Here is a 120,829-nt window from a genome sequence, read left to right on the forward strand (position 1 = left end):
GTTATTCCAGTCCTGCAGTTTTCCATTTTCCTCCAAGCTTAGAGCATGATAGGGCAGGGAAGAAAGTGTCAGACACAGGAAGCTGGGTATGAAACTTGCATCTCCTTGAGGTACAGCTTGGCACACAGCAAGCTATCTCAAGGAGCCAGGAAAGGTGCAGAAGGAAACAGATTTGGTCCAGCTGGATTATGCAGCAGTATAATACTTCTGAGTAAAAATGGACAGAATCAGGCTGCAACTGTATATGTATCTTCTAAAACCCACGCAGTCATCCCATTTAGAATTTGGCCTGCTGCAACTGTGCAAGTGTAAATGGCTTGGACATGCTGTTTAGGCATCCTACAAATGATTTTGGATAACATTTGGTTGGCCTCATATGCACCATGTGGGAGGAGGGATCTTTTGCCATCTATCATCTACACTAGAAGCTGCTTCTTTGCATGCCTTTCCCCCCTGGACTGAGGAATGGTCCTTCTCTGCTGTTGGTGCCATCTCAGAATGTGTTATTAAAAACTTATGGATTTTTTATTTCCCTGTTGTTTTTTAAAAACCAAGCTATTATGAAATTATTTTGAACACTATTTTATATAGAAGTACTGTGGGTAGAGTTTTATGCATTTACACCTTTGCAAACCACTTTTGAGTAGAGGGTATACAAATAAAAGTGATTGGTGTTTCGAGCCACATTTATCTGGGAGCAAGCACCAATGAAATCAATATGAATTACTTATCTATGGGGTTGTACTGAAATCCAACTGCCCTTTTTCCTAGAAGCCCTGAATACCGTATGTATGTGTGCCTGTAAATAAGCTTGAAAACAGCATGTATACATGGGGGAAAAAATTAAAATAAATAAAATGTCATTAAAGGACAGAGGAATGGGTAACTTCTCACATAGTAATGGGCAATGGCACTCAGTTATATTTTTAATGTTAGAGATTTTATTGGAGGCTTACAGAAACAAACAGCTTAAAGCAAACGCCTTGCAAGTGGGTTCAATTAAAGCCATTACTCATCCCATTTGACGTCAGGTTCGTCGATATGAACTTCCCTAACCACCTCTAATTTAATTTACTTACCACCACTCCCAACCCCGCCGCGACTACGTTTTATTAAATGCACATGCCGCACAGATATCACTGTATGAAGCCACCTTAAGTTTTCATTATTATCCGCTTAAAATTAAGAATGAACAGCGCCCGATTCTGCAGGCAACACTGAGATTCCTGCCTTCCAATGGGGTTGGACTAGATGACCCTTGGGGGCCCCTTCCAATTCTACAATCCTGTGATTCTACGGCAATATATGCCTCCTGCTGCTGGCAGGGCCTGGCATCCACGGGGGCTGCAGGAATACCTCGCATATTCCTCGCTAAAGATCCCACTGCAGCGGCCCCAGGAGCACCACATCCATCAGTAGCTTTAGGCCAGCCTTTTTTCCCGACCCCTCGCCCGACAGATTCCTCCAGACTACAACTCCCATCAGCCCGGAGGCTTGGGGCTGATGGGAGTTGTAGTCCGAGCTGCCCGATTGGCGAAGACTCTTCCCCCCCCCCTCATCCCACACGGTCCTGCTCTTCTTGGTGTGCCCTCCGATGCCGCAGGCCTCCCGTCCGCCCGGTGGCGCTCGCGTCCTAGAAGCGCCGTCCTTTCTCTCTCCGCAACCTTCTCCCGCTCTTTCCCTGCGTCCCTTTCTCTCCTCTCTCTCTCCCCCCTCCCCGCGCTGCTTCTGCCGATGGGGTTGCCGAAGTGGGAGGGGGTCGTGGAGGGCGTTTCCCCGGTCGCCGCGCGGCGTCACTCCCAGCATGCAGCGCGGCCCGCTCCTGCCGCCGCCGCCGCCGCCGCCTCTCTTGTCACCGCCGCCGCCTCTCCCGCCGCCGTCACTTTCGCAGCTGCTGCCGCCGGCGCCGCGGGGCTGGGAGACATGGCGGAGGGAGGCGCGGCGGACCTGGAGACCCAGCGCTCGGACATCGCGGCGCTGCTCAAAACGGCGCTCCGCAAGGGCGACACCTGGTGAGGGGCAGGGGAGGGATGAAGGGGGGGAGGCCGAGGAGGTGGCGGGGGAGGGGGAGAGGCTGGTGAGGGGCCCTTCTGAGTGACAGGTGCGGGCGGATCCTGCCTGCCTCGCCCACCTCTTTTTATCCGCCCCTGGAGGGGTGGGAGGCGGCAGCCCGCCGCCCTCCCTCTCCGTGCCCCCCACCATCACCACTCCCCAAATGCGCTGGAAGCGGCTTCCCCATCGAGGAAGGGGCTCACCTTGCCTCGCAGGTGGCGCCAAGGCGGGGCCAGGCGCTCATAGCCGTCCACCCGCCCCTCCGCGCATCTTTCCCATGACAGGTTCTGGATAGGCAAGGTTTGTGCCAAGGTGCTCCTTCCCTCTGTCACCTGCGAGTGGGAGACGGCGAGAGGAAGAGGCGAGCCGGTCCAGCCGGCTTTCAATTGCAGGCACTTCTCCCAGGTGTTTTCTCCTATTGTTTCAATCAGCCGGAAAACTACCACCACAAAAAAACACACACAGCCTAATTTTTCTGTGTATTGAAGGCAACCAGTGATCGAGTGTGAATGTTTCCTGGGTTAAGGTTTCTCATCCACAGCATAGGCTTTCCCCAGAAAGCTTACATATTGCAAGGCCTTTTCTTTTCTGGCTGACTGTTGCTTGTCACTTCTGGATTTCCTTTAGGTTTTCACCTCGCCTGGTTTCTTCCACAACACTCCTTTCTTTTCCTCTCCGCCCTCCCTGTAGATTGTATTTATCTGCAATTGCAAACCCTATCATTGTTTTGGGTTTTTTCTTCTGGTGCAGTACTAGCTGAAATACCTGGGAAATGGATCTTGCCACCTCCTGGCTTAATTGTGCTGAATCTTGAAGAACATTTTGGTATTTGTGGAGTAAGATGTGACTAAAGAGATCAATTATGCACACACGTTCCCCCCGCCCCTCTATTAAAAGAGAAGTTAATCCTGGGTCATGGGGAAATTCTTGGATTTTTGAGATTGAGGATAACTTTGTGCATCCAGCAGCCACTATGTTATCTTGGAGCATGCAGAACTGCCAGTGGGATTGTGGCCCAGATATGTGAAGATTTCATAAACGGGCTGTTGTGACTACGTGTGTCATGGCAGTAACATGTATCATGCAGTGACAGTTCATACAAACAGCTGCACCTTGTGAATCCTATTTAGGCAACAAGCACAAGGGTGACTGCATGGAGGCTGTCAGATGTGTGAGCCAGCCTGATTTTTCATAAGTTGTTTGAAACTTGTTAAAGTGCAGTCCAATGCATGTTTACTCAGGAATAAGTACCACTGACTTAAATGGGGCTTAGAGAGCAATCCTAACTGCTAGCCAGGGCTGAATGGCGCAGTGGAGCTTATATTGCTGGCCAAGGCGCAAGGGGTGGGTGGGTGTGTATGTAAGCAAAAATGTTGATTTTACTGTGCCAGCTCCTTGCTATTACAGCAAACAGGCCTATGAACAGTAATTGGAATCCAGTGGGCCTTTGTCCAGCCCAACTCTGCCGCTACTCCCTTGCTCCTGTTCTTTCAGACCCCTTCCAGTGATCAGGGGTTAGGGTTGCTTTATTACTCCCTACTGATAGGTTTTAGGATTGCAGGGTTAATTATGCTAATTCATTGGGTTTGTTCAACTATAATTTATGTTACCATAGAAGAAGCAAGTGGGCTTGAGTCTGTCAAATGCAGGTGTGTAGGAGTTAAACTCTTAACCTGTTTTTCATTTGTTTTCTATGTCTGTCATTGCACCCTGAAGTCTGAAGTTTCCTACATGTTAAGGCCCAGTTCAAATGTACTGTTACTGCCAGGAACTGGTAACAAGCTTGAGAACTCTCCCTGTTCCCTCTTCCTCTTTTTTCACTCAGCTTTAGAGGAGACTTCCTGGCTTGCCAAATCGGTTTCCCATTACGTCTGAGCTGGAAATTGTGCTTTAAGTCCTGCCTACACACAGCACAGGTTTATTGTGATTTGCAAGCCAGGGTTATAGGCAGCATTAAACTATAGTTTCCAAATCACAATAATCTGATTTAATACACCAGAAAGAACCTTCCCAAGCTGCGGAAGCAAAGTTAGTTGGAGTGGAAGCATGATGTCTGAACTTGACCTGAATTACATTATCTCATCTCAGCCACAAGCTGCTACTCTCTCAGTAATCATCCTGCAGAATCACAACTGTGCTGGCCTACCTTAAAGAGGTGGTGTGAGAATTGCTGACAGAGTACTGTATATGTAAAGCTTTTTCAGGTCTCTTAATAAATTTTACAGTACAATTCTAAACATGTTTACTCATAAGTAAGGCTTACTAAATTCTGTGAGACCTGAGTTACACATTTCTGTCCCAACCATACTATATATTTTTGAAGGGTTCTTTGAAGTTGAGACTAGAGATGAAGATGCAGCATATTCTTTACAAATTATGAACTACCCTATAACTAGGTGACTAAGTGTGTCCATTGTCACATCTTCCCCCCCTTTCCCCCTCAGAGCTCAGTGCACCATACACAGACACCCCATTTTATGCTCTCAGCAACCCTGGAAGATACTGTAGACTGAGTGATAACAAGAGGTTCAAGGTCACCAGAGAACTTTATGGCTGAGAGAGGGGCTGAACTTGCCGCACTACACTAGTTCTCATCTGGCTTTCATTGTTTAACACAAATTTGTGCACACTTACTCAGAAATATGTTCCACTCTTTTCATTTGGGCTCTCCCCCCCCCCCCCCAGGTGTGTGTATTAGCAGCAGCCCTAATTAGCTACTGAAACTGGCCCCCATAAGTATGACAGCATGAAAGTAATACAGGTGGTAAGTCCCGTTTAGGGATTCACATATTTTAACTAGGCATAGGTAGACGATCATGCTATAGGAAGTGAGACTCACCTTTCTTCTATCCTGCTGCACAGGCATTCCTTTGATACCCACTCCCTGAAGAAGAATGGTGGGTGATATGAGTATTTGTACCAACTTCTTTCTGCCACTTCATGCAACTGAACCTGATGGCCTGGTACCATTTTGAAAGACTCACTCTCTGCTTCATTGTATTGCTGATGGCTTACTAAAAGCTTCTATGGTGGGGTACACTAGTTGCCTCCTTCATAATGAATTTATGGCTGCCACGAGCAACCTAACAACTGTATTTGTAGAATTCTGGTCGCATTGAACTCAGTGGGATCTACTTCAGAATAAACATGCTTAAGGTTGTACTACTAGATAAAATCTCACACTAAATTATTGTGATATATTATATACTGGAGTATTATTAGAAGGTGTATTCTTAAACTCAGAGTTGACCATGAAAGTTGTAAGCAAGTGTAGTAATGAGTAATGTTTGTGTTGTTTTAAGATGAATTGAACTTCATTCAGAGGTTTGCTGTAATTTGAGAAGCTATACACATGGTTTCCCCTATTCTAAGCATGGATATTTCAACATCTGATTCCATTTTTCAAACATTTGTATGACAACATACTTAGTCACAGAGTAGAACTATAGTTCAGAGATAGTGCACATGCTTTGTATGCAGCAGGTCCCAGTTCCAGTCTCAGGCATCTTCAGGGGAAAGTCACCTGTCTGGAATTATGGACAGCTCCTGCCAGTCAGCATAGGCAAGGAGATTGTCAACCTTTTTGGTCCCATGAACATATTTGGAATTTTGAGAGTGCTCAGTGAGCAACAGTGCTCACCACTGTCTCCCTCCCATTCTCCCAGATTGCTCATTTTCTGTCCAGCTGCTCAGGTCTTCATCTGTATGTGCTTTTCAAGGTTAGGATGAGCAGGTCAGGTGCTGACCCAAGCCTTGAAAAGCACATAGAGCTGAAAGCAGTGTTAGAAACTGAGATATGAAAGCTAGGAGCTAAATGGCACCTTAAACCTGGGTTATGGGCACAACAATGGAATGTCTAGGCGTGCTTTTTTATAACAAGAATACAAAGCTGAAAATGAATGAACTTCAGCTAAAATATTTGTTCATTTTTCACATGGTCTAGTCCAGTGTTTTTCAACCACTGTTCCGCGGCACACTAGTGTGCCGCGAGATGTTGCCTGGTGTGCCGTGGGAGAATTACTTTATATATAGTCAATATAGGCACAGAGTTAATTTTTTTAACATTTTGTAATGGTGGTGTGCCTCGTGATTTTTTTCATGAAACAAGTGTGCCTTTGCCTAAAAAAGGTTGAAAAACACTGGTCTAGTCCTTCCCCTGCCCACCCCCTAATATTCTTAAGAGGGTCTCTTCTCCAGTCTTCAGAGAGTAGCTGGAAGTGGGAAGGCAAAAAAGGTCCTCTTTTCCTTCCACTCTGTAGTTTTAATCTGAAATCTTAGGCACAGTACTGCACCCAGAGGTCAGAAACTGTTCACGCTAATGAAAAATGTGCCTAGAGCAATGGGAGTTTCAAACACTGGCTGAAAGAATTGGAAAAGTGTGTTGTTTTTTTACTTTCTCCTTTGGTACTATGCACTTTTCAAGTAGGAGGGGAGTTAATCACCATTTCTGCCTCATAACCAAAGCAGCTGTGAAAGATGGGGGGGGGGGGAGTTCAGAGACTTTGTGGGCAGCAAGGTAGCACTCTTCACCCTCAAGGGTAGCACTGTAGTCAAGAGCTACCACATTGGTGACCCCAGGTATAGACAATTATGAGCTCCATGGACCAATGATCTGATTCAGTATAAGGCACCTTCCTATGTACCGTACTAAATACATTTTCTGAAATATTTTTGAAAACTCTAAACCTGCCACATTACATCTGATGGATGGATGGATAGACAGACAGAAAGATAGATAGACATGAGACTGCAATGAGCTTCATGACAATGGACCTAGTTAACATTCTTCGGTTAATTTAAGAATCCTGCAAATACCTTTATGTTGCTTCCATCATCGTGGCAAGGTTATATTTACAAGGAGCTTAATTGTAGTGATGGGGCTTGTTCACCCAATATACCATAACTGTAATGTTTGGGAAATGCCCATTGGCAGGAGCATGTCATCTCTCTTCATGTATTAGCTTTCTGCGATTAATTATATATGCATGCATGTTTGTGCATATGGAGGGTTTGAGAGCGAGTGTGCCATGCTTGGTATGGTCAAGGAAGAATAAAGGAGAAAGACAAAGTGGATCTGATTCTACTGGCTCTTCCTGCTCCTTCCTTGTGTTTTGCTGTCTTGGATTACAAACCTAGTTAGAATGTGGAGAGTTTCCGGTGTCCCCGCCCCTCCCCCACTGCTGCTGCCATGGCTGCTACAGGGGGAAAGCCAAGGTGCAGTAGGCCCATTTATCTAGACTGAGCTCCAGCCTTCCAGTTATGAGCTGTGGCAGGGAATATGTAATGAAAGTCCTGCCTGCCTGCCTTTTGAAACATAAGCATTTAAGTTCAGGAATGTGGAGGGAGAGAGATAGTTTTTTGAACTTGTAAGTACCCTCCCAGTAGTTGGACACTAGTTTAAAAAAAGGTAAAGGACCCCTGACAGTTAAGTCCAGTCATGAATGACTCAGGGGTTGTGGCGCTCATCTCACTTTACTGGCCGAGGGAGCCGACGTTTGTCCACAGACAGTTTTTCCAGGTCATGTGGCCAGCATGACTAAGTCGCTTCTGGGGGACCAGAGCAGCACACAGAAATGCCATTTACCTTCCTGCTCTGGCACTTGCACTTTGACATGCTTTCGAACTGCTAGGTGGGCAGGAGCTGGGACAGAGCAACAGGAGCTCACCCCGTCGCAGGGATTCGAACCATTAACCTTCCGATTGGCAAGCCCTAGGCTCAGTAGTTTAGACCACAACGCCACCCACATTAGTGTGTAATAATTATGTTTGCTTCTGATCCAGATGTGTTTACTACTAGCCAATCACACCTCTAGGCACGATCTTCAAGGCTGTGCATAAGTAGACTCCTATATCGTGTTTGATGTTCACACAGTGTTTCCTAGAATAGCGGAAGATTGTGGCCGTCGCTTTTCTCTGTCTAGGAACATTCTTTATGTGGATAGGACTATGCACCAAACATCAGGTGCGAAAGACAAGAGAACCAGAAGAGTTAATTCAAAAATTACTTAGATATGATTTATAATGGGAAGAAGATAAAAAGCTATTCATTTCGTATTTTTAGTTCAAACTGCATGCTACAGATATTAACATACAGAGTATTAACACAGGATACAATCTTTGTATCTGTTGCTGTGTGTCATAGCAGTTGGGCTATAGCTCTGTGGCATTCATGGTCCATATCTGGCAACTTCAGCCGACGAATCCTAATAGGGCTGGACAACAGCTGCCAGTCATTGTGCAGAATACTGAGCCAGGGTGGACCATTGATTTCTTATGGTATAGTATAGTCCTTAAGTGGTTCGTTCTTGGAGCCCATTTCCCAAAGCACAAAATTAATCCCTAATTTTTAAAACAAAGGACAAAAGGTAGATTCACTTCAGGGTTTTTTGTGCTTAGAGTGATAACACCGGTCAGGGCGTAAAGAATCCTCAGCCAAATATGCATTCAGAAATTAATTCCAGTAGTTCAGGGATGTAGTTAGCTGTTACCAAGATTTTTTACCCTGCCATTTCACATGATAAAGAACCCAAGTGATTGAGTGTGACTTTCATGTGTTTGGTTCTATTTTTCCTGTTAGCTAGTTGAAAGGCATTTAATAGCTTCTTAAATTTTTACTTAACTCTTACTGGATTTTCTTTTATTTAATTTACCCAAGATGCTCGCTGTAATAGCATTTTCAGTGTCATAAGTAGGTCTTGTCCTCTGCATGTTCTTTAAGGTTCTACTGAAATTTGAAGAGTGTATAAAAACAAGGGGATCTATACTTAATAGAATACCATTAGAACGTATTGTTGCATGATTAGAAAGATGCATGCAGAAGTTTAATTCTGGGTATTTGCATTTAAATAGTCAGGCCACAGGTGATACGGGGAAACCCATGCCAGTGACCTTGCAAAGCTATTGCCAGTCAGAATTGATTATATTGGGCATTAGATGGACTACTGGTGTGACTCCACGTAAGGCAGCTTAATGACCATGAGATGGGGTATGCTGTAAATGTAAACATATTGACAGAGAGAATATACTGGTCAGTTTCTCTGCTTTCTTTGTCTACGAACCCAGCTGTAATAGTTAAAAATATCAAACTGTTGCCTCTTCTGTCTTCACTGAAAGGCTTATGAAAGCCATAGAGAATGCACATTCATAACTGCAAAAAGTACAGAAGTGATTTCAGTATCCTTACAATGAATTTGAGGCATAGTCAATTGATATTAAAGTAATGTGTACTTTCTGAATCATGTTCAAGCACAGATGTGAAGTAGAGAAATAAATGGTCTATGTTTTTTGAAGTCTTGAAAAAGAAAGAATAAGATACGCTTTCTTTCCCCTTATCACAACATCCAAATTTGGATGTTGATTGTTGCTATCAATATGTACTGGAACACACAGCAGTTAGAATCCACTCCTGTGCTAGAATAATGTCCCAGCGATTATAGATCAGCATGCCCCCCCCACTTCATAAAGCAGTTTTTCTGAAGGACATTAATATGCATTTGAGAAGAATGCTTCGACAAATGAATAAGCACTACTTAATGCTGCTTTTTGATCAGCCTGGTTTAATTATTATTTTAAAATAATCATCTAAAATGAAGACGATAAGTTTTACAGAGCAAAATGAACTGAATTGTGTTGTGTTTCAAAACAGTCTGACGTGAAGGAGTGTAGTCAGTAGGTTTTTATAATGGGTTAAATTGTTCAGTTAGCAGCTTGAAGTCTAGGATGAAAATGCTTCTTTGACTATTTCAACCAAAGCTTTGGCTGTATCTGAATCATTTATGCTCACAAGTTTGTGATCTGATGAGATTAAGTGCCAGTATTTGTTACAGTTCATGAGAATGGGTAGAGTCTCTCTTCTGTCCGTAGGAATGTTGAGTAGACAATGTATTTTATAAAGGCTGGCACTCTTTATAAAATACAATTTACAGTGCAATCCTATGCATATTTGCATGCAGTCTACAGTCATTTTCTTACCACGATTTTATTATCAGACTTGTTCTGGTCTTCACTTTGATTACATAGTTCTGTTCTCTCGGGAATCATTGGCCAATGGTTGTCCACAGTGGGTGATGATGAACTACAATTAAAAATATGATGTTGCTTACTTAGAGGAGGTATTATACAATGCTGTTCATCTGTGGCTTTCTGATATGATGTAGAGGGTGTTTAAAACAACATTGCTAAGCAGGCATCCGTTCTTAACACTGTTAAGAACAAGCCCCAGTTATCTGCTATAGACAGACATATTTAAAAAGTTAGGGATGAAAGTGGAAAAATAATTTTTTTCTGGTTTGATTTTATGTTTATTTTAAAATTCTGGCATTTACTGGTAATAAATTTAATTATGGTAAGGAACATGAATGTGAATATCTCTTTCTGAAGGTTTTTAAAAATAAGTCTCATCAGATTACTTGTTGAAAAAAAATTCAATAGTCTCTTAAGATGTATGTCTCAGTAGATTTGTGTAAATGCAATTTCTGAATGGTTGGTTGTATTCTTTCTTGTAATAATACATATTTAGTCAAAGCAGTCTTGATCTTAATGCTGGAAGCAGCTCTGCAGGCGTGTTGTGCCTGAATTTTGGGAACTTCTCCTTTCTCCTAAAGTACTACTCAAAATATAAATACAATAAAAAGCCAGTCAATTGCATCATTGGTTAAGACTTTGATCTTTCATATGTATATTTTCCTCCTTTTCAAGTGTGTATTTTCCTCCTTTTCAAGGTATTTAGTGGATAGCCGCTGGTTCAAACAGTGGAAAAAGTATGTTGGATTTGACAGCTGGGACAAATATCAGATGGGAGATCAGAATGTTTATCCTGGTCCTATTGACAATTCTGGACTTCTCAAAGGTAATTACTGTTGAGTGTTTTTTTTAATAAAAAAGGCAGGAACCTGATGTATCTCTGAATTATAAATACAGTGGTACCTCAGGTTACAAACGCTTCGGGTTACAAACACTTCAGGTCACAAACTCCGCTAACCCGGAAGTAGTACCTTGGGTTGAGAACTTTGCCCCAGGATGAGAACAGAAATCGTGCACTGGTGGCACAGTGGCAACAGAATGCCCCATTAGCTAAAGTGGTACCTCAGGTTAAGAACGGTTTCGGGTTAAGAACGGACCTTCGGAACTAATTAAGTTCGTAACCAGAGGTACCACTGTATTGCGTATTATTGCAATCTCACCCTGTCATTCTTAGGTTCCAAAATATCTGGGAATTTCTTCTTACAAATTAACATTTTCAAATACAGCAGTTCAGATTGGATGATATCCAACAATGTCTGTCCACTAGTGGAATCAATATTGTTTCTGACACAGATTTCCCGTTCTCCCAACAAACCCTCATGTGCTCCCCAAATCTGTTAGGGAAGAGCATGGAAGAGTAGACGAGGGGAAACTATATTGCCTGAGGAGATTTCTCTTGTTTGATATTGGCAATCGCCCTTTATTCTATCAGGGAATATTTTGTTAGTTTATACATTTCAGTTGTCTCAAACTTGATCACTTGTGATCTTCAGTCCCTTTGTATTAGAGAGTGTGTTAAATACTTTCGTTACTCAAGAATTTTTTTCAATAAGAACAATTTAAAAACAACAAATGTGACATCTAAATATTGTCATCCCTAAATATGTAAACATTTCCTCATAGATGGGGACTGTCAGTCTCTCAAGGAACATCTCATTGATGAGCTGGACTACATTCTTTTACCAACTGAAGGCTGGAACAAGCTAGTTAGCTGGTATACTCTTATGGATGGCCAGGAACCAATTGCACGCAAGGTACTTCTTACTTTGAATGCTAAAATATCTATACTCACACTTGAAATGCTCCACTTGCAGTGCTACCAGTTAAATGTGTAGGAATAATTTGAATATGTCCATATCACATCATCATGGTTTTTGCAAGTTAACTACCATAGTATTGAGTCCTGGCATTAATCAATATTAATGGCTTCATTTCTTACTCAGTATTAATGCTACATTCACATCTTTTTAAGCATAAGAACAAAACATTGATGAGAGAACTCTATCATCTTATTTATTATTTCACCAACCTAGTACAGCCCTAGTTACTTCTGGGCTGGTTAATGATAAAATATTTCTATTAACTTTTCCTGACAATTCTGTGAGTAGGGCCGAATTGTGTCCTTGCTTTGGCATAGGACACAATTCGGCCCTAACCCAAAACTGTATAGATAAGCATTAAATTAGGTAAATATTGTTTCAGTTTTATAGTGATAGCTGTTTCAACTGCAGCACTGTTAACTGCATTAATTGCTTAATTTTGCATTCTGCTTAAGTATTCTAATCATATACCTTGACTTTGTACTTAGATTTTGGACAAATGACTGTATGCTGCATTTTGTGCTAATAGCAAAAATACATTGTGTACTGAAATATTTACAGGTGATGCCTTTTTTAAAAAGAGAATTATATATCCTATATCGTTGCACTTTCTTCCTTGTCTTGTGCACTTTCTTATGATACATTCAGTAGAATACTCCCTTTCTATGCAATGTTCCTTGCAACAGCTCTCCTGTCTGTTCCATGTCTGTATCAGTTTACAGAATAATTCTTGCTTTTTTCTAGTCAGAATGCCTGTTGCTTATGTAATGTGTACTTCGAAAAAAGGAGAGTAGGTAATATGTTATAATTAGTTCTTTATCAATTTCATGTATGAATTGCTTCCTATGAGGTTATCAAAGCAATTTGCAGTACGATTAAAAGCAGTGAAAACAATTGCTGATATAAGAAAAATTTAAAAACATCAAAACAACAACGTAAAACAACAGTTGCATACATGAAACCAATTTCACATCCAGTACAGTTACAAGATAGGATAACACTCTCCATTTGGAAGAGTACTGAAAGAGGAAAGTCTTAAAAAAAACACCTTAAAAAAATAGAGATGGCACTTGTCATCTATATACAGTCAAACCTCGGTTGTGGAACGTAATCCATTCCGAAAGACCGTTCAACTTCTGAAACGTTCGACAACTGAGGCATAGCTTCCAGTTGGCTGACAGCTAGGTTTTTGCACAGCGGAAGCCTTGTTGGACATTCGGGTTCTGAAAAATGTTTAAAAACCGAAGCACTTCCAGGTTTTCAGTGTTTGGGAGCCGAAACATTAAAAAATGGAGCCATTTGAGAACCGAGGTTTGACACAGGGTTCAGCAAACTTTTTCAGCAGTCCACTGTCCCTCAGACCTTGTGGGGGGCCGGACTATATTTTTTTTGGAGGGGATGAACGAATTCCTATGCCCCACAAATAACCCAGAGATGCGTTTTAAATAAAAGCACACATTCTACTCATGTAAAAACACGCTGATTCCCAGGCCATCCGCAGGCCGGATTTAGAAGTCGATTGGGCCAGATCTGGCCCCCGGGCCTCAGTTTGCCTACCCTTGGTATATGAAGTGTAAGGCATGGGAAACTTGACATTGACATCTTGGCAGGACCATCCAATATGTTCTGTCACACAGTGCTGAGCTCCTCTCTCCCTCTCAATAAGTGTCAGTGACCTGCTGTTTTGAGCAACACTCATACCCCACCCATGCCGCCTCACCGACCGCTACTGTACTTAAAGCCAGTGTTTTATTTTTGTAGTCAACTATTGAGGCTCAACATTAACCCTATGAAATAGTCTGGTTAACCCAGGTATCACATTCCTAGACCTCTTCGGTTTTCTATGGAAGATATAGGCAGTCCCCCTCCCCCTCCCCAAGAAAAATAGGTGCCGGTACTCACCAAGAAGTTGTTACTGTAAGTGCTACACTTTTTAACAACAACAAAAAGAGGTGCCGGTATTGCATACCCTTGAGCACCCCCTGGAAAAAAAGCACTGGGTATAGGTTCCATTCAGGTATCATGTTAAATCATAGACAGGCAGACAGCAGTTCAGGGTGGCTTGTCTGTTTGTTTCCTGTCCTCTTAGCAATCAGCTTCACACATTTCTCCGTGGTTCAGTAGCACTGCAAGGAGAGCAATGGCTGTAACTATGGCTTGTCCTTTTAGATATCATGTCAAATTATAGCACAAACCACAGTGTGCAAAACCACTTTAACCGTTTTCTGGTTTGCTGGCTCACGACTGAAACTGGTATTTATCAGATGTACTCCAGTTTCAATGGTGGATAAAGATACAATAGCTTCATTGATTTATATTTTGGGAGGAGTTGAAGAAATGAGAATTGTTGCCATTTGCCTTTGTCTACAGATCTTCTTAGATTATAAAGCTGATGGGCAGGGCATAAATAAAAATATGATCATTATTATTAACTGTCTTTTACAGAAAGACACTTGTATGTTGCTGTCTGAGAAAATTAACTATCTTTGTCCAGTTAAGATCTTTCGTAGTGTTTGCTCCTCCTGTAATGAAACCATATATTGTATCCATTTATTGGATATTTTGGATTTATTGTGGGCTAAATTTTGAAAATGTGTGGCTTCGCTGTGGCTGAAATATTAACCTAAAATATTATGTCTACATTTTTATTTTCAAGAAAGATCTGTGTTGATGTCTAAATATTCTGATTTTTAACATCCAGTTTTAAAGTTACTGGAAAACCTGTGTATTGCAGTTTAACATTACTCCAATATCTTGCCTATGATAATAAGTAATGAAAGGAAGAGGACCCCAATTTCATATTCATATTTCTAAGCCCCATAGATATCAGGTTGTTCTGGCAGAGTATAGACGGATAAAGTTTTGTTGAGATATTACATTGTTCCAAGGGAACCTTGGTGACTGTGTAGTGGAGCCAAAAACCTGCTTACTTTTCATTTAAAATTGCTAAACTGCTTGCTTACAAAGGTGTTGAACCATTCTACTGAAAATAAGGGACCAAATCATAAAATTTGACAAGTAATAGAAATTGGCTTATCCATAAGCAAAACCTCAGCTGACCTGTAAGTTGCTTGGTTGCATAGAGAGGTTTTGGTGGCAATGAAAACTAAAAATTAAGAGCATATGCTGTCTTGAATTGTTGGTATGATTTACAATATTGTTATTTTAACACACTCCATCATGAATCATCAGTTTAGGAATAGCATAGCAAAGGTAGATCCAGCTTGTGTATAAAATGCCACCAACATCTGTTTACCTGATACTCTTCCTGGATGCTCCATCTCACTGCATGGCATTACAACCTCCCTCTCTTTGCTTCTATGCACATCTTTCTTTTCACTTCCAGAAACAGGGAGAGATCTGTGACAACCAGCAGCCATTAGCCTGTATTTCCACAGTGTTGCATTTACAGTAGTAGTTTGTTTTTATATGCAGCCCTTCATTATCTAAGCAACATTCAGCTTAGATACAGACTTGCAGCCCAAACTACGCATGTTAACTCAGAAATAGGTTCAGTGGGACTTCCCACTGGAATGTTAAGCATACAGTGGTACCTCGGTTTATGAACACAATTGGTTCCGGAAGTCTGTTCATAAACTGAAGCGTTCATAAACTGAAGCGAACTTTCCCATTGAAAGTAATGGAAAGTGAATTAATCCGTTCCAGACGGTCCGCGGAGTAAGCGTTCATAAACTGAAGCAAACTTTCCCATTGAAAGTAATGGAAAGTGGATTAATCCGTTCCAGACGGGTCCGCGGAGTACTTAAACTGAAGCGTTCATAAACTGAAGCATGGGTGTAATTGGTTCCGGAAGTCTGTTCATAAACTGAAGCGTTCATAAACTGAAGCAAACTTTCCCATTGAAAGTAATGGAAAATGAATTAATCCGTTCCAAATGGGTCTGCGGCGTTCATAAACCGAAAATTCATAAACCGAGGTGTTCATAAACCGAGGTTCCACTGTACATGGTATTGCAGCTGTAAACTGGAAGGATGGACCTGGTGTATCCTTGTTCATGTGCACAGAGCTGTTTTGATTCAGTTTCAATTTCAGATTTAAAACAGTAGTGGAAGCAATCTTGCATGCAGCTTCTGAAATGCAACTCTGCGTAACACAGGGCTGCATTCTAGAGGCTTCCTGCTCTTTCTTCCAGACTTGGAACTAATAATTCTGCATTTAGAAGGAAGGACAAAGAGGTCCTGCTACATAACCCCAGGGAACTCAACAAAGTTTTAACTGGGAGCAGAGCATGGGACTTTCTTTGTCTTGCATATAATGTGAAGCTACAACAGAGGTACCAAACTTGAACAGAGGTACCTTCCAGCTTGAGGAGGTTGCCTCTACTCAATTTCATTGGAAGTCCTTAGCCCACCCAGACCAAAGCCCACCCCATTCAGTAGGGTCTCCTGACCCTACGTGGAACATTTTTAGGGGGCTAAGCCTTGTGGAGGAAATCAGCTTCTACCAGCTCCTCCTGTAATGAAACCATATATTGTACACATGCTTAACTCTGCATACAACATAAAATAATATTTGTAAGCTGCTCTGAGAACTTGTTAAATATGTTAAATCTTTAAAATTAAAAAAAAATCAAAAATTTGAAATGTACTTTTTAAAAATGATAGCCCAGATTCTTAGCATGCTGAAATTTGATGCAAACATCGTTTTACAGCTTTTCGGTGCTTCTTTGGAATAGTGGCATTCACATACCCCTGATTGTAACCTTAGCAACAAGAATAGCTGTGTTTTATAGTAACACAAGGTGGTATCACTCTTCTGTTGCACTTAAAGCTCAGCTGCAGCAGTACATACAAATAATCTGGCATAGGCAAGTTCTATAGATTCAGTTTCCCCTAAATATCCAAGTCAAGCTACGGAATACCTGGAAAATGTTTATTAATATACTAATACTTCCCTTTAGTGAGTGTTCATTAACTCTGTTGCTATAGCATATAACTTCTAGCAGTTATTTGGTACCTCCTTCTTCACCATATTTGTCTGATGTATCGTATATCAGGCTGATGGCTATTTTCAGGACAGTCTACATGGCTGACTTATGCAGTTACAGCATAGAAGATCAGATGGAAGTATATACGAGGTGATTGTGAAGATTCTGCTTACTTCAATTTGCAGGTTTTGTCATTTGTTAGTAATATATGGCAAGGAACAAATTAGAAAATCATTTTCCTAGATAAAAGTGAAAATTACCATATCACTTACTTAGAAAATCAGTGAACCAATGTAGTACTCTTGCTGCTATATATATATATATATATATATATATATATATATATATATATATATATATAATTCATTGTACCGTATATATATTTTGGAATATTGGTAATGTTAAAGAGAAGTAGCAGGGGCTATCTTGTTAATTATAAACATGTTTTTAAACATGAAACAAAAAAGATTATGATCTAACTTCCATGCTTTCTAAAATCATAAAAATTCTCGCAGTGTTATAAAACATCAAACTCTAAAATAAGAACTAAGTATTTGGAAGTGTTCAGAATTTTGTTTTATGCATTCAGGGATTAATATATTCTATTCAAATAACCATTCTTGATCTGTTTGTATTCCAGGTAGTTGAACAGGGTATGTTTGTCAAGCACTGCAAAGTAGAAGTATATTTGACCGAATTAAAATTGTGTGAAAATGGAAATATGAACAATGTAGTAACAAGAAGATTTAGTAAAGCTGACACAATCGGTATGCCTATAGCTGTTTATAACATGAATTACTGCTTTTAAAACCTTCTTTAAAATGTGTCTTTATATCTTGTGGGGCTTTGTAAAACATGTTTTATGACACATTTACAGTATTAATAATCGTATTTGTGTGTAAAAAAAGCTCCAGTACAAAGTTCTCCCTAATGTTATAATTTGAATAGAATAAGTGTAAATGTATATAATAAAGATTTTTACCTGACCATAGTCTGAGAAAACTAGCAAAGTTCAGATTCCTTGGTGTAAATGAATGCATGAACAGTGTAATCTGTTTAAAATGCATGTGGTCAGTTCTTTTAAGTCATTGAGTAGGATGAGTGGCTAAATCCAATTTATAGTCTCAATTCATACTGCTGCATGTATCTGTATAATCTTGCCATTTGCTTTTTGTATGTGGTGTGTTGTAACATGGATATTTACATCTTCTGCAACTAAGTAATTACGATACCATGGGTTCTAATTTTTTTTTCCATTTCTGTCAATATAGACACAATTGAAAAGGAGATAAGGAAAATCTTCAATATTCCAGATGAAAAAGAGACCAGGTTGTGGAACAAATACATGAGTAACACATTTGAACCTTTAAATAAACCAGACAGTACCATACAGGATGCTGGCTTGTACCAGGGGCAGGTAGGCTATATGTAGGAACCTGAAATTCTGGGGATTTTCTACTCTTCTGGCATACATTCATGGTAAAATTGCTTATTGAGGACATCTTATTCTTAATGTTTGGTTAAAGTTTATTTCAGCTTTACACTTAATTAACCATGTCTGCTGAGGCTGGGAAAATGGTTATTGGCCTATATGAAGATTTGTGACTTGTGATCCTTGAACAGTGTCTTTCCATGCAAGATGGCAAAACCACTCTTAAATGTCATTTCAAAATTAGTTTTTGATATGAACAATAGTAAAAACCCAGTTCCACTGCACATACACTCCACCTTTAAATCCACATTTTCTTGACTGGGCTCTAGGACGCCAAGTGTGTTGCCATCGTTCAGTCGTTTGAAGGCAGGAAAAAGTATCTTTGAGTTGGCCCGTCCTTGGAGCAGAAGTTTGTTTTTCCTGCCTTACTTGAAAGAGACCTGATTTTGCTGGTTCTGTGTGTATGCTTTGAGAAGAGCTGGGTACATGCCTAATTCTGTGTTACAAAGTTTGGGTAAAGTTATCTTTTGTCCATTTTAGCCTATTATTTTGGAACTACCTCTTTGCCTGGGATTTCCCCCACCTATGTTTGTGTCAGTCTTTCCCTGAGACGTTGTCTTCCCCTCAGTGTCTGCATGTGTTGGATTCCCCTGCTAATAAATTCATAGCTAATTGCACCCTTGCTATTGAATTAGTTCTTCCTTTATTCCTCCCCTATTGATCTATAACATACCAATTAATTATAAAATAATTAAATTGTAAATTATAGAATTTTGATCAGGCCATAAACCTTGGCCTGATCAACTTCTAAATTCTTTCCCTTTGAAATCAATTGGTCTGACCCTATACTATTTTTCCTGAGCCAATGCTTGCTGCCTGTTTAAAAAGCCCAGAGTTGCTGCTTGTTGCCTGTTTTAAGATCAGGTCTCAATTTACTGGACTAATTAAGCAGCAGTGTGTCAGAAGGATAAGAGAAAAGTGCAGCTGAGGCCAGGAGGGCAGGCAGAGTATCTAGAGTGTGGGGCATGGCAAGCCTGAGGGAGGAGAGATATGGTGTGAAAACAGGCACCCACAACTTTTTGGGATGCTGTAGCCACTGCAACAGCACAGCACAACAGTCATACCTCGGGTTAAGTACGCTTCAGGTTGAGTACTTTCAATTTAAGTACTCTGCGGACCCGTCTGGAACGGAATAATCCACTTTCCATTACTTTCAGTGGGAAAGTTTAAGCTTCAGGTTAAGTACGCTTCAGGTTAAGTACGGACTTCTGGAACCAATTAAGTACTTAACCTGAGGTACCACTGTAATAACAACAACAACAACAACAACAACACCCCGCCCATTTGGCTGGGTTTCCCCAGCCACTTTGGGCAGCTTACAGCACATAAAAAATTGTAAAACATAGACATTAAAAATTTCCCAATACAGGGTTGCCATCAGATGCATTCTAAAAGTCAGATAGTTGTTTATTTCCTTGACATCTGAAGGGAGGGTGTTCTACAGGGTGGACGTCACTACCAAGAAGGCCCTTTGCCTGGTTCCCTGTAACCTCACTTCTCGCAGTGAGGGAACCGCCAGAAGGCCCTCAGAGCTGGACCTCAGTGTCCAGGCTGAACAATGGGGGTGGAGACGCTCCTTCAGGTACACTGGGCCAAGGAGGTTTAGGGCTTTAAAGGTCAGCACCAACACTTTGAATTGTGCTCAGAAACGTACAGGGAGCCAATGTAGGTCTTTCAGAACCAATGTTATATGGTCTTGGTGGCCACTCCCAGTCACCAGTCTAGTTGCCGCATTCTGTATTAGTTGTAGTCACCGAGATCCCTGCAAAACCCAAATGGGCCCATATTGGCAGTGGTGGCAGCAGACAGCCACATTCCAAGTGGTGGCATATGCCCTGTGGCAGCAGTGGCAGGCAGAAGAGAGACCATCTACTGTATAGTGATGTTGGAGAAGTGCCATGCTCATTATATATAGGATAGCAGCAGCACTGTTTGGACTCTAGACAAGATGAGCAGCTGTCGGGAATGGATGAAGGGTTTGGGCCAGCCTACCAGTTCCTTCTTTCACTCCATTTTATCTTCGGGGGATTAGTTTTGGCGGGTTTTCAAGGGCACTCCATGGCCTATTCTAATACTATATTGCTTAAGGGTTTGTTGCTCCTCTGGCCTGTTGGTTACACAGCAAGCCACTGCTACCAAGCCACAAGTAAGCTTCCCTCTTACTGCCACCTCTGATCAAGCAAGTGTTCTACATCAGTCTCGGCATAGAGATTCAATGGTTTTTAGCTTGCCATTCAGTACTGCTCCTACTGCTGCCACCCTGGCTAAAATGTGGTTGTGCAGCAGGAAGAAAGTGTCACATTTACTCCTCTTGTGATGAGGCAGTTGAAAGATGCTGCCAAAAATACCAATATGTTTGATACCATTCAATCTGTCAGGGCGAATGTCCAGCCTACCATGGTTTCTGTGGCAAGAAGGCAAGTGGGACTGCAAAGAGGATGCTGTTAGGGTTAATAGACATTTTTTAGGATCCCATATCTTTAACCAAGAAGATATTAAGAAGTTGTTTCTAACTGCTGTACTTCTATAAGTGCTATCTCCTAATAGCATTTTATGCAATGGTGATTTTAAATTCAGCTTGTAAGATTACAGACTCACCTTCTAATATTGGGTGGCTAAAAATAGATTTAGTGTTACGTATACCGACCAGAAGTATAAAATATATGAATGTAGTCTTGTATTCATATAAGGGCCACAATGCCCAAAGAAAAATATATAGTCATCTACCTGTAAAATATTGCTTGTGTTATTATTGTCTGTTATTTATGTCTGTTACCTTTATTCTCTTTTTGGGCAGTATATATTCTGTTTTATATTCAAGTTTTGTATGTTTGTTTCTAATATCCATCAGAGAGTTTATACAGCTTCTTATAGAATTTAATTTCATATACAATCTTCCTTTAATACAAACAGCTTTAATTGCTGTTTTTCAGTGCTCCAAATAACTCTCAACAGAACTTATTTCCTCTGTTTATTTTGCTGATTTGATATTCTTAATTGTGAGGGTTTGAAACAGGAAATAGATTTTTGGCAACACTGCCATTTTCACAGTGGATTATTTTCCCAGAAAAAATGTTGGTCCAGTCATTATATGAAATAACATAATTATTTTAAATAATTCATATTGTTAGTTACTTTGATTCTGAGATGATGTATAAGCTTTTTTCCAGCTATATGCAAATCTTTCTCTTGCCCCTTTTCAAATTTTGGTTATATTAATACCTAATATTTCTATTATCTTAATTGATTTTATATCTAATTAATGAGCTATAATCTGCTATCAGCTTTTCTACTTCTGACAAGGACTGAATTAGATTTGTCATTGATGTACAGTTATGTTTTATCATTGTTTAATTTCATGCCTTTTATCTTTTACCTTCTTTTATTTTTATGTCAGTGGTTCCAAGGCTAAATCATATAATAGTGCTGTCAGAGAACACATTTGCATTGTGCTTTTAGTTAATTTCAAAATGGATAATGACATATCACTTATACAAATTTAAGCTTATTACTTTGTTTAAGACCCAGCTTCTGTATTTGATTCCAAAATTAAACAATATAAGGGTCTCAAATAGAAAAGGCCATTCCAGCTTATCAGAGGCCTTTTCAGCATCTACATTTTTATTCTATTCTATTCCATAATAAATGTGGAAGAAATGTCTCCTTCTACTCTTTGGTCCATTATGTGCGATGAAAGAATGTTGAATATTCTACAGAGGCTCGAAGATAATGCTGTATGTGACAAGAATTTAACCTGTATAATTTTCTCTTGTAACCAGGCATAGCAAAATCATGCGTTAAATATGTTAAAGTTTAAAATTAATAAAACTTGGCTTCCATCTGCAGTGACCACCTGCTACGTTTAATTACCAGAAATGCACTGCCTAGGCCTATAGATATATATAATATGTAGTCCTGGTCCCACTGGGACCGTAGGGGTTATAGCTATAGTAGATCCACTGAAATTAATGACCCTAAGTTAGTCAGGTCCATTAATTTCAATGGGTCTACTCTGAGTATGACTAACATCGGGCACCCCAGGCCCATGGGGTCACGAAGAGTCGGACACAACTAAATGACTAAACAACAACAACAACAAAAATTTCCTGGACTACATTAATATATAGCAAACCACTGTCTAACAGTGATACTGATACATGTTTTGAAATATTTCCCACTATTTCCAAAGTTTCTCAGAAATTCTCACTCAATTCTGTTGAAGGCTCCAAATAGGACACATTTAGAAAGAGCAGAGCTTTTTGTTTGATAGTATTGGTGTTTTGCATTTTTGAAATTCGTTATATCTGCTTATAATAAAGGAGTGTTGGGGAAAATGCAGCGGGGGGAGTGAGTAAATATCCACTTCGAAATATAGCACTGTCAGTTTTTAAGGCATGAATCCATTTGTTGTTTCTGCAAGAGTAAGGAGTGATAACCAGCTGTGCCCAGTTCCCAGAAGAAGGGACTTCTGCTTTCATAACTGGGCTTCTACTACCTCTCTGCAGCCCCCTGCACATCCCCAAAAATTGCTCTGGAGAGTTGGCAGAGATTTGAAACCAATTGAGAGGAAAGAAAAGTTTGTGTGAGCAAAACTTTGCTCACACAAAATTGACTCTCATCTGTAGATATAAGTTTCATTAGCCCATTCAATAATACAGACATTCAGTTTTGGGATGTATATTTGCCACCTCTTCAAGGTGCGGGCAAGGTGTGTGTTGGTGTATGTCTATATATGTGCTCAAGGAGAAGGGTTTTTTGTTCTGATTTTAAATGAGCGATAATCTCAGGAAAATCTTGAGATGCATACTGTTTTTGTAATGGATGTTATATTATTTCTAAGTGGGCTAATGTCCAGTTGATAGTCTTAAACTGTACTCCCATTTTCCTAAACTGTAATGAAGTTAGTTTTTCTCTTTAAATTTTATTCAATATAGGTATTAGTGATAGAACAAAAAAATGAAGATGGAACATGGCCAAGGGGTCCCTCAGCTCCAAAGTAAGTTATTAAAACAAATCAGTGCTTCCCGTAACATGGCTTATTGGATTTGCTTCTATACCCCAAAATATTGGTTTTGGAAACAGTACATTCATGTTAGTAATATATGCCTTTCCTTGGAAGAACAAGAATTATATTCTACAGGTTTATGTGGCTGGTAACTGTTCAGATGTCATTAAAGAGCATGTATTTCTGTATACCTGTGGTTAAGTCATTATTGCAAAATTAGGATTCTGGGCTAAATATGAATAGATTCTTTTATATGGGAAAGATGTCAAAACTAACTAATCATTGCTTATGTTATTGTCCTTATGACCTTTTTTTAAAATACTATGATTATTGATTGTCTTCCGTCTTCTGTCTTCTGTCTTCATTGTATTACAATAATAGGATTGAATAAGACCAATCCTGTGACTTATTGTATTTCTTGGTCACATTCTATGTCCATGGGCATACAAAGCAATGTACAGAAAAAGCCATAACATATTAAATTACGATATACAGAATATAGTTAAGGAGGAAGCTGGCGAAGGTCATTTTAGGAAGCATATTCCTAAACGGGTTATTATCCATTTCACCCAAGGGTGCCTGGAACTGGCCACCATCACCACTTGACATTATTTATTTTAAAAAATGGTATGTTAGAAACAGGTCCATTTTGTACATCTGATAGGTCTGAATAAATATGTGGCTTTTAAAAGCCCAGATTTCACTCCACAGTATGAATAGAAGGGCATCTCTTGAAGTTCAGTGTCTACTTGTATATTTTGAGTTTTGTTTCATTATTTACTTATTATTTAAATAAAATGTTAGTGTCCTAAAATCTTTAGTGTTCTAAAATAAATTGTTTAGAAAACAGAAAAAATAAGCCCTTTTGCTCCAAACAGTATATCTTAGTAAAGTACTAAAATATGCTTTTAAATATTTCATATAGCAGCTTCAAATAATTTTCATAAGGGTAAATGTAGCAAAAAGAACAAACACCCCACTTTCTAATTAAATACTTCAAAACATACCTATATCGCCATGTGATCCTGCTGAAGGCAAAAGGGAGAAAATGAGAAGAAAATTCAAAAGATGTTGAAAGAGGCGTGGGGGGCGTGGGAGAGGAGAGAGTGGAACAGTTTCCTTTTCTATAGAAATGCTGTAAATATAAACTGAAATGCAGAAGCTGATTCTGCATACTGTATCTAGATTCAGATTAATAGATAGCAGTTGTATAAGCATGAAGATGTGTGAGAATAATTGGTAAAATTGAGCAAGTTTCCAAATTCAGCAGAATATGCCGCCAAGCAAACTTTGGATGCTTAAATACTTCCCCTAAGTGATTGAAAGCAATCCGACTACTTTTAAGATTGAATGCTTATAGCTACAGGTGAAGTACCTCTACAAAATAATGTTTAATATCTGTAAGAATTTGCCGTTTAATATTTACATTTTCAAAAATCCTTCAAAACTTGAATCTTTATAGCGAATGTTATATATATTTGGTGTTGGTATTGAAATACATTTGGAGAAGGTTACAGTAGCCAGCTACTATGCTGTGTGCTACATTATTCATTTGTATACTCAGACAAATGAATAAGACAGTGTTCATCTGGGCGTAATGATTCTGCACTGTGCAGTATACCCATTCTAATCTAAGGGAAATTGCACCCTAGAACAGGGGTAGGGAACCTCTGACCTTCCAGATGGTTTTGGACTACAACTCCCATTGACCCCAACCAGCACAGCGAATGCCCTGGAATGCTGAAAACTGGAGTACAACACATCTTGAAAGCGGCCACAGTTTCCCACCCCTACGCTAGAGGGGTTATCTGGTTAGCCACCAATGGTTTGTCGGTTATGTGACAGCTTAAATCTTGGATTCCATAAAATGCACTTTTAGCAGTCAAAAAGTTGGAGGGTGGAATTCCATGTAGCACTGAGATCATTCCATCAGCGCAAGCCTGTTGGGTTGCAAGATGGATCGATCTTTCATCCCCTGTGTGCTGTTGTGGGCATTTCCCTGACACACATTTTTGTGGGGTGGGGAGAGAGGCAAAAAGCCCAGTTGGGCTAGCCGAAGTCCTTGTGCTAGCTTCCACTAGTGGGACTTGTTAGTTGAATCTGGCCCTTAAGGCACATTATTGAGCCATCCTACTGAAGGTTAGCAGGTTTGAATCTGGGTCTGGTCAAACAGGAGTTCCATGCACATTATTCATTTGTATACTCAGACTTGAATTCCATTGTGGGAAAATGTATTAAATAACAATAAATAATATGTCAGTACATCAAAGAGAAGAAGCCATTGGGCCTTGCTTCAACATGTTAGTTTTTTTAGGTGCTAATATTTTGTTGTGCTGCTGCTTTGTTACAGGCAATTCCTTACCTAGATGCCAGACATGTGTACTTAAACATATTCAGTCAGCTTTTGTCTGCATTCTTCAGATACTTCAATCAGTCACATCACTGATGAAAGTTGTTTTAGCTCTCTTTCCATGTTGATAACTCATCTTAATACATGCCAATTCTTGGGTGTTCATATATTCTTGTTTCGCTATTCTTTTTAGTTGTGTGACTCATATTTTAGGTTATGTTATAGGTATGGAATTGTTTGTTACTTTTACATTTTGTTTAGCCCATAATTGAAGTTTTAGATATTTGACTAGTAGTAGAAGTAATGGCTTGTAATGAATTATTTACACTTTATTCCACCCAGTATGAGATTCTATAGTCACTTTGGTTTACATTGAGGTCCTCCATTGCTATTAGAAAACAGATAAACAGAGGACTCTCAAAGAATAATATTAATTGTGAAATGAAAAACTTCTTCAGAAATATCTTTAAGCAGTAGCTTAATCAAAGCAAAAAAAGAATTAAAAGTTTTTATTTTCAAAAATATCCTGATTAAAGCTTTTTATTCACATGAATATTTACTTTATTAAATTAAACATTTTCATGAAGTCATGGAGGGCATACACTCTCTTCAAAAATTAGTTTTACTGCTAATTGTTGTTATATTGACAACAAAATCAAGAATCCTCCAATCTCTTTGAAATCAATAGGAGTTCAAACACAACTGGTTTAGTTGGTCATTATTCTTTCTGACAATGGGTATGCAAGATGTACTCATATCCTTATATCTATGCAGTCTCATGTAGCCAAATACTTTTCTTAAATACTTTGCTCCTGGGCCATCTAGCTAACTCTTCTGAGGATGGGATAGGTAGCTTGGGGTAGAACATAATCTTTTTGCACATAGAATAACCTAGGTTCAATCTCTGACATTTCCACATATAGCTAGGAAAGGATCTGTCTGGAAACCAGATCTAATAAGTCTACGCAATGATGCGCTATGTGGGCCATTGTCATGACTCCGTTTAAGGCAGATTCCTACGTTTCTGTGATAATTAACAATATTCAAATTAGCTTCTCCTAATCTCGAATATTTGGACTGTTGAAGTCAGTAACTCTTGGATCCAATGTTCATTTTCCAACCTTCCACATGGAAGGCTGTTAGAAACTCTATCCTTACGTCAGGAACGACTCCATACCAACCTGTATATTTTTTCTAACTGCTTACTACACTATTGAATTATATTGCATGGGTAGTCCCAGGACGGCATGTTCCTCACAGCCTTTAACCAGGCATATGCATGTAGCACGGGGCTTGTAAATGTTATTCCTTTTTTGTAATTCTATGTCAAAGCTAAAAGCTGTGCTCAAGACCCCCACACCCCCGCCCGGTGTCTCCTCATGTGTTGGATTTAATGTAAGAATTAATGTCAGATAACATGAAGGAATCATTCATTATGAAACCTTACCAGTATTTGGTTATGTCTCATTTAGCAGGACTGAAGTTTATTATAGGCCAGAACTCTTTTAGTGCACTTCATTCTACGGCATGCTGTGTTTGCTTTCCTTTTTGTGGATTTAGCAATTGCTGAGGACAACAGATTGTAACTGGCAATTTCTCCTGTTGGCATGGTTTCTCTTAAGTTCTAGCATCTGGTGACTAAATGTGAGCAAATTAGCTCGGTAGACTAAGATGAGATGATTCAATTTTGACATGGGATGTGATCCAAAATCCTATGTATACAGTGACACTGCTTTTATGAAAGAAAGTAAAAAAAATCACCCAAGTATTATTCATCTTATGTGTCTCTCAATGTTTGTGGTACATTCTCTTGTTAGCTGAATATGCTTTGTATGCCATGAGACCCATTCAGGCGTGGCTACGATTCTTTATATTGGGATCCTTTAATTGACTTCAATATATTTAAATCTTGCAAAAGCAAGCTTCAATGTCTGTATACCTAGTTTTGTCCTCCGTTTCCTCTTTGTTTTGGTATACAGACAAGGAATCTTGCTTCTGTGAACGTAGCGCCCCTAGATGGATTGGAAGTCATAGAGATATATTTGACCAGCAAATTCTTAATATACTGCTTTCAGTAGTAGGGTAGTACCGTAGTAGTGTGGTTCTTCTATACAAATGCAAAAAATAGTAAAAAAAAAAAGACAAAACACCAAAAGACATTTCTTAAACTAGTTGATGTCAAATAAGCAGTGCTTTTTTTTTCTGGGGGCATGCAAGGATACGCATACCCCTAAACATTTTGTGAATCTAGGTTTGGCCTCATTGAGGGGCAGTATTTCACTATGAGTAGGAAAATGAGAGTACCCCTAAACATTTTTTTAGAGGAAAAAAACACTGCATAAAAGTATACACATCAGAAAGCCGTTGTTCTTTTTTCACAAACAGAAAAAAATAGTAAAAACTATTTTTTCTCTGTTTGTCCAGAGGGGGGAAAGTAAGATATATAGCTATAAAATAAATTATCTTGGATTAGGGTTTTAGAATTACCTAAATATCTTCAGAGGAGGTGTCATAGCGCAGTAATAGAAAACAAACATTTCATGCAGTAAATGCCAGGCTCCTGACACCCCAAGTTAACCCTTTGTCCCCAGCTTTGTCTCAGTCTGAATTGAGGGGCCCATGCCTGCTATTTTCAAGGGGAAGAAAGCTATTGGCAAATATTTTAGTAACTCTGGGATTAACTCCTTGGAATGAATCCTAACTCCTAGACCGGATGCACCAACAATGGAAGTGAATAAAAGATTCCGTCTTCTGATTTTGCAATAGCTGACTGTGTAAAACTGTGGGTTACTTTGACCATGTACAGTTTTGTGGGTCACCTCAAAGATCCAAGAGTTGCCAAACTAATTGTGTGAGTTTAGCTATTCTCAGCTAAAACAATGTAGAATATTTCCATGCTGAGGTAGGGTTGTTTAACCATCCCTGAATAGCCACACATTTCTGATTAAAATAACCCCATGTGTTATTAGTCAGGTGTGCTAATAGGGCATTTAAGGACCACAGTCAAAGGAAGTGTGGCACTAGTTCCATGATTCCTGGAGGCATTTGAGCATTGCAAACTACTTTGAAACTGCATGACATTCTAAAAGCAGATTGAGTCAGCATGGGTATCAGTTGTTCAGAAAGGTTGCTTGATCCCATACAAAACACCCCTTTGTATCCTCGTCATGATTTGTGATTAGAATGTTAATACAAAGTTGATGAACTAATCCAATGAATTATTGTAAGTGGGTTATAATTTCTGTATTTCCTTGCTTGCTCCCCCTCCCCCCCCCCGGCATGCACATAATTTTAATATATGCTTATCTATTATTGTCAGTTCATTTTATGGTGTGTAATTATTTAGGGGACCATAGCACATTATTACTATTTTTGTTTTTCTCCAAAGCTTTGTACTGCTCATTTCAGTTCTATGGTATATAATAAATTACATTTTCTTTACACTCAGAAGGGATTATTGCTTCCTATGTCAAAGTATTGTGAAGATTAAGAATATATTTGAAACATAGCTGTTAATTTGACTTTGAAGATGGAATTGATCGGAACATGGAAAAATAAAATCCCACTCCATACCAAGACATTGAAGGATTGTACTTTCACATTAAATGTTGTTATTATTATTATTATTATTAATAATAATAATACCCTGCCCAACATATACAGCCTCCAACACATACAAAAACATAATAAAACATCAAACAGTATCAATCTGATCCAATATAAAAAGTCACAATAACTTAAAAAAAACTTATATCAAATAAAGCAACATTCAACGCTATCAGAATCTAATTATAAACAGTAAAATTAAACATCAGCAAATAATAATAAAATAAAAAATAAAATAAAAGAATTGTCCAGTAGCACCTTAGAGACCAACTAAGTTTGTTCTGGATATAAGCTTTCATGTACACGCACGAAAGTCGTGATGCACACAAACTTTCACTTGCCAACTTAAAATAGTTGGCAACAAAAAAAGCACCCAATGAATTTCAATGGGAATCTTTTGTAGGTGTGATTTGCCAGATGTCAATCTTACATTTACTATCGATCTGTGACCCTCTTCCCCCAAATACGATTCTTATCTGTAAGAAATACAGATGAGACTTCTTGTCAAGGCTACAACATAGAGCAGGGTCCCCAAACTAAGGCCCAGGGGCCGGATCCGGCCTAATCACCTTCTAAATCCAGCCCACGGACGGTCCGGGAATCAGCATGTTTTTACATGAGTAGAATGTGTCCTTTTATTTAAAATGCATCTCTGGGTTATTTGTGGAGCATAGGAATTCGTTCATTTTTTTCCACAAAATATAGTCCGGCCCCCCACAATGTCTGAGGGACAGTAGACCGGCCCCCTGCTGAAAAAGTTTGCTGACCCCTGACATAGAGGATACAGATGAGGACTGCTCCAAAATGTTGCAGTCTATATTCCATCACTTTGAGTATTCCATCCAGCCGTGGCCGCTCAGAACGCTAATGGCTCAAGTGTGCCTTTTCGTGAAGATTTATTAAAAATTACTTCCAATAATAAACTTGCATAATAAACTGCAAACATATGCAGAAACTACTATTTTATTTTGCAGTGGTCCTGATTTGCTTCGTTAATTGTAGGATGATGGAGGGAACTAGCAGGACCTGAAGTACAATGTTAACACTGTTCCCAAAACCTCTGAGAGGGAATAGTCTTGCTCAGAACTTCATTAAATCTGGAATGGAGGCATGTTTAGGCCTCTTTGTAAGGTTGGGTGGAGAAAGGTAGGCAACTTCAGAAGTGATTAAATGATTAAGGACTCCTTTTCTCTTCCCATCTTTCCCTGGTGTGCTAGTGTCGGAGGGCTGCCAGCCCCAAAACTGAGAATTTGCTAGCTGCTTAGTTAGGCAGTTTGGGATGGGAATATATGCAGATTTCCCTTTTTTCCTCCTTATTTTTCAATGGACAAGAGCATTTCATAGCTTAAAACGGCTCTCAACCATATAGTGGTTTGATATATTCTCACAGTCTGCCTACCTTATTTTCAATACACCCTTTCTTTGGTGGAATCTACACACACATATAAAAACTGTTCTGAAAATGCTTTTTTAAAAGCGTTTTTAAAATTACATTGAATTTTCCATAAGGCTCACTATCACCATCTAGTGTCACATTGTATATTGCGCTTAAAACACACTTAAAACATCTATAGCTGAGTCCTTTCTCTCTATGTGTAACTACTATTAGGATTCTTTAAACTCGGGTGGGTTTTTAATTTTATTTACAAACTTTGATACTCCTGTGTACCTAGAGAGTTCCCCAAGTATGTAGGAGTTACCATCTTCTTTTCATCCCATTTTCAAATGATAGGCCTTCAACCACCTGATTTCACTCTTCAAGGGAGTGGTTAGTGGTGATAGAAGTTACTGGCTAAAAACAAACTTAGAACAGAAGAGCCTTTTTATGAGTGTTTAAAGAAAGAATCAGAATGTGGCTGTTCCCTGGATGTAACATTCTAAACTCTCTTGATGAGTGATTATACTTTATTGATAGAGGCACTTTGATAAGTTGGTGCTATTTATCTTTAACCTCTTTCAGAATGGGTATTTCCATGATATGGTAGTATCATCACTTAGTTCAAAATGATTGATAACATTTTGAATTCTGGATACTAATATGTATAAAGTTTAAATCTTCTCATTGAAGGTGGCCTTTGTTCTAATTATCAGTGCTGATGTCATGCTTGGTGCGTTTTCATTGTGGATCATGGAAGGAAAACTGCACATTGACATAGGCCAGACATAATTCTTTTGACTAGGTAGCATACCAGGTTAGCTTAACTTTATGGTCCAAAAGAGCTGTTGTGCTCTGTTTGGGTTATACTATTTTGAGGAACCGGATTGTAGCATTTTACCTTTAAAAAGGATGAATCATAGAGTTGGAATGTTGAGGTATGTATAACCATCCTTTTGTGAACCTGTAGTCTTCTGTCTGACTTTGTTGCATGAAATGATGTTATATGTTTAGATCTTTCCCAACCATTGTTGGAGTTTATTTGAAATTGGTGCACTTTTGGCTTGGCTTCCTTGGTTAATAGTACTAAAATGCAGCTTCGTAGTATACATTTTCATAGTTGGTGTTTTTTAAAAAAAATAAAAAATCAAGACTTCAGCATTTCTTATATAGATAGCTGAATATGAAATGCTGTTTTGATCATGCTTTTTTAGTGTAGTGATGGTCATAAGTTGGCTTAAAATAGTGAATTGAACTGGTGCTTTAAGGTGCTGTTAAACTTGCTTTCAGAGTGCTTATTGTTAATGTACTGTTGCACCTTCCCAACTAATCTTAAAAATTATTAAAAGCGTCATAAAATAGTGACTCTTGCCATTAGGGAGAAGATGCATTTCATTTGTGAGTGACACAATTAACTTTGGATTTTTGGTAAAAGTATATCTTTGCCAAATGTTAATTGTGGCTTTGGCTGTTTCAATTCTTGTTTTTGTGTTTTTGTTTTTGAGATAACTGTGAAGAATTACAAGTGGAATGTTTTTTTAAAAAATGTTTGGAGGTTGGACAACTTTCCTTGGCTGTTTGTTGCTCTGATCATGAAAACCTTATTTTTCATACTTATTTACCTACATTGTTCATCTGTTAGCTTTTCCTTTTTTTCATTATTAATTTTGCAGTCTCAGCATTTTTATCTAATTTAACATTTTCATATTTTTAAAGGTCCCCAGGTGCATCCAATTTTTCAACTTTACCAAAGATCTCTCCATCTCTATCAAATAATTATAACAACATCAACAACAGAAAGTAAGCGACACATCTTAAGAACTTTTAATATTAATCATCCAAGTATAATTTCAGGGCAAAACTGTTTTAATTCTAGATAAATAACTTGGATGGACTGTATTGCTGTGGAACTGCAGTGATGCCAAGTCTTAAAGGTCACCAATACCCCAATCGTTTCTGCTTTACTTTTTCTTCAGAACCCTGATATTGCATAATCACCCTGATACTATATAGCACCACATTCTGATTTGAAACCATTGCATTAAGAAAAGACTTACAGCAGAAATGGCATGCATAAAACAAAAGTCACATAACATTGCTCAGGCTTCTCAAATCTTGGGGCTTGGCATTCAAGTTCAGAGATTTTTGTAATAAATAAAAAAAATAAAAAATTGTTCAGTAGCACTTACTGGACAATTTTTAATTTTTTAAAATTTATTTCGACTGCGTCAGATCAACATGGCTACCTCCCTGAATCTAGAGATTTTTGTGACCGCAGGAAGTTTTGGGATTATATGTTACAGCAAGTAAAACTTAAGCAATTTACATCCTGGATCCTTTTTGTTAAAAAGACATAATTCTATATGTGTCCCTAACAGATATTTAATACGCTAAACCTGTTTTTAAAAACTTGGTTAACTCATCAAACAGCCCTCTTAATTCAAAACACATACTGCAGGTGCATTGCATTTTCTGCAGCCCGTTACGAATAGGAAAGTGTCTGTTAAATAGTTCACATAGAAGCTTTCTCGTAGAAATACTGGAAAAAATATCAGAAGTTACAAATTCAACTTCCCCTTTCAGCCTAAAAATCTCAGTTTGTGGCTATGAATTGAATGTGAAAATGTTTTAAGTATTTAAAAGTAATATAATTTCTAAATATTTTATACAATATCTTCCAGTTAAATACTGCATTTATGAGAAGGGAGTTTTCGTAAGGGGTGAAGTGGCACTTGTGCTTCTGCTAATTGTGAGTAGCCCCAACTCTCTCAGATAAACAAATACATGTATTTAACTGCAGTCTATTGTAGTTTGTTTGTGTGTATATAGTAAGTACAGAAAAGTTTTCTTTTTGGTGTGTATAAACAACTTAACCACAGCCTAAACTGATCTTATCCTTTTATTAGAATACTGATAGCCTATGTTAAATGAAAAAGCATATCATAATCTCTGAAGCCATGGGACAGTGGCCGCCTGCTTTAAAACTCATTTTAAAGTGGAAACTAAAAATTTTCAGAATCAACAGAAGTGCCCTGGGCTTGTATTAAAAAGGGCAGCTACACTTCCATTTCATGGAACTGTCCAGCAACTGGCAGGCAGGTACTTTTTATATTTTTGAAGTTCAAAGATGAATATGCACTTTTAGAAGGAAAGATTATAGGATGTGCTTTTTTAATTCAGCATATGTAAGGTTTAATTTCTAAATCTCAGGGCCTATTTGCCTAGCCTTAGGGAAATACGTTACATGTTACTGTAACTCAATATTTTAGCTTAAACAAGGGCTGGGGAAAACTTACATTGCTAGCTACCTTGGAAGGCAGGTGTAAATGTTTTATTTACTTGTTTCTTAAAATATTTCTAACCCACCCTATATCAAGTGACCTTAGAGTAGGATACAGTACAGTATGTATATAAAGCAAGCGGGACTAGCCTGTGGCCCTCTAGATGGTGTTAGAATCCAACTCTCACCAGCTCTTGCCAGCATGGCTTATAGCTGAGCGGAGAGGAACTGGTTTAACTTTTTAAGCATTTGCCTGTGCACTCAGAAGTACTCTTGAATTCCTCTTTTCTTTTCTTTTTTTGGTCTTAAGTTCCTTATGTTATGTTGAAAATCTTCTGACTTTAGAAGCAACTTTTTGGATTTGCTTGAGTAAGTGGTGGACTGCTGACCAGTCCTGTTTTGGATGAAAACAGTGGCTCCCACGTTAATCCTCTGAGTAGCCCATTAGTAAAGCAAGTGTTGTTTTCCCCGCCCCGCCCGGATTTGTCCCTTTTCAAAAAATGGGAAAAAGTATTTAGGTTAGATTCCTATACCAAGTTATTTGGGAGAAAGAACCACTGAATGCACTGGGTCTTACTTCTGAGTAAGAATGTCTAGAATTCCAATGTCAGGAAGTTGTGATTATCCTACTACATTAAACTCTAGTCTTGAACATACTTGAATGCATTGTACTGAGCTCAATCGGTGCATTTAATTGTAAGCCTGGGAATAGAAATCGTGTTTCCCATTTAAAAAGCTGGCTAACCTTAGGATATCTGTAGTTTGACTCTACAGTTAAAATGTTACTTATTTCTAATACTGACTCCAAAATACATACTGCGTGGCATCAGTAAGGGGGCGGAGTTACAGAGAACAGCCCCCCCCATCATAAAGTCCAGCTCCTCAACCAGTCAGAGCTCCAGCAGCGGGTCCAGTGAAGGGCAAGAGGAAGTGAGCAGGTCGGTACAAGGCTCCAAGAGCCGCAACTGCAGCCTAGAGCTCCCATACAGGAAATGGCCAGCGGAGGAGCATCGGACAGGTGCCCTTTTTCCCCAACGCCTGATTTGAGGCGTGCCAGCTCCTGTAGGAGCAAGGGGCGGTGCTTTGGGGTCCCCAAACTACTTTGCTGGGCACGTAGCCGGAAAGCGCCATTGTGAGATTCTGATGAAGCCTGAACAGTCATGCTTCTCTTATCTCTTGCACTGTGAATAAGTATGCACCAGTAAGAGTCTTAAAGGCACGACGGTGTGGAGCGTCGTTACTCGAGGGTAGCCACCAGCATCCCTGACAGCATCTTTTGAAAGGGGGTGAACTTTTATGTCATTACTTTTTACCCTACGGTAGTAAATTAATCTCTTATTTTAGAGCACTTAGAGCACTGTCTTCTGTGCCTGTGGACCAGCTAAATATTTAAAATATCACTGATATCTCTTGCCCGTAGAACATTGATTTTCCTGGCCAGGAGTTGGAGTGCACATATTAAAAAAAAAATACTTTCAAGGTTCTGCCCATTTAAGAGCATGCCTCCAAATACATAAATGAATTCAGAAATCAAAAGTGAAGAAACCTGTTTGTCAAAATATGTTAGTTCATTATTAAAGTAAGCAGACAGTTCCTGCATTCATTTATAAATTTATTTTGTAGTCTGATGTACAGTATTCAATAAAATTATATCCTATAAATATTCATTTTCACAAATCCACATAAAAGGGGAAGAAAACCGCAATGCATGCAACATCATTCATTGACAAGAGGCGACAGCTCATTTTTCTATCCATTCTTTTATTGCCAAAGAATCTATAACCTTCTGACACTGTTGTAAAATCTATTTTGTTTGAGCAACTCAGTTATCACAAGCTTGCACGTTTCCAAATTCGATCTATCGCTTATAACTTTCGTGAGTCATGGATATGTTTACTCATTACCTACAATCTTTAACAAGGATCTCACAGGATAATGTAATTGACAGGACAACTTCATAGTAACATGAGGCAGTTTGAGCAGAGGTGATCTGTGAACAGAAAGAAGAGCACCTGCCTAAACTTTTTTGTCCATTCTCCTCATATTTCTTAACCCTGGGTTGTATCCCACTGAGTTCTACTCAGAGTCGACCTATTGAAATGAATAGACTTACCGTAAACTAGTCATGCCCATTAGTTTTGGTGGGTCTTCTCTAAGAATGACTAATGTTGTGTAAAACCCAAAGGGTGGGATTCACCTAACCAGGCCTGTCTGTGGAAGCTCAGGCCAGAACTTCTGCATGCATATTGGAGCTTCTCTTACCCCGAGTACCCCCTGAAATTGGCTTAAGGGGTTCAGGAGAATCCCCAGAACAGAACAGCCAAAAATGGATCACAGATGGAACAATTAGAAGAGTGAAATGTTGAATTCCACCCATAATGTAAAAAGGAATTGGGGAAAGTAGCTGCTGTTTCCAGGGACATGAACAAGAGCCCACCTCTGCTTCTCTAGTAGAATATTTTTTTCAATTCATGGTTGTACAGAAGTTTTTACGAACATCTACATTCTATTGTGTTACAATTGTCATCAGCGTTAAAACACATCTTCCCTTACATTAGTTTGATTTCTGCTTATTTATTGGGAAGAAATCAGAACCACTTCCGTTAGCTTGATTTCTCAGGAATGCATCTGCAGTACTTTGCACTCAAGATTATGGACATACCTTAAAACTGGTGTGACCTTTCAGTGTTACGGTTTTGAGCATCTTAGTGACTTGGCAAGTATTCTTCCTTAAGCCTGGTCACATGATTCTGTAACATATCTCATTGAAATTCAGATTCTCCAGGCTGAAATACGGGTAAGGCGGCTAAGGGTAATGCATGTAGGGGTTTCATGCATACTACCTCATGTTTAAACTTGCCCATGCTGGCCCTTTCATATGTATTATTACATCATTGTGGTGTGCTAATGGTACCTATGAACTTGACCCATTGCATGTGGTAAGTCCACTTAAACATAATGGACTACACATGGATCATTGGATAAGCACTTTACCAAGTTTTGTTTCTTTGTGGTGGTTGGTGTTGGCTAAAGTGCTTTCCTAGGAAAGGCAGTGTGCTGAATGAAACTGTTACAAAGTGATATTCTAATATATAGATTAAAACAAATAAAACTAAAAGCCCTCTTCTAGTTTCACCCCTTTCAGACTGGGCCCTGAAAGCCTCTAAAATCACGTATATTGAGGTGGGATTAGACTGTTTCAGCTTTGGATAGCTAATGAAATAATATAGCAGCAGAGTGAATTTATTCATTTGAAGGCTGTTCTGCATCTTGTGTGTGCTCTAGCGCATACATATATACTTTCCACCTGTGAAAGGACACCCCTGTTATTTTCAGATCCACATCTTGCATATTCATCCTACAGGCTACATGGCTGGAATTAAGTGTACATATGTTACATTAGTATCATTGCCACATCAGTGAAACATAGCTGAACTGATAGACATGTATGCAAGCAAAATCGTGGTAGTTCCTGAACAAGCTGGTGCTTCGTTGTGATATTTTTGCCCTTTCATTTCTCTTAAGTATGCTTATTAGTCCTTCTTAAATACATTACCCTTCAATTAGCAAGCAGGTTTCCTGTTAGGAGTCTGTTCTATGCAGGCAAAGAAGGCTATAATAATGCGAGTTAAAATGCATTACTAAAAGGCATTGTACACATTCTTTGTCACTCCAGGCTGCCTTCCGCAGTCTGCTGGCTCATGCTGTCCTAGTGGCAAATCCAAAAATAGATCCTCATTGCATTGGGCCAGTGGTGGCCTTGGATATCTCAACTTCTACCTGTAATTGAAGTATAACTTTGCTATTCAATTTTTTCTTATTTATTTCTAACGTAAAAGAAATATGTTCTATATTGTTGCTGTTCATGCCTAAAGTCGGAATGTGTTAAACTTGTTTGAAAAATGAATAACTAAGTGAGCTGTGGATCTGTTCTTGTTGTTCAAGGGTAGAAAGAAAACAAAGGTAGCAGCCTGTACAGCAGTACCTTGGTTCCCAAACTTAATCCGTTCCGGGAGTCCGTTTGACTCCTGAAACCGTTTGAAAGCCAAGGCGTGGCTTCCGATTGGCTGCAGGAGGTTCCTGCACTCAAGCAGAAGCTGCGTCGCATGTTCAGCTTCCGAAAAACGTTCACAAGCCGGAACACTTACTTCCGGGTTTGTGGCGTTCGGGAGCTGATTTGTTTGACAACTAACCCCTTCAGGAACCAAGGTATAAGGATTGTGTTGTTTCCCCCAGAGGTTAAGTGGTGGAAGAGCTTAAGAGCCTTTTTTTAAATGAGTTTCAAGTACAGAATTGGCATTCTTCAACTACACATACAGTACTTACTTAATCTAGACAGCCATTTATTTGTATTTTACTATGTAAATGTACAATTGTACACAAACATCGCAGCTACAGATAATGCAATTACATTGTGAACTGTTCTGTTTTCTTCCAGTGTGAAAAACTCAAATTATTGCCTCCCCTCATATACTGCTTATAAGAATTATGACTACTCAGAGCCAGGAAGGCACAATGAACAGCCTGGACTCTGTGGCCTAAGTAACTTGGGAAATACATGTTTCATGAACTCGGCAATTCAGGTAGATGTTTCAGTGTGCTTATTAGGTTGGAAAGGGTTTTTAAATGATGAAAAAGGGTTATTGGTAGAATACTATCAGAAACCCAAAGCTGAATTTATATAGGTAAATGCCATGTTTCCATTTTTTTGTGTGTGCATTTTTTAAACCCTTTGATACAGAATGGCTATTGACAGACAAAAACATAGCTGGAATCCTGCTAAATTTATTCAGTTATATGAGCAGTGATAAACTATAGGTTTTGGAAAGCCTGTCGCCTCGTTAAGCTTACAGAATACTTTTGTAGTGCTATGTGATGAGTGTGAAAAAGAAATGGGGACTTGATAGGAAACCATAAAAACCGAGGCTGAAATTAAATGGCTAGGCCTGTCTTGTATACATAGTATTTCATTTACATTTGTTTACAGTGTCTGAGCAACACCCCTCCACTCACAGAATACTTCCTCAATGATAAGTATCAAGAAGAGCTGAATTTTGACAATCCTTTAGGAATGCGAGGTGAAATTGCAAAATCTTATGCAGAACTCATTAAACAGATGTGGTCAGGAAAATACAGTTATGTCACTCCAAGAGCCTTTAAGGTAAGAAGTAGGTCCTGGTATGTTCAGATTTGTGTTTATAGATGGTATATGACTTTGCAATAGAGCGAGACTGTTAAAAAGTGGAAATGTATTAATTAAATATTTTTTTTAAAAAAGAATCAATGGACACTGAAATACATTTAAAATGTTTTAATTCTGTTGTTGCTCTCCTTGTGTCTTTCTCTAGACACTCATATCCAGCCATAATAATTTCTGTTCTATCTGTACCTCAGTTGGTAGAGATGAGACTCTTAATCTCAGGGGGGAAATAATTCTTATAGTCAACAGCAATCCCCTTTCCTTGCCCCTAAGTCCTATTGCACACTACTTCATTAGTGTATTTTAACAAACTATGAGAGAGAAAATATATTTTTTACCATCTGTTCTTAAAGCTCAGTTACATTATGTCAAGTGGCACCAGCATAGTAATCTTGTGGTGTTATCTCTAGACACAGGTAGGACGATTCGCACCACAGTTTTCTGGATATCAGCAACAAGATTGCCAAGAACTTCTAGCTTTTCTTCTTGACGGCCTACATGAAGACTTGAATCGTATTAGGAAAAAGCCTTATATTCAATTAAAAGATGCTGATGGTAGGCCTGATAAGGTAAGTGGTGATTTCATTGCAATATATTTAGAATATTAATCCAAAAGTATATAAATATATATTGTCAACCCTTAAGCAGCTGACATTTGGAATAGAAGTCAAAGAGGCATACTATATTGCTGTCACCAAACTCAGACAATTATTTAAACTCTCAAAGGTAATTAAAATGAACTAATTAAAATGAAGTAGAATGTGTATACTATTGATTTTTCAAAAAAGGCAGTTGCCGCTTTTCACAGTTGTGACTTGTACTTTGTTGCTAGACAAAAGAGAACCTGCTGGATGTAACTTAAGCTCTACAAAGGAGTGCTTGCCAGTACAGTCTTACCTTGGTTTTCAAACAAGATGCGTTCCGGAAGTCCGTTCGACTTCCAAAACATTCAGCAACCAAAGTACGACTTCTGATTGGCTGCAGAAGCGTCCCGCAGCCAGTTGGAAGCTGCGCCAGATGTTTGGCTTCTGAAGCAAAGTTCACAAACTGGAACACCTACTTCCAGGTTTGCAACGTTCGAGTTCTGAGTTGTTCGTGAACTAAGCTGTTCGAAAACCAAGGTACGATTGTAGATGAATTTAACCAAGACAGTAGAAAATGAAACCTATAGGTTATTGGCAGGCTGCTTAGGGGGGCATTAAGTTACAGTGGTACCTCAGTTTATTAATTTAATTCGTTCCGGAGGTCCGTTCTTAACCTGAAACTGTTCTTAACCTGAGGCGCGCTTTTGCTAATGGGGCCTCCTGCCACCGCTGCATTCTCAATCTGAGGTACTACTTCCAGATTAGCGGAGTTTGTAACCTGAAGTGCTTGTAACCTGAAGCGTTTGTAGCCCGAGATACCAGTGTATTTCAAAAGGGCTAATTCCGTTTAAAATATTTGGTATTTTTATTCCTGTAATAGAAATCTTAGCCAAGGCTCTAGTTTCCACTGATACTTTCCTTTTAATACCTTGACATTTCTATACAGGAAATGGCTTATTTAAAGCATTTGTGCCCCGCTCAGAGACCAATAAAAAAGCAATTAGACTAAGGTGCTATGGTCATGATGACTATACTACAGTACCTCCAGAACCAGAGGCAGTATTGCTTGTGAATCATGAATCAGTGGTATTGTTTTGCTAGTCTTATGTCCTGTTTGGGAGGGGGCTTTCCAAGGGTATCTGGTTGGCTACTGTGAGAACAGAATACTAGATAAGATAGCAGGATCTCTTACACTCAGTAGTATTAGAGTGGCATTAATATGGAAGAGAGACATAATCTTAAGTCTGGATTACTCTGCAGCTGTTGTTTTTTTCCTTGAGACTTTTCTGTATGAAAAACATTTGGATGTTTCACATAATAAAAACTCCAGATAATTGGGAGATGGTAAATGCCATATCCCAGCTTCCTGCTAACTTGAGGAAGCCCTACCATTCTTGCCTTTCATGGTATTTTCTAATACCCTTTGCTTAAAATAACTTGGCCCTTCTCATTCATGAGGTCTCTGTCGGTTGGTGTTAATCATTGCACACCCATGCTCTGTTCAATACATTCAAGTGTTATAAAACAGTTCATGGGGGGGAATACATTATTTCAAACATTTGCTTTTACTTAGGTGGTTGCCGAAGAAGCTTGGGAGAACCATTTGAAGAGAAACGATTCCATCATTGTAGATATATTTCACGGACTTTTTAAATCAACCCTAGTTTGTCCAGAATGTGCTAAGATCTCCGTAACATTTGACCCCTTTTGTTACTTGACTCTTCCACTACCCATGAAAAAAGAACGCACTTTGGAAGTTTATTTAGTTAGAATGGATCCGCTTGCCAAACCTATGCAGGTGAGAAGTATAGTATTTACGCATGTTCTGACTTTCATGGTCTATTAGGCAATAAATTGTAATTTGCTTCTTTCAGGTGAATTAAGTATACCTGCCTTATGTCACAGTTCAATGTTCCTCATGGTAGACATGTGTACTCTGCCTGTACTATCTTGAATAGCAGCAGAGTTCATGAAGCCCTTGAAAGCAACATTTGATCAATATTTTGTTTTCCTTGGTTTTAGTGTTTAAATTGTTCTAACTTTATCCTCTAACCTCTGGCATTTTGTGTCATTGGATTTCTGTTTTGAAGTTATGTACTAATTATAGTTGCACATTACAGCAAAAAAATATTGCAGCTGATAAAGGAAATTGATGGGTCTGCTTATATTATGAAAAAGAAGAGAAGAAATGTAGCAGGTGTTCTGGGTCAGGCGTCTTTTGATTATTGGTAGGGCCCAATCAATTCTTGTGTTGATTGTTGTCAGTGTTAGAAACTGAGATATGAAAGCTAGGTGCTAAATAGCACCTTAAACCTAGGTTATGGGTGCAACAACGGAATGTCTAGGCACACTTTTCTTTATAACAATAATACAAAGCTGATAATATTATGTTCATTTTTCACATGGTCTAGTCTTTCTCCTGCCCATCCCCCTAATATTCTTAAGAGGGTCTTTTCTCCAGTCTTCAGTGAGTAGCTAGAAGTGGGGTGGCAGAAAGAGGTCCTCCTTTCCTTCCACCTCACAGTTTTCATCTGAAATCTTAGGCACAGTACTGTGCCTAGAGGTCAGAAATGGCTTGTGCTAATGAAATTCCCTGTTGCAAAATGCGCCTAGAGCAATGGGAGTTTCGAACACTGATCGTAGTTGTTCAGTGTGTATGTAATTCAAACCTGCATCGTTTGCCTGCATTAAAAAATTCTGCTGCCATAGTCACCAGATACAACCATTATAAATATGGTAGTGCAAGTTAAGTGTGTGTGTGTGTGTGTGTGTTTATTTTCTACATTTATGAATATCTGCTTTTGTTCATTAAATTGACTTGTTTGACATATAATTTCTCAAGGAGGCAGAATTTATAAATAGACACACAATGAGGCTGGATGCATAAACACAAGCTATAAAAAAGGATGTGTGGAGAATCGTCAGGTAATCTAGTAGATGATAGCACTTGTTTATAAGAGAAATCTACAACAAAGACAGATGGTAATGCTTGACTACAGGCTGGAAAGGAGCAAGAAAGAAAATGCAACTTGGAAGATGACAGCTTTGAGATGTGTGATGGGACATGGCCTGCTCCTTACATCTGAAATGCAGCATTACAGTTGTCCCCTGCAACACACACACAAGCTTTCAGAGATTGGTGTCCTAGGCTTCTGGGTGACCCTTCCCTCAGTATCTCAAAGTCATCTGAGCTCATAGGCTATGAAAATGTATTTTTAAGGGGAAATAATGTGGTGATTTCTTGTTATAGTTATATGGAGACCTTAGTGGCACCAAGTTCTAGATAACTGGAAAGGTGGATATTATTTTGGAATCTCTGGTTTTCCACTGTAGAAAACTGAGTTTGGCTTAACCAATCATCTTCCAAAAAATCAGCACTTGGCATTTCGCATGGATGCCTCTTAGTTTGGCTAAATATAGGTTTGCCTGCTTCATCTGTGGTTGCTCAGTAACCGATTGTTCATGAGATCGTAGGAAATTTCCTGACTAGTTGAACCATTTGGTTCTAATCAAAATTCTTTCCCTTTCCAAGTGTGGAATTAGACTCTTTGAAACTTGGATATAGACATAAACGACAGCTTTATAGTATTCATATTGGCAAATCCCAGCTACATACGTTTCTTAGGGCACTCTTCCTTCTCATAGCCACACTCATAGTCACATCAATGTATAAAGTTGGAAGTTACATTAAGTTGCCTTTCTGCTTTCTTATTAATGGCACTGTTTGTATTTTATTTTTTAGTATAAAGTAGTAGTTCCAAAAATTGGAAATATACAGGATCTCTGCACAGCATTGTCAACTTTGTCTGGTGTGGCCGCAGATAAGGTATGATACTCCATAGGCAATTGTAGATCATGTTTAATGTTGTCTGGCTTTCTAAGCAAATTCTAGTGATATGTATTCTATTTCTTTTTTAGATGATAGTTACTGATATATACAATCATAGGTTCCATAGGATATTTGCAATGGATGAAAATCTGAGTAGTATTATGGAGCGTGATGACATTTATGTGTAAGTAGAAAATGAACTTAATCTAAACAGTATTCCATTTGTTAAGATTTCATGTGGTTTCACCTACTAAGTGTCTGCTTGGCAAAATTGTGTGATTTATGTCACTAAGTTTAATTGTGTGGGTCTGTATTCTGCCTTAGATTTGAAATTGGCATCAACAGAACTGAAGATACGGAGCAAATTGTAATTCCAGTTTGTTTAAGGGAGAAGTTTCGGCACAGCGGTTACAGCCACCACAGTGGTTCCACACATTTTGGTCAGCCTTTCCTTATAGCAGTGCCTAGAAACAATACTGAAGATAAGCTGTATAATCTTCTGCTTTTGAGAATGTGGTAAGCGTACATGAGAAATGCTGGGAATGCACTTCTAATTGCACTAAGAATGTATATCACGTATTTGGACATTGCTAACTTAGATCCCATGAAGGAAATGCAGGGCTGTGTTAGGTCACCTGGATGCCAGAACAAAGCTCATGCTAGCAGGGATGATCAGAATTGAAAAAGACCTTTGATCCTCCCTGCTTATCATTCGTTACACTCCTGACACGTTAGAGGAGGCACGGAGGGATAGCAAAAAGTAAATAGTCTGAGCATATGCAGATTCACTTTAATCCAATCTCCATCATGGCTTAAGGAATAACATGGAGGTTGCTTCTAGTGCTTCTCTGCTAAACACGTTTACTTTGGAATAAGCATCATTTTGTTGCAGACAATGATATATTTTAAAAGTAAAAACAATAAAAGGGGCATCTATAATTATGCACATTGTTTGGATTGTTTTGGGTGGGGTCCTAGGCTTTTTAGCCCTGGACTTTGGCGATAGTTGCACAACCATTAGTGTCATAACTGTGCCTGATCCACTTAATTTTTTTCCTTGCAAATACAGTAACAAGTTAGAATAAATGTAAAATGTTTCAGAAGGATAGCTTGGTATAGTAAGCTCTTGTGTTTCTACAGTAATAGCAATTATTGTTCTCTTACACAGCTTTATGAAAGAAGAGCACTAGCCACATTGAGGATGGGAGGAAAGTTATATTCTGCATCACCTTGTTTTGTTTTGTCTTGCGATGTTTCGCTATTTGTTACTTTGAAAAATTCTGAAACTTTTTTTTAAAAAAGATATTTTTTAAAAAGTTTGTGTAACAATTGATGTGTTTCAGCCGATATGTGAAAACTTCTACTGAAACAGAAGACACCGAAGCATCCTTGCAGTGCTGCAAGGACAATGGTATCAATGGTAATGGCCCAAATGGAATTCATGAAGAAGGATCCCCAAGTAAGTCCTGAATTATCAATAGCTGCCTAAAGCTTTGGTTTAGTTTTGAAAGGTGCTCTGAAACCTGCCTTGATTGTTGTAAACCTCCCATTAAATCTCTAGCATTTTTGGATCTCAGGGACCACATTACAGAAACAGACAAAACACTTGTGGTGGGTCCATATTTCTTGCATGTCAAGGCCCTCCCCCATTTGTTGAATAATAAAGCACATGGACACCAGTATTTTAGGTTAATAGGCTAATTAAGGCCACAACTTTATTGGTTACAGAATGTGAGTGGTATTGGCTTAGGCATTGGAATTGAACCACCTGTATCTGACTCCTGCCCGCCGGGCAGGTAGTTCAGTAAGGGTCAACCACCAGTAGGGGGAGCCCTGTTGGTGTACATCAACTGAGAGCTCCCCCAGGGTCCCCAATGGGGTCGTGGCATGGCCCTAGCCCATACCCGGGCTTCGGATGAGATCCAGACCCCCGGATCCCTTTAATAGAATACGCTTAAAGAGGAGAGGCAGGTGATGGCCACAACCTCCCCTCCCATAAACCAGGTTTTACCAATGGATAACCACCAAACCTTACAAAGTTGTGACAATTGCTGTGAGGTAGGCGAAAACCACATGGCGGGTGCCAATTTGCCAAGTGGGAAAATTCCTACCAGGCCCCCTCAACAGGCAACCAACCGAGGTCCATAGCAAGGCCAAGATGTCGAACGTATGAAAAAAGGATGGGAGGGCAGGAGATCCGCTGAAGCAGGAACCAAGAGGGAGAACCCCCGGCTGCGCAGCTGCTTTAATACAGTAAGCCACGCCCCCGGCTGGCCAGATTGGTCAGGCGGGGGCGTGACACAGCCGGGACTCCTCTATGATGCTGGGGCACTGCCATGCCCCCACAATACCACCACCCCAGAGAGGGGGAGCGGCCTTCACCAAGGACAATGGGCAGGTATTCAATCTACTCTGTAGTGAGGGTGAGACTGTAGCAGCTTCAAGCAAGAGCAAAGTACAGGATATTAAATGATGCTCAACTTTTTCTGTAGCGATTTTAATAGCTCTTTTTGTGAGTGGTGGCAGAGCCAAATTGTGCTTAGCAATTTTATGTGTTTTCCACGACTCTGGCATATGCCAACAAGAGTTTCCCTGTAGACCAGGGAGTCTTGCACACTCCTAGCCATGGTTCTGCATTACAATGCCTCCTGTTCACTAAATTCATAATGATGTGAGATGTGTAACGCTCTGTGTAAATGACAGGCAATGCCGCTATATCCTCCATCCCAGGTGAAATGGAAACTGATGAACAAGATGATGAATCCAGCCAGGATCAGGAACTTCCTTCTGAAAATGAAAACAGCCAGTCAGAAGACTCTGTTGGAGGGGACAATGATTCCGAGAATGGATTATGCACAGAGGACTCCTGCAAGGATCAACTTATAGGGCACAAAAAGCGATTGTTCACATTCCAGTTTAATAGTTTAGGCAATACTGACATCAATTATGTTAAAGATGACACCAGGCATATTAGATTTGATGACAGGCAACTTAGGCTAGATGGTAAGTTGTTGTTTTTTTATAGTGGGGTAGCTTTGATTCTACTCCATTCTGTTGTTAACATTTCCTGTTAAAATGTTGTGTGTCTTTTGTTGCTTTGCTATTTATTTTTATCCTTAGTTTGGGGGCAAGCTCCTGAATGTCAATTATGATTTTTTAAAAAATCAAACCATCATATAATAAAGTGGAGTTAAAACTGAAAATAGAGAAACAGCAGTAAAATAAAATAAAAAGCTTGGTGGAATAAGGAAGTCTTTAGGGATCACAGAAAGCCCGCAAGAAATGGGGCCAAGCACGGTTCTTGAGTAAGGGAACTTGAGGAGTATGGTGCCACTACTGAAAAAGCCCTGTGTCAGGTAGTCCTTGCCAAGGTGTTTGAGCACAGTGAAAGGTGAGAGATCAGGCCTCCAACACTTGATTTTGAGTCATGGGCAGGTTCATGTGCTTGTAGGTGGTCCTTCAAATAACTTGTTCTATGGGATGAAGCAGTAGTCTTCCAACAGCTCAGGCAAGGACCATCGTCGCCCTAAGACTGTGCCTCCAAGTCCTACTCTGGGAAGACAGCCTAGAAGGTGGTGTCAAAACGCACAAAAGGCTTCCCCCCCCCCCCGAGAACTTCTTTATGTCCATTCCCAAACATACACGAGTTTTCAGGCTGCCTATGTTGGTTTGCACCATTTTTAAAAATTATTATTTATGTCCCACCCTTCAAATAAATTCGAAGAGCAACATACACTAGATTTTTTTTTTTAAAAAAAACCATTTTAAAAGATAAAAACATTACAGAATAAAAGCAGTTCCTGAGCTGTCTTCAAAGACTGTCTTGTATCACAACATTAACACATTAAAGGTAAAGGGACCCCTACCATTAGGTCCAGTCGCAGACGACTCTGGGGTTGCAGCGCTCATCTCACTTTATTGGCTGAGGGAGCCGGCATACAGCTTCCAGGTTATGTGGCCAGCATGACTAAACCGCTTCTGGCGAACCAGAGCAGCGCATGGAAACACCATTTACCTTCCCGCCAGAGCGGTACCTATTTATCTACTTGCACTTTGGCGTGCTTTTGAACTGCTAGGTTGGCAGGAGCAGGGACCAAGCAACAGGAGCTCACCTCCTAATCTAGAGCATGGGTAGGCAAACGAAGGCCCGGGGGCCAGATCCAGCCCAATCGCATTCTCAATCCGGCCTGGAGGCGGTCCAGGAACCAGCGTGTTTTTACATGAGTAGAATGTGTCCTTTTATTTAAAATGTATCTGGGTTATTTGTGGGGCATAGGAATTCATTCATCTCCCCCCCCCCAATATAGTCCGGCACCCCACAAGGTCTGAGGGACAGTGGACTGGCCCCCTGCTGAAAAAGTTTGCTGACCCTTGATCTAGAGATTACCGAAGCCTGGATAGCTGAGGTTTGGCTACTGTGTCTTAGTTTGGTTGCAATTGATACCTAAAGTGGATACAGTATATCTGATGGGTGTGTATGCAAACTTGGCAAACGGTTAGCAAGTCTTGGCCCTTTTAGACAGTACAATATTCTAGAGATGACTGTATACTCCTAAGTGCCTACATTGTATCTAGCGGGTGAAAAGCCCAGGACAATGTACAACAAGGATAAACAACAAAACAACACATATACAAAATTACATATGTGATTAAAACAAACGCAGAACAAAAATATTCATAAAGAAACTTTTTTAAAAACTCATGTAAACTAGTTAATATGTTAGGGTTAGAACTTATAGGACAATTATTATTATTATTATTATTATTATTATTATTATTATTATTTGAAATAAAACAGCATTTTTAAAGGAGGTTTCTACTCTTCTGTTTAGAAAGATCTTTCTTGGCTTTGGATTGGGATCCCGAATATAAAAAGCGATTCTTCGATGAAAATGCCGCTGAGGTATGTGATTTTTTGTAAAAATATATATACTGGTTGAATTAAGGAGTAGGCTAAAATGGCCATCACTAACTCGCCACCCTGTTCAGCGGTGGGTAACTGGGGGCATCCAACTCGGGGGCCACAACTTGAGAACCCAAAAAGGTTTCAGGGAATGGAGCTTATTGAGCTGGTAGCAGATAAGATTCTTCCCTCTTTTTTGCTTTCATCTTCTGTACCAGCATAGTAAGCTCCCTCTCACCCAAAGCAGCAGAAATCACTTTGCGCCACCACCTCTGATCATTCGATTTTGGGGGTTCTCCTAAATGCTCCCCTCCAAATCGGACAAATTCCAAAACAGGGCAAAAGGACACCAGGCCTAGGGAAAAGTAAATTCTTTCAAAATAATTTAGCATAGTTCAATATAGGGAAAGTTTGTTTTCCATTGGGTTAGCTTTTCCAGATTTGGGAGCTTGTAGACCTTGTTTTATAGCAAGACAATATCACTAAAATGAGTTTTGTTTTATTTGTTCTCTTAACGCAAGAAATACTTCTCTTTAGGATTTTGAAAAACATGAGAGCGTGGAATATAGACCTCCCAAAAAGCCCTTTGTGAAATTAAAAGATTGCATTGAATTGTTCACAACAAAGGAAAAGCTAGGTGCTGAAGATCCATGGTAAGAGCAATTGCTTAATGAGTGTGAATGGGTAGAAGGAAAGGGGTTAGAGGGGGGAGAGTGCACAGCACTCATCAGAATGTATCCCTGACAATACAAGATGCACAAATTTTACCCCAACTGCAGTTTTGAGTCCTGCTCTAAAGAGGGCTAAGCCTCAAGTATGGGGTCTCCTACCCATAGCTGCGAAGAGTCGGACACGACTAAACAACTAAACAACAACAACAACAACCCATAGCTGCCAAGTTATCCCTTTTTTAAAGGGAAATTCCCTTATGCTGAATAGGCTTCCTTGCGAGAAAAGGGAAAACTTGGCAGCTGTGCTCCTACCTGGGTCATTCCATATCAAGTGATTCAACTTTTTTTTATCTTGTGTCATTCAATTTTCTTAATATTTTGTACACTTGTTGACTGATCAAAACTCAGTTTAAATCTCATCCTATTTGTGAGTTATGAGGGTTTGAAATTTCAAAAAAATTGACGATTTTGGCCTTGCCAGACTGTACAGAAAAACCTGAAAAGCTCAGCCTAGAATTGAGATACGTCAAAACTAAAAACACCAATCTTTTCATGGGCTTTAATATGATATGTCACATGATGGACTTACTTTAAAATTTAAATTTAAGTGACAAAATTTAACATTTTTAAAAGGGGTTAAAAATTAATCTGATTAAAAATTTCAAAAAAAAATAATGTATTGGTTATTTAATATTTCTAATAGCTACCTGCAAAATTCCATGTTCAGATATCAATGGGATCACATTTAAAAAAAATATTTTGTACATACATGTCTGCCTTATTGGGTTCTATTTAGGATAAATTGGAGTAAAACATTTCTTCTGTAACAAGACTTCAAACTGTAATATCAGTTAGTTACATTTCTTTAAAAAGTCACTCAATTAAAAGGTATCTGAAAAGCTAGTCAGGCTTTTCTTTTTAAAACGTGTTCCAAAGCCGAGTGAAAGCTTGCTATATTGCATGTTAGAATTAACACTTTGAAAGAATTCTTGTTAGTACGTCATTTCATGAACAGGAGAGATGGGTCCACATATTTCTTCCATTAGCGAGAGAAGTGAGGCCAGAAACACATGAGCCTAAGTCTTCTTCTTTTTCTTAAGAAAAAAAACTGAAAATATCTGAAGGGTCATGTGTCCCCAAATCCATAAAGACTTCAGTCATAAATGCAACTAACCACTTTTTTTTTGTTAGCCCTTGGACAGTATAGATATGCTTAAGAGTAGAGGAACCTTCGCTAGCTTGATGCTTTTCCTATGTTTTGGACGACTCCCATCAACCACTAGCAAGCATCATACTTATAGGGATTGATGGGAGTTGCAGTTCAAAACATCTGGAAGCCACCAGCTAGTGAAGGCTGAGCAGAGTGTAAATGCAGGCAAGAAAGAAATTATGCCTGAATGCTAGGATTAGTTACTCATTTACCCATAACCTTTTATGTAACCCTATTAGGAGTGGTAAAGCATTCCGCTTGCATAGGTTTCAGAAGAAACAGCAGCAGGGGGTCTCTCCAGATCACACTGTTAATTAGTATCAAGAATTTAAATAAGTAGATGTTTTGTTTATTAAGTATAGGCCATAAAGCCAGTGTGTGGAACATGTGTCCTTGGACTCCCAAATCCCACCAGCCTCTGTCAGGATGGAATCTGGAGTGCCCCATGTTCCCAACCCCCGATCTAAAGAATACCTTCGTATTTGTCAAGTTGAGCTTTATTTAGACATGGAGAAGCATTAACTACATGATGTTTTAATTTCACTGTGATGCCAAGCTTTGACTTGAAGTGTGTTTTTCTTGTAGGTATTGCCCAAATTGTAAAGAACATCAGCAAGCTACCAAAAAACTAGACTTGTGGTCGCTGCCACCAGTACTGGTAGTGCATTTAAAACGTTTTTCTTACAGCAGATACATGAGAGATAAGTTGGATACTTTGGTTGACTTCCCTATAACGTAAGAAAACCATGTTTAACAACAATTAAATAGTTTCATTTTTTTCTGTTTTGTTTTGACTGTGATTTTAATTATGCTTTTGGGAAAGAGCCCATTTATTGATTATGTAGGCTTAACTCAGTGTGAAAACAACAAAGCATTTTCCAGGTGCCCTAAAAGAATAATTCACTTAGCACAAGTTGCATTTGCCTTGTTTACGCTCACGGTTACTACAGCTAAGACATTTTTAGTGCTGTTACATAGCTTTCATTGATGTTGCACTACCCGGTCTTTCACTCCTCCAAATTAAAAATGACCTCTGTGTTTTCCTAGCAGTGGGCTGCCATGCTAATTAGTTTCTGTCCAAACAGTTCCTCAGATACTAATGTTCAGTCCTATCATTCTAATCTGAAATACATTTTCAGTTGTGACTACAGTAAGGCTTGGAGGAAAGTTCGTATTGATAGTGTTGCCTAGAGTAAAAATGCCCCTTTAAAAGTTTTCTACATGAATGAGCTGTTATTATTTGAGGATTGTTTAGTTATTTAGTACATTTCTGTCTTCGAAGAAACTCAAGGTAGAATACATTGCTCTCCCAGATCCCAATTTTATATTCACAACATCCTGTTGAGATAGGCTCAAGTGAGCTTCATGGATTTAGCTGTTCTTTCTAGTCCTAGTCTGACACTCAATAGCAGGCATAGGCAAACTCGGCCCTCCAGATGTTTTGGGACTACAACTGCCACCATCCCTGACTACTGGTCCTGTTAGCTAGGGATCATGGGAGTTGTAGTCCCAAAACATCTGGAGGGCTGAGTTTGCCTATGCCTGCTCTAACCACTAAATAGGCTGGCTTCTCCCATTTTTTATTTAGCAAGGGCACCCAGTAAATATAAGTGTGTATGAAAATGCCTTGATGAATACGGGCCAGTTAAAAGACCTACATTCGTTGCTTTGCATAAGGTTTGGAGTGAGTGCTTTGTCTCAGTTGTGTTGAAATCAAATGTAAAACCTACAACCAGTTCTTGAATATAAATCCAGAATTAATGAGATATTTTCTTTGAAACAGTGATTTGGATATGTCGGAATTCCTTATTAATCCAAATGCTGGGCCTTGCCGCTATAATTTGATTGCAGTTTCAAACCACTATGGAGGAATGGGTGGAGGGCATTGTAAGTAATTTAGTTTGTTCATAAGATAATACGTTTTTTATTGTAGCCTGTTATTAGCACTTTAAGGGAAAATATTCTTGTCCTGTCCTAGACACTGCTTTTGCAAAAAATAAAGATGATGGGAAATGGTACTACTTCGATGACAGTAGCGTGTCCACTGCATCTGAGGAACAAATAGTGGCAAGTATATTTTGTTTTCCTAGAAACAAGACGTAACATGGACTTGCATATATATTTTAGTAAGAAAATAATTTACAACAGGGATAATCAGGAGTTAAATAAGGATCTCCTGGTGGATTTCTGAGCAAGGATTTCTGACTCTCAACATAATAATGGCAATAACAAAATTACTTGCCCACCCCACCCACATTACATTTCTGAAATAGGAATTACTGTACCAGAAGTGCGGGTTTTGTGTGGAAGAACTGTGAGCTCAGTTCTGTTCTAAACTCAAAACAAATTTCTGGTCCCAGGATATATATTTTTTAATCTGAGAGTTGAATCCAACAAATTTTTACTCACAGTAGGCCTATCAAATAATGGCATGACATAACTTAGGTTCACTCATTTCAGTGAATCTACTCTGAGTAAAAGTTTCCTACAGTTAGTTATATTTTTAAAAAAGCAAAAGAGCTCCCACAAACCTGAAGTCTGCCCACCCCGATTTACAGTATAATTTGAAATAGCAGTATGCCAAAATGTTATGTATTTAGTACTTTAGCTTGAAGAACAGCCTTGGAAATCTAGAAAGGCTTACCAAATGAGTACTACATTCTTCAATAGAAAGCAGTTGCGGATAGGATTAATGATGTCAGTTCATAAATACCAATGTGAATTTGGGTGGCTTAGTGAAAAACAGTACAAATACAGAATCCCTTCAGTGAATACCATTGTCAGCTTTCTGGGCCCTTGTTTTTCAACCTATGAAAATGGAGATGATACTAAAACTTGGTTGTTCCTTATTTTGCAGTCCAAAGCAGCATATGTGCTCTTCTACCAGAGACAGGACACAATAACTGGAACTGGCTTTTTCCCTCTTGACCGGGAAACTAAACAAGGTGCTTCTGCCGCCATAGGCATCCCATTAGAGAGTGATGAAGACAGTAATGAGAATGACAATGATATAGAGAATGAAAATTGTATGCACACTAACTAATGGAAGACCTAGAAGCCATACAGAGAAAAACTTTCTTGTGGGAGATACCTACTAAAGCATTGAAATTACCCACCAAATTAAAAATAAAATCTGAGATGGGAAATTTCAGATGACAGAATGTAAATCCTTATTACATTTTAACTTGTGCAGTACTTGAAGTGAAACACAATGAAAACGTTAACAGAATTTGTCTCCTATTACCTTTGCAATCTTGTATTCACAAGCTATATACGTATAGGAAATCACAAATAAACCCCTTTACAATTTCTGCTGCAGTTTGGATGAATTATGGATTTTTTGTTTCGGATGCGGGTTATTATCAACAATTTGTGGATTTGGTTTTTGTGTAACACCATAAGAATATTACTGCCAAGCCTTTATTTTTGGATGGGTGTGTCCATATACATATAACAAACTTCAATTTGCCTAGTATATGTGACTAAAAAGTGCAGCAGTATTCTTGCAACACCAAATTTTCAAGTTTATCCCTGAAATAAACGTTGATTAAAAAGCAACTTAATCATGATAGAAAATAACTTGGAAAAGGTGTTTTAACCTTTTGTGGTATAAGTAAATTTCCAGAATATTATGTTCATCTTACTGCTGCTGTGGAACAGGTTCTGGATTTCATGCTGCATTAAGGAATTGAATTTTTCAATTAAATGTAAGTATCCCTCATTGCTTGTTGGATCTACTTTGTAAACATAATTCCTGTTACCTTGCTTATAAGATGTGCGTAATTTTAATCTGGTGTCAGTCCAAAAATTTTAATTGTGCTGTAAAAGTCCCCACCCCACCCCATTTTTGGTAGTTTGGCAATTTTGCAAACTACATGCCGTGTAATAGGGTCCGATTTTTAATAGTATACTGTATTCATAGTAACGACTGTGCATCAAGCTTAGATGACTTTTCCATATAACTTGCCTTCAAATTGTTAATGGGCAACTGGTTTAAAGGTAGGTCTGTTAATTTCCATGTGCGTTCTTGGTGGAATTCACCATAGCCTTACATCTTATCTCAAAAAAGGTAACTTTATTATAGAAGATTTGGCATTTGCATGTTCAAGAGTCAGAACCTGTACAGTAAGTAGATAAAGCATACATACCTTGAATTGGATTTTAATTAACTGTGTTCAAGAAGTCTGGGATGCCAAAAATAAGTGTAACGGTTTGAAACATTTTTTATTATTATTTGCTGCTTTCCCTTTGATATAGTTGGAAGAATGTATTGTTGATTCATATACAATACTGCCTTTGATAGGAACTCCCTAAGTGTGGAGTCCCACTTCACATATCTACTACCTGAAGTCCCACCATTGTTAAAAGCAAAAAGTATGATCTTCACTTGAACTAATCAAATACAATAAGTTATAAATTGTGTATTGTAAATAAAGTTCACTCTGTGAGTGCACATTTTGGTAAATTATTTATTTATGTTAGCATTTAAAAGTTTAAAATTGCATTTGACCAGGATAAAAAAAATTAGGTTTGTGGACATGGCTTTGCTTTATACTTTGATATTAAAAGCTGGTGTTTCATCCTGGTATTTTAAAGCTGCTTTCTGTTTTTTTAAATGTAAGCTTAGCCTCCTGCATGACAGAGGTTTAACAAATTGTCTGCACTTGAGTTCACTTGGGTTTACATTTGAAATGCGCATGTTTTATTTATAAAAATTTCAATAAAGCTATTCAAGGCCTTATTTAGTCTTTTCATTTTTCTTTTATTAGGAAGTTTTGGTAATAGATCACCACATGTTGTCAAATATATTATATTACCATGGATTGTAAAAAAATGACACTGGCGATAGAATATCTAGTTCCTACTGCAGGAACTAGATAAAAAATACCTATAACTACCAAGTTCTGCCATCTTGAAGTACTAGCAGTTCAAAGAGTTGACAAACATTCTGAAAAACCTTGTGGGCAGAGTTCTTCCTGAACTCTTCAGCATGCATGGAAGGGTTGAATATCTAAATGGTCCCCATGACAGAAACACTGCCAGTGATGTGGGGTGGAAATTTTCTGTAATAAAGACTAAACTAGAACACTTTACTACTAATTAGTTTTACAAGTACCTAAGTTTTTCAAACATGCACTACTTCCATCCAATATAATAAACATTTTTTTTAAAAAAAAAATCAATCCAGCATGTTATGGTTGCTCAGCCTTAAAGGGACTGTACGATAACCTTTTGAGTAAATTTAAACTTCCACAGAGGTTAAATCAGAATACAAAAGGTCACAGATGTCTTACTTTTAGTGAATTCCACTTGAAAATCTTCCTTATTTATCTGCATAACTGGTCTATTATTATTGTTTATTACATAAATATTTATTACTGTAGTTTTCTAGAGAGTGTGATTGTGATTTCCTTTTGACATGTGGACTCTACATGTGGGTGGAACGCAGGAGTCTTTAAAACTTAAATCACGATTGCTTGCTTTAAATTGGGGAGTGTTTAGATTAAATAGGTGTGTGGTCCTAAAATGTTGTATACAGTTTTTTGTTCTGTAGATTCTACAGCTGTACAGTAAACTGAATGTTTCTAAGATCTATTTGTAACAAAACCTTAAGGAGGATAGTGCCTTCTACCAAGATACAGTGAGAGGTATATTTTATATTGTGTATAAAAACCACACACTGTATTTATTGGGCATAATATAATAGTATTTTTGGGTTTATTAGTACTTTCACACCCCTGAACAATACTGCGGTCCAAAAGACATATGAGGCTCCCCAATTTATAGTGGAGCTGGTAGGATAAGATGCAGCAACACCCATGCTGTCTTATTTAACTTGTAGTTTTTGAAAACAATTGTGATGTACTAGATCACTCTAGTATCATCTAATTTTCATTCGCTTACCTTTTTGCCTGCAGCAGTAATGTGTTATTAACCATTTCATCTATATTATTTTTTTTATCCCTGTTATGGCCTATGATCAATACAGGAACTGAACTGAAAAGAACCAGAGGAACTCGTGAAAACTCTTTGCATCAAAATTAAGCTTGAAATGGAACATACTGTTTGGGTAACTTGTGGGCTGCCAATAGAATGGGTATGATTTTGGGGGGTAGCCAAAATCATCTACTGTGGTTAAATCAGCGAGAGTCTTGAGAGCGAGAGTGCATGAAAGCAGATAATCATTTTATCATATCCTAGGTGATAATATCCTGACCATATAGATGTATGAGTTGGATTGGCCCAGAATTTACAGACCTGTTAAGATCCCAAATCATAATTTTGGCTGCATTTGACCTCTAAAATGAGGTACTACAAGTAAGGAACTAAGAACTATCTTGAGCCTTATCCCCTTTGGCCTGTATCACAAACTTCTTATAGCTGGTTTACTCTTGGATGGTAATACCTACACTTTGCTTAGTGACATTTTCCCTTTATTCATCTCATCAAACTTATTTATCTCTGTCTCTTTCTCAGACCTGGTTCTTGGAGGGCTCATGTATTTGGTATGATCACGAACATAAGGTCTTGCTAGGTCAGGCTATTGGCTCATCTAGTCTGACATGCTATTCCCACAGCGGCCAACCAGATGCCTATGGGAGACGCCAAGCAGGACCTGAGCACAACAGCACTCTCCCTCCTTGTGATTCCTTGCAACTGGTGTCCAAAGGCATACTGTTTCCAACCGTGGACGTAGAACATAGCCATCATAGCTAGTAGCCATTGATAGCTGTATTTTCCATGAATTTATCTAATCTTTTAAAGCCATCTAAATTGGTAGGCATCACTGCTTCTTGTGGGAATGAATGCCATAACTATACACTGTGGAGAAGTATACACAACATGCTGCTGCCTGACTTCAGCCCTTTGCACGAGCCTAAAGGATCAAGAAAGCAGGATGCTGATTTGCCCATGTGATACAGAAATACGGGAGTTGACGACTTAACAAATTCCATGAAACTGCAAAGTCCATCCATGCGTTCTTATAGGTGAATTAGTAATGGTACATCGGCATTGTTTAAAATTATTGCTGGATTAATCCAATGTGAAATAAAATGGTGTTACCTTCCACTTGTGATGGAAGGGGGTGAAAATATTTCAAAGCAATATTCAGTAGTACTGGAAACTAGAAATGAGAGAAACAAGCTGTTGGGTTGATCATGAGATAAATGATAAAGTACTAGGTTGCTCTAGTATAAAGAAAACAATTTGAAATTCCTAATAAGCTAAGTGTCTCAAATGTTTTACATCTGTATTATAGCTATCTGTATGAGACACAACTGAGGTATCTGGAGTTCTTGGGATGCTTATAGGAATAGAGAAAATATTATATGCAGATGGTATTAGAGCTTGGTTGAAGGAAGGAGTGGGGAAGCTGTGGTCCTACAGACATTTATGGATTGGCTTTCATCATTCCTGGCCATGCTGGCTGGGAGCAGACGTCCATCAACAGTTTGAGGACTAGAGGTTCACCACCACCGGTTAAAGTGTTTTAGGAATACAGTAGCTTAATTTTTGAATTTTCTGGACCCGTTTTCTGTGTATGCCGTGTACCCTTGCAGTGCACTATTTTCCCGTTCCTATTCTCAGTCCATGGCATACTGTAATCTGGATTATACTGGTTGATCATTTGGTGAGCTAATGTGTAGATACAGTGGTGGATTTTACTTGAGATTGAAGCTTTTTGAGCCCTTGGGATCTCAAACAATGCTAATTTTAATACAGTGAATACCTGGTGGTGTTTCAAATATTTTTGTACTACACTTTATCAAATTATCTCGGGACACTTTACAATAGCTTAAAGCAGTGGTTTTCAACCAGTGCGTCGTGGCACCCTAGGGTGCCTTGAATGATGTTCAGGGGTGCCGTGGGCAACACTTGCCTCCGTCCCTCTTTCCTTCCCTCCCTTCTCTGATGCCATCTTGCATCTCTACCTCCCAAAGGCTTGCACAGCTGTTCTGTGCATCAGCCCTGGCTACAAGCACCCCAGGCGAATGGTGCCTCTGGGGCTAGCCAGTGGGTGCTGGTTGCTAGGAGCTGAGGTGGCCTCAGAGTAAGCAAGCAAGCGGGTGAGGGAGCCCAGCCCACCAGCCCTTGCTGTTGGGAAATGGAACAGACAAGCGGGAGGGTGGGCAGGCAGGCGCTGTTCTGGTCTTTCTTGTACTTGCTGTGTGCAATGCCTGCCTGGGAGCTGAGTGCCTGCTGCTGCCACTGCTGCCTCCCAAGGTAAGATCCTGGCCTCATGTTCACCTTTGGCCAGTCTCCATTGCGCCACTAAGGCTGAGGGTATCCTACTTTACAGGCCCCTGTGGGACAGTATGAGGAGGCACCTCACTTGAGCAGGAGGTGGGACAGCTCAGAGACGAGGGGTGGCAGCAGCAGCTGCCCAGAGGACACCCAATGATGGGTGTTGCTGATGGCACACTCCACAAGGGGGTTTAAAAAATGGTGAGAAGCAGCCAGCTCTGCAGGCAAGGAGTGATGTAACTTGTTTCTGAGTCCCACAGGGGTACCGCAGAAAGAATGTGGTTGGTCAAGGGAGCCGTGGACTCAAAACGGTTGAAAACCTCTGGGTTCAAGTAATTATATATATAGTTGTTTTAACATTGCACCTTCTTATAACTTCAGCTTTTCACTGCCAACAAAGAGTTAGCTAACTCTCTTATTTGATGTGCATTAGTTTGTATTTTCAGAAGTATGCATTCTTAAACCAAGAAAAAGCCAGATCCCAGTACAGTGGTACCTCAGGTTACAGACGCTTCAGGTTACAAACTCTGCTAACCCAGAAATAGTGCCTTGGGTTAAGAACTTTGGTTCAGGGTGAGAACAGAAATCACACAGCGGCAGCACGGCGGCCCCATTAGCTAAAGTGGTACCTCAGGTTAAGAACAATTTCAGGTTAAGAATGGACTTACAGAACGAATTATGTTCTTAATCCAAGGTACCACTGTATTCTGGCTATATTCTGTATTTCCTTAATACTGAAGTACAGTGGTGCCTCGACTTACAAATTTAATCCGTTCCGAAGGCACCTTCGTAGGTCGAAAAATTTGTAAGTCGAAAAGCACCATTGGAAACGTGATTTCTCATAGGAATGCACTGGAAACGGAAAAATTTGTAAGTCGAAGCAACCTCATCTAAAAATTCGTAAGTCGAAAAAATCCTATCTAAAACCGCCGCGGTTTCCATTCGGATGTTGAGAAATTCATAAGCGTGCGGCCATTTGCCCCATTCGTAAGTCGAAAAATTCGATTGTCGAGTCGTTGGTAAATCGAGGTACCACTGTACTTGAGTGTATTCTTACCTCAGCATACATTTAGGATCGGATTGCAAGGTACAGTTAAAGGCTATGTGGCAGGATATTGCAATTAAAATATTTTAGAGGCTATGTATTTTGAGCATGTGAGTAGCCATGCTAAAGGCAAATGCTTTAATCAATCGTGCATAAATGTAATCTTAATCATGTACATGTCTTACAGTAGTGTCACAATGACATAGTGGCTCTTAATTTTTGTTATCTGAAGTCATCACCATGCCAGTATTACTGAGTTAGTTTAACAAGCCATATTTGAATAGAACAAGAACTGAAGAAGAGTCAGCATTTCCTCCACTTATAGCTATGACTTGGTCTTGTGCTGAAAGGAGGAGAGCTTTTGGCAGAGTCCACAATCCTCTGGCCCAGCTCCTGGTTTGTCAGCTCTGTTCATACTGGTGAGGAGGCAGATAAAGAAAATCCTTTACTCCCCTCCACACCCCCTGGTGTTTTCCACACCTTAACACAGCAGTATATTTTCTCTTGATGATAATGTACACTTGCCAGGAAAATGTAGGAAAACCTAGCTCTCTGCTGACTGTACTTCTCTACCGCACATATTCAAATATGTGCTCATGACAATTAGACTATGTTTAGAGCACACTTTAAACTGTGCAGCTAAACACATAATGAGGTGCATCACTCTTGTCACAAGCTGAAAGTAAATGAGGGTGCATAATAAAAAGGAGCCTTAGGGACGATTGCAGGCTATCCTGAGGTTCTGTGAGGCAAATTGCTCACCTAGGTCTGCTGCCGATTGCTCATTGCCAAGGAACTTTGGCAATGTTATAATCTGTTCCACTAAGTACACATTGTAGAACTAGTATCTTGGCATAAGGAATGTGTATCTTAAAATGAGGGACAGCAGCCAACTTCCCCTTTAAAGAAGCAAGAACTGTAAGCATGGATAATAATATCAGTAAATGCATCTCATGCTTAAGCAAAACAAACAAACAAACAAACAAACAAAAACCAGGAATAGTATTTTATAATACTTTTATTTCACTTCATAACCCTGGGATGCTCTCCAAGCAGCTTACAAAAAACAATTCTCACAATAAAAATGTTACTTTAGAAATGCCACTACAGGGTTACGCAGGTGGCTTTTCCTGCATTCAAGCTTGGCCTTCATTGATTTTCTCCGATGTAAAGGAAGAGGACGGAGCAACTGGATCTCATTCAACCCATGATGGAGGCAAGCTTCTCCTGCTGGCACCTGCCCATTGCCAGGCAACAGTTCCCCCAAAGGTCCTCTGGGACAAAGCAACAGGGCTGATCAGCTGTAACCCACTCAATCCATAATGGAAGCAAGTTTTCCTTTACTGGCAGTGGTGTTGGAATCTGAAGCTATGATCAGTAACAGAAGGGTGTTACTACCCTAAACCAGTGTTTCCCAAACTTGGCTCTACAGCTGTTTTTAGACTACAATCCCCATCATCCCTAGCTAGCAGGACCTGTGGTCAGGGATCATGGGAACAATAGTCCAAAAACAGCTGCAGACCCAAGTTTGGGAAACCCTGCCCTGAACCAGAAAAAGAAAAAGACAATTAACACTGGTATTTTAAAGTAGGGGTGGGATACAACACAAATCTTTAAACAGATATTTGGGGGGGGGGTTTAAAGGCAAAATGCAATGCAACTTGCTACACAATTTTGATTAAGGAGCATTTGCCAGCCATGGGTGATGTCGATGGCTCAAAATGCTTATTAAGATTGCGAACCTGTATCGATTCCCCCTTGCGCAAGACCTACCGTATTGAACTCACTAGGTTTTACGGCGGGATAACGATGTATATGGCATTGAGCTGGCAGTAAACAATCCCATATCTCTTTGATATGGCAAATCTGAGAGGCGGTGGCAGGTATCTTTTTTAAAAAAAGTCGAGTCGGGGCTGCTGATAATAATAAGAAGAAGAAATAATAATAATTAATAAGAATACTTTATTACTTATATGCCGCTCATCTGACTGGGTTGACCCAGCCAGTCCGGGCGGATCCCAACAAAAAGAAAAAGAAAAAAGACAACATCCCACACTAAAAACTTCCCTGAAGAGGGCTGGTGACGCAAGAAAATAAGTGCCGGCGATTTCAAAAAAGAGGAGCTGGAATCCTCTCCATGCCACCTTGCATGGGGGAAGAAGCTAAGAAGAGGACAAAGCAAGAACTGCACATGCTCTGAGGAACCGAGGGCCTCTTCTGCTCTGGGACTGCGTCCAAACCAAGGGCGGACAGGATCGCGCCCCCGTTTTTGCCCCCCATCTCCACCCCCTCCTGCCCCTGACAGGCCCACCTCGGCGCCGCCGTCCTGGGGCCGCGCCGTCCTGCGGGCCCTCCCCTTCTTCGCGCCGCCCCTTCTTCGCGAGGCCTCTGTCGTACGGAAGCGGCTGACGTGCGGCGGCGGCGCCCGGCATTGTGGGAGCGGGAGCGGACGTGGACGCGGCGGGGCCGGCCTTGGAGGCTGAGGCGGCTGCTGGTGGTGCTGCTGCTGCTTTTGCCTGTGGCTCCGCCCGGGACTTGTCGGCCTCCGCGAGCGCCGCCACATTCAGACGGCGACGCTGGCTCGGCCGGGCCTGTCCCTTGCCGGCCTCGCGTCGCTGCCTTCCCCACACGGCGGAGGAGCCATGGCCGGGACGAGTAGCCCCGAGGCCGTGAAGAAACTGCTGGAAAACATGCAGGGCGACCTGCGGGCCCTGAGCCTGGAGTGTCGGAAGAAATTTCCTCCCGTCAAGGAGGTGAGGTGTTTGGTTTTTTTGGGGGGAGGGGGGAACTGGACTGTCTCGGATCGGGGTGGGGCTGGGGCTGGGGGGGCGTGTCAGTGTTTGTGTGTATTTCTTGTGTCGTGTGGCTTTTCCCCGGCCTGCTTTAGCAAGAGGTACGTGGGGTCTCTCCGAGGCCTTTCCTCTCCACCCACCCCCGCTGAGAACTGAAACCCAAATCCCGGAGTGGAACCGAGTCGGGTGGCTGCGTTTACACTGCAAACGTCTGCACCGCTTGGCCACCGTGGTCCGCTTACAGCACTTTCTTGTAACAAGCAGTTCCCGGTGGCACCTCACTCTTTCCAGACTTCAGTCTCTCTAGTGGGCGAACTTTTTAAGTGTACATTTCTTAGGCTTAGCAATGGTGCCCTTTTTTGCAGGGGGAGGCAATCGATACCGCTCAAAAGATAGGCAAAAGCCTGCTTATCATCTGTTATGATAACTTGGAGGCCCTTGTTTGGAGACAGGTGGCTTTGAATAGTAGTAGGTTTCAAGGCACCGACTGGTGGTTGCAACTGTTTGGGTAATCAACGAGGATTGCATTACCCAAACTAGTTTGCAAGCTGTTCCTGTTTTGCCACCGATAGGTAAGCAGGTTTCCGTTGTATATTAAATTTGAAAGTGGCACTTGGAACTGCACCCACGTGCGTATCACATTGCTGTCTTGTCCCACTTGCGAAGGGGTGTAGTTGATGGTTTGAATATGTGCATCTTCAAACTTTGATCAGGACTTCAGAATTTTAAGAACTTGAGCTCTGAGAACCGTGCCCTGTTTAATATCTTAAAACTAAGTAAATCAAGCAAAGTTAAAAAAATTTGAAGAGTGAAATACTTAATGCCGAAGGTGAGAATCGTTACTGATAATAATATGAGTTAGGTGTGGGTGGCACTGCTTTGTGGTGGTTCTGGTCCTACTTAGATGGTTGTTTTCAGAGGGTGGTGCTTGAGGACTGCTGTTATTGTCCATCCAGCTGATATTATCATCAGAGTATTATCAGACCACGTTCTAGCCAGTCATAAGCATTTAAGGAGGGCTGGTAAGGAGCATGGCTTGGGGAATGAGCCTACTACAGAGACATCTAGAGGGCTGCAGTTGCCTCCCAAGCCTGAGGTTCCCGTCTCTGTGTAATGATATTTGCTCCTGTAAAAATTCAGGAGCTCAATTGTTGAAATCAATAAGCTAAGACTGTAGTGATGTTTTTAATGACTTGAAAGAGAATTGCATGCTGCCAGCATTGCGTTCCATAAGGCGGATATGGGGAAAGTAAAAAAATATAATTTTATATAAAACAACCTCTTTAATGTGCTTACCTGAGGTTCTAATGTTTTGTTGTACTTTGTTATAGATTTGTTGCACTGTGCCTAGATTAAAATGGGGAGCAAAGGGTGTTCTGTTGTATAGTGCGGACCGTGTTGATACTAAAAGTGTTCTAGGGTGAAAAGCCATAGCTTCAACCTTTAGGACACAAACGAAGATGCCAATTAAAGTATATTCCCATGAAAGGATTTTTTGACGGGGGGGGGAATAACGGTATTGTAAACATAATGGTATTGTATACCTGAAGGAGCATCTCCACCCACATTGTTCAGCCCAGGCACTGAGGTCCACCTCCAAGGGCCTTCTGGCGGTTCCATCACTGCAAAGGAAGCCAGGCAGAGGGCCTTCTTGGCAGTGGCACCCTCCCTGTGGAATGCCCTCCCATCAGGTGTCAAAAAGATAAAGAACTACACAAGTTTTCGAAGACATCTGAAGGCAGCCCTGTATCAGGAAGTTTTTAATGTTTGACTTCCAGATGGGTGGTGGTGGTGATGATGATGATTAATAATAATAGATCTTGGGGGGGGGGACCATTAGAGCTTTAGTCAAAGCCCTCCATGCAAACAGTCCAGAACAATTGGGTGTAACTCATCATGTAAGTCATGCATCAGGTTTGTAGATTTGCCAAGTTGGTGGCAAAGTAAGTAGTAGGTAGTAGTAGGTAGCATCTTAGCACTGAAGGATGTGAGTAGGAGAGAAATGATTGCTTGATTTGATGGAAGATTTGACTTTCCTTAAGGCAGATTTGAGTAGTAAGTCTTCAAAGTTTTAAGAACGAAATTTGAGAATCATAGTTCTAATCACAGAATTTTCCTCTAGTTTCCATAAAATGTTACAACTCTACAGTATGCAGTAGTGTATGCATGATGCAATATTTTAGAATATCAGGGCTAACGGAAAGTGAACTGCTCGGTAAATACACTATTTTAAAATGCTAAAGTTAGACCCTCCTATTATTCTTTCCTTTTTTGTAGGATATATTCACAATTTAAAGAATTTGAGAAGACAAGCATTTGGGGGAGGCAGGATATAAAATAACCTTTGTTCTTTGTTAGCCTGTACTACATGTCTCGTTTCTAAACTAGCATTGAACTGCATGGTACTCTTTGCACAAGGAACATTAACCATTTTTTAACCCACTAGTGAATTGTGTACATGAAAACAAAGCAGTTTTTTTTAGTATTTTCACTATCATTCCAACAGCACATAATTTGGCAGGTGTATAGCTATAATGCTTCATTTTATGTAGCTTGTAATGCCTTATATCCACTAACAGTGCAGTCCATTGCACATCTGTTGTCGCTGAACGCATTGGGGCTTATTACCAGATGATCCAGGTTCACCCTCCAGAGCAGATTTTGGGGGCTCAGATTAAATGTTTAATGGTCTTGACTACAAATTGTTAAGAACACAACATTAATAAAATTATAGGGATAGACTATAAATGGAAAACCTGTTTGTGTTGAATTTCAGTTTATACACATTTAATTTCCAATGTCAATCTGTTTTCAAGCATGACTATGAAAACTTTATGATTAGAAGGGATATATGGTATTTAAAAGTACAATCATATGTTCAGCGTGATCTTGCAGATAGCCAGTGAAGCCAGGGCCTGTGGTTAATGGAGTCTTTGTGCCATGTACCACTAATACATGTGCTGGACAAAGCCAGGCTATATCTGTATGCTGAGTAATACTATGGTGGTTACTCTTTTGATATAAAACCTACTTTGTGTGGCTTTTTATTTTGCCCCTGTAACTGTCCATGAAATAGGAACAAGGTTATGCTATCATCCTTGGATTCTATACCAAATATATTTGGGAACATTTTTCCTGTGAGAAGCTAGTAAAGAACGTGTCACTCTTTTAAAAGTGGTTTAAGGCCATTTATTTCCTTGTCCTCAGCAAGGTAGCTTTAGCAATTACACGTACTTGATATGGCTGACTGTTAGTCCTCCACAACTCTGCTCCTGCTTTCATTTAGAGTCCGTCAGCATAAGCTGACAATTTTGAGTAGCACTGCCTTTTCAGCTGAGTCAGCAGTTTCAAGATTCTGAACTAGGATTGCAGGTTTACAGAAGGTTCAGGTTACTGCTGAGGCGAAGTTATCTGCTATTTAGGAGCACAGGCACTGGTGAGGTAAAATATTTAGCAAGCTAATAGGAATACTAAAAAGGTCTTTGAATTTTTCAGCTCTACACTAGTCCTTAAAATGTACTAACTTCACTTATTGAAAGAGCTGCACTGTAAAACATATGTAAATATATATGTCAATAATTCAAAGTTAGTTGTATACTTTATTCTCTCACCTTCCCCCTCCTGGTCCCTTTAATATTCATGTTTGTTTCTCCCTTCTTCTGATTGTTGGTTTTTATGTAGCTGTTTTAAACATTGCAAATGATGTTACGAAAATGATTAAATGAAATTGCCAGTTCACACAGCAAGTGTACCTCCTTTCACATACGGTACACAAAATACTCTGGTATCTGTTTTCTCTTTGGAAAAACAGAGTGATTAAATATTTTATTAATTTGCTGATAATGCAGTTCTATACACACTTAACTTCTATTAAACTCAGTGGGACTTACTTTTGATGGCAATTGATCTATAAAATCTTGCAACCATGGCTTCATTTAACTTTTTTTTTGTAGAAGAACTTTGTTAGGGAATACATAAAGTAGAACATTGTGGCATTCTAGTTAACATTTCAGCTGAGTCGAGAATGTTTTAACATCTTTTTGGTTACAGTGCCCTTGTTGGATTTTCTGCTGAGTTAGCAAGAGTGTTGTGTATTAGGTTTAAAAGTTAAAGGGTAAAGGGGCCCCAGACCATCAGGTCCAGTCGTGTCCGACTCCGGGGTTGCGCCGCTCATCTCGCTCTATAGGCCGAGGGAGCCGGCGTTTGTCCGCAGACAGCTTCTGGGTCACGTAGCCTGCATGACAAAGCTGCTTCTGGCGAACCAGAACAGCGCACGGAAACGCCATTTACCTTCCCGCCGGAGCGGTCCCTATTTATCTACTTGCATTTTGATGTGCTTTCGAACTGCTAGGTGGGCAGGAGCTGGGACCGAGCAACGGGAGCTCACCCCGTTGCAGGGATTCGAACCGCCGACCTTGCGATCAGCAAGCCCTAGACTCTGTGGTTTAACCCACAGCGCCACCTAGGTACCCGTGTATTAGGTTTAGTTGGCATCTAATCTGTGTATAAGGGAGTGGTTGGAAATATAGACTGTGTTGATTGGTGCATGCACATATCTGTATATACAGACAAGTTTCACATTCATGTCTACCTCTCTGAATGCCTTTGGATATTGTGTGTGAAACTTGAATGAGATCGGGAAAAATAGTTTGGGTTCCCATGGGATGTTCTTAGAAATTGTGTATTTATTATGTTTCTCCTTTAAGCAACTTACATGCCAACATCAACTGGTTTTTTAAATTAGGGGTTTTTTGAGCGCACTTGGGTATATCATAAAAGGTAAAGGTAAAGGGACCCCTGCCTGACCATTAGGACCAATCGTGACCGACTCTGGGGTTGTGGCGCTCATCTCGCGTTATTGGCCGAGGGAGCCGGCGTACAGCTTCCAGGTCATGTGGTCAGCATGACAAAGCCGCACTTCTGGCAAACCAGAGCAGCGCACAGAAACGCCGTTTACCTTCCCGCTGGAGCGGTACCTATTTATCTACTTGCACTTTGACGTGCTTTCGAACTGCTAGGTTGGCAGGAGCTGGGACCGAGCAACGGGAGCTCACCCCGTCATGGGGACTCGAACCGCCAACCTTCTGATCAGCAAGCCCTAGGTTCTGTGGTTTAACCCACAGCGCCATCATAGTGAGAAAGTGAGAAAAAGTGAGAAAATTTGCAAATAATAAGAGATAACGATGTGAAGGTCTTAAGGTGGAGGTGGGAGGTGTAATGAGACTCAATTGTTAATACATCACATTCTGGGGCATTGAAATGTTTTCCTAGGAAGCAATTTCTGCCTCAAGATTTTGCAGACATAACAACTTTAATTTCACTTCTGTTAAATGAAGAATTGCTTTCATATAGTACAATTTGAGAAGTGGCTTTTAGATTGTAAGCCTGAGGTCAGCGATGACTTACTACTGATTTTAGTAAGCCACTGTGGGATCCATTTCAGCTGAAGAATAGGGTAAAATGCTTCTAAGAAAAAATTAATAAAGTAATAATCTATTGTCTTTTCTTTACAGGCTGCTGAGTCAGGAATAATAAAAGTAAAAACGATAGCTGCACGAAACACTGATGTCTTGTCAGGTAAATGTTTGCAAACACCAAAAATCCAATCAGAAAATTTATTTTAAGTCTCTTTAAATAAAAGCTTTGTGCGTGATTTGGTGTTGAATATCTTCAGTGCTTTTAGAACATGAAGATAATAATAGTATATGAGTTTTCAATAAAAGTTATGACAGTGTGCTAGTTCAATTTTTAATCAACGCAGGTGAAATATATATAGTTATCAAAATTCTGGTATAGTCTTTGGTATCTGAAAATCCTGTTTGAATCCTCACTGATTTCCAGGTCCAAGTTCAGGGAAAGTTTACACAGCAAGCACCTGTTTACGTTCTTTAGGATTCCACCTCATTATCCCCACCCCTCATGTGACTGGGAGCAGCAAACTATGATTCCCAGTTTAGCATTTGATTTGAACTGGGTATAGAGGGTTGTGCCACTCCACAATGTGAAGCCAGTGGCATGCCATGCAAATGCATCTATTCCCTCTTGTAAGAAAGCATTAATTACCTTCCTAGCTCAAACAGCTGACCCCTCCCTGCCCAATTTTGTAAATGAAGAGGGGCAAGGATCCAAAAGTTGTTTTACAAACCTTACCAAATGCTCTGTCCACACCCTCAGGCTGCAGCAACTGAAACCTGTCCAACAACATCCGACAAATAAGTGCTCCAGTATTGCCTGCTCTAAAACTGGAGTCCAAGTTCCAGTGGATGCAAGTGATTTTATCCTCATAATGCCTTGCAAACAGTCACAGGCTCTACCATGTGCCTAGGCCCACAGGTAATAGGCCTCAGCCACCCAGAGCAACTGCACTGGATGACAAAACGGGGGCACAGAGGCGGCAGAGGAGTAAGCTTACTTTGCCACCTTCACAGCTACTGAATAGAGTCTGACCTGAGCACATTCGCTGTGATTTCCCCCCACCTGCTCACTCGCTTAATAGTTCTCACCCTAGAGCATAACACAGAGCTTTGCTTACTTTGCCCATCGGGAAAGGGTGTTCAGACTCCCATGTAACCTCCGTGTTTGGCAGAAGAGCCAACCTTGCCAATTGGAAAGTTCCCTGAAGCCCTCTGGAAAACCATTTGGATCCATTAGTCTCCAGGAGTTGACCATTTTAATAAGTCCTCCACTCCTGCAGTTTTAGAATTCTGTATCTCTAAAAATCAATAAGAACGCACTGCCCCACCCCACACCCCAGTTTATCTTCTCCCTTCTCAACCAAGGATGCCAAATCAAGAGTGTGCCCTGCTACAAATGTTGAGTTACGTTGGGGCAGCCCCATAGGTGTCATGATGACCCTGAGTACACTATTTGCCAGAATATGTAGAAACACGCTCCTGGAGTTTGGTTGTATGATCTGGGGTGACACCAAGCTTAATACAGGGTGCACACCCTGCTTTTTTGTGTGTTTTAGCTATTATTGGTATAAGTTAGCACCCTGTCCTGTGCCCAAACAAAGCACAGGACTGGATGCAATTCAATATCATCCTGTAAAGGACACTCTTCTGGGGTTGTGGGTATATCATTTGTGGTGGCCCATAGATTATTTTGGGTTGCAAAACCCTGTTCTTTATTGTGTTGTATGTACAGTGGTACCTCTAGTTACGAACTTAATTCGTTCCAGAGGTCTGTTCTTAACCTGAAACTGTTCTTAACTAGAGGCGTGCTTTTGCTAATGGTGCGTCGCTGGCACACAATTTCCGTTCTCATCCTGGGGCAAAGTTCTCAACTCGAGGTAACTCTTCCAGGTTAGCAGAGTTTGTAACCTGAAGCGTTTGTAACCTGAGGCATTTGTAACTCGAGGTACCACTGTATTTTTACTGCTATTTGCATTATACAAATAACAACAACAACAATGTATTGTGTTACTATATTAACTGTTATTGAAGTACTCCAAAACTTATAGTTTGACAAACATTTTTTAGATATTTTTAGGTAGGTGCCCTGTTTCATGAGAGAGATGCTACAGGAAAATGGCTTCTTCAGACTAAGCCAATATTCACATGTCTGCTCTCTTTTTTCCTAATTCCAAACTGTCTTATGGGTCATCCAAGTAAAAATTGATGTCTCCCTCCAGTCGAACAGCAGAACAAAGAAGCAAAATTGCTGGTGATATAGAAAAAAGGATGTATTGCTGCATGGGTGTGTTTGGAGAAGTAAAAGTGATAGAGAGGACTTCTCCAAAACATTCCTCCCACAACTCATTCTGTGAAATTTAATGGACAGTAAATGAAATATTGCCAGTTTCAGCCTTCTTTCTTTAGTTATATTAATTACTGAATGGATCTATGTTTTTAATGTAGAATTTTAGGGTAACCAAATACAATTTAATAAATTGCTTGTAACTATCGAGAGAGTAAAATATCCCCAAATCTCACAGATGTTAAAACTGCTTCTTATGATGTTTTGGAAACTGGAAGTGAAGACAACTGGAAAGAGTGTCAGTAAGGAGTCAGAGATAATTTTGTATTGATGGCAATAGTGGCAGTGATTTGAAAGCATACAAAATTCATATAAATTGTGTACTTCCCTTCCTAAAGCTAAGTAGCTCTGAAGATCTTCCAACTAGTACTTAAATAGGAGCTTATCTGGATACCCTGTACCCACTTCTTAAACAAGGGCTAGAAAATGTCTGGCCCGCTGGTCAAACTTGGCATTCCATGAAATTTGGCTCACAAGACATTTTTCACCACCTGCCCCACATCTGATGTTTTACGTGGGGCAGGTGACGTCATGTATGGGGCAGGTAGAGATGTGGTTGCCAATGCAAAAATAGGAGGCTTGTGCATCACTTTCGCAATCACTTTCAAGCACACCTCTCTATTCTGTCATCCTGGAAAGTATACTGCTGATTGGAAGCCCTGTGCAGCGATCTTGGTAATGCCTGCAGAAATCCCCTAGTGCTGGGGTTCCCAAGTCCCTGTCAGCCACCCACCCCAGTCAACAACAGTCAGAATTAGACAGTCCATAATGAAAAAATATAAAGAATTGCCCCAGGAGATTAAAAAACCTATAAAAAGAGTTTACCATATATGAGCCCCATTTGCCAAGTGCAACAAGAAGTTGCCAGAACAGGAAAGTTTTCACCAACTTTCCTCTCCCACCTCCCAATAATTTGTCCATTAAAAAATTTAACTGTTCCCATGAGTACCCTGCTCCAATATTGTGGTAGTATTATAAGAACTTTGTATTATTTTGATTTTTTGGAGGAAAATGTATGATGTCACCAAGGATACCTATACCCACTTTCCTGGAAGTGAACCCTGATTACCTGCTACCATATTCATTCCAGTTACCAAATCTGATTAGTCTTATATTCACTCATATTACTGTTATGAACCAATAGACTTTGAAAAATGCTTTATTTTTCTATTCCATTTCCTCCTGTTCACTGGTCCACAACCAGTATCTTAAATAACTAATTAAAGTTAGAAAAATATTTCTCTTGTTGGTTATTATTCTTTTAAATGTGATGTTGCACTAGCAAGTCTTGAGCATTAGTATCACTAGAGAAAATATTTATAGTTGCTTCTGTGTACTTGAGAGTACATGAGAACAGAAGGGCAGGGGCAGGTGGTCTGTTGCAGCAAAAATGATACTACAATTAGTTTTTATTGTTTAGATTAGTTGATTTTGAATAATTACTCTAGTATTACTTAAAATCCACTCATGTTGCATAATAACTTTAGAATAGTTCTTGCCCTATTTTTTCACCTTAACACTTTTATTTAATTTATTTTTCTTTTGTTTTCATTGCTATCATGAATGCTGACATAAGTGGGAAAGCTATGACAGGTAATGTCAGCTATAATCCAAACAAACTTGCACTAAGAGACAGAAGCATCTCATCATATCTGTTTAAAGAACTAGATAGCATACAGTGATTTAGTGTATGGAAGACAGTTGCAGCCTCACAAATATCAGTATGGACAAGATTTACAACTAGTAACAAAACTCGGGATTAGTCTTAGAAGACATAAGCAACCTAGAAAACAGCAACAGTGGAATTCCACCCACACCCAGTATGAATTTATATGACATAATAGAACCTCAGAAACCACTTTGTACTGAGTCAGACACTGTACCACACTGACAGCTCTTTGGGGTTTCAGACTAGGGGACATTTCCAGTCCTACCTGGAAATGCCAGGGATTGTTCTGAAACCTCCATTGCAGAGCAGATGCTCTACCACTGAACTGAATTATGCATTTTGCCCTAATTAGGGAGAATAATTAGCTAATTAGACTTCAAAGATTATATGCCTAGAACACTAATAGTAGCACTTGGAAATGCTTACTAGTACTTTTTATCTATATCCTAGTACTTTAATTTACATTGTACAATTCCTCTTTAAACTCAACATTATTTACAAGGTCTTAACGCTTTTAGGTTTAATGGCAGCCTTGATAAACCTGTGAATAATCTTCTAAGACACGATACACCTGTGCATTAATATAAATGCCTTCACTACTTACATTTTCCTAGAAAACCAAATCAAGATTTCTCTTTTTTAAAAACCATACACAGTTAGAGGCCTTTCACTCTCTCTAGGCTTTTCCAGTTTCAAGTACTTGCGTTCTGATATGATTTGAAATGGTATTTTGTATTGTAGAGTTGTAGAGGTGGAAGGGACCACGAAGGTCATCAATATCTCTGTTACTGTTTCTAATTAATCTGCTGTAGTCTCACTGATATTACAGAACTGATGCCCCTTTGGATTGTTTCTGTAGCTCAGTATGCTGGATATTCCTAATATAATTCTCAGTCTTATGGGTTATGGGTACAGTGTTCTTTGCACTGTTGCACCAGCAGATGCATCTGCTCATGGAAGGGAGGAGGTAATTTGGCCTGATTTTCCTGATTGACCTAACACCCTCCCCCAAACTGTTCTGGAGGATTCAGCAACGTAGCTAGCCGCCTGGCTGCCCAGAGCGGCAAACCCGAAGGCACCCCGCTAGGGGGCGGGGTGTCCATTGCGCACACGTCACAACATATGCGGCGCGTGACGCACCTGCGCACAGGAGGCATGCGACGCAGCAAACCCCGCGAGCAAGCCGCAGAGTGAGGCAGTCTCGCTTGCATCGGGGCTTCTCCTCGATGGCAGTGGCTGCGGCAGCCATCGGAGGTGGTCAGCCCCGTCCAGCCTGCTGCCCCCCGCCCAGCCTGCCGCCCGGGGCGGTACACCCTCCCGCCCCCCATTACTATGCCACTGGAAGGATTGAGGGACCCTCAAAACAGATTTGGGAGAGGAAGTAGGCAAAAGCCACTTCCCCTTCTCCCCCATGAGCAGATGTTTCCTGCTGGATCAAACTTCCTTGTGCTTGCACAAGAAATAGACTATTACCCTATAGTAATAAGATTCTAGAAAAGAGATGCATTTCATACAACATAATTTATGGATCCCATTCTTTACTAGCTCAGAACTTTGGTAAACTTCTGTCAGGGTATACCCACTGTGTGTATACTTAAGTGAATTTTGAGTGCTGAATTCTGCTTATTTGCATAAGAAATGCTTGTTTTAATTAGTTTCTTCAGCTAGTCTCTCTCTCCCCACCCCATCCCTGGCTAAGTGTAAGACAAAATACTGGATACTGCTTACCGTAGTTGTAAGACAAAAATCTGATTTAAAATTTCCGTGTTTGGAATCGGAAGTGTATATACTTCTGCAGTAGCTATAGTTTTGAGAGTTGTGTATTGTACTCACTGTCAAAGGATAAAATTCCAGATAGAGTTTAATATCAATGTATAATTTAAAACTATAATTCCTATAGACTCACTATGGGTATCTTTGAGAACCTGGCACATGTATGATTTTGCAAACTAGGCTACTTTTCAATTAAATTAAATATTGCTATACTGTACAAGCAGTGTGGTCACATAGAGCAAGTCTATGTTGAAACAAGTAGGCTGCAATTGAGACGTGCTCTTTGAAGGAAAGGAAATAATGAGTCTTCTGTTCCATAGTACTCTGTACAGATGTTTGTATTCTCGTGCAATGAACATAAGGAGTTATTTTCTGCTGTGTTGGATCACAGAGCTATCTTGCCCATGACAAAATGGGCACAGAGGAGAGTCAGTAGAATATTGTATATGGTGTAATTCAGAGGCTTGGAAAGCAAAGTCAATGCAAGGGGTAAATGCTGTGCAAACAGGCAGGTGAAAGAAGATTCAAGCAGAAGATCCAAAAGGTTCTTACCGTGGATATAAAATTAAAGTAAAAGTTCTGAATTTGTAACTCTTTCCATCTCTTTTGTATATATTTTCGAAGAAATACCACTATAATTATATTAATTTTCAACAGATGGTTTTCTTTATTAATCATAGCTGCGGACTTGTGATATTGTATATTTATTTTTTCTCCATTTGAAAGCCTTGAAAGAGAACAGCTCAGAAGTGGTTCAGCCTTTTCTAATGGGTTGTGGAACAAAAGAACCAAAGATCACCCAGCTATGTCTAGCAGCTATACAAAGACTCATGTCTCATGAAGTTGTTTCAGAGGTAAGACTTGGGGTAGTCAAGTAATGTTATGGAAGTATTGCCTAATTTACATAGCTGAAGAATCATTTTTAAAAATTGAGTATCCTAATAGATAACTGACTTGGCATAGCCTTTAGGATCAGTGTAGATGTAACACTACCCCAGAGGGATTATTAAAGGTAGCTTCTTGCAGGAGCATTCCCCTTCAGTTTTATTTTCAGATGAAATGTATTTAGAGTTTATGAGAGTTAGCATGGTGTGTAGTATGTTGAGTGTTGAGGTTAGAGGAGACTCACTCAGCCATGAAGCTCTCTGAACATTTTTGAACCATTTGCCAACTCTCACCTACTCTACAGGCTTGTTGTGAGGATAAAGTGGAATTGGTAGGGGATGAGTCATGTGTGCTGAACTATGCTACTGGTAGCATAAAGGCAGCATAAACATATAAATATACCTACGACACAATTTTGAGTCATGGTTAATGCTTGTACACAAACTGTAGTTTAAGGTCTCTCTGGCTAGTGTTAACATTGATGTTGGTGTAACGCAACTTGAAAACTGAGGGGAAGGGGAGGTGTATGCAAGTCACCCAGGAGAATTACACCAAGCCTTACACTTTATAATGCAAAACGGCCAGCTGCTTAGCTTTTTGAGGCTTTGGCTGCTGATACAACTTAACACTCACCCAGGGAATGAAATTACCACACAAATGAAATTCTCTTTTCAGTGACCTTAACTTGTCTTGCACAGTGCTGAGTCCTCACCCAATACTGCTGCTGGTCCCATCACACTTGCTGATTCTCCCCAGCTTCTAAGCTCCATGGCACCCTAGTATTCCTTTCTCCGGGCTATTGAGTTTGAGGAGTGACAGGTCAAGTTGCCCTCCTTGGGACCCTCTAGGGTCACACACAGTGAACCAGTCTCATGGTATTCTCTCCTCAAGAGTTGAGCTGGAAGGAAAGCCTATTAGCAGGGTTCCCTGACCCTCCCTGCTGTCAGGGGAAGAAGGGTTAAGAGATTGTGTGCCTTTGCTTTTTCTTCTGCAAGCCAGTCTCCCACTCCTCTATGACTGCTGCCTCTGGGCTATTTAAGCTCAGTAGTTCCAAAAGTGCTTTGTTATTCCCACGTGGTAGCAGCTTTTCCCTTCCCCACTTCTTTCTTGGGTAGGCTGAGTGAGTTGCAGCCCTGCTTCCAGTAGAGGTGGATTGGGGCCTTCTTAAAAGGTCAGTCAAAGAAGAGGACATGTTGCTTGAGGTGATCCCCTGCAGATCTTTACAGGGTGAAAAATCATTTTTAATATTTATTAAGTACAATAGAATTAATGATTGACACTTCTATAGTCATTTCCCCCCACATAGTGTCTTGGCATCAAATAGCTCATCTCAGTTTTTCTTCCCAAGGTTGCTGCTGGAAATGTTATCAATATGCTTTGGCAACTGATGGAAAATAGCCTTGAAGAACTCAAGCTTCTCCAGACAGTCCTTGTATTGTTAACAACCAATACAGTTGTCCATGATGAAGCACTTTCTAAGGTAGGCACTGTATAATACAAATTTTTGGTATTTCATTATATGTTAACCAATAAACATGAGCTGATCTTGAAAATTTCACAGTGAATCTCAAGTAAGTCTCACAGGCTGTCTTTCACTGTACACCAAAGGAAATATTCAGAAAAAATGGCACACCAGCGTGGCTTGTTTACACAATCCCTACAAGCATGTTCAAGTAATACCTTAGCTTTGAAATTCTTCTCAGGAAAAGACTGAGAGTTACCTATGGTCTCCTATGTTTCCTTAACAATAGCATTCACAAATAGCAATATTAGGAAAAGGATCATTTAGATGTTTCATCAGTGTGGATAAATTAGTAAAATCGGGGGAATCCAAGATGGCCCTTTTGCAATTGGCAAATTGCCTTTTCTGGCAAATAGGAGAGTCATCCTTCAGGTGGGCATCATGGCAGAAAAGGACCAAAATATGTTTGTTCTTCCACTGAGCTTTTGCCAAAAAAGTTTTCAAGATCATTTTACACTTAAATTAGATTATGAATTAGGTTTCTGGGCAATGTAAATGTATTAAAGCTGGCAAAATAAAATGTTGAGTTAAGCTATAAAGTGATCAAAATTATGCTGCGGCTTCTTAGTCTCATCCATTAAAAGTTATATCAGCTATGGATTGTGCTTAGTTTTTATCAAGTTTTTATCAAGTTTGCAGTAAAAGAGAGCTGCACAGTTGTGAGGCTGCCTGAGAGTGTCTCTTTGTATTGTTGCTGTTCGTACTTGGCACACGGATAACAGTCAGAGGGGCACCCTTGAGGCATTCTTGACATGAAAGTGTTGGAAGCAGTTGTGTGACTTACTTGTACATTATTATTTTTCTTTTCACATGTGAAGAGGCTTTTGATGAAACATAAAGGAGGAGCCGGTTTCCAAGATAGATGCATTTTAGGATGCTGGGATTTTATTCATCTTTAAATTCAACTTAATTATATTTTAGAAACTTATAATTTCTACATCTTAGCTTTGGTTATTATTTGGGTTGTGTAATGAGTACTGTTTATTTTTTTAAAGGCAATTGTCCTTTGCTTTCGGTTGCACTTCACAAAAGACAATATCACAAATAATACTGCAGCAGCCACAGTACGGCAAGTAGTTACTGTTGTTTTCGAAAGAGTCATTGCTGAGGATGAACACTATAAAGGTGGGTATGTTTTTGTACTGCAATTAATATATTACATAACAATAACCATTTGGAGTTATAGCAAAAGTCGGTTTTGCTATAAGTAGGAGGAGCCCAATATAGCAGTACCCTGATTCTAAAGGGAAATAGATTAGTGTATAGCACTTCCTCTGAGGAATTTGGAGGGCCAGGTCAAAGATTATCCCATTTTATCATCACAGCAATCCTGCATAGGGTATGCTGAGATGAGTGGAGATTTCAGCCCAGTCCAGGTCAAAATTCAGCACTCTGTTAACTTGGAAAGTGTAATCGATAAAGGAAGGGTGGTTTTTGAAGCATGGATACCAATTTGTTCATGTGTTACACCATGTGATTTTTTAATGAAGCTTTTTGATGTAGGCTTTGAATTGGCGGGCTGCTCAGTAATAGCAAGTCATGCTTTTTACCTTGTGTTTAGTTGGTGAAAAGTGATTCTTGATTGCCAGTTCTCTACTACATGCCTTCTGAATGTTACCTGTTACATCTCTGAAACTGGAAAAGTAACTAGTGTAAATGCAACTCTGTTCTACCCGGCAGTAGCAAGAGCGGGGGGGGGGGGAGAGAGCAACCTTTTGGGGGAAGGTTGGTGTTGACTACTGTACAAGCATCTGCTAAAACCCCCAAGTTGCTGCATCAGCCTTAGTTAATATAAATAAAATTGAACAGTCATGCATTTTTTCTTAACATTGTGTTTCTGAACTGGATCTGTGTTTTGTACAGATATTATAGAGCAACCAATAGGAATTCAAGGAAACAGTAACAGAAGATCTGTCAGCACTTTGAAACCATGTGCTAAAGATGCATATATGCTTTTTCAGGTATTGGAACTTGCTTGAATTCTTCTTATTCTTTTTATTATATACAATCTAATTTACATACAAAGTTAAGCTTCTGAGATCAGTCAATAGTCATTTGTTACTTACTTTTGGTTTGAGAGATAATATGATAGAAGTATTTTGAAGAGAGAAAAGTTTAACATACACAGAACATTCTTAGTATTATGGAAGAAACGCATAGTATGCTGGACATAATTCTTCAGCTCATCTCTAGAAGCTATAGAGCTAAATGTACTGAGGAGCTTTGGATGTGTTTAGCATGGATAAAAGTCAGGATATTCTCAATGTTTTCAGAAGCTTAAAAAGAAACTACTATCTAACTGGTGGGTTTAAATTGCTGGCCAGAATAATGAAATTAAAGGCAAATGCAATTTCTTAACAATTGGATGATTCTGATGTAATGCTGGTTCTAATGCAATGCAAAATCATGGAGACTGGCAAAAAACGGGCTTGCATTCAGCACTTACAGTGCGGGATTTTCCTGGTGTTATTCTGTCTCTCACAGCTACAATAAACCTATCATTAAAATTATGGACTGGTCTTTTCTTCGTCAGAGGGCAAATGGGCAAATTTAGCAGGGGATCAAATACTTCCCCCCCCCCGCACTGTACCTCCTTTCCCAATTTAAGGCAAACTACAATTCAACATCATCTGAACTATGATTTGCCTTTCTCTGAATAATAGGGTAAAAATGAAGAACAGGTCTTGTTTTTATACTCAATTTGCAAGGCAATCACAAACTGTAGTGGGCTTTAGGCAAAATAGTAGCTTGCCTCAAACCAGGAAAGGATATAGAGGATTGTGTATGTGAACAAGGAAGGAGTGACTGAAACTCAGACATGTTAATACCAGAGTATGGTTTGATGGTATGTCTAAAAATTCCATATGGTTAATTACATGGCAAAGTACAGACTGGGTGAAAAACGGGGGGGGGGGGGAGTTTCCAGGCTGATTCCTGAGAATAAAAGTACAAGAGTGTTGTTGGTTTTTTTTTTAGGATCTTTGTCAGCTGGTTAATGCTGATGCACCTTACTGGCTTGTAGGCATGACAGAAATGACTCGGACATTTGGTCTGGAACTGCTTGAGTCAGTCCTCAATGATTTCCCGCAAGTATTTTTACAAGTGAGTGCCTTTGTTTTTAGAAAGGGGAGGGGGATTTCAGCTACTAAGACTTTAGAAACTGTATATATTGTAGTTGGGGGTCCTGACTAGACACCTGTGAAGGGAAGGGCTCCTGTTCACAGATGGGACCAATATCTGCATTTGGGATCCACTCCTAGAAAGTGAGGGAAGAGCCATTTTGCTGATTTGCCCCCTTCCTCCTGCGCTGCTTCTTACGCTGTTCCATAGCTCTTCCATCCTTCCAGAGTTGATTTTTTGAAAGCCCGAGGGACTGCTGGAGGGAGGGGGAATTAGTGAAGTTGCCCTACTGCAGACATAGGCAAACTCAGCCCTCCAGATATTTTGGGTCTGCAATTCCCATGATCCCAAACTAACAGGACCAGTGGTCAGGGATGATGGGAATTGTAGTCCCAAAACATCAGGAGGGCCGAGTTTGCCTATGCCTGGATTAAAGTGTCAGACCAGGACCAGAAAGAACAGCTAAATCCATGAAGCTCACTCGAGCCTCAACAGGATGTTGTGAATATAAAATTGGGATCTGGGAGAGCAATGTATTCTACCTTGAGTTCCTTCGAAGACAGAAATGTACTAAATAACTAAACAATCCTCAAATAATAACAGCTCATTCATATAGAAAACTTTTAAAGGGGCCGAGTTTGCCTATGCCTGCCCTACTGCCTCTTTCACTGATAGGAGGTTCATGTGAGCAAAGCTCAGCTTGGGATTCTCCTGCCAGCAGAAGCTCAGTTAAGATCCAGGCCTTTGTTTCTGAAATAGGAAAGACTTGGCCATTGTTTGTTAACATATCTTTGGCATCTGTATGATAGGCGCCTCTTAACCTTATACTTAGATTTTATTTTGGTTAACTTTAGAGCAACAGAATGAGCACTACTACCCATGGGGATTATCTAAAGGGCAAGGGGGTGATGGGCAGTGCTGGAGTGTAAATGACCATCAGACTTTAAAAGTTCATCAATGGATCAAGTCCATCAATTTTGCTTCCCCACCTTTGGTATCAAAGGGGTTGCTGTGGAACGTTGGTGACATCCCTAGTATAAACCTATGTGCCTAAACTTTAATGATTTATATATATATATACATTTTTTAAAAAAATAGGTTAGCCTTCTTAACGGTGTCTTTTTATTTCACAGCATCAAGAATTCAGCTTCCTCCTTAAAGAAAGGGTCTGTCCACTAGTGATAAAGCTATTCTCACCAAATATAAAATTTAGACAAGGATCCAGTACTTCATCTTCACCAGCACCAGTGGAAAAACCATATTTCCCAATCTGCATGCGCCTTTTGAGAGTAGTTTCCGTTTTGATCAAACAGTTTTATAGTTTACTGGTAAGAGGACAGTTTTAATATCACTATTATGCACAGGATAAATCTTAAATACCATGCAAAATGTGACCACCAACCCCCCCCCCCCGAATTTAAGGGAGCTCAGTGTAGAACAGGCTTCTTCACCATCTTTTCTCTTAGCTGTCATCATACAAATAATCCCTGGTTATGCTAGGAAATATGCAGAGGAAATAGTCCTCTGTTTGACTTGTGGGAGGTGAAACTGCAGACACATATGCCTAAAGAGGACCGTAGCAATACTGTAACGCCTTGATAACAGAATAACCTAAGGATAATGCTTTCCCTCAATCTTTAGTTGTTCAGAAGTTGTTAGGCTATAGAAAATTATTTATTCCACCTCTTCTTTCCTTCATATACCCCCTCAAAGCTCAACTTGTCCCTTTGCCATCACCCTCTTGTTTCTACTGAGCCTGTAGCTAAGCCTAAGAATGTGTAACTGGAACAGCAAACTATTCCTTTCCTGTTTACCCTATCCTCCCCTTTCTCTAGCCCCCTCAAGTGTTATTAGCTTCCTTGCTATGGGACTGTGCCAAATAGCCCTTCTCCCAAAACTGCAAACGCAAACATTTGCAGGGAGGGGCCCTGCCTTAGTTGCACAAATTCCATGTTAAGGGAAAGGATGCTTTGTTCAGAATTTTCTTTTAATTAATCAAAGTATTTTTGTTTAGGTAACTGAATGTGAGATCTTTCTATCGTTGCTTGTGAAATTTCTGGATGCAGACAAACCTCAGTGGCTAAGAGCTGTTGCCGTAGAATCTATACACAGACTTTGTGTGCAACCTCAGTTATTAAGGTAGTGGAAGTATATTAGTTGATATACCAATTGAAGTAATGCTTTTGATAAAATATTTGGATAATTGAAATAACAGTGTACAGGTATTGTGTTAGGCGTGCATGTATACAAATCATGGGTCACTGATTTTAATATCCTTAAATTCGTTTTAAATTCTAGAATTTAAATGTTGTCCTGTAGAACATGAAGCCTTTCTGTGGCTACCACATACAGTACTCTTTCCAATCAGTATAAGAAATACTGTTTCATAATGTAGAGTGACTGATGAAATCACAAAAGCATTATCTAAATAACTGCATTTTTACTCTGTCTGAATTGTGTAACAGGTCCTTCTGTCAGTCTTATGATATGAAGCAGCATTCAACTAAGGTATTCCGTGACATCGTGAATGCTCTGGGATCATTTATTCAGTCACTATTTCTCGTACCAAATACAGGGAATGCATCAGCTGCAACAAGCCAAACAGGTAAACTAGACCCTTGGACTATTTTGAGCCATTTATCAATCATTCCCTCTTAGGAGCACTGGTTTCAATAAACATTTTATTTATTTAGCTCAGTTAGAACTTTGAGTTGTATTCATGAGAATGATAACTTTATCATGTTGCAAAGGGTTAAAATAAAGCCTTATAGAAGAACTTCCGTAGAGCCTTACTCTGTAACTCAGAATGGAAGGCATGAAACCTATCATATCAAACTCTTAAAGCTGTCATATTTTTTAAACCACGATACCAGCACTGTGCAACAGGTTCTGGATAGCTACCTTTTCTTCCTCGACAGGTGAAGGCGGCAGAGGTGTGGAGGCAGCATTTCCCATTTTCCCTCTAGTGGCAAAATGTTCTGGGCTAACTCTGCCAGCACCTAGTTCCTATTAGTGCCTGTCTCAGCAGATACATCAAAATCTTAATGCATATACTGCATCTCATAACTTTTGAGTGGTTTAATTTGCTAATATTTTAAATTTCTGAGCTCTGAGTGACTTTGAAAAGCTAAAGTCAGTGTAGCTCGACTCGTGTCTGTAAGACCTCTTTAATGAAATGCAAGATGCACTGGAAAAGATTGGCCAGGAGGGGGCATTCAGAACAGATGAATAAAACATTGTTTGAATAACCTTTGTTTATAGGAATGTTGTCTTAATGATATTAAGAAAAAGGGGTTATGTTGCGCTTAACTAATTAAATTAATATTGAAGTGCAGTGAATTCCCCCACTTGATTCACTGTATAGGAGGAAGCGTGCCTGGTGGTACAGCCTCAGCACAGACCAATCCCGGAATGTTAGGGATGAGTGGAAGTGTGACAGTCTTGCCTGCTTTTGAATACAGAGGAACCTGGATACCCATCCTCAGCGTGTCAACACAGGGCAGTGCTAAAGCTACCTAGTAAGTGAAGTATTGATCTTTAAAACCATGAATTTGCCACATCCTAAGTAGTTGTAACTAAGCAGGAAGATGGAGAAAATCTGTTCTGGAAACAGCCCAGGGTAGCATCAGGCAAGTGCTACCCTAGTGGGCAACTTGGAGTCATTCAGATCGTGTCTCTGTGTATTGGTTTCTTTCATGATTGTGCTTCAGATTTGTTTCTTCTCCAGATGGATTAGAAATTACTTTTCTGTGGTGCCCTAACCTCCTTTGAGTACATATTTCCTCTGGTTTCTTATTAGGCTCTATATTTATTTGGGTTGCTGTTCAAGTCTTGGGATGGTTTATAATTATAGTGTGTTTCTTTAGTTATGACATCAGAAGACAAACATAACTGTTAAAAAGTACCTCCAGTGACCCTAAGGAATTACCAACACAAATATATGTTGTAGTGTTGAATAATTTATATTTGTAAGGTAGATTTTTTTATCTGTATGAGTAAATTGAATGCCTGCATTTCTGTAGGCTTTCAGGTGATTGAAATGCTTACTAACACACTAAGAAACAAGCCTCATTGGACACAATTGGCTCATGCACATGCAATGGTAAACAATGCTTTAGCACTATGTGGACAAAGCACAATGATTCCAAGTGCGTGGGGGAGGGAGGACGACTTCAAACCACAAAGCTGGCTTGTTTAGCAACTTATCATTGCTTATTTTAAACCAGGATTCCTGGTTTACATATAATGCTAAGCCAATCATCTTTAAAATAGAAAGGAATCTTGGTAGAAGGCTTCCCAACTGTGTGGGTGGAGGAGGAGGAAGTTTGAGAGTCTGTTCCATTTTCAGTAAGACTTATTCACATAGTGCTAAAACATGGTTTAGTATTATGTGCAACCCAACCCTCTGGCAGTAACTTCCAAGTAAACATACATAGGATTGCAATGAAAGTGAATACATCTGGGAAATATTTGAAAAGTTTAAGGGGCTAGCTCTCCTTTGAGCATTGACGTTTGGAGCAATGAACTATGATTGCACAGAATATACTAGTATCAGTGTAAGAAACTTAGTTTTACAGCAATATTTCAGTTCTAATGTTAATCTGATATTTGGTTGTGCTATTTGCAACAGAGTATTTTGTTAGCTAAGCAATGGGTAACAAGGGCATATTATTCCTTTTGCTTATTTATTTAACCCTCCCCCCCAATCTTAGCCTAGAGATGTTGGACAAAGTTGAGCCACCCACAATTCCTGAAGGCTATGCCATGTCAGTAGCGTTCCATTCTTTACTGGATCTTGTCCGTGGCATCACTAACATGATAGAAGAAGAATTGGGACAGGTTGAAACGGAGAGTCAAGTAACAACAGCCGATACACAGTCTTCACCGACACAGTCCTCAGACCTGCAAGATTTTAATTCAGCATCCGATCAAACTGACAAAGAAACAGGTATGTAATAATGATTGGCATTGGTTAAGGTTAATAAAAGGATAGTAATATAAAGCTGCATACAGATGTCTAGGATTTGGTGTAGGTATTTCTGTGTGCAGGTGAGCTCTACTTCCTCCTCACCTTCACTTTTTAACTGAATGTAAATTACTTCTTTCTTTTTATTCCCCTTCTTCCTAGCTTTTCAGAAGGAATGCTTGTTTTGGTTCCTACTCATCCCCATTTTTGTAATTGCATTGCATTATTATAATTTCTAAGAACATGTATACAGTATATGTCTGCTTTTTCAAAAAACCCACTGAACTAAGGTGCCTAAAATAGTTTTTTTGGATCTTGGATTTTCTCTTGAAAACTTGCCCTGACAGACAAAGCTATACAGTAGTCCTCATTAGATAATTCGTCACACCTCCCAGCCAGGCTGCTGCTGTTATTCATGGCAGCCATATTTGACTCTGAAACTGTAGAGTGCAAAGATAGTGCAAGTGAACCCAGTCTGTCATATAGCCTGTCTTGCACCAACTTACTGGAATGTCTAATAGATTGGAAATGAGATATATATATATACACTGTATATACACATACTACACATACTAAAATAAAAATGCATCAGAAAGTGAGTCCGCTATATTCATGTTGCTAAATGTTGTTTTAAAATTACTCTCATCCTCCCCTCCCAAGTCAGCAGAGCAGTTTGGGAAGAAATGGTGAACGCGTGCTGGTGTGGTCTACTTGCTGCACTGTCTTTACTTCTGGATGCAAGGTATTCAGTCTGTTTACAATTATGCTTCATTCTTCAGAACTTTCTGTTCTTACCTTGGGTTTGAAACCTAGAACCCCAACTGTGTTGAGTGCTGAGGTAGCAGAGTTCCCCAAGGACTAAAGAAGACATAATTATATGTTCAGGGGGAAAGTATAAAACAGGGGTCGGCAAAGTTTTTGTGGCTTGGGCAGGTTCATGGTCCTGCAGACGCCGTGGTGGGCCGGAGTGTGCATGCACGCACACATGCGCAAACACTATTTCTGGCACGGAGGAGGCGTGTACAGCTTTCTACAGCCAATGGGAAGCTGGCCAGCGTTGTGGAAGGTGGTCCCCGTTCTGCTCCGCACCGGTTTAGTGCCACACACGGGAGCCGACTAAGCGGGCGGTGGGGGTCCATGGGCTGGTTAAATGACCCCCATGAACTGCTTGTGGCCCATGGGCCTTAGGTTGCCAACCCCTGGTATAAAAGATTGGACGTGACTCAGTAATAGATTTCTTGGGTGTTAAGAATATTACCGTATATACTGGCGTATTAGACGGCTTTTGAACCCAGGAAATTTTTTTCAAAAGTTGGGGGCCCGTCTTATACACCGGGTCCAAGAATCTGCAGTCACCGCATACGGTGGGGGGAGCTCAAAAACGGCCGCATCCCCACTGTATGCAGTGACCATATGAACGCAAAGAAGCGCGCTCGGGAGGGGGCTGCTCCCCGCCAGGGAGAATGGCTCCCTCATGGCTTTGTGACCTGGATCAGCGCAGAGATACAGTTTTGTGTATTTCATTGGTGTCAAGCTGCTGCCTCTTCTGTTTTTGTCAGCGCAAAGCAAAGGGATCTCTCCGTCTCTCTCTCTCTCTGCTCTCTCTTTCACTGCTGCTCAGCGTCTTTCGCTGGCTGTGTGAGCCTCCGATGTCTCTGCCCCTCTATCGCTATCCTCTCTATGGTTTCTCTCCCTCTCCCTGGCTTCTATTAACCTTTTGCTCACTGAGCCAGCCTCGTTGTCTCTCTCTCCGCTCTCTGGCTTCTTTCCCCCTCTCAATAACTAAGCAAGCAAGCAAACAAACAAACCACCATTTCCCCGGCTGCAGACTTGAGTGCTGGAGAAGACAGCCTCCCCTCCCCGCCAAAAAAGGGCTGGAGTACATCCCAAATTCTATATTTTAACTTGAAAAGTAAGGGGTCGTCTTATACGCCCAGTCGCCTTATACGCCAGCATATACGGTATATAGGCCTTTTTTCTCTCTGCAGTAATATTTTATTATTTACTTAGCTTTGCAGTGCTTCAGTTATAAGAATGCACAGCTGTGTGGAAATGATTTGTTTACTCTTAAAAGACAGCTTTATTTATTCTTCACGTTTTTACAACAAAGAGTTTGACAGTCAAACTGACTGACAACGGGGATTCAAAATATAGATAAATAGCAAATGAATCAGTTAAAAAAATTGTTACAGTACATTAAAAGTGTTAATCCCCAGCCCATTTCCAAATCTATATGGTTTAGAAAAAACACCTTTTGTTCTGCATCTCTGAAACGTGTAGATTTTAAGAATATGGTATTATAAAGCTGGTGTTATTTAAAAAACTTGATCAGTAAAATGTCCCCTGTATCTTTATAGTAATTTTTTTGTTAGCGTTTTGTGACATTTCGGTTAGTCCTATTAACCTGCTGCGAATTTTGGGTTCTTCCCCCACCCCCATGGGCCAACCTGTCTGCTGATGCTTTTTGAGTATTTCCATAGAATTTTTTCCAAACGGTAAATGTGTAAGCATGAGTATTCCCTTTTCAGCTTCTTCTTATATGTATGGATCATGCCTTTTACTTATTTGTACTATTTCAGCACCGATGAAGCTGCCACAGAAAATATTTTAAAAGCAGAATTGACTATGGCTGCACTGTGTGGAAAACTCGGTCTCGTAACATCAAGAGATGCCTTCATTACTGCCATTTGCAAAGGCTCCCTGCCTCCTCACTACGCCCTAACTGTGCTGAACACTACTACTACTGCCCTTTCTGGTAAATGTAAGCATATTATTTGGTCTTACTTTTCTTCTTGTAAACAAGAGCATACACAATTATAAGCAAACAGCAATAACACGGTGGAATTTTTTTGCTTTGCCAGACACATATTTGATAAACAAGTGCTTGGCAGAATGGTGTGTGATGCTATGGAAGTGTTTGAGGTGAACCATAGTCTAATGTGAAATCATCTGGTCTTCCCTATCCACAGCCACTTGAGATATATCCTGATCCTGAAAAAGTAGTATTTTTTTTTCTTTCAGAGGCAGAACCACTTTAACAGCCCACATGAGTGATCTATTCTTCACCTCCTGTAAAGCCTTGCAGCTAGATTCCTGTTATAGACTGAAAATAATATTTATAGTTTTAAATGTAATGGAAATTGTATTAAGAACTTTAGGTACAGCATAATCTTCATATCTGCCACAGACCATAAGTGTGACTCTAACTCATTTTTAAAAAGAAATGGCTTTTAAAGCCTTTAGAGCAATTATAATCCCTTATTTTTTTCCTACTATATTGTCTTTTATTTTTTAAAAATATACATGGGTGTCCTTTTCCTGTGTGAAAATCAGTGATGTGGGGTGGGAAATTATCCAGCTCTTTTATATTTCATTAGTTCATTAGTTTCGGTGTTAAAACAGTGTAAAATTAAATTGATGAGGATATTTGAGAACTTTTCCTTCTCTTATTGATGTGCCCAAATTTATAATGATGTGCTATTTTTCATGAATTACTGAAAACTTTTTTTTTACCTCTGTTGATTTTTAAAGGGAATAACACTTTGCCCTTTTAGAAATAAATATAATGTGTCAAATGTTACTTCTGTTACCAATCCTAAAAATAGTTTGTTGTTGGTAACTTAAATAAGTAAATATACTTCTGTGTGTGTATTTTCAAACATCATATCCTTTTCAGAGGGTTAGATGCAGGTGAAGGCAACTTCTGAGGAGAGTTGCGGTCAAGGGATGCTTCTGCTGGGGACAGGCAATTTTTGACAGCCTCTCCCTGAAATTCGCAGCAGTAGCAGCACCCACTCTCTTCCAGAAGGTTTGGAAACCTTTCTGAGTAGTATGAGAGGTGGGAATTGCCCAAAAATTCTGTCTTGGGAAGGTAAAGTCTGTATCCTATAATTGAAATCTTAGAAATCTTCTTTTGCTTTTTAGCATATTCCATCCAGGGGCAGAATGTTCAGATGATTAGTCCATCAAGTGAGTCTCATCAGCAAGTTGTAGCAGTAGGACAACCACTCGCTCTCCAACCACAGGGAACAGTAATGGTAAAATATCATTTGTAAATATCATTTTCTTATTTGATGGTTTAATTTTACTAGACTTTCACCTTTATTTATTTTAGAAAAGCACCCAGATCACAGAAAGTATCTAGAAGAATTCCAGTGGCCGATCTCTTAATTTATGTGCAAAGATGGAGCCACTTAACATATTTTCTCCTATGAATATCATTTAATAATAATAATTATTATTATTATTATATCCTGCCCATTGGCTGGGTTTCCCCATCCACTGTGGGTGGCTTACAGCATATATAAAAACACAATAAAACATCAAAACAGACTATCTTATATCTTAACAGCTTTTGGGCTGAAAGTTGACTATAGCAACAAAAAGATTATGGACAGGATCTGCACCAGCAGATGCAAAGGGATTCCCCCTTCCTTTCCCTCCCGCATGTGTTCTGGAGAGTCCTCCAACCATTCAGAGCAGAAGTAGGGGAGCAGGGGCTGCAGGGAGAAGGACAGGAACAGGAAGTCTCATGTGCACAAGCAAGCTGCATGTCATCCTAAGCCTGCAAACCTTAAACATACTTCTTCCATTAAACACACATTGGATTGTGCTGTTAATCTTGTGTTGCAAGTACGTGTACATCATAACATATGAATGGTGGCATAGAACGTGGTCTAAATATACCAGTCAGGGAGTTGTACATGGCAGCTTTCCAAACCATATGTCCAAGCAAGAAATCTTGCACTCTGTGCTTTTCATGCATTTTAAAGCAGACGTTCTTTTAGGAACAAATCAGATGTGAATCAGCATTTGGAATCTTGGCTTGTTTGCCATGGACTTTTATTCACCGTATGTTCAGCAATATAATAATTACACAAAGCATTTATATAGGTTTGGGTGAATACTTTAGTTAAATTGTATTCACATTTCAATTTATATGTATCCCCGGATTAGAAACTGAAACATTCCCAGGTCCCCACCTCAGTCACTTTCAGGGTCTTTTTAAAGTGCATTCTCCTCCTTGAATGCCAGCCACTCACTTATACGGGGACAAGTATGGGGATGCTTGGGGAACCCTGCCACCTCCTGTCTTTGTAGCACTGTTCTGTTGCATGGCTATGCTGCAATATAACCTAATGTTGGAACTGGTGCTTATAGATAGATTATGGGCATGGCTTATGAACTTAGACATTTCCTGTGTGTGTGTTGTCTGCTCTTCCTCTTTGTACCATTTGTCTGTCAAGCTGCTTCATCCATGTTTCCCCCCTTAGTTTTCCTTTTTCACCAATCTACTACGAGGAACAGTCACCCAGCAGAAGCAAAATTTGCACCAGCTTCCTTCCCTTCCTCTCCCCCCTGTTTCCTGCATGCAGAGAAGGGGGAGCCCAGCTACACACCCATCTCTTCAGGTACCCTCCCATCCCAGCAGCAAGGTGGCCATTTTGGATGAGGCAAACCAGAGTGCCAGTCTTGGGCCCATTCTTGGGACTTTCATTGTCACTGTAGTTTATTGTTCTGGCTCCTTCCTGCCTGTTCTTCCATCAGACATATACTTCTTCTATGAAACCAGTGGTAGGTTAGGAGCCTTGTAGTAGGTTTCCTGTCTAAACTGACTGGATAGAGTATGTTCCCTCCTCTTTTACAGTACAGTGGTGCCTCGCTAGACGAAATTAATTCGTTCCACGGGTCAATTCGTGTAACGAATTTTTCGTCTAGCGAGTCCCGGTTTCCCATAGGAATGCATTGAAACTTAATCAATGCGTTCCTATGGGCTCCGGGGGATTGGCGGCGGGGAAGGCAGGCAGGCAGGCGCTTGCTCTCGCTCTCTTGCCTGCCTGCCTTCCCCACCGCCTGTCACACGAAGATCGGAGGGCGCTGCTTGCTGGGGCTTGTCAACCCCAGCAAACAGTGCCCACCGATCTTTGGCTCTGTCCCCCGATGCGCTACGGCTCGGGGAAGCAGGCAGGGAGACGGCAATAGCCCGCAGCTTCCCAGGCTGTTGCCATCTCCCTGCCTGCTTCCCCGAGCTGAAGCGCCCGGGGGACGGAACCGAATTGCGGTGCCGGGGGGGGCGCTTTTCGCCGTTTGCCTCCCCCTTAGCTTGGGGCTTGAGGCATTTGGCTCTGTCGGGCGGGCGGAGGGGAAGCAAGGATCAGATCGGTCCTTCGCTTCTCCCTCCCCCGCCCGACAGAGCCGGCATTTGGCTCTGTCGGGCGGGCGGAGGGAGAAGCGGAGGATCGGATCGGTCCTTCGCTTCTCCCTTCCCCCGCCTGACAGAGCCGAACTACGGCGGTGCGGGGGCTCTTCGCCGCCTGCCTTCCCCAAGCCGAGGGGAAGGCAGGCGGCAAAAAGCCTGCAGCTGTGCGAGGGCTTTCGCACTGCCGCGCTTTGGCTTCGTCCCCTGGAGCCAAAGCGGCGCAGTGTGAAAGCGAAAAGCCCCTGCACCGCCGCGCTTCAGCTCCGTCCCCGGAGCCAAAGTGCGGCGGTGTGGGGGCGTTTTGCTGCCTGCCTTCCCCAAGCCAAGGGGAAGGCAGGCGGCAAAAAGCCCTGGCAATTTCTCACTACACGGCAGACTTCGCAGTCGGAGGTTCATTTTTCTATGGCCATGCTTTGCAAGACGAAGCGGCAGCCATAGAAAACCTTGTCGTCTTACGAAGCAACCTCCAATCGCAAAATCCATTCGTCTAGCGAGAAATTCGTCTTACAGGGCATTCGTTAAGTGAGGCACCACTGTATACAATTTCTGCTACTCTCTATTAGTCCTTTTAAGAGTTTCCCAAGGTAAGTAACTTGCCTCTTGTTGCTTTCTCTTGCCTTGCTTACTGGTATTTTGGTAGCAAAATAATTTGTCCTAACTTGAAGAATACCCATTCAATATGGCTGGATTGCTGTTCCTGTGCCCCCTTACATTAGAATCCATCCTGCTGCTTTGGATCTTAACCTTCCCTTTTCTATTATAGTGCCGGTGAAGTGGGTGGTCATTCTATATTGCTATAATCTTCACTGATTCTTTCTTGCATGAGTCTTGCCTTTTCAGTGTTTTGTTTTGTGTCCCCTCTTGCTATCATTCCATATACCTCCATTTGTTACTGCGAATTCTGTGGTCTGAATATCTAACAATGGTTAAGGAGAAAAGAAACTACAGTTCCATACTATCCTTAAGTTTTTAGCTGTCTATCTTAGCCCTGCTGCTACTCTCAATATGACCAAATTGAGAAGGAGATTGCTGTATCATTCCTAAAATCTTGAAATACCATGTTTTACTATTAATGGGATAATACAGGTAGATATAGTAAAACATGCATGAGCTTATATGAGATACACAGTGAGTTTGTGGTGCTAGCTTAAGATTGAGGTTGTTTTGATTTACTATTTGCAAACATAAACATAATTTCTGCACTGGAAGGATGTTTCAGATTTCTAGAAATAATTCCTTAAAGTTAACAATATTTTTCTTTGATATCCTGTATATGTAGATGAATCTACCAGCCAGAATAAAAGCTCTTTTCGACAGACTCAAAGTTTCAAAAGACCAGCTTTGTACTAAAATTCACAATATCAGTGCAACAAATGCAATGTACAAATTACATTCTCTGTGTAGATTGAATGGCACATGTTTGCTTATAACCCGGAGTTCTGTATCCATTGAAGTCAATGGGACCATGCTGAGGAAAGGGGCTGCAATTTTTTCTTCTTCAAACAATAGCTGTTTCTGTTTCATAGTATCAGTCATCTGTCCAGTAAATTTTAAAACTTGAAGTAAAACCTCAAACAAACAAATAAAGGATGCCAAGAATTTCACTGAGTATATGCAGGTTTTACTTCAACACATTATTTTGTATCCTGGACTGCATGTTTCCAGTTGGAAAGGAGAATCTTCTTTTTATGCCCCGTTTTTGCTTGAAGAGTAGAAAATAGTAGGACAAACTAGCTATCATCATGATTTGCATGTTGAAATAGAAATAGAAGGATTAAGAGGTTTGAATGAATTAAAATGGCTAGGTTCTTCCAGTGTCATTTAACTTCAATGTAAATTCATCACGTACATGTAGGTCTAGACAGAGGGGGGGAAATAAAAGAATGGATTGCAGGGTTTCCACCATTGTGTTTGCTATTACCATTTTTTTCACAAATGCTATTATTTTCTCTACTTCGAAAATTCTAACTGTTTAAATGCTCTCCTAGCTTACTTCTAAGAATATACAGTGCATGAGGACATTACTTAGCTTGGCTCATTGTCATGGAGCTGTCCTTGGTACATCCTGGCAACTTGTGTTAGCTACTCTCCAGGTGAGTAATGGGTAATGCTTGATTTACCTTTCTTGACTTGCATTTTGTTTTAACTTCTTGGGTGGATAGCTCTCTTTGAGTGAAACTCCTTCCATGATGCAAGTCAGCCACACACAATTGTGGTTTTCAAACATTTTGTAATTAAAGCTTGGCTACTTTTGTAGCTTTACATGAACATGGTCAGCACTGCAGCAAATCAGCTTTTTGCTTACCTTACCTTTCTGTGACTAAACGAAATGTACCCACAACTGTAATGAAGGTAGATAAGTACCATATTCGAGCTGGGGGAAAAACATCTACACAACAGTTGGAGGATTCAAGTAGAATTTTTAAAGTTGGAATATTAGTATCTAATGCACTTTGGGCAGATCCACACCATACATTTAAAGCACACCCTATGCACATTTAAGGCACATGACTTCCTCCAAAGAATCCTGAGAACTGTACTCCCATCTTCACAAAGCTACAATTGCCAGCACCCTTAACAAACTTCATCCCCCAGGATTCCCTGAGGGAAGTAATGTGCTTTTAATGTGTATTGAATATGCTTGAAATATATGGTGTAGATCTGTCCTTTGTCACAGAAGTGCAAACCTTGAAAAGTATTTTTTATGGCCTAGTTCGAATGTCGCAGTAACCCATAGTTTAAAACAAAAAAAAATTGTTTAATGTAAATGAGAAGTGTGTTGGTGCATGCTGCTCTTACGTTCCCAGAGCTGGAGTTGTGGTTTGTTTCTTTTGAAACAAAGCACAAGCCTGAGTTTGGACAATACAACAAGTCAAACTTTGGCTTGTTTTGTGTGCAGCATGGCAATATGCAAAAGAGAAGCACTGCAGAAATGTAGTGAAGTGTGCACCACATTCTGTTCATTCACATAAAACCATAGATTGTTTTAGACTCTTGTTTAATGTGACTTGCAACCTGGACCTTTATGCAAGCACTTCAGTTTAAAAATGTGTTTTTCATTTCAGCATCTTGTATGGATTCTTGGTTTAAAGCCTGGTGTTGGAGGTGCTTTGAAGCCTGGAAGAGCTGTGGAAGGACCTAGCACCGTAAGAATTTGTTTACTGTATAGCAGAATAAATCACATTGAATTTTTATGTTATGCATTTACTTACATAATTTAATTGTATCCTTTCAGGTTCTAACTACAGCTGTTATGACTGACTTACCAGTTATCTCCAACATACTTTCCAGGCTATTTGAAAGCTCACAGTAAGAGAACTGACTTTTAGATCACAATGTTTGTTTCTAATCCGTCTTGGCAATAGTTCTAATAATGTATCCTTCTCACAGGTACCTAGATGATGTTTCATTACATCATTTAATAAATGCACTTTGCTCCTTGTCTCTGGAAGCGATGGACATGGCCTATGGAAATAATAAGGTATGGTATATTTTATTCTGCTTTTCAGACATGCTTTTATAAATTAACTCCTAGCTTTGGTTTTTAAATTTCTTGCAGTGCAATATAATATTTGTTAAGTCAGCATCATATAGAATGAATTGTGCTGATGATTCTACTACTGAATTTAGGGCATTGTAACAATATGATATGTGAGCTTCACAGGAAGGTACACTAACGCAATTGTTTATTTAAAGTTTAAATGTACCATATTAAAATGTGGCAAAACAGCAGATAAAGGGATTAGCATTAGGAACTAACTCAGAAAATGAGCTGGCTTAAGGTAGTAGAAATGCAGAGTATAAATACTTTAAATGGAAAAATATAATGCAATAAGTTGTTAAGTCAAGTGACTGTTTTAAATTCTGTTTATGCTTAGGAGCCATCACTGTTTGCTGTTGCTAAGTTGCTCGAAACAGGACTAGTTAACATGCATAGGATTGAAATTTTATGGAGACCACTGACTGGCCATCTCCTAGAGGTAAACAATATTTTTATAACCATTAGCTGAACCGTTGTATTTTTCCTCCGTGGTATTAAAAGTTAAAAACATAAGGGTTTGTTTGTTTTTTTGAAAGCCAATTATGCGACATTGATTTTTAACTTCATCCTATTTTCTATTCTGTTTCTAGCTTATTTTTTGTTTCTTATAAAATTTGCATTGTTTCCCCCTCAAAGCTATTTAAGTACAGTACCCGTGTTTCTCCTAAAATAAGACACGTCTTATATTTATTTTTCCGCCAAAAAAACACACCACGGCTTATTTTCAGGGGATGTCTTTTTTTTAAAAAAAAGCTTCTTTACTTTTTACCGGTATTAAGCTTTCAGAGAGTTTTGCTGGGTCGGGGCTCGGCACGCCGCGCACTGCTGCTCTTGCCAGGTCCCGCTCAGTACTATAGAATAACGTAAGAGCAATCTGAAATTGACAGGAAAGGATTTCCAGCTCCGATGGGCGGACCTTGGGTGTCCTGTCGAGAAGGAAGCTGAGCAGGTCCTGCTACTACCCTGGGAGGCTTGGCCCGCCGCTGCCGCAGCCGACGTCACAGATTCCCCTGGAATCGCCGCAGCCGAGGCTCCGGCCAACGCAGCTCCTCCATGCCAAGGGGCTCCCGCCGCCAAGGTAGCGCGGCCCGGCCTAGGCCTCACCTTGTCCTCCGCAGCGCTTTGCCCCACAGCGAGCCCTTCAAGGCGCCGCCACTGGCCACCAGGTGCTGCTGCAGATGCGACGTCGGTTCCGCCGGGCCGCCGCTCATTGTCCTCTTCCGCCGCCGCCTCCCTCCCTGCCCGCCGGGCCGCCGCTGGGTCGGGGCTCGAGCGGGAACCGGGAGGGAGGGAGGGAGGCGGCGGCGGAAGAGGACAATGAGCGGCGGCCGGCGGAAGGAGGAGCCGACGTCGCATCCGCAGCAGCACCTGGTGGCCAGCGGCGGCGGCGCCTTGAAGGGCTCGCTGTGGGGCAAAACGCTGCGGAGCGACTCAGCGGGACCCAGCGGGACCCGGGAGAGACAGCAGCGCGCCGCACGCTAAGTCCCGACCCAGTTGGGGCTCGGCGAGGCACGCACTGCAGAAGCCCCATGCAGACCTGCTCCCACCACTACCGGTAACAAAACCCCAACACGTCTTATTTTGGGGGGATGTCTTATATTTTTTTGCCTTTAGAAAATCGTGCCATGGCTTATTTTAGAGGCACATCTTATTTTAGGAGAAACACGGTATGTGTTCTGTAGCTTCTTATTAAATCAAGCTGTTTTGATGATGTTGAAAAGCAGAGCCCAGGCAAGTTGACATATTATACTTAAAGGCATTCATCTGCAAAGGCAGAAATAAAGGTGTAGTATCTTAGAAAATATTACATAATGTAGATGGAGGAACATAATACTTACAGTGCAATCCTATGTGTGTTTACTCAGATGTAGTACCAGTGTGTTCAGTTAGACTTAATTCTAGGTAAGTGGGACGGTGCTGTCAAACTGATTTTAATAATCTGTTGTGAAAAGGCACCTCTTATTGTATCATTGAAGTCTGTGGAGACTGGAGCTACGCTTCTTGGTAACCAATTCTTTTTCATTGTAGTTCCGGTCTTACTTAGGAGTTTCCCATATTATCACTTACTGTAAAGAGAATGTGCATGTAAAGAATGCTGGAAGCTTGGAAGCGGGGGGGGGGGGAGGATTCATTTACCACTATTAAAGAGGACTCTGTTGTTCACTTCCTCTGATATATCTAATATTGAGCTGTCTAAGGACTTTGGGTACAAGGCTGTGTGTGTGCTGGAGTACTTTTCCTCCTGGTAGGATGGTAATTAGGTTGGAAAGGATCCACATGATAAACTCCATTACATAGTTGCAATGTTCTCATGCATACCATAGTTATTTCAAATAAGTCACTTGTGCTAGTATAATCACCTGGGAAGAAATTATGCACATATAAGTTCATAAGTCAAATATGAGTCTTATTTAACTGCTTATGAACGGTTTGTCATATATGGATTTAAGTGCACATATGTGTAATCCCATCCTATAGAAACACTTATGGGAATCACTTGTCAGAAGCTGTTTCATAGTTGCAAATTAGTGAAGGAAGCATCCTGATGATGCATAGGAATATTTCTCTTTATATGATTAGGATAAAGCTGTTGTCTGTTCTAGTTATTACGTGGCTGGCTAAAATGCCAGGATTACCATAACAGGAAAATATGTAAAATGTAGTATTTTTAAGTTGCCAGTAAAAGTTTGGTTGTAGATAACAAATGTATATATAAAATAGAAACACAATGAGTTTCACTGGCTAAAATGGAAGGACTTGTACTACCATTTATACTGAATTTGAATGAATTTTTTTGTCTCAAAACACACGAAATTATCAAATCTGAATCTCAAACTATATCCTACTGGAAAATGCAGTTTTGGATTTAAATTCTATAGGCTTGACCAACACCCTTTCTTATAAGTTTATTTGTGAAGCTTTCCTTTTTTATTACAGAGATCTCTCTAACTTGATAAGTAATAAGGGTGCTTTATAGAATGTTAGGTTTTATATACTAATGGTTGAAAAAAATATAAATCCAAGATGATCTGACAGGTAGCGATTCTCCACAATGGTTTTTTTCAGCCCAAGGACTGCATTCTCACATGGAGGTTGTTCTGGGGAACCATATACGTACAGTCAAACCTCGGTTCCCGAACAGCTCCGTTTTGGAACGCTTCGGCTCCTGAATACCGAAAATGCTCAGGTTTTCGAATGTTTTTCGGAAGCCGAAAAGCTTGCAGGGATTTTCTTCTTCTTTTTTCTCCATTGACTTTGCCGACTACCCTTTGAATCGTTTGTTGTCGGACATTTCGGAAGTCGAACAGTCTTCCGGAATGGATTATGTTTGACAACCGAGGTTTAACTGTATGAATGGAGGGCGGGGCCAGAGGCAAAAGTGTGTGAAGCAAAGGATGTGACACTTAACTTTATACACTAGACTACATTCCAGCCCCATGAAAGTCAGATGTAGAGTGTGTGCTTACACCCACACACACCTACACTCCTCCTGCTATCCAGGCAAGCAAGATGTATTTTCATAGTAGTCAGTCAAGCAGAAGGAAGGTGTGGAAATAGAGCCAGGGAGAGATGTGGCCTGGGGTGAATGCATGGCCTAGGAGAGATCCCAGGTGACCAGATAAAGAGACATGAAGTCCCACATTCCTGGGACACCCCCCTCCCCAGCCGTGGCTCTGTAGCAAGGAGGGAAATGCATGTATGGATTTGGGGAAATTTCTGCAGTATCTCTTTTTAACATGCAGTGTATATCTCTCTTTCACAAGGGATTAGCAAATGAACTTTTTCACATTTTTAGGATTGATAGACATCATAAAAGTGGTTTAGTTTTAGAGGTTTGACAAACAATAAGGCTTTTTCCCCTTGGAGAAATAGATCAGTTCTCAACATCTATTTTACAATATTACAGAACCATTCTAATCACACAGGACACACTATGGAAACACTGTATCTCTGTATTAAAACTGTTTATGGTGTAAAGCTCAGTGATGATATATTAAAGATTATTGCTCGCTGTCTTGGTTTCATATTTTTTTTACTTCTTCCCTACTGCTTCCTCTCTTTTTTTATTCAGAAGGTAAGTTTTTCTTGCAAGTTTGTCTTCCTTATTTACTGTTTGACTTTGTGCTAATGAGTGAATCTTTTCATTTTGCTGTTTGGTGGTAATAGATCATATTGTAAAACCTCATAAGGAAAAAGATTGAGCTGCAAAGAGAGATTTTGATATACATAGAATTGACTCCTTAGGGCCAGCTTGCACAGTTGGTAAATCTGCAGTCGCATATATCATTGGAATTGGATAGAGAATTTATTAAGATACAAAACATCTAAACCTAAAATTAATTATTAGTCAAATAAGAAATATGTATCTTGTATTTCCTATTTTCAGAAGCCACATGAGATAAGAATGACAAAGCACCATGCATGCTGAAAGGGCCGCAGAAATTACTATTAATATAATAATACAGCAATTGTTGTATATATGTACCAGATCAGCTTATGGTTATCAGTATTTTAAAAGAATTCATAGATTGAAAACCTATTATTAATGTTGAATGTTTATTAATGTGCATTCTGGCTTGAATAAAGGAAGCTATATTGTATATTTAGGTTTGCCAACATCCAAACTCACGGATGAGGGAATGGGGAGCAGAGGCTTTAACGTCACTCATCAAGGCTGGGCTGACATTTAACCATGACCCTTCACTCTCTCAGAACCAGGTAAAAGAACGCTCCAGGAAATAAAAGATCTTCTGGAAATTATGCTCCATAGCAAGCAGTTGTTGTGTAATTTATGTTAATTGTTAATAAGAATCAGAAGTTATTTTCTGGAATTTCCCATCCTACATAGCTGATGATGAAATAACAATCCTGCTCTTCTAGCCAGTAGAAGTGGCTGCTTGGTGGGCTACATAGCAGTGCTGTCCTGTGTGCGCTGATTCAGACCTAAGTCCCATTGAGTTCAATGGGGTTTACTCCTAAGTTAGTCAGTATAGAACTGGAAACCCAATATTTTGTTAAAGCAACTTCATACCTAACTAGGTAGATACCAGAAAAGTGTCTTGGCTCCCAACCTGGAGGTTGTAGGGTTGCTTCTGTTTCTGTTTCTTTGTTCTGCTCACAATTTATTTTTACAAGATTCAGCACTACAATAAATAGGAGGCTTTACTGCAGAATGGAGGTTGTGGAGTATTAGGCGAATCATGTTGAGTAACGATGAGGCAAGAACTCAGGCATCTTGTGTTGACTTTTAACTGTATATGAGTAATCAACAGGAGACACAGACAGCTGGTGGCTACTAAGCAATTATATTTTCCCATTGTTTTGTACTCTCTTGTAACTCTTTTGGCATAGATCTGGCTGCAGCTACACTTTTAGTGATGATATGCTGGAAAAGTAGCTGCTGGCCAGGACCTGTTGAGTTTAGGCAGCTGGCAATATTACCTAGGCTGGATTTAGTCTGGAGACCACCTGATGTAGAATTTCAGGGTTTCGCTTTCTGTTCCTCCGCAGCTGCCACTGTTGTTCAATAGGCCCCTGCCTCCCCGCTTAGATTGTCACTTCTGTGCATGATGTTGTTTAGCTTCAAGATGCTTTAGTAACTAAAGTTCAGTCTCTACTTCCCTTTTATTTCTAGAGACTTCAGTTGCTGCTTCTAAACCCACTGAAAGAACTGTCAAACATCAATCACCCTGATATTAGGCTCAAGCAACTGGAATGTGTGCTACAGATTTTGCAAAGCCAGGGTGACAGTCTAGGGCCTGGGTGGCCCTTGGTACTTGGAGTCATGGGAGCAATCAGAAGTGATCAGGGGTGAGTTTCTTGAAGCTAAGATGCAAACATTTACTATTGCTAATCTTCATTGCTGTTTCTGTTTTCTAGGTCACTTTGTGGTGCTGTCTCTAGTCTTATTTTTTTTAATTATTGCACTAAATTATTCTACAAAATATAGTAACCTCATTCTTAGGATAACAGTTTTTTTGTGGCTCCAGCACATAACTAAACAATTTAAATAATCTGATGTCCTCTAAGTGTCACCTTTTTGCACCTAGTGTTTATATGAAAAGAAAATCTTCATAAAACTTCATAAACTTTTAGCTAATACTCTCAAATATAAACCCTAAACGTATTTAGTGCATTGTGGTTTGTTCTTGCTTCTGTAAAGTGAATGACCTATGCCACACATACAAGACATTGCATGATGGTTATATGAAAGTCAAAGAGAATGGTGGTATTACATGTGACAAGCCATTAATGTGTAGACTTGCCAGTTCCATACAACTTGGTGGTGAAAGGTAAAGGACCCCTGGACCTTTAAGTCTAGTCAAAGGCGACTATCCAGTGCTCATCTTGCTTCAGGCTGAGTGAGCCAGCCAGCATGCCTAAACCCCTTCTGGCACAACAGAACACCGTGATGGAAGCCAGAGCACACAGAAATGCCGTTTACCTTCCCACAGTATTTATCTATTTGCACTGATGTGCTTTCGAACTGCTAGGTTGGCAGAAGCTGGGACAGAGCAACGGGAGCTCACCCCATCATGGGGATTCAAACTGCTGACCTTCCGATCTGCAAGCCCAAGAGGTTCAGTGGTTTAGACCACAGTGCTACCCACGTCCCATAATTTGGTGGAGGGGATTGCCTTCTTTGAGCATGTTAAAAATTGACAGGTCTGTAATAATAATAATAATAATAATAATAATAATAATTTTTATTTTTATTATTTGTACCCCACCCATCTGGCTGAGGCTCCCCAGCCACTCTGGGCGGCTCCCAATCGAGTGTTAAAACAATACAGCATTAAATATTAAAAACTTCCCTAAACAGGGCTGCCTTCAGATGTCTTTTAAAAATAGGATAGTTGCTTATTTCCTTGACATCTGATGGAAGGGCCTTCCACAGGGCGGGTGCCACTACCGAGAAGGCCCTCTGTCTGGTTCCCTGTAACCTCACTTCTCGCAATGAGGGAGCTGCCAGAAGGCCCTCGGTGCTGGATCTCAGTGTCCGGGCAGAACAATGGGGGTGGAGACGCTCCTTCAGGTATACAGGACCGAGGCCGTTTAGGGCTGTAAGCAGCTAAGCACAAAGAGTTTGACTGATGCAGAGCTACCATGTATCTAGTTGAATGTATCAATTGGGCAATCATCTGTTGGGTGTTATGATATTTTATGACCATTTGATAAACCTAGAATTTTTTTGTTTTGCTTTGTTAATAGAGAGTCTCTAATAAGGACTGCATTCCAGTGCCTACAGTTAGTTGTGACTGACTTCTTGCCAACGATGCCATGTAGTTGCCTACAGATTGTTGTAGATGTTGCTGGAAGCTTTGGGCTTCACAATCAAGAACTCAACATTAGCTTAACATCAATTGGTCTCTTGGTGAGTGTTTAGTTTAATCTCTAGCTGTGAACCTTTACTTTCTAATGTTTAGCATTATTTCACATAATTTAACAGAGAGATTGACTTTTAAGTAAATGTGCATAGGACTGCTCTGTAAGACTTGGACTGCATACACACACCATACATTTAAAGTGCATCCCCCCCCAAAAAAAAAAATAATCCTGGGAATTGTAGGTTACCCCTGACAGAACTACCAGTACAACTCCTTAACAAATGGCAGTTCCCAGTTTTTTGTGTTTCAGATATTGAGAAATGTGATTCCTGATTCCTTGTTACAAAATAGAAGGAGTTGGTGTGCAAGTTCCAGAAAACATATTCTATGGTGTTGAGATTTTTTGAACTGATTGGACACAGCTTTCAAGGGAGAGTTACGTGTCAGGTTCCATTGATTTTTGGTGTAATTTAAGCAAGTTCCACTCTACTGGATTGTGCTTATTGGTTAGAATCAGGCACCGGTATAAATTAATAATGAGCACAACTGTCCTAAGACCTTCTTGCCAGAAATGAGTAAGAGGAGCATCAGCATGACAAACTTTGAGTATTAGTTTGTCCAATATAAAATATGGTTTATCGTTAAGTGTGCAGCAGGATTGAAATTGTAGCCTGGTCTTTTATTTATTGCTTGTTCAGGATTATATTTCACCAGTCAACCAGAATATGTTCTTAGATGTAACCCCTTGCTGCTGGATTCATTCATTCATTTACACTTGTTCCTTTATTTTTTAAAATTGAAACCAAAGCAGCATTCAAGAATGAGGACGACCTCACTGTTTAAAGTAGGATTTAAAACCAGCTACCATAAAAACCCATTTAAAAGGGAACTCAACTCAGCACTCCAGCAATACTTCTCAAAACCTTCCTGCATAAAAATGTGAAAACTAGCCAGCAAAACTAGTACTAGCATGGAACTTGGCACAGTTTTTAGGGTAATTAGTTCAACAGGATAGCTGCCACCCTTCTCTGTGCTCTGTAAATATAATTTATGAAGATGCATTCTTTGTTTTTGCAGTGGAACATTTCAGACTATTTCTTCCAAAGAGGTGAAATTATTGAAAAAGATCTGAACAAAGAGGAAGCATTGCTACAGAAGCAAGCAGAAGAAAAAGGAATAGCACTGAACCGTCCTTTTCACCCAGCACCACCATTTGACTGCCTTTGGCTATGTCTGTATGCCAAACTAGGGGAGCTCTGTGTAGATCCACGGCCTGCTGTGAGAAAGAGTGCTGGGCAGACCTTATTCTCTACAATTGGTGCTCATGGAACTTTACTTCAGCACTCAACGTGGCACACAGTTATTTGGAAGGTACAATACGAAAACCATACATCTTAAAACAGTAATATTACAACTGTGTCTTATCCTAGTTGTATTTACGTGTGTTTGGTATTCTTGTTTTTCAGTTTCGATTATCTTGGCTACAATGTATAATTTACTGCAAGAGGAAAGCGCCCTATTCTCTATTGGTCCTTAGTGCCCAACCCATTTGTTTGACTTTCTGCCAGCTTTTGCCAAGTAATCAGTGGGCTTTAGCCTTTCCAGACATATAACCTACTTTAAACTACAACATGGGCTTCTTAATAATTAGCCTTATAGATGCACAACTTCCTTCTCATGCATAATCTATTTTTCCTTTCTGTCTCTCTTATCTCAACATTCATGACATTCTGCTTCATGTGCATCTTAGCTAAGATGGAAGCTGTGAGGTTTTTGAAAGATGTGCTTCCACATTTTCTACAGAGTCACTTATATTGGAATACACCTTTATGAACTTCCATTGCAGTCAGTGTTAGGCATGTTGCAGCAAATGCTTTTTGAGAAAAGGTAATGGAGTGTTTGTCAGCGCAGACTATTTTAAGTGTGGTGAACTTCCAGGTGAACATGGTGTTGAAATGTACTGATACTTCTGAGCAAACATCTATAGGCTAAAAATGTTGGTGTTGGTAAAGTTAAGTAAACTGGAATCTTTCACATACTTTGCCTGAAGAAGAAAATAACTTGCCCACATTTTTGGTTATTATTTTGTAAGCTTCAGTTGCAAGGCATGGCTAGACTATTAAGTTCTGGAATGCTTCGTTTTATAGGTTCTGTTTCATTTGCTGGATCGAGTGAGGGAGTCGTCTACAACGGCCGATAAAGAGAAGATTGAGTCTGGGGGTGGCAATATCCTCATTCACCATTCAAGAGATACAGCAGAGAAACAGTGGGCTGAAACATGGGTGTTAACGTTGGCTGGAGTAGCTAGAATATTTAACACAAGGAGATACCTGCTACAGTCCTTAGGTATAATGCCTTCTTTGCATGTTTATGGCCAGTGAATATTTTTACTTGGGCAGGGGAAGATCCCACAGTTATAGGTTGATTTTATTTATTTATATTAAGATTTGTATCCCACCATTCATCATAAAATAATCTCAGAACAGGTCACAACACAACCTCTGCTGCCTGGCCTTATCCAGCCTCCTCCAGAGGGTGGGGTACGCTAGTCCTGCCTTTTTATAAATAGGAATGCATTTTTAGCTTTTACTCTGTTTTAGTTTTTTCAAATGTGCTATTTTTGTAAGTCACTTTGAGTTACATTTTGTAAAAAGAAAAGAACATGTCAGGGCGGTAGCTGGCTACCCTTGAGCAGCAACACTCCAAACCATCTTGTCTTTAATGCTTTTATTGTGAAAGCTATTTACAGTGCAAGAGCTTCATGAAAACATGTCTGCTCAGTGCTATCATATTCTCCCAATGGCACTTTTCGGCTCCTCCCCCAGCAGAGTAGTTTGGGGACTCCAAATCTCCTCCCCCTGCGTTTGCGAACCGTTGATCGCCTCAGTTCTGGGGTGAATTTGAAAGGATGCTCCTCTGCTGTTTCCCCGCTGGAACTTTCTGCTGACCTCTCCTTCCTCGCTGATATCACAGGCTGCAGGAAGGGCTCTTGTATGCTGTCTGAGCCCTGGCCCGCTCCTCTCACTTCCTCCTTCCTTCCTCCTTTCCTTCCGCTGCTGTCTGAGCCGTTTGGGGAGCTGGATTTGATGGGGGGTGGCTGCTCCCTGTAAGCCCACCCCCTTACAGAACAGCAACTAATAAGTGCAAATAATATACTGCATTTTCTGTAGCCACAGATCTTTGGCAGGCATAAATGCTGCCTTGTAACAGTGTGTTCTTGGTTATATAGCACACTTATCCTCTGATTTCTCCTGCTGAGCTTTTTTCTTACGATGTATCATCATTATTATGTCACTTACTAAAAGTCATTTTTTAAAAGGAGAAAAGGGGTGGGGGGACATGATAATGAAATGGACCACTTTCTGAAACTTCTTTTTCCCCAACAGGAGATTTTTCTCAAGCTTGGGATGTCCTTCTTGATCACATCCAGTCAGCTGCACTCAGCAAAAACAATGAAGTTTCTCTGGCTGCTTTGAAAAGCTTTCAGGAAATCTTACAAATTGTGTCCCCTGTTAGAGAAACTGAAAAACCTGACACGCCACCTGCTATTAATATGCCTGTGCCTGTCCTCATAGGAACAGTGACTGCCACTGGCCTTGGAAGATCTTTTATGAGAACTGATTCTATAGGAGAAAGGATTGGAAGGTATAATGTTGCGGAACCTCCTGTAATAACAGATGAAATTGAAGACTTGAATCTTTGGTGGGCTGCCTGGAACAGCTGGTTTAGGATTGGCTCAGAAAGCACAAAGCCTCCAGTTTCTTGCGATAAAATGACTTTTATCCCCAGCCAGCCTTTTCTAACAGCTTTAATACAGATATTCCCAGCCCTTTACCAGCACATCAAAACAGGTTTCAGTATGGATGATCTCCAAAAATTGGGTGTTATTCTACATGGTGCAGTTTCTGTTCCAATCAGTTCGGATGCATCCCCTTTCATCCTACCATCATACACGGAGGCAGTTCTAACAAGTTTGCAAGAAGCGGTTCTAACAGCTTTAGATGTCTTACAAAAGGTAATAATGTAGTTTTTAAATACTTTCTGAAAGGCAGACACACAACTTCATATTGCCATCTATAATGTGAATAGGTTAAATATTGGTAGATATAATTGTCAAGGGTAATAGTTTTATAAGGTACCTTTGCTCCCTGAGAGCCTGTCTTTTCTGCTTGCTGCAGGTTTCTTCCTGTTCAAACGTGACTTCAGCAGATTACATTTGCAGTTAGGTCATCTTCATAAAGTTGTTAAATCAGATGTTCATACAGAATACCAGTGAATCAAGAATAATTTTGTATGCTGTTTTAAAGAAAATGTTAAAGTTGATTATGTGAGAGGCACAGGTGGTTTATGGGTTAAGAATCAGCAGCTGAAACTTTCAGCCATAAGCTTTAAGGCTCCCTTTACACAGAGAATCCCTTGGAAGCCAAGACAAAAACACCAGCAGCCTTTTGATAAAGAATTAGCCACACTGTACTCATATGAAGAGGGATGCGGGTGGCGCTGTGGGTTAAACCACAGAGCCTAGGGCTTGCCGATCAGAAGGTCAGCGATTCGAATCCCCGCGACGGGGTGAGCTCCCGTTGCTCGGTCCCAGCTCCTGCCAACCTAGCAGTTAGAAAGCACGTCAAAGTGCAAGTAGATAAATAGGTACCGCTACGGTGGGACGGTAAACAGCGTTTCCGTGTGCTGCTCTGGTTCGCCAGAAGCGGCTTTGTCATGCTGGCCACATGACCTGGAAGCTGTACGCCGGCTCCCTCAGCCAATAACGCGAGATGAGCGCCGCAACCCCAGAGTCGGTCATGACTGGACCTAATGGTCAGGGGTCCCTTTACCTTTACTCATATGAAGAAGGAAGGAGTGTCATGCTAAATGCAGCAACCATTCTGCAGCCTCACTGTGGTGCCACTTATTCTACTCGATGTCCATAGAACACATCGTATTTATGTTTGCATTGTGGTGTGAGGGGGTTGGAAAGCGATTTCAAGTAATAAATATAGAGGACACAGAGACAAAGAATTCCCACTTGTAGGAATAAGCTCACAGTAATAAATATCATGAGCTGGTTGGTGATATTGAGGAGAAAGCAGTGCACTGAGAAACAGGAGTAGCAAGTTTCCATCACTGCTGAACCAGTTGTGTTGCTGTGCAATGTGAACATTTTGAGACGCCCAGGGTGAAAAAAGATGGCAACCCCTCACAGGAATAGTTTATTTCCCACTGGTCACACACTACTACTGTATAAGTCTTACTATATGACACTGGGAAAAATATACTTTATAAGTATTGAATTGGTGTCTAAACTGTGGGAAAGCAAGGGAGACGTTGGAGTGTGTGTGAATTTAATCCACTTCTTTTGATGACATGTTATGCCATTGTCAAGGACAGTGAAGATCTAAGCAAGCATAGGATTCAAAGTAAGCTCTGCCCTGCATCTGCAACACCCTGAAATCCACCACTTTTTGTCACTTGCACTGGCATTGTGTACCACCATCACAACCATAATATTATATAAGATTGTATTTTACACACAGAGTGGAATTTTAGTTGGGTTCCCGTCCATTTAGTGTAATTTAAGGATAAGATTGTACTGAGAGTTCTTATTTGGTCTTATTTTTAAATGTTCTGTTGTGGAATAAACGCAGAGTACAGGGTGGATAACAATAAATGATTTAAAAATAATAATTTAAAAATGGATTATTTTTTATTTAAATCTGATTTTTAAAATAAAATGCTTTTGGAGGAAAATCTTTCTAAAGATAGTTTTCTATTTAAGTTACATTATAGTCCAAAGGCTATTCCTCAGGAAATAAGGATTTGTTTTAAGCTTTTCATGTGTGCTAAAACTTAGTCTAAGTTTTTTTTAAACCATTTAACCACATCAGTTAACAAACATGGATACATATGTTATAATGTTATTGTTTTAGTTAAATAAATTGTTAAAATTGTTATTAAGGAAATGATTATTTTTCTCCTTCCAATAAAGTACAGCAGAAAAGTTGTCCAGATATAAACAGTTAACTTATTGAACCTCACAATAATTTTATAATTACCTGTCTATGTATTTCTAATAGTATAACCAAATCAATAATTTTTGATTTGTAAAAACTACTCTGAAAATTTATTATTCCAAAAATGAAACCTTCATCTGGTTGTAGATATTAAGATTATACCAGATATTAAGATTATACCAGCAAGAATGAGTCTTTCTGCAAAAAAATGATTTAACTCAAGTGTTACTGACTAGTGATTTAAATCTATTTGATTTAAATCAAATCCACCCTGGCAGAGCAGTTACCAAGTTAACCCCAGCAATTGATGTGTATTTTCTGTTATAATATTACAGAACACCCCTTCTGAATGCTGTTGTCACAGTTCCACAGACTGGAATGCATCCAATGTATGTTTTGTGTGTGCTAGTAGTTTGTTGACCCTTTCTTCATGCTTCAGAAACGAAATGCCCACAGTATCTCAGATTCTTGTAACATATGCTTTCAAATTGTTGGCAGGGGAGAGAGATACTTCATAACCAAAATCAAACTTAAATCATCGTCTCAACGAACAGAGGTTGGGCTTGATGGCCTTTAAGGTCCCTTCCATTTCTATCATTCCATACAATATATGGGCAGAAATTAGTTAACCCTTTTGTTTGTGTGCTTATGCCATATACTGTTGATAAGAATGTAAGAAGAGGTCTGCTGGATCAGACCAAAGTCCCACCATCTAGTCTAGCATCCTATTCTCCCAGTAAACAATCAGGTGCTTCTGGGAAGCTCGCAAGCAGGACCTTAGTGCAGCAGTACTCTCCTCCCTTGTATTCAGAGACATACCGCCTCTGACGGTGGAGGTAGGACATAGCAATTCTGGCTATTAGCCATTGATACACTTCTCCATGAATCTGATTCTTTTAAAGCCATCCAAGTTTGTCATTTTAACTACATCTTGTGATAGCGAATTCCATAGTTCAACCAGGTGCTTTGTGAGGGAGCACCTTTTTATCTGTCCCGAATCTTTTAAAATGGAGCTTTATTGAATGAGTTGCACTTTTGCGTGTTTTATGTTTCTAGAAATATTAATGCTTTCGTTTTGCTTCTTATAGGCCATATGTGTAGGTTCAGAAAGCATGCAAATAATGTATCCTGCTATCTTTGATCAGTTGCTGGCATTTGTTGAATTTTCCTGTAAACCACCCCAATATGGACAGCTTGAAACAAAGCACATTGCAAATGCAAAATACAATCAGGTGAGGTGTGTTGAATTTTAGCAGTTCTGTTTTTGAGGTCACTGGCTTCCAGATATGATCAGCTTTGCATGAGTTATTTAAATGCCATCATTTTCTTGCATTTGAACATTTGTGTTATCAACTAATTTAATAAATGTTTGCTGGGGGTTTTTTCATTTCAAGTTCTTTCCTTTTTTTCTTGTTACCTTTCCATTTTGAGACTGCATTCTATTAGAAAAGAAAACTGTACATTTGTAGTGAAAACTAGCAAAATTTATCTATATTAGCCTAACAAAGTTGCCTTAATCAACCTGCACTCAATTTTGCATTCTAAATTTTCCTGTTAGGCTCTCTTTTCATTCTTCTGTTTTGTGATACCATTGCTTTGAATGCATTTGCAATACTAATCATACTCAACAGAAGAATGAGTCATCATAATTTTAATAGATATTATTTGTATGTATATTAATTTTCCCTTATTCTGTTTATCATGCAACACAATGGAATCACAATAGATACAACTGTTTGCACCGGTGAGTTCAAATTCTTTAAAGATTGTGCTTAGTGTCCTTGCTGCATAAATTGCAACATTTCACTTGCTTAAAATTTACCTTTAAATTTCAATTGTGCACCCCTATTCTCAATTCTGTATGTGTGAGGGCTTGGAAGATTTCTTTTTGTAAGTTTTTCATGGATCAAATATTTTTCCTTGTGTAATTTTTTAAAAAAATTTGCATGGCATCAAAATAGGCCCATTGCAGGATTATTATTTTTTTAAAGATAGTCATGTTTCTCTACATGCACTAATGTCCCAATCTTACTTTTCTAGGCAGAGTGGGTAGCATTGAATTATGTACCATTTGCTGAGAGATCCTTAGAAGTTGTGGTGGACCTGTACCAAAAGACAGCTTGTCACAAAGCTGTTGTAAATGAGAGAGTTCTTCAAAATATTATCAAGGTAAATATTCATATATAAATTTTAAGGTAATTCTTTAATTGTAGTTCCCCTGCTCTTAGGTTAGCTTGTGGAATGGCTCTGGAGCCCTAAGAGTGATTCTGTTTTGATTTTAGCAATAACCATTTTGTGTTACAATAATTACTGTCCATATGTTCTGCAGAAATTTGGGTCAACTTTGACAGCTGCCCATATAGTTGGTGCGTGGATTGTCTAGAATATGGTAATTGGAAGCAAGATGACTAGGGTACCCTAGTACTAGTGTAATTGAATAAAATCTGCAGTTGGCTGGCATGTAATGACTACCCTCTATTACATTTAGGAACACATTGCTGAGTTTGTGTGACATTTGTTTTCTTCATGACTCTGTGTTATATATATTCACACACATACATACAGTTATACATATCCTCTTTAATGAGATACGACAATACAGACTCTGTCTCATTCAGAAGTGCAACACTGCATTTCCCCCTGATGTGTGTTGCAGGAAGGGACTCATATTGGCGAGACAGAAACAGCTCTCTGTGTTTCAGTTGATGTTTCTGTTTATCAGTCAAATCTACTTCTTTGGGAATTTCACATTCTTCTTCAACTTCTTTTGCATGCTTGTCTGCAAGCATGATGAGGCTATTGGAGATGTCACGCCGTCTGTAAAAGCACACCACTTTTGCTTCAACGTTGCCATTGGCAGTCTTATTAAGTTCTTCTATTCGCCTGATCAGATATGGATTGCTTGAAGAGTTTTCAAAATAAACATAATCTCCCACTCGGTACATGTTGGCCGCCATGTCTGCGCTCTCTCTGCGCCCTCCTCCTCCTCCTCCTGTGCTGCCGCCGACGCCGGGCTGGGGAAGGGGAGGAGCGCCCAGCCCTCTCCGCTGCTGCCGCCGCCGGCACTACCTCTGCCCTTGACGCCACCCACGCCGGGCACCACAACAGGGTGCCAGGCGGCTCCGACACTTCCTCGGCCCTCTCGCTCGGCGGTGGGGGAAGGGAGCGGAGGGAGGAAGCTGAAGGGTTCCAGTTATACATATATAAATAATGGTGATGACCATGGATTTCCTGCTGGCATCATCAGGTTGGGCTCTTGCTGCACCAGGTGCATGAAAGCAGGAGAAGAAACTATTGGGGAATAGATGGCTCTCAATCAGTTTTTGCTACTGCCTAATGACAAAGCAGTCATGGCACACACAAACTGGGGGAAAGGAATTGGCTGTGACTTCTTGATATATGTATATTTCAAACATTACCATTTTTTTTAGTAGGAATGCACAGTGAAATTTTTTTACCCCAATAATAGTATTTGAAATTTCCACATGTGCAAACCAAATGAAATGGCCTGTGTGGATTTGCATTTATATTCATTTTGAAAATGGGTTTCTATCAAATGTAAGACTGGAGTATTCGGAACTAGACAGTAAAAAGCATTCTAGTATTAGAATGGGAATCTTTTTGCTTCTTTTTCCTGCTTGGCAGGGGGTTGGACTGGATGGCCCTTGTGGTCTCTTCCAACTCTATGATTCTATGATTTTTCTTTCTGTCTTCCTTGCCTGCAGGCACATTCTTTCTCTATTTCTGTATTTGATCTGTACTTTAAGTGAGCTTCTTTCTTTGGGTGGGAAGCGTCAGTGTTTCAAGTACAAAAAATAATAAAGTGCACATTTCTTTCTTGTACACCTTACTGTTCGACTTACGTAAGCATACTTATTTTTGCAGACATTGAGAATGCCACTTAGTTTGAAGTATGCTTGTCCTTCAGAAAGCACCTGGAAGCTGGCAGTTTCTTCTCTCCTGAAAGTTCTTTCCATTGGCCTACCAGTTGCAAGGCAACATGCTTCCTCTGGAAAATTTGACAGCATGTGGCCAGAGTTAGCCAACACTTTTGAAAACTTTTTATTTACTAAAAGGTAAAGTACAACTTCTTGTTTGTGTGGGATTAAAGACAGAGTGAAGAAACTTGAAATAGAACACATCTGATTTTATTATTTATGAAACTGGCTCTTAAACACCTCTGTCTTAGAAAACTTGATTCTTCCTCAAACTTTGGAATGGTTCCATGAGTACGAAAGCGCTAAGTAGACACAGATGCAAATTATGAGAATTAACAACATTATGTAATTTCCTAAATTATATTACCTTATGAAAATTTTGACGCTCATCGTTTTCCCCCAATGTGTGTCACTAAAGCAGAGCTTTCCAACTGTGTGTCGTGACATGTTAGTGTGTTGGCTGCAATGTGTGAGTGTGTCATGCAAACGCCCCCCACACTCTTCCCAAGGCTGGAAAGGGGTTAGTTTAACCTCTGGTTTGATAGCAAAACTGAATTACTGTGTCATGAAATGATGCAAAACTGAATTACTGTGTCGTGAAATTATGCATGTCTAAAAAGTGTGTCACCAACATGAAAAGTTTGGAAAGCTCTGCATTAAAGGTTCTCAAAAGCTAGATGGGCATGTGTACTAAAATCGTTGTAGTCTTTAGCTGGTGAATATAGGCTGAACTGGTCCAACAAATAAGGATGAAATAGCAGTACTGTACCAATAAGTGAAACCTAATCTTGAGTGTTTCTAAAGTTTTTGGTCACAGGTATGTAGCCGTATTGGTCTGCTGTAGTCGAAACAAAATTAAAAAATTCCTTCCAGTAGCACCTTAGACACCAACTAAGTTTGTCATTGGTATGAGCTTTCGTGTGCATACATACTTCTTCAGAAGTGTGTTTTGAAGAAGTGTGCATGCACACGAAAGCTCATACCAATGACAAACTTAGTTGGTCTCTAAGGTGCTACTAAAAGGAATTTTTTAATAAAGTTTTTGGTTCTGACACTATAGTGAACATTAGTGCCCAAGAAGTCTGACTTTTAAGCCTTGTTGAGCCAAGCATATGTTGAGTCATATTTCTTTTTTTTCTTTTTTAAAAATATTTTTATTGGGGGAAAACTTTTAAACAATACAGATTACCAATAACATAACCAATTGTTATCATGAGGATCCATGACTTCTGCCAATCCCTAACAAGCTTCTGTACTGAACAATAACACCAGTAAGACTGCAGTCCAAACATACATCAAATAGTGTATGTTCACAGTGAGAGTTACTGAGTAAACATTCATAGCATTGCTCTGTAAATTGCAGTAGGCAACTGCATATTTCATAATACTGGCTGAATTTATGCAAGCTTACACATAATTGAAAATAGTTTTTGGGGGTTTTTTAGTATAGGAAGCATTAAGCAACTGTAATAGGCATTATATATAGTGATATAGTTAAACTAGTGTCAGCAGAAAAAGAAGGAAAACAGTTTTCAGTTACTCCTGTTCCCCCCTCTTCAGTCTCCAGCCCTCTTTCTGCTTCCAAATTGGCTCCAGAGGGTCACCCAGCTGTCTGTAATAATTGGGGTGGAGTAGAGGTCTGCAGTGCAGAGAGGAGGAATTGCTGAGAATTATTTCTCTATTTTGCGGACAGAAGCCTGTCAGCTTCGTAACACCATTAGATATGACCCACTATTTTTATATCAATATCCCACTGCTCATTTTTTGTTTCACAGAAAATGAATTTAAATATTTAACTATGGCCAGCACAGTGTTTATGCAGTAGAAACATAACATAATGTTTGGGAGATGGTCTTGCCTTCTGTCTCTGCAGGTATGCAGTAGTTTAATTAGCCCTTTCAATATACCATATAGTTTGCAATAGTTACCTAAATTGTGATAAAGGAAAATTCTGTGCTTGTCAAATTCTGTACTTGACATTTTGAAAAAAGGTGAGAGGCTCTCTGAAAATTCAGAATTAATTATTCCTTGTTTTGAGATGCAAAAAGACATAATAGCACTCAACAGTGTTGTGTTCTGTGGTGTGTCTTTGTCTCACTTGAAAGCTGAAAAGATAGGGATGTATTATTTCATTTATAGTAAGTGCAAGAATAATCTGCCTTCAACTGTCCAGTTTAATATACTGTACTAAGTTGATTAAGCATGAAATGAAGCAGGGCGGTATAAAAAGAAAGTGTCTGCAGTAAATGTATTTTTGACAGTGTGGTTCACACTTTCAAATCCTGCTGCTGTGTGGCTTACTAGATATGAGTATCAGCCTCAGTTTCCCATTTGCAAAATAAGAAAATTAAATACAGTTTGCAAGTTGAAATATATAAGGATTGTAAACTCTTAAATATACTCAAATTGCTCATAAAGGATTTGAACACTGGGGGATTTGGTATGGTCAAGGGACTAAAAAGCTTCGTCCTGTGTTTCCTCATATAATATTGTGAATTTCATATATTAATTGCTTCTTGTGAAGCATCTCAAAACAATTTCACAACATAATAAAACATATAAAGCAATTGTGTGCATGCGCGCGCGCACACACACACACAAACAAACAAATTGGTCTCTCAATCCCATATGTTAAGGTTTTTCTCCATTTCCTTTCAGTTCCCCTCCAGATAACCTTTCTATTCAAGAGTTTCAGAGAAATGAAAGCATTGATGTTGAGGTGAGTGCATATTCCCTGTCAAGTGACTCAAAACATTTGCTAGCAAAATGTTTAATAATTATATTAATTAATCAAAACTAGATTGCGTAATTTAGTTAATACCCAGTTTCTCCTAAAATAAGACATACCGTATAGTCCGGCTTTCTAACCCCTGAAAATCTTCTCCAAAGTCGGAGGTCGTCTTATACGCCGGGTACTGCCCCGCCGGTCTGTGAACTGAGTTGCCTGCTCGGCAAGTCCCTGGCGCAGCGCGCTAAACCGGCACGGGGACTCACCGAGCGGTGCTGGAATCGCGTCCACGGCTCCGCAGAAGTGATTTCTGGTGCCGCGCTGCCCATATCCAACATGTCTGCAGCGCCAGAAATTGCTTCTGCGGAGCCGCGAACGCGATTCCAGCACCGCTCAGCGAGTCCCCGAAATCACAGAGGAAAGGGCGATCGAGACACAGTGAGGTTTGACAGCAAGCCAGGGTGGAGGGAGAGGAGCAGCTTTGCCAGTGCTACTGCTGGCGGGTGGGGACCGCTTTGCCGGGAGGGAGGGAGGGAGATGGAGGAGCCACTTTACAGTGAGCTGGGGAGGGAGGGAGAGGAGCAGTTTTGTCGGTGCTGTTGCTCACGAGCCGCTGGCTTGCCAGAGAGTCAGCTGGGGCTTGTCCGCGGCTGCAAGTACATAAAATATAGAATATGTCCCAAACTTTATATTTTAACTTGAAAAGTGGGGGGCCGTCTTATACGCCCAGTCGCCTTATATGCCAGAATATACGGTACCCATAAAATAAGCCATAGCAGAATTTCTAAGCATTTGCGCAATATAAGCCATACCCCGAAAATAAGACATAGTGATAGGCACAGTTCTGGAGGGTGCCAAGGAAGAGGCTAGGCTGGACATGTAATTAAAAAATAAGACATCCCCTGAAAATAAGCCACCGTGGTTTGTTTGGTTTTTTTGAGGAAAAAATAAATATGACGGTGTCTTATTTTCGGAGAAGGACGTTATACCGGGAACCTATTCAAGTAGGGGTTGACGCACCTTTTGGTTCACATTCAAGGTTCTGTTGATAGTGCAGGGAGAGTGTGTAGGAGCCCAAAGCTTGCTCTTGTGCTTCACCCTAGACATGGGCCATGTGTGTACATATATCTTGCTCAAAAGGCAGAGGTTCTTTATACTCGTGTTTGCTGACGTTATTTATTTCTGCAACAGTGTCCAAATCTCCTGGGTATTAATGAACTTCTGGTGAATGACTTTTCAACATAACATTTATATGTTCTCATCTGTTATAGGTGGTGCAGCTCATCAGCACAGAGATACTGCCTTATGCTAACTTTATTCCCAAGGAATTTGTTGGTCAAATTATGACTATGCTCAATAAAGGCTCAATACATTCGCAGTCATCTTCATTTACAGGTATGTTAACTGAACAATAAGGTAGTATAAGGAGACACATGGAAGGATTCCTTATACAGTAAACATTTGGACTGAAAATATTAAATATCATGTGCACTAGATGAATAATTAGGCACAGATAACACCCTTTGGCATGTCAAACCTGCGGCCCTCCAGATGTTTTGGACTACAATTCCCATCTTCCCCAACCACTGGTCCTGCTAGCTAGGGATCATGGGAGTTGTAGGCCAAAACATCTGGAGGGCCGCAGGTTTGACATGCCTGCGAGATGGTGTTGTTTTTTAGTACAGCTGAAAGTGCATAAGAGATTTATTTTTAAACGTGTTTAAAGTCGTTCAATTTATTTATACTTTCAATGTATATATTTATATATATATTATCTCAGATACAATTTGCTTTTGTAATCATTATCCCTTTCCCATATGCTCTGCTAGTCCAACAATTCATTTAAAATAAAATATTTCAATAAGTGCATGTAAATAAGTTTTTTTGCTTTTTGTTTTTTTACAGAAGCCGAAATAGATATTCGTATGAGAGAGGAATTTTCAAAGATGTGTTTTGAAACATTGCTTCAGTTTTCATTCAGTAATAAAGTGACAACTCCTCAAGAAGGCTACATTTCACGAATGGCACTTTCGGTTCTCTTAAAACGATCACAAGATGTGCTGTATCGCTACATAGAAGATGAAAGACTAAGTGGCAAGTGCCCCCTTCCACGGTATGTACTGTGTTTATGTGTTCGTGTGTGTCTGTATGTGTGTGTGGTTTTTTAAGGGAGCTGCTTATTTCTGCTTACTAAGGTTTGTATGTTGCTGTCCTCCTTGAGGCCTTTTTGTGTTGAGGTTCCCATGTGCTCTCCCAGTATCTAAAAGAATGTTGTTACAAAAGCATTGGTAGCTGAAAGGCTTGTATATCTTGGTCACCTGAAAATAATAGTAACTATGTCTTCTAGTTTACTACATATAATGACCATAACTAAAATATAATAGAATCATAGTTGATTTGGTAGATACTGATGATCAGTTAAATCTTTTTGACTAAGCACCGTGAATTTGGCCACAGCAACTCTTTAAGAAGCATTCAAAAATGGAGCATTAATTTTACCACCCAAAATGTAGTTTAGGGGTAGGGAACCTTTTTGGCCTAGTGATCCAATTCTTTATCCCCCCCCCTACCCCCATGGGCCATATTTGGCAAGTGGGTGATATACCGCTCCCACCTGTCAAAATTTGCCAGTTTGGGAGATAGTGACCAAGCATGACTGAACTCCCTGCTCATCAGCTAAGATTTGATCTTCTGTGCCCTAATGCAGGTGTTATTGAGGTACAGCTTCCACCACCCCTGGCCATTGGCCATGCTTTCCTGGGGATGATGGGAGTTGTTCAGCAACATCTGGAGGGACAAAGGTCCCAATACCTGCCCTAATGGAAGCTGCTTTTGAAATATCCCTTAATTTCTAAATGACGTGCTTACTGCAAAATTATTTGTATCCCTGCCATAGTTTTTCAAATTCCTAAAAATGATGTATATTAGAAACAAGTGGAAACTGCAAAACATTTGCAATGTGGGGTGTTCCTGTTCAGGCTTCAAGCTATCTCGTGTTGCCTTCTAGGTTATTCCCCCAATTCAATTCCTGTTTTTGTTTTGTTTTGTTTTTTGTTTTGTTTTGTTTTGACCAGCGGACACTCGGCTTTCTGTAGCTGCTGATAATACTCAGAGCTTTTCTTTTCTTTTTGCAAGGGGTGCCACCTCAGTCCCCCCCCCCCCGGATTGCTTGTACTTCTGCAAACTTCAGTTGCCCTGAGCATTTGATATCTGCTCCTTTTTCTTCAGGGGATCCATCTCGGTTGGAGTCCTGTCAACATTCACTTGATGACTTCTCTATTAATATTTATAATACTCTCGTACTTCATTCTGAAAATGAAACTAGTTATACCCAGTAGTCCATCCTAAATTGAGATGTTACAGTGAAAAGATAATAGTTTTAAAAGTTCAGTTTTAGATTTTGTTAGAAATCATTGCAATTTATTTTGCATAAACTCAAGTTAATCCAATTTTCTTCGAACTTAAATTCACATCTGATTTTGTTTTTCCTTTTATAGGCAACAAGTCACAGAAATAATTTTTGTTTTAAAAGCTGTCAGTACCCTCATAGATTCTCTTAAAAAAACTCAACCAGAAAATGGTAAGTAATAAAAGCTGTGTGTGTAAAATATGTATCTTCATACGTTCCCCAGTGAGATGACCCCTTATAGTACTATACCATAGGCACCAACAATGTGGGGCTCTGCAAATTTTAAACAAAGGGGCTCAGCCCCCCAAAGATTCTATTGGGCAGTGTGCGCACACCATGGGGCAGGTGCGCATCACGTCAGCATGCCCCCAACATGCACCCAAATGACTTCAGCATGCCACAGGGCATGCCAACATGACGTGTACATGCCGCAGTAAAAACAGCACACCCCAGGCACTCACTGTCATGGGGCAAGGCGGGTGCACCTGTACTATAGAGTTTAATTTAATTATTGAACAGTCTTAAATAATACTATGCATAGTTCTTTATATGTTGACTCGTGGCTAGATTTGACTGTACATTTTCTAACAAATGTATCTCTAAGCAAGTTCTGATTTTTACAGCTCTTGGATACCACAGTAAAATGCTGGATCTAGGGATATAATAGTCAATTCATTCCAGTTAATTATTTTAGCCTTCCGGAGTCCACAATCAAGTACCTGTATGAACTGGCTAATGCTTCAAACTGTGCAAGCTTGTTTCATAGGAAGTGTACACAGATTCTATCATTCAAATGGAAGAATCACAACTTAAGGTTATAATTCTAGGCCTACTCTTGTATAAACGACAATTTAGCAAAGGAATTAAGATGCTGAGAAAACCTATTTATTGAAACTAAGCTGCAGTGGCCTTTGGCTAAACATACTGTTTTTCCTGTTGCGTTTATTAGCTGGGCCAGTATGAGAGGGCATCTGCATTTACCTTTTTGTTGTTCTGTGGATGATGTGTATCTTTCTCCTCTTTACCTTGGGGTGGGGGACTTCAGGTGGAAAAATACTCTTTAAAGAATACACTATAAAATTACTTATTTTTATTTTTTTACAGTTGATGCTAACACATGGGCACAGGTTATTGCTTTGTATCCAACTTTAGTAGAATGTATCACCTGCTCATCTTCAGAGGTCTGTTCTGCTCTCAAAGAAGCTTTAGTTCCCTTTAAGGACTTTATGCACCCACCAGCATCCAAGGTACAGAATGGAGAGTCCTGACCAAATTTTTGCTTTTCGAGAAAACTGCATCCATCAAACGAATGTTTGTTCTAATGTGAGACATCTTTGATGAAATCTCATGACCAGTACTTGGCAAGCAGTGTTGACCGCCTTTAAACTGTACTAACCAGAATTCTGTGATTCATATCACTTCAAGCTTGCATCTCAAATGTTTCTGGGTGAATAGCAATGCAAGCCTTTGACTCACTGACTGGAATCCATTTTAAAGTACAGTACTTGCTACAGTAACTTGAAGTGGTGATTGAAAAGTGGGCTTATGTACAGCTTGTTGTGTATGTGTTAATGATGTAATTAAGAAAAAAAGAAAACTAATTCATTTGGATTTATTAGGCAGGTGTTTTGCACCGTTTTTTCAAGTACAAAATTGTACTAAAATTTTATGCAAGAAGGTACTGTAACATTCCACGTTATCTGTAACCAGCCTTTGTAAACAAAGGGAAAATGTACTTGTGTGTATAATAAATCGTACAGTTCTGTAAAAAAAAGTTGCATTTATTATTTAAATTCTTTTTTAAACATCAATAATGTTAAAAGCTTGAAAATGTATTTATTATGAATACTAAGTTGTATGCTTGCATTTTTACTTAATATTTGCCTTTTTTTGTTGGCAGATATGTTCATTCATATCTGATCATGCAGATGATTTTTTCCTTTTCTCTTTTGGCATATTTGAATGTATCTTATCTGTGGCCAATGAATAACAACTCCGCTAACAGGACGTATGAATAAAGATAGTGGCAAAAATCTGTGAGCTGACATGTTGAAATAAATGAATCTGCATAAGCAGAAAATTGCTGTGTAGCACTCAAAACACTACCATACCTCATTTCACTAAATAATTGTTTTACTGTCAGCCCTTTTTCTGTAGCTCTGCTTTTTTAAAAAGCCTTTTAGTTGAAATGTATATTTTTTAAGTATCAGCAATATTTTACTTGTCTTTCTTGTCATTGTTTCAATAATTTTAAGTGCCATGTTTTGTAACGTCTTTTCAGCCTGAAGAATAACTGTTCTACTCTTTGAGTATACTATGTGTGTGATACAAAACAAGAAGTGTATTTTTGAAGATAGTTTAGAGATATAGTAAACTGTCATGAAGTAAAATTGTTTGCTTCCCTTTACTATGAAGTGTCATAGAATGGGTATTTCCTGTAAAACCTCTTCATTGTTGCAAAAAAAATCTTATCCCTAGCCACACTACTTAAATTTTAGTCAGATCCTAATCTTGATAGTACTGGAATATGTTGGATAGAAACAGTTTTATTCTATTGTCCATTCTCTGAGAACCTCAGCAAAATAGTAAGTTACTATGGAGGTGAGACACTTTACAAACCTGTCTGGTCACCTGCCACATAGTGTCACAGAAGGCAGGTGCCATTAAATACTATAACGGAGCCCTTATCTCAGATGCCTCCATGATGACTGTTCTATGGTGCTTTGTAAACTTGTACCTTTTGCCATAAACAGCCAAAAAGCATCCATCCATCAGTAGTGCTTACTTTCAATTATGTGTGCCGCAGGATTGCAGCCATTGAGTTAAAGGTGGTTATCCTCTGAGAAGGAAGATGTGCCAAGCCCTCTTTCCTTTTGAAGTCATCTTGACAGTTACAGTGGATCATGTGATGTATATGTTGCAAGCTTGATGCAAGGATTGAGGGAGAGACTGTATTCCTACTACCTCCAGGACATGCCATCTTGTATTTCACCAGAATTGCCCAGTGAGCTCATACCATAAGCTCTGCAATGTGCTCTCAAATTATGACTCTTATTTTGCCAGCCAAATAGCTTGACATTTGCTTTCTGTGTTGTACAGGGTGAGTCCTTTAAAAGAGTACACATGTTCCACAGGGCCTTTTAAAAGACTCACCCTGTAGAACAATAGTCTTACCTGCTCCAAGAAGCAATATGAGCCAATGATTTGAATTATGCTACTATCTTGATTTAGTGGTAAATTAACTTTTTTATACAGGTAGGTAGCCGTGTTGGTCTGGATCGAAGTAAAATAAAAAAATTCCTTCAGTAGCACCTTAAAGACCAACTAAGTTTTTATTTTGGTATGAGCTTTCGTGTGCATGCACACTTCTTCAGATACCTGAAGAAGTGTGCATGCACACGAAAGCTCATACCAAAATAAAAACTTAGTTGGTCTTTAAGGTGCTACTGAAGGAATTTTTTTATTTAACTTTTTTATAGTTTTCAACCAGTTTGTATGTTCTTTTGTTTAGAAAATATCAGGCATAACTAGAAAATTTGATTTGAATTATTACA

The 120,829-nt window shown here is 39.9% G+C and overlaps 2 protein-coding genes across 10 annotated transcripts; both read left to right on the forward strand.

Moving 5' to 3' along the window:
* The first annotated feature begins 1,638 nt into the window (after positions 1-1,638).
* USP15 (ubiquitin specific peptidase 15) lies at positions 1,639-55,088 on the forward strand. Of its 4 annotated transcripts, none has more exons than XM_060279632.2 (22): positions 1,678-2,012; positions 10,773-10,900; positions 11,698-11,828; positions 17,483-17,609; positions 18,114-18,259; positions 23,269-23,330; positions 32,387-32,470; positions 38,389-38,533; positions 38,938-39,111; positions 39,561-39,719; positions 41,308-41,532; positions 43,477-43,560; positions 43,653-43,747; positions 43,888-44,079; positions 44,907-45,022; positions 46,267-46,566; positions 48,396-48,466; positions 49,004-49,119; positions 50,933-51,082; positions 52,131-52,234; positions 52,326-52,414; positions 53,205-55,088. In XM_060279632.2, the coding sequence occupies exons 1-22, from the start codon at positions 1,735-1,737 to the stop codon at positions 53,388-53,390; spliced, it is 3,162 nt and encodes a 1,053-aa protein (XP_060135615.2). In that variant the 5' UTR covers positions 1,678-1,734; the 3' UTR covers positions 53,391-55,088. The 4 variants fall into 4 exon arrangements, with proteins under 4 accessions (XP_060135616.2, XP_034982751.3, XP_060135615.2 ...); XM_035126859.3 differs by having other exon boundaries at positions 1,679-2,012; positions 46,294-46,566; XM_060279633.2 differs by lacking the exon at positions 32,387-32,470 and having other exon boundaries at positions 1,639-2,012.
* Positions 55,089-62,029: 6,941 nt separating this feature from the next.
* Positions 62,030-119,682, forward strand: MON2 (MON2 regulator of endosome-to-Golgi trafficking). 6 transcript variants are annotated; one of them, XM_035126854.3, is made up of 36 exons: positions 62,030-62,392; positions 67,945-68,008; positions 74,358-74,485; positions 75,865-75,996; positions 77,034-77,163; positions 77,902-77,999; positions 79,015-79,140; positions 80,292-80,486; positions 81,173-81,297; positions 81,624-81,763; positions 82,523-82,676; positions 83,871-84,106; positions 84,785-84,866; positions 86,704-86,885; positions 88,049-88,161; positions 92,312-92,416; positions 93,389-93,469; positions 93,559-93,632; positions 93,714-93,804; positions 94,202-94,303; positions 98,473-98,583; positions 99,500-99,675; positions 101,077-101,239; positions 102,270-102,563; positions 103,340-103,538; positions 104,579-105,207; positions 107,536-107,589; positions 108,289-108,432; positions 108,927-108,944; positions 109,241-109,369; positions 111,086-111,276; positions 113,797-113,857; positions 115,138-115,261; positions 115,772-115,979; positions 117,364-117,446; positions 118,380-119,682. In XM_035126854.3, exons 1-36 carry the CDS (start codon positions 62,282-62,284, stop codon positions 118,541-118,543), a joined length of 5,217 nt encoding a protein of 1,738 aa, XP_034982745.2. In that variant the 5' UTR covers positions 62,030-62,281; the 3' UTR covers positions 118,544-119,682. The 6 variants fall into 6 exon arrangements, with proteins under 6 accessions (XP_034982745.2, XP_034982747.2, XP_034982748.2 ...); XM_035126855.3 differs by having other exon boundaries at positions 62,052-62,392; positions 86,704-86,879; XM_035126856.3 differs by lacking the exon at positions 108,927-108,944.
* The last annotated feature ends 1,147 nt before the right edge of the window (positions 119,683-120,829 follow it).

Source organism: Zootoca vivipara, chromosome 9, assembly GCF_965207765.1.
Source record: "Zootoca vivipara chromosome 9, rZooViv2.hap1.1, whole genome shotgun sequence".
In the NCBI taxonomy this organism is placed as follows: Eukaryota; Metazoa; Chordata; class Lepidosauria; order Squamata; family Lacertidae; genus Zootoca; species Zootoca vivipara.

Excerpts from the sequence above, each read along its gene's own strand:
- USP15 (XM_060279632.2), top strand. The coding sequence starts at position 1,735 with ATGGGGTTGCCGAAGTGGGAGGGGGTCGTGGAGGGCGTTTCCCCGGTC. Across the intron at positions 43,748-43,887 it reads GAGCGTGATGACATTTATGT|ATTTGAAATTGGCATCAACA; the intron begins GTAAGTAGAAAA and ends ATTCTGCCTTAG. Across the intron at positions 46,567-48,395 it reads CAGGCAACTTAGGCTAGATG|AAAGATCTTTCTTGGCTTTG; the intron begins GTAAGTTGTTGT and ends TCTTCTGTTTAG.
- MON2 (XM_035126854.3), top strand. The coding sequence starts at position 62,282 with ATGGCCGGGACGAGTAGCCCCGAGGCCGTGAAGAAACTGCTGGAAAAC. Across the intron at positions 93,633-93,713 it reads AGGCTATTTGAAAGCTCACA|GTACCTAGATGATGTTTCAT; the intron begins GTAAGAGAACTG and ends TCCTTCTCACAG. Across the intron at positions 94,304-98,472 it reads TGACTGGCCATCTCCTAGAG|GTTTGCCAACATCCAAACTC; the intron begins GTAAACAATATT and ends TTGTATATTTAG.